Raw genomic sequence first — 144,179 nt, forward strand, 5'->3', positions numbered from 1 at the left:
CCCCCTGCCGGCGACAGGCACCAAAAGATTCGGCCGGCGCCGGCGACCTCACCCCCCTCCCTTTTCCCCACCCACGAAGCCAAACCCCCTCCCTTTCCCTCACCCATGCAGAGACAACCCCACCTCCCACGAAGCCAACCCCTCCACCCACGAAGCCAATCCTCATCTAAATCAGCCCCCTCCCCATTACCCCCATCGGAAGCGACCCCCCTCCCCTTCCCCCACCCAAAAACCGACACTTCTAACCCTAAACCACCAGCCCGAAACCACTCTTAATGAATTTTAGGATTTCGCTCACGGTGGTTTTTGGGTGGTGATTTAGGGTTAGGGGTGGTCAAAAAGGGTAGGAGAAGGGGAGGGGGGTCGATTCCGGTGGAGGGAACGGTGAGGGGGGCTGAATTCGGTGGGTGGGGGAAAGGGAGGGGGGGTTAGCTTCATGGGTGGGGGAAAGGGAGGGGGGTGGGGTCGCCGGCGTCGGCCGCCGGCAGGGGGGAGGAGGAGGGGTGGCAGTTGAGGGGAGGGGGTGGTAGTGGGGTGGCTGGACGGTGGTTCGGCCCCACCGACGGAAATTGTAACGGTGTAAGGTTTGGGGTAGTAATTTCTAACAAACTCTGTTTAGGGTGGTAGTAAAGTAAAAAAAAATTAAAACGGTAGCGAATCTGAAGTGAGGCGTTTTAGGTGGTAGCAAATGTGAAAAAATCCTTAATTGAACCAAAATCAACCGAACTGGAAGCAACCCAACCGGACTCAACCCAACCGAAAGTTATCCAACCTGAAATTAACCCAGTCAAACTCGTTTTGACCCGATCCGAATTTATCCGAATTGAATAAGAAACGATCTAAAGTTGATCCGGCCCCAATTCGACTGACCTTGACTTGACTCGAGGCGGGATAAAAGGATAACCTTGATATGAACATACCCGATCTGTAGTGGGTCAACCCAAACTCTATCCGTTGCTATAGTTAACACTTTTTATATTGAAAAGTGATTTATGATGTCGAAAATTATAATAAAATATGAAATTGATAATCTAAAGGACGAATTTGCCTTTAACTCCAAAACCATGTTAAATTAGAAATCCCGATAATTAAATTCAACGACCCATTTTCTATGAATTTACCCTCTAGAAAGTGATCTCATTACACAAATCACCAAGATAAGAGTTGAATATGATAGAGCCAACTAGACCTATATGAGCCCAACAAAATTGAAAAAAAATACCCCAATATAAAACTTTATGGTTTAAATTCATTCATATTATATCATCAACCCTCACCAAAATCCAAAACCTTCCACGCCGTTCATCATACTCGTCAATCAACCGCCGTAAGCGATGGCAGAAGGCCAACACACCACCGACATGATCACCGGAGACTCCGAAGCACCGCCGCAACACCAACAGAACAACCCCTTCTTCTTCTTGTCTCTTATTCCTAAGTTTTTGTTAAAACCCTTTGAGAATAAGGGTGATAAAAATGGGAAATCTGTGAAAAAAGTTGATGGTGAAGAAAGTTCTGGAAGTAATTCTAAAACCCCAGATGTTGTTAGGTTTCCTGTGTCTAAGCCTGAAGTTTCTCCATTGAAGGTTGAGCGTGAAGATGCTCAAGAAGATACTAATCCCTTAATTCTTTGGCAGGTATTACTAATTATGTAATTATTGATTTACTTGTATTTAATCTATTTCTCATGTTATTTTTTGGGTGTTTTTTGGTAAATTTGAATTTTTGGAATTTGGGTTTTGTTTATTTATGCAATTAGACTGAAATTGTGATCATGGGTACTGTTGAATTTGCGTTTTGAGTAGAAATAATTTAATTTTTTGAGTTTATCTGTGCAATTAGACTGAGGTAAGAATGTTTACTTTTTTGACGTGATGAGAAATTTATGGGTAATTTGATTGGATTACATTACATTGGGAATTAATGATCAGTTGTGTTATAAATGAAAATTATTGTTGGATGTATGATTCAATTGACTATAGAGATGAAAACCTTTAGGTGGTTTGTATTTTCGAGGATTGATTGCCTTGTTGAATGGTTGGAGTCATTGATAGTCGTGTTGATAGTGTAATTTGAATTCGCAATGTGATAACTAAATTCGAATGGGGAAGGTACTTAAGGGTTTATAAGAGCTACTGTATCTTTTTCTTTAAATGGATATGCAAATTGAATGGTTGCGAGCACGTGTTTACTTGGTAATAATCTTTGGGGTTACTCTGAATGTATGATGATTTGGAATTCAATATCTATTTGCAATGGCTTTAATGCCTCTTGTTAATTTAAATATAGGATACTTCATACCAGGAAAACATGTTGAATACGGAGTACTTAGTTATATGTATTGGTGTTAAAGTTTGACAGGGGACTGAAGATTGTACGGTGTATATTATGGGAGCTGTCAATTAAATGAAGTCCACCATAGAAGCTGCAATCTAGACCTTAAATCTGTTGCTTTATGAATTATGATAATTGATTGCAACGTAAACTTTCTTTTTGGGGAAGTAAATGCTCTATGTTCTAGAAAAGGAAGGTGGTGAGGTATAATGCTTACCTATATTCTAGATGTCATGCGTCGTAACTTAAATGATGGGTATTAGTGTTCTATCACTCTAGTATATGCCCTTGGTTTTTAAGAATCTTTGTGCTCTTTTTAGGCTTTGTTCTTTTATATGTATATAGCTTTTCTAAAGTTATCGCAAGTTATGTTAGTTGTGAATTTGGCTTACATGTGTAGCAGACTTAAATTGTCCAGGTGAAAAAAAAAAGAGCATATGTATTAGACTTGACAGCTTTGTCTAATTCTGTATGGCGATATATTGTCTTTGACGGTCTTCTATTACTTTTGTGAGACAGACTAGAATGACTCTTAACCTTTTCTTTAACGGTAATTTGTTATGATTAGTTTATTCGAAACTGTCTCATCCCAGACTTGCTCATGAATCCTGATTGTTGGAATTTGCAATTTGGTTGTGTAATATTTGGTTCTAAGCTCTTTAGAAAATAAGATGTTTATTACTCATTTGAGTATCAAAGTTGAACCTTTGTATTCTTTGACAGATATATGCTCTTGGCGGATTCATCGTCTTGAAGTGGGCATGGGGAAAGTGGCAGGAAAGGAAGGCAAACAAGGGCTCATCTGGTGAAGATCAACCTCCAGCTTCAGATCAACCTGCGGCTTCAGCTCCTGCTCCAGCTGAGGATTAGTCTTTTTTCTTTGTAATTTTGCATTACCAGTGTTACTATTAGCCTTTTGAATTTATAGTGATCTTTCTCAATTGTGAAGGCTTCCATTTTCGTTCAATGAAAAGATAAAGTTGCACTAGAGAAAGGGAGAGGAATAAATAAAGACTAACCAATCCAAAAACAGATTTTCCAAGTTACTGGAAAAGGCAATTGCCATTATTCTGGGTTTTAAAATGACCCTGCTTTTTAAAATAGATACTTGTAAATACGTGATTCTCACATTACTGTCCACGTAATTAAAATCGGGTAAAACCAATTCATTTTGGGCATCAAGAAGAACCACCAATGCCACTGGCATTTGTACACCCTCTACTTTTCGAACTAACATGATCCCTGTAACCTGATCGTAGCATTATGGAATTGGGGAGTACTTGGGATGTGCCTTTGTAGTTGACTAGTATCTTATGCTTATGCGTTCAGCTTTTTGGTGAAATATAAAAGGCTAATGTACTTATGTGTTCTTACAATTAACAAACATGGTGATTTTCAATGGAAGGTGTATTTTTGGGTTGATTTAATGACGAGTGCTCAGATGAAAATTTTTTCTTCGCATTGCTTTTTTAAGCAACAAACTTTACTTTGGTCGAAAACGATGAAGATTTTTTTTTTAATTTGTTGGCATTAGAAGATAAAAGGGTTCATGATGGTGCAGTGGCCAATACTCTCCCTAATTAATACTCCGTACTTTGTATATCATATCTCACATTTAGTGGGTGTATTTGTATGAAACCTGTTTTTTTTTTTTTTTTTTTTTTAAAAGATTATTGTTTGGGATGCTTTTGTTTGATTTGCAAGAGACTTTTTAAGTAGAAAACTGCTAATAATTGTTTCATTTCATAGGTTACTTTCATTTTTTCCTCATTTTCTAAGGTGCAAAGAATCTTCTTTGTATCATTTAATCATTCTTTTCAGTAGGTACAAGTCATTGTCCATTATACAGTGTGTGAGGCTTGTAGGGCTGCATATTTACTACTTCGTATTCTTTTGATCACACATTATCTTCTAAGAAAACCCACATTACTTGGCTTCAATCTGAAAAAATGGAATTGGGAGCAATACTATCTGTCGTTCAAACACTTATTTCTGCACTCCAATGTTCAGAGCTGAAAGAGATTTGTTCCATCCTGGGATACAAATCTGAACTTGATGATCTCCAACGCACCATCTCTACTATCAGAGCTGTACTTCGTGATGCAGAGGCCAAGCAGGAGCTGTCTGATGAGGCACAGCTCTGGATTCAGGAGCTCAAGGATGCAGTGTATGATGCTGATGATCTGCTTGATGAGTTTGTCACTCTTGCTGAGCAGAAGCAGCATCTCAAGGGAGGGGAAGCCTCCAAGAAGGCCCGCCTCTTCTTTTCTCGATTCAATCCTGTTGTTGTTGCTTACAATTTGTCTCGAGGGGTCAAGAAGGTCAGGAAGAAGTTGGATTCTGTTGCCAGCAATCACAGGCAGTTTGGTTTTTGTGTTGATCATCAGCCTATCAGGAGGAGAAGAGAGGAGACTTGTTCTTACGTGTATGCAGGTACTATTATTGGTAGAGAGAATGATGTCGAGAATATTGTACATATGTTACAAGGTAATGTCCAAGGAGATGTATCATTTCTTACGATTGTGGGGATTGGGGGGCTGGGCAAAACAGCTCTTGCTCAGCTTGTTTTTAATGATGAAAGGATAGTAAACTTATTTCCGTTGAGGATGTGGACTTGTATCTCTGATCATGATCAGAAACAGTTGGATACAGCAGAAATTCTTGATAAAATTCTGGCTTCTGCTACTGGTCAGAAGGATGAAGGATCCACCATGGATCGGGTGCAAAGCCAAGTTCGAGAAAAATTAGCTAGCAGTAAATTCTTACTTGTTTTAGATGATGTATGGACCGAGAATCGGAGCCACTGGCTTAAATTAGCAGAATTTTTGATTGGAGGTCATAAAGGAAGTTGGATAGTGGTTACTACACGTTCACAGGAAACAGCAAGAATTACAGGAGATGGTCTAAAGTATGAGTTGCAAGGCTTGTCTGAAAAGAGTTCATGGTGTTTGTTTCAAAATACGGCATTTGGATTAGAACAACCAGACTCTAAAGATGACTTGATTGAAGTTGGGAGAGAGATTGTCAAAAGATGTGCCAGAGTCCCTCTTGCTATAAGAGTGGTCGGAAGTCTTTTATATGGTCAAGACAAGAGCAAGTGGCTATCATTTATGAAGATTGGATTTGCTAATGTCAGAGAGAGCCGTAATGATATCATACCTATACTGAAGCTTAGTTACCATCATCTTGAATCTCCATTAAAGAGTTGCTTTAGCTATTGTGCATTGTTTCCCAAGGATTTTGAGATACAGAAGGAAATGATAATTAGCCTTTGGATGGCGCAGGGCTACATTGTTCCATTAGATGAAGGTCAAAGCATGGAAGATGCCGCAGAGGAATATTTTTCAATTTTGTTGCGTAGATGTTTTTTCCAAGATATACAACAAGATGGACATGGTGAGATCACCTCATGTAAGATCCATGATCTTATGCACGATGTTGCTCAAAATGTAGCTAGCAAGGAGATCTGCAGAACAATTTCCACCACTAGCATTGTGGATAACAGAGTTCGACATCTAACTCTTGTAAGAAATAAATCTGCAAAATACTCATTTATGAAGACCCGCATTCGTTCATGTCTTCAAGTCGGCTTGGGGTATTGTACCACGATGGATCAGTTTGCTTTGGGGGCCTTACTGGCAAATTGCTTGTGCTTAAGGGCATTGGACCTTAGTAATTTAAATATTACATGTCTGCCTGACTCAATAGGTGAGTTGCTACATTTAAGGTACTTAGATCTTACACATAATGTTTTCTTGACTGTGCTTGCTAAGTCAATTGTGAAATTGCATAATTTGGAGACTTTAAAGCTAAAATGTTGCTATAGATTGAAAGAGTTGCCCAAAAAGTTGAGCAAGCTGATTAAGCTCAGAGTCCTGGATATAGAGGGTTGCTCTTATCTGACTTGTATGCCTGGGGGTATGGGTAAGCTGACATACCTTCACACATTACCTCAGTTTGTGTTGTGTGAAGCAAGCTCAAGTTGGAAACAGTGGGCTGATCATCTAGAAGACCTAAAAGCTCTCGAGAAACTAAAAGGTTCTCTAATAATTAAGGTTCAGCTCCCCAAAAATGGACTAAAAGAGATGGAAGATAGTGGAAGGAAAGGCGGATACTTGAGGAGCAAGAAGCATCTCAATCATATAAACATTAGGTTTATGAGTAACCAGGAGGTTGATGGAGAAATGGTTTGCGAGGAAGTATTAATGGAAGAGCTACAGCCACATCCTAATCTCATGGCATTAGAGGTGTCAGGATACAAAGGTGTTAGAATGCCAGGTTGGGTGGCCTTTCTCCCTAATCTTGTCAGAATAGAACTTTCAGAGTGTGAGGAGTTGCAGAACCTTTCTGGTTTGGGAAACTTGCGTCATTTAAAAGTCCTCGAACTTGAAAACTTGCTAAATTTGGAGTACATTGAAAATAGTACAGCATTAGTAGCTTGCTGTACTCCACCAGTTTCAGCATCAGTTGGGTTTTCAAGTTTAGAAGGCTTCTCATACTTTCCCGCCCTTGAAAGACTTCGATTGTATGATTTGCCAAAGTTAAAAACATGGTGGTTGGAAGTGGGAGATGATCATCTTCTAGTTTGTAGCACCAGGCTGGTGCAATATCCATTACTGAGTTTGTCTCAACTGAAAACATTGTTCATACGCAGATGCCCTGGCTTAACATCTTTCCCACTGTGTCCTATGGTGGAAGATTTAAATTTAATGGGTTTTAATGAAGGACTACGAATAATAATGACAGTGATAGATGCCCAAAGGGGTAATAATGGAGAGGCAACTAGTACTCCCTCATTCCCTTATTACCATCCATCTTTGCAGTTCGATCCTGGAAATTTAAGCCATTGCATTCCCAAATTAAGGGTGATTAGAACAGACAATGTGGCATGGCTGAATTCACTACCAATGGGGGCTTTTACGGGTCTTACCTATATGGACATTAACTGTGACAAAGAGATTGAGAGTTTGGAAGAAATTGAGGAGGTGATTCATGGCTGTTCATCTTCTCTGCAGTCCTTGTGCATTGAAAATTGTCCTAAATTGAAGAATATTTTTGGAGGGTTGGAGCATCTCACTGCCTTGAAGAAGTTATATATATCCAGCAGTCCTAATCTGAAGATTTCAGATGTTAGAGAGGATGGTAGTGACATTGGCATGCCATGGTTTCCTCACAATCTTCGTTCATTGCAATTGAGGGATCTCCCACAGATGGTAACTTTGCCGGATGGATTGCAGTATTTGACCTCCCTCCAAGCTCTTCAAATTTCCTGTTGCAAAGGTCTGGAGTCACTGCCGAATTGGATGCCCAAACTCACATCCCTTGTTCAACTTGATGTTCATAACTGTTCAGTATGCCTCAAAAAAAGATGCCAAGACCCAAGTGGGGAGGATTGGCCTAACATTCAACACATCCCCTGTGTTGTATTCCTTTAGGGAGGATATAATTTCATTGAGCCCTGTGTTTGCAGTATTGGCATGCTCCCATCCTCAGCAGTGGGTAAGTGTAGCCTGTAGTGTGGGTGGATCTATTCATCTTAGCCATTGTTACTCTTTCCTCAGCTAGTAATCCAACCTGCAAGAAGTATAATTTTAAGGAATAAAAAATCGGAAACAATAAGAAGCTAGTTCTGCAGCTTCTGTGTATGAATTAATATTTTTGTTATTTTGTATACATTTTTTTCCCCTAGTGTTCAGAGATGTGAATGAAACTGTAATAATCAAACCCTGAAACTGAATCTTCATCAGTATGTCATCATGATGTTTTACCTGTCACCAAGGCAAAGGCAAATACATTTTTCTATTATGTTTCAGTTTGAATGATTACAGTATATACCTTAATTTTTTACTTGCTTCACTTGTAATTCATACCTTGGTTGTTGTAGTATCTAATGTCTTGTATAAAAGTTGCTAAAACATTTAAATAATAGTCAGATGGGGGTTTTCTACAGTCTTTTGCTATGTTTAGAAATGTATAAATTTTACACTAACTTAAAGTCGGCTACATTTTCAGATCTGTTTTATTTTTTAGTACTTATGAAGCATCCATTAATAGCAAGTTAGCAACTTGGTTGGTTTTCAAATTGAAGTTGAATTTTTTTAAAATTAAGATAAGGGGATAAAAAATGCAAGTTGTTGATAGTTTGGGGTTTTCATTGAGTAATCTTCCTGATGATCACGGAGTAATTCTCATAAGGGGAATTGACCGGTTGTTTAAATAGCATAGAGCTGTCTTTCAGTGTTCAGACTGGGATCTTCTCTTGATATCTTCATACTTGATGGTCAAAGTAAAATGTGCTATTTACCCAAAAAGTCGCTTTCTTCATGCCTTCATAGTGTGTGAATTTCCCTTCCATCTTTTGTTTTTTTGATTGGGGAAGTTCTTATCGTGGTGCATTGAATTATAACATTTCGCACTATGGCTCATCACATTTTGAATTTCATTTTCCTTTAGAGTAGAATTGTGAGCTTTGGCCCTTGAGTTGTTTTCTTCAAGCATATATTTGATGATTTTAATTGAAATTAGCTGCTTCAAATCTAGTTTTCACTGCTCAGTGTCAGTGTCGACCCAGCAGAGTGCTTTTTCTGCTAGTCTTCTTTAGATCTCATGTGTAATTCAGTGCATGAATTCTTGATCAGGTTGCTAATCAAGTGTGCATAGCTTTGATCTCTCTGATATTATATTGCAGATTCTTCTAATCTCAGATTAATAGTGGTGATGAGTTCTCTTACAGTTACTTTTCTGACATGGGTTTTCTTTGTTTGGTTTGCCTGTTCTGTTCCTAGATTTGAGGCGTGTGATCATAATGATTTTGTCGCACTGAAGCAACTATTCAGTAATTACACAAATGAGAAAATAATTTTAGCTTGGGCTGACACCCCTAATTGCTGTAAGTGGCACCATGCCATCTATCACAAGGTTCGTTTCATATACTTTCTATAGATTTCAAAAGTGCATCATATGGCATTAATCTGTCTCGCTGCAACTTCTACACCACCTATCCATATTAAATCACCTAAAATGTTTTTATCCATTGAAAGGCTTTCATAAAAAACTTTGAAATTAATAAAAAAAAATGACTTATTGTTCCAATGTTTGCAACCCTAAGAACCTTATAATAAAACAAGGTTGACTCCCAATACCAAGTGGTGGAGTCAGCTCAGGAAGTGGCAACATTTATACAAAGATCATATTAATACAAAAATCAAGATACTGCAGAATGAGTATGAAATAGCAGATTAGCAGGTGGTTCCAGAGGCATCCTAGGCTTTGAATCTACATTTAACTCCACTTGAAAGCCTTATGTTTATAGTGATGTCAAATTCGGGATCAATGGACTTCCTAGAAGCATAACACTTATGAGTTTTCTTGTACATCACTTGTGATGATACAGAAGCCTAGTTTCCATTAGCCTGTGTAGACTACATTTCAACATTCTTTTTCATGTATTGCTTTAAATAAATCAGAAACTCATGCTATAGTAGATCACAAAAATCCTTATATTGCTGACTACTGCCATGTTGATGCTATAACTTTTCAGTGATATATTGTGCTAACTCTTTTGTATTTTACGACACTTATTTGCAGCATGTCAAAGACCATCGTTTTGATGATGCTCAGATACCAATTATTCTACCCAGTTGGTGATACCATGATTCAGCCAGGGGAACTGTTTTTAAGAAGACAAGCCTTTTTGATATGTACCCTATTTTAGTTTTGGAGCTTTTTTTAACACATTGGCTTGGTAGCAATTTTACTTAGTCCCTGCTGCCACTAAACTCTTTTCAGCGATTGGAAGCTCCGTTCAGGATGAGACATTTGTTAAAAGATGGAAGATGACGCCTTTTTTATAAAAGCATTTGGTGTTGAACGATTTTGTAACAGAAATATACACAATGTATTTGGAAGTGATTCAGTAGAAATGGTACTCAGCTTAATGCTTAATCAGCCCATTAAGGAGGCATAATGTTTAATTCAATTGGTGTAATTTATTTTGTTTTTTCTTGGACGTAGTGACTTGTATCTGGTTCTGAGATCTCTGTTGCAGAACTGTGCGTTGCGTTTTACCAGGCTACCAGCCTGATCAGCATCATACTTCTAAGTAGGCTGTGAGTTGTATCTTGAATCTGAGACATTTGTGGCCGAATGAGGGCGCACTAAATGAGCATTATTTTATTGTCTCCGGGGTTTGCCAATTGAATCAATATATGCAGTATCATAATTGAATTATACTTGAAATGATGCGGATACTCAGCTTCATTGTCAGGTACTCAGGTGAGGACATTTACAGAACAATGCAATGAACGAAGACTGTTAATGTCCCAAACAAAAATTTGTTATTTGGTGTTATCACGCTTGTTATAGGTACAGTGGCATCAATCTGCTCTTAATTATTGTGACACTATGCTTACAAACTGTCAGGTGTGACATATTTAAAGTCTCAATTGCCTCTACATTATAGTTAAACTTTTGGTTGGTAACTGGTAAGTGGTAAGTAATTCAATGACTATTTACTGAAGGATTGGATAGGAAATTGGTTGATACTAGCTGATGATCGACTCTCAGCAATTGGCAATTCTAAGGCGATTTACTAAAGTGTTTTGAGGTGAGCTAGTAAGGCAATGAAAGCAAGACATATTCTTCAGTTTGAATAACCTCTGAAGATGATATTTGGATGGTTGATAGAATTGAGCCGAAGATTTTGAGCACCAAAAGAAAGTTGGTGGGGTATACTTGAATGCTTGGTTCTAGAGATTTACCAAGTTAGGAAATATTGATACGGAATACCTAATCAGAAAAATAATATCGGCAAAATGATAGTTTTAGCAAGTCTTGTATGTGGTCAACCATATTAGTATGACCACATTTGTGTATATGAATAACCTTATTCTGTTACAAATAATGTAACCAACTATATGGGATGAACACATTTATTTATAAGAATAGCTTTATTTTATCCAAAAGTATAACCCTAGTTTATTATACAAATAAATCAATTAACTATATATAAAAATGCCATTTAATTAATTATAAAAAATAACCTATAATAAAAGCAATTGTTAAATATTTTTACTGATGGTAAGGTATTTATCTGTGAAGGGATGAAGATAGGAAGCAAGTAGTAGTATGATGGAAAACTTTTTGTTCTTTTCAACTTAGTTCACAATACGTGAACTTGCTCTTATATAGCCAAAATATATGAATATAATAGTATACATTATTGTACTACATACAAATAATTGTACTTGGAAAAATTTACATTGACCTTAAAATTACTTCATGTGAACTTCAATCATGCATGTTTGTATCTTTCTCAACAGCAACAACTTTCTTATTGTGTGGTCAGCCACCATACAGTTGCTCGATTAGTATTAAAGAGTATACTTTGTTACAGTTGTAGGGGTTACTTAATATAAGAGTTACTCTGTGTCAGTATTGTAGGTATTGCTTGTTATTTATGAGTTATTCATAAGTACAATTAAAGTTAGGAAAAATTGATTCCAATAATCCCACCTTTAACCGGTTCGCCATTAATAATCCCACCTTTAGATTATTATTTAATAATCCCACCTTTATAGGGGATCTTCTCGTCAGTCGTGTGATGTAAGGAACTGTTGTGAATTTGATCCAACTCTAGGTGTACCATGTAAAATGAAAGATGTTAACATTGGTACATGTCACATTACCAGCAGAATTTCTCTTAGCATTAAAAATAATTAATTAATAAATTAATTAATCAATTATTATTATTTTTTTAAATGACTGCAGTAAATTTTTTGATAACCAAAGCAATGTGATAATTTAGCCAGGAGCAAAGTTCATTTTTTTTAAGATGATGACACAGACATATGAAGTCGCAAAAGATTGCTTGGAAACTAACTACTATGGAGTAAAGAGAACCACTAAAGCGTTGCTTCCTCTTCTCGAGTTATCGGATTCAACAAGGATCAGTAATGTTTCCTATTCTATGGGGATGTTTAAGATATAAATTTCATTTTTTGCATATATACATCATCTGCTGAGAAAAATAGTCATCGATTAACTCGTACTTTTCTTTTCTCCCCAGAATATACCAAATGAGAGATTCAAAAGAGTGTCTTAGGTGATGCTGATAACCTTACAGAAGAACAAGTGGATGAGAATTTGAAAGAGTTGCAGAGACTTTAAGGACGGTTCATTCAAAGAGAAGGGCTGGCCTTCTACCATGGCAGCTTATAGAGTGTCAAACTGTCAAAGGCAACTTTGAATGCATATACAAGAATATTGGCTAAGAAATACCCGTCAGTTATCATCAACTGCGTTTGCCTGACTTTGTTAAGACAAATCAACGGAAACTTGGGACATTTAACAGTTGAAGAAGGGGGTGCAAGTCCAGTGAGATTAGCATTGCTGCCCCATGATTCACCTTCTGGTCTTTTCTTTGTAAGAAATGAAGTTTCTTCATACGAATAAAATGAATTACATATTCAAACCCATTACAGATGATTGTCATCACTACTACAAAAATCAATGTAAACCATAACAAATGTAAATATTTTACATTACATATCTACAAGTTTTCCATTCATGCTTGTCTGACGACAGCTTTTGGCATGCTGTCTTGTAACTTTCTGATCTCTTTTTGTACATTTTGTCTGACTGCAAACATTAACAGTCTATAACTCACTTACACAGGTAATTTATCAAAAAACTAATATGAACACTCTTATTTCTGTTCTGGAAGTATAAAGGGATGTTATAAAACCTTATAACTCACTAGTGTTGCTTTGCATGTCCCTTGCCATGTTTCCTTACCGAGTTCGCACTGAGAGCATGTGGACAAAAATTTTAAGTCAAATACAAGAATATGATTCTAGCTGAAGTATAGAAAGAGAGATACACTGAAAAGAGAATTGTCTGCTGAATATCAGCAATTTAGAACTATAAGCATCAGCTAGAAGTAAAATCTACTCCATACTAGCTTTCTGCAAAAGAGTATGAATTTGTACTTTGATTACATTACCTTAAAAAAGAGATGAGTGAGTCATGGGCATTTTCGTCACTTGGAGACCAATAAGACCTCAGGCTTACTAGATTTCGGTGTGTTAGCATTTGAAGAAGTGGCTAAAGCAGCAGCCTTAGCAGTAGCTCGAGCACGATTGTCAAGCTGAACAAGGCTTCGTGTAGCCAGGATAGCCTGTGGAGCTAGGTCATGAGAAGCCCTTGCATAGAGACGCCTCACTGCCACAGAAGCAGCGTCCTTAACCTCCTGGTTATTCAGAGGAGCAGGAGCCAGCAGACAGTGACCCAGTATCCTTAGCAACGGCTGCAATAGCTCCCAGGGCAGCAAAATTCTAACCCCTTCTTGTTCCTGCCCGTGTCCCTGTCCCCCAGAAGAAGAAGAATTTGACATCTGGGAGTGATTGGTATTGTTGCCATTGATATCCAACCTAGAAATAACCTCTGAAAGGATAATTTCACTTCCTGCTGTTCCATTTTGGTGAAGTTGAGGGTGTTGAGCAATGATACCTCCAATAGTACTAGACCTACTAGTGGTGCTTGTAGTGGAGGAAACAACAAGGTCCTCACTGACAGAGACAGCATCGTCATCGTCATCCAGTCGATTAGCAGTTGTAGTAGGAGTATTGCAATGGAAGTCAAGTGAATGAGCACAGGGACAATCACTGCCAGCCCACGAAGCAGCAAAACGGCAAAGATCTATCTTAGACCAAAGAGGCATTTGGGAGATGTGTTTGAAAAAGCAATGGAAGGCTACCCCGACAATGGTAGCACGCTTGGTGGACTGGATCCCTATTTGGGGCTCTAGAGGTGGTGAGATAACCCCAACTCCAATTTCAACTCCAATTCCAGACACACCAGAAGGAGAAGGAGAAGAAGAAGGGGATGATCTGGAAAAATTATTTTTATTAACAGGAGAGTGAGGTTGAGGAGATGGGGTGTGATAGAGGGAAGGATGGTGAGCAAGGTAAGCAGGGGAAGGGATGGAAACAAGGAGGGGTTTGCCAGCGCGAGCCTTAACCTCAGAAGAGTAGAGAGCCAAGAGAACGGCTTCAAAGCCTGCAAGTGAAGGGGAGCCGAGCGCGAAAGGTGAGGTGGTGGAGAAGGTGTGAATGCGAGATAGATAGAGTCCAGCAATGAGAGGCACCAAGGAAATCACCACAAGGCGGAAGTCTGATTCAGAGTCATCAGAAGACTGGAGGAAGGTGTCATAGAGCCATTGACAGAGAGGATCATCACCAGATCCAGAGAGAGCAGACGACACAGCAGAGTAGGTTTCATAGGAGTCCAGAAGGGAGCGAGCAGGTTGATCAGAGTCAACCAGGGAAGAGAGAGAATCACTGGATGAAAAAGGAGGGAGGAGAGAGAGAAGGGTTTGGATTCGGGAGCGAGCTTTGGACACTGACTCCCACCATGATTCCATTTGATCCTGTTGCTGCTACTAGTATTTATGATGTTGCTGCTGCTGCTGCTGCTGTTGATGTAGATTGAAATGGAAAATCTAAATCAGCCACTAACTGCAAAATAACAGCAACAGAAAGGGAAAAAAAAATTATCGAATGAATCACAAGGTTGAGGTAGCAATCAAAATAACAAGAGACGAACAAGAAAAGATCATATAGTGTCTCTTAATTACACCCTATAGTCTCTATCTGTCTATTAAGCACTAAGCACTTGACAAGCAAGGTTAGATATCATCACACTCAATTAACAAACTCCCTCTAAAACTAAAAGAACATGGAAAAGAAAGTAAATTCAGATTCTTCAAATACGAATCAGTAAGTTGCCGATTACGAGGTGAAAGTGTGATATCAAGATTTTTAACAGAAAATTCTATACAACCATAAAATCTGCAACTCTAGAGGGGTAAAAAGTAGAAATTGAGGGGGCATTTGGTTAGTGTATTTTTTGGATTGGAAACGGATGCAATTAAACCGATACCATTACCGTGTGTTTGGTTTGAAGGCATGGTAACAATTACCATTATCTAAGGGTAATGGTTACCCCTTATTTGTTACCTCTAAAAAACTTGTGGTAACAAATTCCATAACCTTCCTCTTAACAATACCCTTTTCATGATTAAACAAACAAATGAAAAGGTAATAACTATATGATTCCTTTCCTCCCTTTTATTTGTTTCCTTTACACACATTTCCATTTTCCGAACCAAACGCCCCTGAGAGGTCAACAAAACCTCCAAGATTCAAAGAAAGTTTTCGATAAAAAATGATGTATTACAGTAATCACCTTCCTCACTCTCGGTCCCTCTCCCTAGTCCCTACCCATGTAACATCCCTCATGGTGCATATATTTTTTTAGACATAGAAGCTTAAATTAACCCTTGGTGCTATAAACCCAACAAAAAGGAAAACATCGACTAAACTGCTAGTTGCATCCTGAAATCCCCACCCAATAACAACACCACAGTACCAGCTAAGTGCTTTCAGTGTAGATCATGTGATAGTGATGACTAAGGACCTGTTCTAATTGGCTGAACTGAACTTAACTTAACTTATTAGAGCTGAGTTAAAGTGAACTGAATATTTTATGAGAGAAGGAAATTAAGAACTAAACTAAACTTATTGGAATTGAACTGAAAATAATCTGAAGAGAATAGGCCCTAAGTCAGCGTAGTTATCTCTTAACTTATGTTCTCATCCTCTTTCTTTTGTGTTAAGGAGCTTAGCACAGTGTCAATCCTTCTCAAAGGACCATCTAATGACGGAGTTTACGAGTGGGCAAGGTCCCTTCCTCATCCACCTAGAGTCTACCACACCACCAAACAAATTGATTGGCATCATCGCCTACGACATCAATCCATTTCTGTTTCGAATAAATTACTTTCTAGTTTAGAAACTTCTCATGTTCATTCATGATTCTCATTGTAATTTGATTAAAGGGTTGACAATGTATACTTGACAATAAACACTAAAAGAGGTCAAACATTAAAGGGTTGTGCAATACAGTAGAAACCAAATCTGATTCAACAATTAACAAATAAGGCTCAAAAAATCACATAATTTAGGAAAATGTGATTCAATTATCAAATTTCTAGCAACATAATCGCAACTTTCATAATCTTAGTATTTAGTTGAGATTTTGGAACCCTAAACTTACTGCATTGACGATTTAATTAAGTCAAAGCTGAACCCCAGATTGTGAAATTGATATTATGATTACAAAAAGAAACAACAACAAACTTACCTAAGAAGCAGCTGAGAACAAATGGTTTGAAATGGAGAACGTCAACTGCGATGTTCAGTGTGCTTCAATGGAGATTTGCAAGACACAGAGAGAGATGGGGAGCAAGAGGAGGAAGCACTATGTTTATTTTTTCTACCGAGCAATTCAATGGGTTGGAGCTTTGTAATGCTATAAAATGAAGGAAATTTTGTCAAAAACTACTAATTAAAGTGTTTGTTTTGAAAACAACTACCTATTAAAACTTTTTTTTAAAAGAACTACCATAAAGTTATAAAAAGTTTAAGTAGCACTACCACTTTAATAACAAAATATTTTGTGTGAGACCGGACTCACGTGAGTCCAGTTTATCACCTTCAAACACACCAACTCCATTTTCTCTCTCCTTCATTTTTACAATCCTTCATCCATCACCATCTTTTTTTCACATTTTCTCTCTCCTCCTTATTCTGATCCTTACCTCATCGTACACAATACTTCTTCAATTGACTCACGTCGAGGCTTGCGTTTACGATGGATCGCAGTTTAGGATAGCGGTGTTCCTCGACGATGGCTACCACCGCTGCCCCTGATGAAGAGGAGGAGACGAACACCGCTCTCAATCTAAAGAGTTACCAGCGAGAAAGTTGGAGTTGTTGGAACTAGCGTGGTGGCATCTGAGCTTCTACATGGAGTATAATGTAGAGGATTACAAAGAAGAGAGAGAATATTGGGAGGAGCTTTGAGGAAGATGACGACAATTTTGGGGTTTCTTTTTGGTGGGTTTGTAGGAGAGAGAGTGAGAGTGAAAGTGAGGTTGGGAGCGAGAATCACATGAGAAGAGATGAATATTGAATGCCCAGTAGCGGACCCTCTCTTGCCTGACAATTAGTACGTAATAACTGACTAATATTATCTAATATCTGACCAATTTTGTCTAATACCTTACCAATATTATCTAATTTGTGATACTATTATCTAATACCTGATCAATATTATCTAATTTCTGACACTTATTATCTAATTTCTGATACTTATTATCTAATATCTGACCAACTTTATTTAAATTCTGATACTTATTATTTAATATCTGACCAATATTATCTAATTTCTGACCCTTATTATCTAATTTCTGATACTTATTATTTAATATCTGACCATTATTATAAATTTCTAACAATTAATTTTATTTTTTTTTGTATGATTGGACTCACGTGAGTCCGTTCTACACAATACTTTTCTCTTTACTAATTCCAACTAGAATATTCGACATGTAGGTTCTACTTTTTACCTTTACCTCATAAAATCATCATCTAAATTGACTAAATTACCCTTCATAAAGGTAAAAAGTGAGACCTAAATACCGGAGATTTTAGCCAAAATTGTTAAAGTGGTAGTGCTAATTAAACTTTTTACATCTTTGTGGTAGTTCTTTTAAAGAAAAATTTTAATAGGTAGTTCTTTTCAAAACACGTGCTTTAATTGGTAGTTATTGACAAAATTTCCTAAAATGAAAAAATAAATCTCCTTTACATGATTATTGTAAAAGGGTAATAATAAGACTCGAACAACTCTATTTTATCCTTCTCGTTTTTATTTTTCGATCTATTATGATTTATGATGCATGCTTTCATATTATGAGATTTTACTTTGTTTGGTGACAAAATAGGAGAATTAACGGCATTGATTGATCTAGGGCTTTTAAATCATATTTCTATAATTCTTCTCTAAAGTTTTTTGTTTTTTCTCCATAGTTGCATATGCGATGGACATAAAAACTCAAAGAGTCACGTACCAATTTATCTGCCGAAAAGAAAGTAAAGGGTCAAGGTAATAATGATAGGTCTCGGTCCGACCCACCCCACTTAAATTTTAATGTGACCCGTCATTTCCATGACCTTCTAAGAATTGACCCGCCCTGCCCCAAACTCGACCCATTCAACAGGTTTATTGACAATTTGCAATACTTGTCATATTCGTTCGTTTTCAGTTTATCAAATCTTTTTGAACTTATACTTTAGTAAAGTGGTGTACATCCCGATCATACATAATGTACACATTTAATGTAGATTTTGTTATCTTCTAAAATAAGAAGTAGATACGATTACTTAATAGCTTTGACTTGTTACTACTAATACATGTGCTCATTTCATTTCCAAACAAGCAAATGTTCCTAACGATGCCTTGAATTGTTATTCTTCGTAATTTTTTGTCCAGTGAGGAAATTTGACATCACGATATGGTAATTAGTTATCAACATTTGAAGCAAAACAAAACAAAACAAAACAAAACAAAACAAAACAAAAAAAAAAAAAAAAAAAAAAAACTTTTTAGTATAAGTTTATGCAAATATTAATTCTAAAATGGATAGAATGGACGTATGAGAAGATGACTATACTATTCACTTGTTATACTAACTCCGTTTTTTTTTTAATAGACACGTTTTAATTTCAGCTTTATTCATACACTTCCTTTTTACCGTGTTTTGTGTTTTGTACGTAATGAAAAATATTTTCATGTGAGATCTTGTTAACTTTCAAAATATTAACATTTCATAATATTTGGTTATTGATAATTAAAGATATTAATGATTGAATAAGTACATTAGCAAATGTGACTAAAGAAACGTGTCAACTAAAAAGAAACGCAGGAAGTAGTTGATAATTACCACATTTTGTTAACCCCTAGTCACTATCTTATACTCCCTCTGTCCTCATTGTTTTTGCCCCATTGCAATTTAATGTGTCAAACTTCAAAAACTTTGACAATAAATTCCCATTAATCAGTATAAGATAATATGGTCATGTATGAGTCTTGTTAGATTTGTATCGTTGTATATTTAATTAATATCAAGGTTTTTTTTTCATATGATTTTTATGTTTATAAAAATAGAGTTACTTTTATAGACGTGTTTTGAAGATCGTGAAAATTCTATAGGGACAGAAGGAGTACTATGACTACAAAATTTGAATTACATAAATATTTTTCTCATATGTAGCGTATATAATATGTAGAAAATATATATATTTCTATAATATATAATGATGGACTACGACAAAATATCATAAATCAAAAGTGATGATATGTACATCTTACATAACACTGTTTATATCATTTACAAGTATATGTTTTGAAATTTGACCTATAAAAGAAAAAAAAAATTTATCTCAAAATTCAATAACCACAAAACTTGTTTATACAAGAAACTGATAAAGTAATGCATATCGTGTGTGGGTTAGGGGCCTAAGATAATTTGAATTTGAACGCACACCTACCATCAAAGTGTTGGCTAACTTGATAAGTTTCTTACCTTTGGGGTTCAGATCTGTTTTGTTTTAGTATTTATAAAGCATTCATTAATAGCAAGTTAGCAACTTGCTTGGTTTTCAAATTCAAGTTGAATTTTACTAAACTAAGATAAGGAGATTAAAAAATAATGCAAGTTGTGGTTAGTTTGGGGTTTTCATTGGGCCACCTTCATGATGATTAAGGAGTAATCCTCATATGGGGAATTAACCTATTGTTTAAATAACATAGAGCTGTATTTAGACTGGGACCTTCTCATGATATTTTCATACTTAGAAGTCAAAGTCAAAATGTGCTATTTACCCAAAAAGTAGCTTTCTTCATGCCTTTATACTGTGTGAATAGCCCTTCTGTCTTATTTTTTTGATTGGGAAGTTCTTATCATATTGTATTCAATTATAACATTTTGCACATTTTGGCTCATCACATCTTATATTTCATTTTCCTTTAGAGTGGAATTGTGAGCTTTAGCCTTCGAGTTGTTTTGTTCAAGCATTATTTTGATTGAAATTAGTTGCTTCACATTGCATTCTTTCCCCTAGATTTCACCTCTTAGTGTCTAGTGTTCTTTAGATCTCATGTGTAATTCAGTGCATAAAATCTTGATCAGGTTGCTAAACAAGTGTGCATAGCTTTGATCTCTCTGATATTATATTGCAGATTCTTCTAATCTGCGATTAATAGTGGTGATGAGTTCTCTTACAGTTACTTTTCTGACATGGGTTTTCTTTGTTTGGTTGGCCTGTTCTGTTCCTAGATTTGAGGCGTGTGATCATAATGATTCTGTCGCACTGAAGCAACTATTCAGTAATTACACAAATGAGAAAATAATTCTAGCTTGGGCTGACACCCCTAATTGCTGTAAGTGGGATGGTGTAACCTGTAAAACTGACAATAATGCACCAGCTGCAGGTAGAGTGAGTAAGTTGATTTTGCGGAACAAGGGTCTTAGAGGAGTAATATCGCACTCCATTGGTCTGCTGGACGAGCTGGAGGTTCTTGATCTTTCTGGAAATCACCTAGAAGGGGAATTGCCTATCGAGTTTTCCTATTTGCAGCATCTGGTTTTTCTCGATATTAGTCAGAACAAGCTCTCAGGATCACCTCTGGTGGCCTTTTCTGGTTTGAGAAATATACAATCACTAAACATTTCCAGCAATCTTTTCAATGGACCAGCTCTTGATTTTGGGATTCTCTTCGATAACATGGTTGTGTTTAATGTTAGCAATAATTTGTTTACCGAACAAATTAATCCCCATATTTGCAGTTCAAGCAAAATCAGGGTAATTGACATATCAATGAATTATTTTACTGGTATGCTTGACAGCTTGGAGAACTGCACATCGCTTCAGCAGTTGCATGCTGATTACAACTTACTAAATGGTGTTCTTCCGAGCTTTATCTATACCATAGCTTCATTGGAACAGCTCTCAATTTCTGCTAATGATTTCTCTGGCAAGTTAAGTGAGGCAGTTGGTCAGCTCTCTAACCTTAGAGCCTTAATGATTTCAAGCAACCGTTTTTCAGGCCCTTTTCCTGATGTTCTGCATAACCTTACAAAACTGGAGCAATTAGGTGCACATTCAAATTCTTTCACTGGGTTATTGCCTGCAAGGTTGTCTCAATGCTCCATGCTTCAGGTTCTTGATCTGCGAAACAATTCTTTCGAAGGCAATATTAAACTTGATTTCACTAGACTAACAAATCTCAATGAGCTTCATCTTGCTTCAAATAATCTCAATGGTACCATACCAACATCACTTTCTAGCTGTAATAAGCTGAAAATATTAGACCTTGCTAGGAACATGTTAAATGGTGAATTACCTCGTGGTTTCAGAAATCTTTCATCTCTTTCAATCCTCTCTTTGTCAAACATCAATTCGGTGAACTTGTCAGGAGCTTTAAACACCCTGAAACCATGCAAAAATCTTTCGGTTCTAATTCTTTCAAGGAACTTTCATGGTGAAGAAATTCCCATAAATTTCTCTGGATTTGATAACTTGAAGGTTTTGGCACTTGGAAATTCAGCTCTGCATGGTGAGATTCCTACTTGGTTGCTGAATTGTGGGAAGTTAGAAGTGCTTGATTTGTCATGGAACCGCTTAAGTGGCAGCTTGCCTGTATGGATTGGAAAGATGGAGCATTTGTTTTACTTGGATTTATCAAATAATTCCCTCTCAGGCGAAATTCCGAGAACCTTGATGCAGCTAAAAAGTTTGATCTCTTCAAGCTACCTCCCATCCAATCCGTTTCTATTCAATAGTACTCCATTATACGTAAAAAGGGACCATAGTCCTAGCTGGTTGCAATACAATAAAATTTCCGGTTTTCCACCATCCATACATTTGAGCAACAACAGTTTTAATGGGACTATACCATCAGAAATCGGAAGGTTAAAGCAACTCCATGTGTTAGATTTGAGCAGGAATGACATCACAGGAAATATCCCTGATACACTATCAGATTTGCAGAACCTTGAAGTATTGGATTTGTCCTTTAATAATTTGCATGGATATATACCTTCATCACTTAAAAGTCTCACATTTCTTTCGAAATTTAGTGTGGCACATAATCATTTACAGGGGGAAATTCCTGTAGGTGTGCAGTTTCAAAGCTTTCCGAACTCAAGTTTTGAGGACAATTCAGGTCTATGTGGATCTACTCAAGCTCCTCCTTGCACCATTGCGGACAATGTAAGTGGTGGTCAAGATGTTTCTTCTGGATCGAACAATAAACTTTGTCTAAGCTGCATCTTGTGGATGTTAAGGACAGTAGGTATTTACACCTGCTTGCTTTTACATAGCACTTAGCAGTTGCTTTATGTATTACTCTAATTGAGAGTTGTGACATCTAGAAGCTCTTATAGACAGAGCATAGTACTATTTATATGAAATTGTTGCAGTGTATTGAGTAATGTTTTGATTTTGAAGCTTTTAACAATTGCAGGAAACCATGACTTGCTTGGCCGTTGGCTGTCACCATAATCTAATGATTGATAGCCAGTTATCCCAGTGAATGACAAACATGCATAGGCTAACTTACAAGCTTGTATTATTGGCAAACAAGTTACAAGTAGAGGTACTTTCAAACAAATGTTACAATTAGAGTTTACATAATATACATAAGAATTTTAGAGTAATAACACTGCTTGACTACAGAAAACAATAGTTCTCATCAATGGCCGCCTTCAGTTATGAATGTCAAAACTCAGAATTATAATCCCTGCCATATAACAAGCAACGCCTTGTTATATCTCAATGAAACATACAGAATCACTGCTCTTGGAATGGTTTCTTCCTCGTTTGCAAAATTCTGACAACGACCAATCTTTCTCTTCTATTCAAATTTAAAGCGGCTTCAATCTGCAATCAAATCCCAGCCTTCTTTCTTCCCTGTATGCAAGCCCAATCTTCCATTTCTGAGACTGAAATGTCTTCCAAGAACGGAGAATATCGCTCTATGACTGATGGAACCTGCATCAATATCAGCAAACCAGAAGTAACTTTTAAAGATCTCCAAAATGCTCTTTTATCACTGGTTGTAGCCATTCACAGGCAAACTGCACTGCAATCATTTAAATAACCACAAACAAGCAGCACATTAATTATCAAGATGTTCTCTAATAACTACTTGCTGGCTGCTGCCATTACTTTCACATTATATTGGCTATAATTTTACTGGCAGTGAGCCATGTTTGTAATTAGAAGCATTTTTACCATTATTACATACAAGTATTTATTTTTTGTTTAGCCTTTAATGAGAGGTAAGTTTTTAAAGTCATTTTACAAAAACACGAAACCTTGATCTTTTTCACTCATCAAAGAGGTTAGAAAACACAGTCATTCACAGGCAAATTGCACTGTAATCTTTCACTCAGCCTAATCTAGTTGAACCTCTTTAACCAAAAAAAAAAAAGAAACCAGTACTTTCACTACTAATATAGTAGTGTGTTTAGTAGGCCTTTTTTTTCCCTGCTAATCTTTGCAGATTTGACCATCTGGCACAACACTGGGTCACAATTTTATATTGCTATAGCCTCAAGGACAAAGATATGTGGAGGAAAATCTAGCAGCATTTTCTTCTGCTGCCACAAATTAAACCAAAGATAGGAAAGGAAAAACAATAAATTCCATTTATGTTCTTCACAGTAAGTTCAAAAGGCTTAAGATTGGTGGGTTACCTGTTCATGTATTATACCAGAGAGACCAACAGTTGCTCCTACTTTAGCATGTGAAACAATCTCATCTGCCAATGCCAGCAGTGGATTTAACAATATATTTGCAATGACTATGTCATATTTATTCGTGTCTATTTGATCTGCAGGCAATTCCTTAGCATAGAGATCTTCATGCACCTTTTCATCCACCAAAGAAGCACTGTCTTCTGAGGGAACTAGACACAACTTCAATTGCTCAGGTTCTATATTGTTCAGTTCAGCATTCTGACGAGCAGCTGTTATTGCTTGAGGGTCAATATCAACTCCTACTGACAAAGCAGCCCCCAACTGCAATCAACATCAGAAAAGCATTTTTGTCAGAGCTAAGAGACATTATGAATTAACAAATTCAACATCAACAATAAGTCGATCATACATTTACAATTTTTACAGGAATAATTATAAGAATTTCACCCAACACTAGCCCTTCCCAAAAATTCAATGTCAGGCTTGTTTGTAAGCAAGGAACTGAGAGACAATCTACAAGTAGCACAAGAAAAGACTTATATGGGAGGTCCATTTTTAAAGCCCTTTCCCTCTTTGATTACTATGCTCTTCTCTTGGGTCAAGTATTCGTCTTCTCTTTCAGATTTGTGTGAAACGGATCACCTCCTATGCATTGAGACATATTTCAGTGAAGATTACCCTCCAATAGTTTTTGAAAGTTTTGAACAAAGGAATAAGAATGTCAACTACATAGAACATTTAGCATTTAGACGCTTCATTCAATTAGATAGTCTACTTCCACTTGAAATATAATTGTATAGTATTATTAAAAGATTATGCAATTTCATGGTGTGAAGTATATGAGAAACAATATCATTGCAAGAATCTGCTACTCTGTCTACTCAAAAATAGAGTTTGCCATTTCAATATAATTGCACCATTTCTAAATGGTGCAATATTTAAAAATGGGGGAAATGAATGTTAGGGAAATGAATGTTAAAAGACAACACTAACCTTACGGTGAGGAGAGAGTGTGGGTCATTAAAGGGTCATTAAAGGGATATTCGGAAGTCTATATAATTTTTTTGTAATAATATACCTACCAAAAAAGGAAATAGTGCAATTATTATAACATTTATAATAAAGGAATATGGCTCAATTATATTGAGATGGAGAAGTATATCTTTTTACAGAATGGAGATAGAGGTCCTACACAAACAGATTTCAAACAATAAAATTTTTCTTCTGAGTTGATGCTTTGTACGAATTGTACCTTCAGTGCCGCAATGGAGAGAATTCCAGACCCTGTGCCATAGTCCAGGAAGTGTTCACCTCCTTTTATAGTTTGATGTAGCAACAGTAGACACATCTTAGTTGTAGCATGCTCTCCAGTTCCAAAAGCTAAACCAGGATTCACAATTATATTTGTTGCTCGGGCATCCTGCATCAAGGAAGATAACTTTCATAAATATGAATGACAGCAGAACTGAGCATTAAATCCTTATAAGCTTCTAAATTTATCTATATAGAATATATGTGGAAAGGAAACCTGGCAAGTGACAACTATTTATATTTGTTTACTTTGAGATAGGCAGAGAGGACTTTAGTCATTGACCATCTGATAACAAAAACAAGGCCACTTTAATTTGAAAACCAAACAAACTCCAGATTATTTCCAACAATAAAACAAAGGCAACGATGAACATACTGGAGCAGTTTTCCACTCGGGCACAATCCAGAGGCCCTTGGTTATTTCAATTGGATCAAATGATTCCTGCACAAAACGTAATGAAGATCTACATCAGGAGCTAAGAATATATAAACTATTCACGAAGGAAAGGGAAAATCAACTACATCAGCAAAGACAGCAATTAGCACTTTCTCTCAGGTCAATTTACTAATCATATTTTACATATGTAGACACGTAGCATTAAAAATCTTGGATGGATTCTAGGAGCTTCTAAGAAATTTGGTAGAAGTTTTTCGTTTCTGAAATGAATATTGTCAGAATCTAGTTCAAATATTATATGCATTTCACATTTCCACATGAATTGATACATTTAACAATGTCGTTTACCAAAAGGAATATTTTTCTAGGAATGCCATGTCTAATTCCCTTGCCATTTGATTTCAACGCCTTTTCAGGATTCCATTTTAGTTAAAAGAATCATCATTTTCAAGTGATCTTATTACAAAGAAATTAACATTACTTTGAATAATAACAACTGTCTGAATTTGCAGGACAAACACTAAACACAAAGTCATCGACTGGTATAACATTGTATACGTATAAGCTGTATAACCATTAGAATCTTGATGCACTGGGAAAATAATGTGGTGCAGTATGGTATAACCATTTACATCTCACTGTCAAACTCATTTGTCATAATAATTAAGAAGATAGTATTATAAACAATTTCAGACCAAATGACAGCATAATAGGATAAGAACAACATGACTCAGAATATAAGAATATAAAATGCAGTGGAAATAGCAAAGAAGTGAACATTTTAACCTGAGTTCTTTTTATCCAGTCATAGGGATCATATTTTAAGAGTTCAAAGGCCGGCATTTCTATGCCAACGGAATCAGCAGCATATGATATGGATGAAGTCACATCTCCGCATCCACTGAATATTGAACAAATGCTGACCTGCATGGAAGTTTGTAGCAAGGCATCAAATCGGAATTTTCAATATTCCGACATCTTTGAGTGACATCCATAGCAGAGTGTATCTTAGAATTGGAAATATAAGCAACAGACAAATCTGTTAAGGGGGTAATAAGAGTAGAGAATAAATAACATCACCACCATCAAAGCATTTGCTTTTTATATCATACAGGTGCATGCATGCCTATAACAAACAAGAAAAATTTTCCTTTATTTGAGCATCAATTTAGCAACATACGACTGATATGAGAGTAAGGCATGATTGTATCAAAAAATAAAAAATTCAAATATTTACCTGGATCCACAAGGAAACTTATTCTGGATAAAATCTAGCAGTTTCCTCCAAACAAGCTAATCAGACAGTAATATAACTATAAAGCTATAAACTAACTTTGCTTCTTGTTTCATTTTTCAGGTCAAAGCCAGAGCCATTGACAAGTTTCCTTCTCTTATCAAAATCAAATTTATAATCAATACTCAACTAAAGGCACAGTTTAGATCTTCCATACTTCAATGGAAGCAATCACTACAATGCTATCAGCACGTAAACAATGTGTAAGGAACAGCGTAAATCAATTATGTAACTCGTGTGTAACAACATTATGTATATACTATATAGGGTATCATAGTTCATAGTGGAACCAAAATGAATATATCCAAAGGAAAGCATGGCGAATGAAAGATACTTTCAGGAAAACAATTGCACATATCAAGGTTTTGTATTCAATTTACCTCATCGGAGTCCTCATAGTCATCATGCTCATCCATACTGACAGAATTTGCACCAAAACTCATAAGAGCTTCCGTAAATGAGTCCTAAATATCAACAACAAAAGGATCAGCAACTTTTTGGAAAATAAAGCTGACCATTTGAATATTGTTAAACAACACAAAACTAAGTCTATTTGAATATTATGCTATACTCAATATACTTGTCAACTGAACTTCTTCATGCTTTGTATATCCATACCAATCATGTGTAGGTAATCCTAAATCAATAATTCAATACCCAAAACCACGCATATAATTCTCCCACAAGAGAATTTCCCTTTTTCAAATAATTTTATAACAATCAATTGGTATGTTGAAATGTTGAATTCATCCTTTACCTTATCAATCATTACTTACACATACTAGACCACAAATTAATCATACAAATTGATAACAATTCGTCAATTCATGCATATTCCCGACGTCATCATTCCATGGCGCGAAATTCATCATTGGAGTATTTTTCTTGGTAATGGATGGACTGATTTTCAGACAAACTTCACCAATTCATTCCTCTATAAAACACAATTCCAACGGTTTAAAGTTTAAACCATAATTAGCGCATACATATATCAAACAAGCTTAACAATAAATCCCAAAGTGACAATCTTTCAGTGAAACAATGGACTTAATTCTTCAGCAAAATTTATCCTGCTACATTTTTCAATCAAAACCCAGATAAATTCAAATGTTGTCTCAACTTCCAAAGGAACCCCACTTGCTAAAATGTAAATTAATGCATAAAGCAACTTACAACGACATCTTTACGGCATTTTATGAGGACAGACTGATAAAGGGGCACACTGGAGTCCTTGGAGGTCGCTGGAGAAGACGAGAGAGAAGCAGCAACAGAGGAAGAACAGGGCCGCCATTGATGATTGAGGTTGAGTTTCGTGGATGAAGAGGTGTGTTCAGAGAAGAGGAAAGGTAAGGGACGATGAAGAAGACGGCGTGAGCGTCTTGGAAATTGGAGACGCACTGTGCAGGAAAGGTGTTTGAAGAAATGACTAAGTGAAGCTGCCGCCATTTTCTGTGTTTTCTTTGGTCTGCTCAGCTCTTCAACAGTTCAAATCCCCTTGTGCCTTTACCCTGTGTACAATATTCTGAAAGCGTTAACCGATCCCGATATCTCATGAAACAGGAGGGAAGTTTTAACCGCTTGAGTTATCTATTATCCCCCACTCGTGCATTTTATTAGTCTTATTTTGACATAAAAAAAGGGTATATTGTTAATATTTGGTTTCAAGAGTAAAACATTAGGGTTTTAAAGTGAAAATAGTCATATACCAGTCAGTGTGACATTTTCGTAAATAAGTCAACATTTGTGGGACTCGCATTTTTATAAAATTTGTTGACTTATTTACAAAAATGTCATGCAGATTGGTATGTTTTGTTGATTTATTTATGAAAATGTCACTAGATAAACGATTTTTGTTTATCACGATTCACAAAGATCAATTGGGGCTCCCTCAATTTTAGAGGTAAAATCATAATGGTGTTACTTGTTAGTGATTTTACCTTAAAATTAACTTTTTTTTTTAACCATAAGACAATTTACCTGTAATTGTGTTAGGCTACCAACTTTTTTTTGTTTTCTGTATCATAATTGATTAAAATTTAATAAAGTTGGCTCCTTTGCTAAAAAATTAAATGTTACAATGTTAGACTCTATTCACTTCGCCTTAAAAAAACAATAAGTTCAATTCATTTTAATTAAATAATTTTAATAAAAATACTTTCAGTTCACTAGAATTATTTAAGTCAAACAAAAAATTGAACTAAGCTAAACTGAACCAAATTGAACTTCTATTTTATAAGAGAGGGAAATTAAGAGCTGAATTAAACTGAACTGAATTGAAAATAATCTAAGGAGATACTCCCTCCGTTTTAAAATACTTGCTCCACTTTTCTTTTCCGGCCATTTTTAAATACTTGTTCCATTTCCTTTTTTGAAAAGCTTTTATAATATTTAATTCATTTTATTACTTTTAGATTCTCTCCTCCAATTTACCTTCCACCAACCCCACTTTCTCCAATTTCTCCTAAAACTCCACGCATGGAGAAATGGAGCAAGTATTTAAAAATGGAGGGAGTAGCCCTTAGTTAAAATAATTCGATAACTGTGTAAAAGTATTAAGTACTCCTACAGTCCTACTAAAAAAAATGTACGTAGTATTTGTTGAGGAAGCGAGAAAGTACTCCGTATTTAGTTTTGGTTCCCGTACAAATGTGAGTGTTTCTCCTCGGCAGCTCGGCCTATTTTTACAAACTACTAGCCGCAAAATCTTAGAACCCAGATCACCAGCAATCACATTCAATTCAAACCAAAGCCTTTTAATCGAACAATCCAAGAATTCGAATTCTGCTCTCAGGTAAATCAACTGGGTTTTTTCAATTTCTTTCCTTGCTTAGCTCTTTCGAACAAATTTCAAATTTTTAATTAATCCCTGAATTATTCCACCTGCATTTTTTCAAATTTTGCAGTGCTAAGATTGTTTAATTGAGCAAAGTAAAGATGCTATACATTATAGGATTGGGGTTGGGAGATGAGAAAGACATAACATTGAGAGGTTTAGAAGCTGTCAAGAAATGTGAACATGTTTACATTGAAGCTTATACTTCACTCCTTTCTTTTGGTATTTCTTCTGATGGTATATCTAATTTGGTAAGAATTACAATAACCCCTTTAAATTTCAGTTTAATTTTGTGGGTATTTCTTAAAACCCTTTACCAAGTATTTGTTATCTGTAATTTGTAACTTTGGAGTTGTTGTTTTAGGAAAAATTATATGGAAAACCTGTGATTGTGGCTGATAGAGAAATGGTGGAGGAAAAGGCAGATTCTATGCTTTCGCAAGCTCGTGATTCCGATGTTGCTTTCCTTGTTGTTGGGGATCCTTTTGGGTGTGTATGTTACTTGTTTTAACTACTATGAAGAATGGCATTGATTTTTCAAAGTATTATGATATTTGTATTTACTTGTGGCCTTGTGGGTGTGTATATTGGTGATTATTATTGCTATTGTCTAAATTATATTTGGAATGTAGAGCAACCACGCACACGGACCTTGTTGTTCGGGCAAAGGAGATTGGAGTTGAGGTCAAGGTGGTGCATAATGCATCAGTGATGAATGCAATTGGAGTATGTGGATTGCAATTGTATCGTTATGGAGAGACGATTTCAATTCCATTCTTTACCGAAACATGGAGACCTGATAGCTTCTATGAAAAGATTAAAAGAAATCGTGATCTTGGTCTGCATACTCTGTGTTTGTTAGGTGTGGTTTTCGCTCTTTCCTTTTTCTTAAGCTCGTCATTGTTCAACCTTGAGTTTCTCTTGCCCTTGGAGTTGCTGTTCTTATTGCAATTATGAATGTATATGAACTTTGGATTTATTTACTAATTACTATAGATTGGAACTGTGTTTCCTTTCATCAATTTTTATTTTTCTGTCAGACCATTTTCTCCATGCATAATGCATATGTTGTTGATCTATATTCCACATTTCTGGCACTCTTGTATATTTAGAAACATAGTGTTCTAAGGCCATAGCTTGGAATGGATTTTTTGGTTTTGCTTGTGATTTAGAATTCGAGAGTAGTAGTTTTGTGATACAGTCTATGTACCTGTGGTTAAAAATGGCTTCTAGTATCATGAATGCCGCTTAATTGTCTCATGTCACAGCAAAAATGATTTAACCATCAAGTCCACCATGTCAATATGTGGTCCTATGCACCTGGCCTTCTATGGTTATGGGGGAGTATTAAACAAATAAGGTTTCCAAGTGATTATTGTAGGCATACAGCTGTATAGATGGACCTTGACCCTCCAATGAACCAAGATAGGATTCACAAACACCGTGGACGTATTCAACTTTGTGGCTTTTCCTTGTGATTACTGATCTGATTTGTTATATTTGTCCTTTTGGGAGACTGTATGTAAGTATGCCTTTTGCTCCTTTTGGTCTGGCATGTAGTAATTTCTTAGGCTATTGAGTAGGTCCCTGTGGGGTTTTAATATACTAGAGCTGTTGAGGTTGTACAATGCTTTCAAGACCATTTATAGGATGTTTGTCGAAGGGTTTAGCAATTGACGCCCTCATTGACCCGAAATGAGAACCAGATCCTATTGGCTTATTAGTTTGAGGCTTGTTCTTGTCCCCAGCTCGTATTTTTTAAGCAGGCAGCGCAACCCCCCCAACCCCCCCCCCCCCCCCCCCACCCCCATGTCTTTCTAATAAACTTACTTATTGTCAAGTATGGTGAGATTGATAATTACAAAGTGGCATAAAGGCATTTAGTATTAATTCTCCATGTGACAGAGTCCATGTTCTATACATGGACACTATTTAACCATGACTGTACCTTTAGATTAATCATCTTCATGCTCTGTTCTTGGACCTATACCTGAATCCAACAATCATACCCAACATAGATATTCATAGACCATGTATGCATCTCTCTGAATCTACTGCATTCACGCCTGACATATTTGTCTTCTGTTAATTACAGATATAAAGGTGAAGGAACCCTCACTGGAATCTCTCTGCAGGTTAACATCTGGTTTCAATTGAATGTAATCTTGCTTTTTATTTATTTGTTCTTACTTTAACTCACAGTATAACATCTCAGTACTTTAAAATACTTTCAGGGGAAAAAAGATATATGAACCACCAAGGTTCATGTCCATTGGAACTGCAATAGAACAACTCCTTGAGGTTGAGCAGAAGTGTGGTCAATCAGGTAGGTTGTTTCTCTTTACGCGATTATCTACCCTTTGCTGTGTTTCAGATGAATATATTCTTTTTTTATATTAATTCTTTACTAGAACATTTTATCTTGTTAATATGTAATTTTACTACTTTGATGACCTGTGATTGAATGTATTTCATGTGGATTGCAGCTTACAGTGAAGATACTCTTTGTGTGGGTTTTGCCCGGTTGGGAAGTGAGGATCAAATCATTGTTGCGGGTACAATGAAGAAACTGCAAACTGTTGATTTTGGAGATCCACTACATTGCCTCGTCATTGTTGGTGAAACACACCCCGTGGAGGCAGAAATGTTGCAATTTTACGCTGTCAACGAATAAAAGAGTATATTCCATGATCATCTTCGATGGGGATTAAAGAACCCAGCACTTTTTTGTTGACATGTCAAAGATCCTACAAACTCCTAGCAGCATTGTTTTTGCTAAATGATGCTCCATAGCCCATAGTTTTCCTTTCAGGGTTGAGAATCATCTTAAACCATTGGTGGAAATTTGAGAGTGGCACTAGCCATAATTGTGTTATATTTGTGTTTTTTACTAGCTTGTTTAATTGTAACAATTTTGTCATACATTAGTCACTTGTAGCGTGTTGCAATAGTCATGGCTAGGTTTTTTTTTTTTTAATTTATAAAATTTTCTTGTAAAGTATTATTATTACTCCATAGTCATCAATTGCAGCAACAGGTATTTTAGATTTTGAATCATATTGTGAGGCTTTTTTTTCTTTTTGTTTTTTTCATACCTCCCAGAGAAACAATCTTCGACGTATCATTGGAGAAGAAAGAAACTACTAGATAAACATAAGGAGCTCTAAATCTATCAATTCTGTAAGATTCACAAAGAAAAACGAGACATATTTGTGCTTACAGCCAAATTTGATCATAGTTCCTATATAACCGTTACAGCGTTACTTCTGTCTCTGCCTATCAGGAATCAGCCAGAAAATGTAATTGATTTGATGAAATGAAATGGAAATTCTATCTTGGAACATACTTAACAAAAAACGAGTAGGGTTTCGTGGACCTTGTAAACGTGTATAATTGCACTCAAATTGTCGCTAATCTGCCATATGCAACAAATCTTTCTGGAGAATGTCATCTTTGCTATAGGTTTTCTTGTGGCTCATAAGTTTTACCATCAGCTTGGAGCTAGAGGACACTTTAGTGAATGAATAGCACAGCAACCTATAGCAAAGATTGAGATTGTCAACTGGAGATGCATGGTTGTGACGGTAATCAGTACTAACCAGCACCATCAGCAGTAATGAGCTGCATGAAATGTTTTCGTGAGCTAAACAGGACATTAATCACATTATTATCGAGATAATATTTCTAATTTCTCGATGCAACCTTAATTAACCTTATACAAACAATAGCATGGTGCAAGAATGAGGTGCACAGTGCACTATTTACATTGCTCCATTAGTGATGCTGATGCAGTAAAATAGTACATATGTTTGTAATTACTTTATCTACTTCCATTGAATTACCCCTGGTTTGTCTTGACTCTTGATACTTACAAACAAATTCACTCCAACATCAATTTATCTGTACCGAATGTGTCCAAAAATCATCTCTAGTTTGCCCTTGTACTTCAAAGCAATTAGTAGTACTGCACTTCACCTGTAACCAATGCAATCTTCTGTCAACACCCTTAAGAGATATGAAGGTTTCTCTGATGATAGGGTCATCAAAGAGATCCAAAGCCGCAAAGTACAACGATTCTCCCATGCTTTCAATTTTATCCAATGCCTTGATGCAATTTGTGATAGAAAACCTCTCCTTACTTTCGGTCTTTGTAATTATCCTAAGCTTAGAGGAGTCAATCATATCTAACATTGCTTCTGCCATAGAATCAAGTATCTCTTGGTTCCTTTGCTGTTGCCCATTTTGATCCACGTGCGACGTATGCTTTCTCTTTTTCTCACAATTAGTCTTACCTTCCTTTAAAGAGGAAGTAATATTGACATCCATGGGTTTCATTAACGTCGGAGCTTCAGGAGTTGGTGGTTCAATTTTCCTACCACAGGTTGAGCCTAGAAGATTAGCATTATTTGCACTAGATTTATGCTCCACTCTTTCATAATGGCTTGACTGGGCATATCTCCCATCAGCACCATTATCAGCGAATATAATGCATAATTGCTCATAAATAGGGCAGTCCTTAATTTTAACTGGCTCTGGTTTAGGATTTACCTGCAAGTCCAGTAGCATAAGGAACTTAAGGCAACTCAACAACAATGGAAACAGCAAAATCAAAGACTAAAAAGAATGCAGAAACAGCTAGGGAGATTATACCTCTATGCCTTCCCATAAGTCAAATCCACCATAGCATGAATCTTCCATGACGTGATCATTTTGAGCTAAAGCAGATTTAACCTGGTTATACCGAGCACGAAGAACATCTAGGTGCTTTCTCAATTGGTTGTTATTGAAGTTCAGAGCCGTTCGCTTACTAAATTCATCACGTATGTAGCCCCACGCCTTCTTGTCAAAAACGTTATTTGGCCTATTTCCCAATTGAATCTGCTCCACAACCAAGTCTGCAAAGATCTGATCAAGGGCTGCTGTCCACCTTGTCCTCGAACGTTCTTTAGCTTGACGCTCAGACATTTCCCTGTCCATCTGCAATTTCACATTACTACCCTTTGTAAGCAAATGCCTTGTGCATAAGGGAGACCTGCTCAATGTAAACTACTGATGACTAAAATTCACCTAGAACAACAATGAACCTCTACAAACATAAATATAAAAATAGAAAAGAGAATCTTGGACATGCATGTTTAACTGTTGAAGTATTTGCAGCAAAGCCATAACTACACATGAATTGATCTATGCTCACAACCTTCAAAGGGTCAACAAACATCCCAAAATATGCAGCTAAAACTGATATAGGAGCATATCGTTTCCAATGGACAAAAACTTTGTCTGTGAAAGCTCCGCCCCAAAGGGTCCACAAAAATAAACTCTAATATTAGTAATACCACACCAAGACCAGTAGAAGTTAAAAATTAAATGGGAACTGATATGTGCCCCCATCATATCTGTGTATTGGGTGCACACTAACAGTTATAGTGTGCCATGCTTTTGTTATTCTTTTATGTTAGAACTACATGTGACAATTTAAGAAAGAATAACTCAAAGCATTAAAACATTGGCCTTGTTTGGCAAGTGGCTGTTGGCTGGTTTACTTGGCTTGTTTAACTAGCTGGTATGTTTGGCTGTTTATAATGGCTTTTGAAATTGGCTGTTGAAGTTGGCTGTTTATAAAAGTGTTTGGTAAATTAATTGTTAGTTGTTGGCTGTTTATTAGATAATTTGTGGGCCAACAAGCCAAAAGCCAACAAAAAAGCTACTCAAAGCAGCTTTTTCATTTTGGCTTAAAAGCTAGCTTTTTCACTGACTAAAAAGCCAATTATCAAACACATTTTTTGGCTGTTTGACCACATAAAAAAGGCAAAAGCCAAAAGCTAACCAAAAAGCCACCAAAAAGCCATTTACCAAACATGGCCATTGACTTTAACTATAAAGTGGATAACTTGTAAGATTGTGACCCTATTGCACGAGTGTACGGCTCCGTGAACAGTTATCAGAAGGCAGCCGATAATGATTTTCATTGAAAAGAACTAGATAACCTTTGACATTGATGTGATTGCTCCAGCATAGAGATGTAAGCTGCAGATCTTACAAATGTGGTTGACATTTGCTATGATTCCACAGGCAAACAGTATCTTGTGTAGAAGATATCCATGTTTACACAACATTCAGTCGATTCAGATCAGGTGATCAAAAGCTTGTTCACAAGGAAATACTGCTTTTATTTCATTTACTGTAGCTATAACATCATTAATCATGAATATGCAGATGCAATATGCTTACTTCTTTAATCAAGTTCTTTGCAATATGCTTACTTATATTAAAAATACTTGTACCTTTAGTATAACAAGACTGATTTGGAGAAGGTCAAACTCAAAAGCACTTGCAATAAACAGTAGTAATGGGAGAGTTCTAAAAAAAAATCTTTCTATTTCAGTACGGAGTAATGTATCATCATGGTGAGCCCGAGAAACATCTTTTATGGGTTCAAGCTTTCTTTCTTCCACCTATGACCTACTTTCCACGGAAATTATATCAACAATCCAAATATCTAGCTCCTCCTCCCTCCTGGGTAGTAGAATATCTGCTTCTGTTTTACCTAACAGGTAACAACTATTCCCTTTAAAAAAAAAACAAAAATCTTACTACAACATTTAGATGCCCCAGAAAGAAAATTCCTCTTTCCTTCCAAGTAAAAGACAACAGGTTGAAAGATATCAATATATCATGTCATTTTCTCTGTCCATCACATCAACAATTTCTCCCTCTTTCACCGCACTTCTTGCACTTGTTTCTTTCCTCTACCCATTACAAACCTGTACTAAAGTCAACCATGATGCTTTTCAGATGGACACAGTAAGTGGATAACAAGAACCACTCCCTCCCCATCACCCTTTATATGGTCTAAACCTTTTCATTGATGAGTTCTTATATCCTATGGTGGACTATGTAAAAACAGTTTGCAAAACTCGGTATTCAACATAGAGAGTTCAGTACTTACAACTTTGCTGTTAGTCCACCCTAAACAAAAAGAGAGAAATCAGTTGGCCCTCTCAGGGTACAGTACTTTTTATTGTACATGATCAGGCTTTATTCTAACTATTAAAACCATATGAGTTCAACTGCTGGACTCAAAAGTGCATATCACACTGCAATTATAATTGGTTCAAACTTCAAAGTCTTTACACCACCAGAGGTAAAGGCATACAAATTGCAATCATTAAGATGCATAAAGTGCAGGTTTATTCGCAGGCTTCAACACAGGCCAAAAACATTTTAAAATGGTAAACGGTTGAGAGCGATAGAGACATCACGGTCACTAGCTAAGTACACTCTAAAGTAAATGTTGAATATTAGATGTGCAGAAAGGAATAACTCAAATTCCAATGAAAAAACACAAATTTCTTAATGACTGCCTAGCACTCAAAGTAGACTTGAAAAGAACTTGGTAAAAAAAAAAAAAAAAAATCGTCTACCTCTGTCAAGTATTAGTTGCAATTTTGGAATATTTTATATCTCACAAATAATACCCCAAATAAGTTGCAACTAATAACTTAACGGGGTAGTAATTCCATACTAGGTTCACTTTTGCCAATTTTTTCCGCATTATACCAGCCTCATTAAATTACCAATGCAATATTGACAATCATAACAAAATTCCAGTGAACATTTATATCTTGCTTTAAAAAAAAAAATGCAACAACTATCAGGAAACAGAACATTCATGTCCAATCCATAGCAATGGAAAAATAACATAATTTACGATGAAATTTCATTACCATGATTTTTCTTTACAAAATTACACAAAATTCATTCCTGTCTTTCGTTTATCATCACCTATCAAACAAGCCGTAAAATCATTGGAAACAGCGTGTAATTGCTATGATCATCATCAGTTTACCTAAATTCATAAATATGGTAAATTGACCAAAAAAAAAAAAAAAAACAGATAATCAATCTTTCCAAATTACACCAGAAATTATATTGATCAAACAAATGCAGATTATATTGATAGAGATAAATGCTATTTGAACAAGAGAACATGCATGAAATTACTAAATAATCAAACAAAGTAGTTAAACAAAGTGTATAATTTTTCCAAATAATCACAATTAATTCTGCAATTAAAAACCTTAATTCTTGAATTAAAACACTAATGAGCATCTGAAATTTATACCTGAAGGAAGAGGTTGACGAACTTGCGTTTTCAACCTCCGACAGAAGCTCCGACGAACGGCGGCGATCTGGTGTTTGATCTTCTGATTAACTTTATAGATTAGGAAGGACCGAAGGAGGGAAAACTGATATTTCAGGGATATTGGAATTTATTTACGGATTACTATTTTCTTTTGTTATTTTATTTATTTTGTTTTTACAAAGGTAAAAAAATATACTACCTCCGTTAAATATTATGTGCAACTTTGGGGAGGTTCACGGTTGCCAATGCAAAAAATGGATGGGGTAGATTAAGGTGTGTTTAGATAGAATTAATGAAATAGAGAGGAGAGAGAAAACATGGTCCCCCCATGTGGGTTAGTGGGAAAATCAGATTCCCTCTTTTTTTTGGCCAAAATTTTAAACTTTTTGAAATTTTGGGAGGGTTCAAAATTCCCTCCAACTGTTTTAAAAAAACAAGTCTTCATTTCTCATCCATCAGCATATATAGAGCATTCATTACAGCAGTTAAGAGGCTTATAAAAGGGAGCCCCCATTGTCAATCAAGCTTTGTTAACACAAAGCATAAAATACAGCCACCATAAAGTTTAAACAACACATCCAAATGTTTAACCCCAAAAGTTAGACCCTAAATTAGAAATTAGCCCCCCCAATAATCCAAAAAATTACACCCTAAGCATCATTAGTACTGCACAGAGGAAACCACCATCAAGTAGTGCTGTTGCTCGTTCTTTATGTACACAAAAGTGTAGGGCAGCTTCATCTTCCCAAAAAACTTCATCTGCCAACCCTACATCATCATCAGCAACCTGAAAAAGAAAGGGACCCCAACAAAAAATGGCAGATTTCGATGAATCTCAACAGTTTGATAATCGATGAATTACTAACAGAGGAACTCATGGCAGAGCTTTATTATGAAGAGGAAGAACAAATGCAAGATGAAGACATTGAGTTGTATGATTCTGATAATGAAAACATGCAGCAAGAAGAGGACACAGGGACTCAAGCCACAACTGAGCAAGCTCAACAAGAGACTATCCACCAAGATGAACAAGAACAACAACAACAGCAAACTGATGAAGCATCAACAACCAGCAGAAAACAACTCACCATGTTTCAAAGAAGAGAGATTGTTGATGCAATGTTGGTGATGATGCAAGATGGAGCTTTACCAAGAGGGTATAAAATGCAACTTTCAACAAAATTCAAAGTGCATAAATCAACAATCACAAGAATCTTCACAGACATTAAAAAACAGATGGCAGAGGGGAATATGATTGATGTCAGGACAAAAAAGTTGGGCAAAACAGGTCCAAAACCAAGAGAATTCACAGATGAATTCCTTCAATCTGTCCCACTGTACTTAAGGCAAACAGAGAGGTCATATGCAGCAGCACTGAATATTTCACATGTCACTTTGCACAATTTGAAGAAAAAGGGAAGGCTGAGAACACACACAGCAAGTTGCAAACCAGCTCTGTCAGCAGATCACAAGATAGCTAGAATGAAGTGGGTTTTAAGTCAAATAAACCCAGTTCAAGGTAATCAGGACCCCACATTTGAAGACATGAGTTCCAACACTCACATAGATGAGAAATGGTTCTACTTGAACCCTGATAAAAGGAGGTTTTACCTTCTACCAAGTGAAGAGGATCCATACATGGCACAACAGTCAAGAAGGTTCAAGTTAAAGGCAATGTTCATGGCCATATTTGGCAAGCCATTATATGGCAAAAATGGTGAACTGGTACATGATGGAAAGTATGGGATTTTCCCATTCACAGTCAAGGACAGAGCTAAGAAATCAAGCAAGAACAGAGCAGCAGGAACAATGGTCACAAGAGCACTTCAGAATGTTAACAGGGAGGTCATCAGGGACATGTTACTCAACAAAGTCATTCCAGCTATCAAGGAAAAATGGCCAGAAAGTCTACCCAAGGATGTTACAATACAATGGGATAATGCAAGGCCACATCAAATACCAACAGATGAGGAGTTTGTTACAGCAACAACATCCAATGGTTTTAACATTCAATTTGTGTTCCAACCAGCTCAATCTCCTGATTTAAATGTGTTGGATCTAGGTCTGTTCAGGTCAATTCAGTCATTACAAAATCAATCTTTCCCTAACAATCTAGATGAGCTAGTTGAGAAGGTGATAGAGTCATACAACACATTTAAGCCTGAAGTGAACAAGTACATATGGGTCACTCTACAGAGATGCATGATCAAAATACTGAAGGCACAAGGAGGGAATAGGTATAAAATTCCACACATGAACAAAAAAAAACTTGAAAATCTAGGTGTACTGCCAAATCAAGTGTTTGTTCAGAAGGAGATAGTGCTAGAGGCTGTGGAGTACTTGAACACAATGTTCAGACCAGCACCAGATGACACTCAAGGCACACAACAGGAATTTGAGGTGGATGCAGATTAGGTAAGGGAACTCCTCAACTCAGAACAACAACATATACTGCCACACATAACCATCTTTAGTCAACTTTTTTTGTTTTTAATAGCCTTTTGTTGTTAGGTGGTTAGGTGTATTTTGTGTTTTACACTCTCATAAATCACTAAGGCAGTGATGTAAAAGTCCAATTTCTTATGTGAAAGGCTTTTTTTAGCCACATTTTGAATGGAATGAAAGTGATAATTATGTGCACACACAAAATCCATCAGAAGTTCATATTTTTGTTGAATACAACAACTTAAACAAGGTTACCTCTACATCAACCCAAAAAAAAAGGGAAGGATGGAGCTACATACTTGTTCAAATTGAAATTCAATGGAGTCCCTTCATCATTTGGATTAGACAATAACAACAAACTCAGTCAAACAAAGGGACTCATCATGCATGGCAGAAAACAAGTCAGCATAGTCTCATCATTCATCAATCATATTCCCATAAAGGCCAACATTTGTTAACACACAACAACAATAACCCAGCACAGAACAACAACAACCATCACAGTTGCAGCAACCAGAACAACAGGACATCCTCAAATCAACAACAATATAGCCAACTAAACTCCATCAAGGATGAATCATCAGTCACCCATCACAACAAACAACCAGATCCAAGCCCAAGACTAACCACCAACAAAATAAAAACAGCACCAATTATATCAACAGCCAACAAACATCAACAATTAACATGGTCATTAAACAGGAAATTGAGACATCATCAACATCAGTATAACCAGCAAATAGTGTAACAGATCCAGAATAAATTAGGGTTAGAAAGCGTTACGAGATCAGTCAGTTTGAGGGTTGAACCCTAGGGTTCATCCGCCTCACGTAGCACTGCACAACAGGGACAAGAGAAGAGGCGGGTTCATCTTTTTGGGATGGTGGTTCCTCATCTCCCTCATCATCAGAAGTCAAATCGATGAACTCGGTGTCAGGGAGCCCACGCATCCTTCGCAAAGCCACACGCGCCGCCTTCCTCGAAGAACGAACCTTTGGTGGTGGCCTTTCACGCTTACATCTGGCCTTGGTTGGGGCCACAACACTGCTCTGAGCACTCTCAGCAACCAGATCTGGAGTACCCTCACAAGGTTCAGCAGATTTCACTCGGGACTCACCCTGTCCTTCCTCTCTCTTCTTCCTTTCTTCCTCATCCAAGCTTTTCATCACTTTCCCCAGAGCCCTGTAAGTGTATAAGGTACAGTAGCCTCCCGTTTCACAGGACTCATAAAACTCACGAGGGAAGGTAGATCCAGTCTCGAAGCAGTGGAGGAAGTGTTTGATGAGATTCTCCTCCCCCTTGTCGTTAGTAGCCAAGTAAGCATCCTTCAACGGATCTAGGTCTAGCATTGTGTGGTAAGGAAAGTAGTGTTTCAGAAAGAGAGAAGGACAGGGGAAGAGGAAAGTCGAAGAAAAGAGGAGAGAGGTTGTGCAGATCTGGAGACAGGAAGTGGGAAAACGAAGAACAGAGGAGAGAGAAAAACCCAGATGATGAACTAGGGTTCATCTGGGGAATTCTCCAGAACAAATACAGAAGCTCAACCATTTTCATTAATTGAAGGTGGTTGGGAATGTGAGTAAATGAGAGAGTTGGGGGGAATTGGGGGTAATAAATGGAGGGAGTCATTAGTTTTAGGTAATCTGATTAGTTTAGGTTAATGTGATTAATTAAGAGTAAGGGCATTGTTTTAAAAAAAAAAATTAAGTTAAGTAAGGGTAAAAATGTAATTTCACTGCTTTTTCCTTACTAAAAATAGGTAAAAAACTGAAAGTTGCACATAATAGAAAACATCCCAAAATGGCAAAAGTTGCACATAATATTTAACGGAGGTAGTATATAAAAAAAAATTAAAAAAATTGTTATGGAGAAAGTTATGAATCTTTTGGATTTGTTTTGCAATTTAAAAATTATCCACTTAGTCTAAGAAATTTGCTAAAGAAAAAAGTGTAATGCACAAATTTTATGGCCACACCAAATTCCCCTCCTACAGAGTTTATTTCATTCTATTAAATAGGATGATAGGTTAGATAGAAAAGTTTGACATAATTTGAGGTTGATTAAGAATAATAATAACAAAACAATTCGCTACAAATTACTCGACATGACAGAAATAAAATTTGTCAAAGGTCGAGTGAAGATCACAAAAGCCATCGAATTCTTGTACCAAAAACATTAGTAGATGAAAAAACATCTCTAATTTTTTAGGTTACTTTGTCTTCCTACATACCAGTACCTTTTAAAACTTTTAGCCAAGAAGAATCTTACTTTGCATAAATTGTAATGCACAATCCACATATGCCCATTCCAAAATTCCTTTCCTACAACCCTTATTCCATTCCATTATTGAGGACGATAGGTTGAGAACCTAGCAAAAACTTTCATACTTTAAGCCAATTATTATATTATCAATAAAAACTAACTTGAAATCTCAAAATCTTATGTAAAGTTATTGAGAGGATATGAATATTTGCCGTACCTTTCTCATTGATTAACAAAGGTTATATATACAAAGTATACTAGGGTTAGGGCTAAGACTATATTAGTAAAATACAAACTAAATATATACAAGATTATTTACATAATCTAACACACCCCCGCAGTCGAAACGGGAGGACCGCGGACGCTGAGACTGTCCCGAAATTCATCAAATAAAACCTTAGGCATACCTTTTGTGAAAATGTCTGCAATCTGGTAACGGGAAGGCACATGTAGAACACGAACTTCGCCCCGTTGGGCCTTCTCACGAACGAAGTGTATGTCCATCTCAATATGTTTAGTGCGCTAATGTTGAACCGGATTACTAGAGAGGTAAATGGCACTAATATTGTCGCAATAAACCATTGCTTTAGAAAATCACAAAAGCCCATTCATATCTATGCCAATAAACATCTCAAACTTGAAATATTTTTATTGAGCTACTTAAACCTACCTCGTTTGACCAAATTTCCCCTAGCCCTTAAAATAATGCTCACATTAAAATCATTGGCAAAATCTACCCATACACAAGACACAACTAACACTACACAACTTTCTCAATTTCTCCACCTTCACAACCAACAAGTCAACAACACACCCATTTTCCCGGGTGAAAAAATGGCATTCGCAACCAACCCCTTATCTCTCAGCGTCCCAGAACAAGCCTTCGAGTCATGGCTCCGCGACTCCGGCTACCTCGAAATCCTCGACCACCGCACCACCCAACTCCACAACCTCAACTCCTCCGCACCCACCGCACCACCCGCCGCACCATCCGCCGCACCAACCACCGCACCAACCCCATCAACCGTCCCCAGAAGAACCCCAACAACCACCATCACTGCCATAGCTTATGGCCTTATCATGTCCCTCATTTCATCTTTTGCCACCATTTTCTCTCTCCTAACTCTTAACCCTTTTGCTAAACTTACTTCGTCTGACTTTTCCCAGCAGAATTCTCCTTCTTGGACTTCTTCTGGGTTTCTGGGTTCTGTTGATTCTTACTCTTTTCCTTCTTCTTCTACTCAAGCTAGGATGCGTGTTCATGAGAATGTTAAGCGTTTTGCTAAGAATTATGCTACGCTTCTTATTCTCTTCTTCGCGTGCTCTTTGTATGTTTGAATTCTTCTTCTCTTTTCTCTTTTTGTTTTGGGTTGTTTTGTTTTAGTAATTGGGTTGCTATTTAATTTGGTTAATTTTGGGAATAATTTGTGTTTGTTGTTAAATTCTGTTGATTTTTGCAATTGGGTTGTTTTCTAATTGGGCTAATTTGATGTAAATTTTCTGTTGATTTGTAATTTCTGTCAATTCTTCAAATTGGGGTTTCATTGATTTTAATTTTTAATGGTAAATTGCACAACTTTTGGTCAATTGAGAACCTCTATGTATGTCTTAATGATTGTTGGGGTGATTGGAAGTAATCTTATTTGGGAATTGAAGGCAACTCTTGTTGTTTTTCCTTTTCAATACTAAAATTTTTAATTTAATGACATTTACAAGTTGGGGATTTATGTGGTGTGATTATAATCGTTTACTTATGGTGGTCAAGTGCCCAGTATGATGTATTATTGAACTGTATATGGTTTATGAATTCACCACATTGAACTCTTGACCGAGTTTGATCAATTTGAGTGAACACTCTGTGTTCACATCAATTATGCTGGTTTTAGTGTATAGCCACTTTGAGTCTTTAATCATGACAAATGTTCTTTAGATTGCTGGTTTCTTATTATTGTTGTTGTTGGATGTTAGGTATCAAATGCCACTTGCTTTGGTCAGCTTGGTATCGTGTTTAGCGACCTGGGAAGTATTTAGGTTCTGTGACAACAGATGGGCACTCGATAGGTTTTCTGCTATTCGACAAGTTCTAATTCGTGTTGCTCAATGTGGTGAGTTTCTATGATAAATTTGCTCGTATATGTGACTGAAAATTTTAGTCTTTAATTACCAAACTCTATATCTTACAAGGAATTTGTATCCAATATTAAGCATATGCAAATGAGCTTACAAAATAGTATCCAATATTAAGCATATGCAAGTGAACTTACAAAATTCACACACATAACTAAAATTTTTTGTTGAGGCTTCGTTTTAGAACCATTTACAAAGTGACGGATATGCAGTAGCTTGTTCTGCAGATATGGCATGACATCCACTTTAGGTTGATCATTGGTAATGTTTTCTGATTAATAGCAGTCATATATTATTGAAATTTCTATTAGTTTTGATGACTGGGATTTGCAGATTTAGATAAATGGCTATCCTTGTTAATTAGTTTTGGGAGCCTTATGATGAGCGAAAAATTGAATGTATTAGCATATTAAGATGCCAAACAGGACTCTTTAAACCATGCTTCTTGAGATGAATGTCAATTTTATTTTAGCAGTCCCATTACTCCCCTCCATCGGCAATCCTTTTTTCCTTTTTCTATTGAAAGGAGAATGCTATGAATTGATAATTTTGATAATAGAAGAGAGGGGCTTTTTAGACAATATTCTTAAAGTTAGTTAGGGGAAGCTTGGGAAATAAGTTAAGAGTTTTTGCTAGGGAAGAAATTCTCTAGATAAGAGGAGGTTAGGAAGAAATGCTCTTGATAAGAGGAGATTAGGAAGAAATCATCATGTTGAATATTGTGATCAGTGATTAGCTGTGGTTTTGGGAGGGTGTTGTTCCTTTCGAAAGATCGGCAAGGCTGTAATTGGTGATTAGCACCTTGGTTCGCATTAATTCAGTCTATCTTTAATTGTTCCTCTTTGATCTCTCTTCGTCCTCCCTTAATCTCTCATTTCAGTCCTTAAAAAACTTTTTTTCGGTCACTAATCTAAGCTAATCCGTAGCAGAGAATTATACTCTGTGTGTTTATTTTAGGATGGAGGTAGTGTATAGGGTAGTTTCTTTTTCATGTGTGCTTTGTTCTGAAGCTCTTCAGATTTTTAGTCATAGTGCATAACTTTTTTTCCACTGTTTAGTTAGTCTTTTATGACTGTTTCAGAATGGTAGCTGCTATCGATTTGCCTATTATGTTTGCATGGTTTATCAAAGTATTTAGAACCACCTTTTCTAGTATCATAGACCATTTTGATACCACCAAATTCTCTCATAAGGTAAAGCTGTTCTCTGGTTATATGGAATTGTGTCAGAAAAATGAATAGGACAAATAGGTGCTGTTACACACTTACAAATCGTATTGCATATGAATCTTGGGAGGTGTCCTGTGGCAGCTTTGTCCATAACCTAATTTCTTGCATTGTGTTGCATTTGGTTTGTAATCTCAACCTCTTTTCAATGAAACTGTGTAAGGCCTGTGAGCTTGGGAATAACATTATAAATTACTCTTTCTTATCTGCTGTATATGGTGGTTGTAAGTTCTAATGAGCTACATACTAAAAATGCATTGTTGTGCCTTGCAGCAGTTGCAGTCATTTTGTTCTGGTCCAATGTTCAGATGGCAGTCTTCTTCACTCTTGGAGTTGGTTACATAGGTACGTAGACGCATTAGCTCTCTGGTACTGGTTGTCTCATTTAGAAAGTTAAACTCTCTTTTTCTGATTAATTTATCTGCTTCTGTATTCAGTTATGATGTTACATGCTTCTTTTCGCAAGCTCACTCCTGCCAAGCAACTTTCAAAAGGAAGAAGGAGATGAGTATCTCATCAACCGACAATCTTGGATTTTTTTCGTCATCTCATCTTTGTATATATAATAGCTTCAAAAATTGAAGCTCCTAATTTTGACAGTATTGTGAAAATAGGTCACTCACCTGTAATCCCGGTAGAACTCTGCTATTTGATGAATTCAATTTAAGTTAAGCGTTACAAGCTATGAAACAACCTTCGCTTGGCTGAAGTACACGGCTAATCAGTAATCTCACTGCTGAAATTGTTATTTATATTCCTATAGGATTGCTAAATATTGGAGCTGTAAGCACTTCTTATTATGGGGTGTTAGGGTTTAATGATAGTGAAATTATAATAGGAAGTTTAGTGCTGAACTACCTATTTTTGTCATTAGATAGGGTAGTAAACTAGTACAGAGTAGGTAATTGTCCTCTATTGATTATTCATTACTCCGTATATCATAATATGGTTTTATATCAAGGGTAAACTCAAATTCAGATGTTTTAAAATTAATTTGGGATTTCATTTTTCAACTACTATACATAAGATGTACTCCCTTCTCCCATAATGTTATTTCATTTGTTATTTTAATCAAGTTATACAAACCTCATCGAACCCCTAGTGCTACCCTTTCTTTCAATGAACAGATAAATACTTCATCCATTACCTAAATATTGCAACAATACCATTCTAGGGTATTTTACAAATATGAAATATTACAACATTTTCTTATTTGTACGTGTTTTCTCCCTATCTCTCTCTTCGTCACATAAATCTCTACTACTATGTATCTCTATCTATCTCCTCATCTTAAAATATCACCAACATTCACTTTGTGGATGTCAATCTTCTTGTCAATTTAGGCCCTGTTTGATTCACCTTAATTTTGCTGAACTGAAATTATTTTTACTGAACTGAACTTATTTTTACTGAACTGAACTTAATTTTACTGAACTGAAATTATTTTTACTGAACTGAAATTATTTTTACTGATTTTCTATTATAATTCTTCTTTAAGAAAACTGAATTTTATTGAACTGAACTTATTTTTACTGAACTGAAATTAATTTTACTGAACTGAAATTATTTTTACTTAATATTAATTTTTTAAGGTGAATCAAACAGGGCCTTAATCTACCCCTTTAGAAGCTTACGTGATTGTTCAAGACATGTGCATGCTCCATTGCTCCTTCAAAAATTACAAACTTGAAACTTGTGAGATGTTACATGTAACAAAAGCAATTTATCAAATTGGATGGAGAATATACTAAGTAAGGCTTGACCTAGTGGTAAAGGTTTGACCTCATGGCTTAAAGGACATAGAAACAAATCTCATTAGAAGCTCTTTTGGGGTGAGGTTTTTCTTATCTTTTCCCCTCAGTCTCAATGAATCTGACCTGCAAAGCTGGACTGAATTGACTTGTAAGAAGTGTCGATTCAGTTATTAAATCTCGTTTAGTTTATGTCTAAAATCAATGTTTAGTCTACACATCCCTCTATCCTATAGAATGTTAACTACACAGTACTTTTTTTCCCTTACGAGTATCACTTGACAATCTATTTTCTTATTATGTGGCAAAGTTGACATTTTTTTTGGCATACTCCGTATTAATGGTGTCAAAACTTGACCCTAATTAAAACCGACTCGAAAAACATCCAATTTAATTTTTTCTCGCATGGATATAAGAATTTAACATAATTCAAGTTTGAATTAGACCCAACCTGAACCTAACTCAACCCGAACATCCGTATTTACACCTCTCTACTCAGTATATTTCAACTCAATGTCATATTGTCATATTGACATATCCTTTGCCTCTTTGGGTTAAATAAAAACTGTCTACATCTTCCAATAGGAAATTTACATAGTCAAAAAATTCACCAAGTTCTTTCAAAAAAAAAAAAAAAAAAAAAAAAAAAAAAAAAAATCACCAAGTAAAAACAAACCACCAAAAAAAAAAAAAAAAAAAAAAAAAAAGGAAAGAGGTTTCGTTCAATTTCATCTTGTCAATTGCCAGCTTCGTTCGTTCTCCTAGGAGGAGAGAGAAAATAAACACAAATTTTCATGGCTTCTTCTTCATCTTCTTCCTCTCTACTTCTCCATTAACCCACTTCAGTACTTCTTCATCGATCGCTTAATCATCATTTATTGGGTTCGGTAATTCTTCAATTTTGTTATTTAATCAGGTAATTGTTGTTAATTTCATTTATTTTCAAATTTTCCGGTGTAGATTTTTGCTGAAAACCCTAGGATTTCATTGAATTACACGGATTATTGTTGGAGTTTCACTTTCAATTTCGTTGTATTGTATAAGTTTTAGTTTAATTTTTTAATTTTTTGATTTTTTGATTTGTTGGTGTGTCGCATTTCTTTGTATTTTGATGTGTAACGATTTCTAGTCTTTACGCATTGTAGTTGGGTTTTGATTTTTGGGTGTTTATAAGCTTGATTTTTATTGAATTGGGTTGTGTAATTTGCAGATTTCGGTGTTACAGAGAGAAGAGTACATTGTGGGATTATTTTTGTAGATTTAGGGTGTTGGGAATTAGGGAATGGATGTTTGTGTTGATGAATGTGATGATTGTGAGGATGTATGATTGAAGGAAGTAGGGTGTTTGTTGAATTGCAAGTGGGGTGAGGAGTTTCGGTTGAAATGGCGGATGTGGCGGCGTTTATTGAAGCTGCAGGGTCGAGATTTGGCGATTTGGAGCTGATTGGAAGAGGCTCATTCGGTGACGTCTATAAAGGGTATGAACCTAGTTGTTTGCAGCTTGTAAATAAGTTGTTGATAGTCTTGATACTTGTAGCATTGCCCTTTAGTGTGCAATTAAGTAACATTGTTGGATGCAACTTTGTTTATGATAGTTTAAGTGGCATTCTAATAATCTTCGCTTTTTTATAGTTGTTTCTTATGTTGATTAGTAAGAAGCAATTTGGTTGATTAGGTTTTAACTCTTTGAGTCAATGTTTTTTTAAAGTTCCATACTGTATTGCTAAGTGGCAAGAAAAGGCGTATCTATAGTTTGCTTCCCAGACTTTTGATACTATGCTTCTATCTGCGCGAAGTGTTAGTTGTTTAGAAACGGAAGAACCTTTACACTCTAAGTACCATTTTATTGACTTTTAGATTTATCATTTGTGCTGCTGGATGTATGATATTATGATAGTAACCGAAGTAGTACTATCAAAATAAGCCTGGTATTTTAAACTGCTAATATCTTTTTGACATTTTGCAATTATTATCTATCATCGGTTGCTTTCTTTTTTTGCAGCTTTGACAAGGAGCTCAATAAAGTAGTTGCAATTAAGGTTATTGACCTTGAGGAATCGTGAGTCTTCATTCCTTCTCTTATGTGAAGTTTTTTAGCATCATTATAGATTTGGCTATTTGTTTTAATTGCTAAGCTTGAGATAATCTCCTTTTTTGCTAATTGCTATAGCTAGTTGATAGCTGAATTGTCTATTGTGTTGCTTTGGTTGTCATAATAGTTTTGGAATTTCAGTTTCATTGATTTGACAAGTTGTTGTTGTCTTGCAAAGATCGAATGAGGTGATATAATGCACTTTGTCGTCTACATCCTAATATTTCTGCAAACATCATTAGAAGTGATCTGTGTCTCAGTGTTTGCCTTCTATTATATATATATATATATATATATATGTATGTATCTGTGTAAAGGAAATGATTGGTTACTGGAAGGTGATTTAATATTGACCTTACTTTCTTTATTTCCTCAATGGCCAGAAATTCAAAGGTATTATCATCAGTAGGAATATGGGAATTTGATCATTTTCTTTAATTTCTTTTTCTATGCCATTTTCTTAATCATGGATATGGTTGTGATCATTCGTTGTTTAAATGTTCAATCTTTTCAATCATAGGTGCTTGGACACGGCCGTTAACCCTGAAGGGTTTTATTATTACTCATTATTTTAATTGAGACGAAATAGTTGGATTTATCACTCATTATGTGTGCTAAAATAGGGGCATTTATGTTTGTTGGATTTATTTGAATCAGCTACCCTCTCAACTTCCCTGTCAAACTTTTAATACTCCGTAGTTTTTAAGCTAGTTTTGTGGTGTCTTAAACAAAGCTTTTAGTCTGTAATCTTCTTTTGCAAGAGTATGATGTTGGAAACCTATATGGTTCAATGTAATGCCCTCAATATAGAGATTTCAAAATTTTGGTCTGACAGCTTGGATGAAAGCTATGTTAGGAGCTATGTAAGAGTGCTTAAATGCCAAGTTGCTTGAGTGGTTTTAATAGTTAATACTTGTGGAAAATGTAGCTGGTTGTTTTTTTTAAGGGGCGTGGTACTTTGATGATATCCTTTCTTCCGTTCTATTCATCAATTTTGTTTCACTAATGAAAAGGCCTAGATAGGTAATTGTGCTGCTTTTTGCTGCATAATTAAAATTTCATACTACCAGTTGACTATGTTTCCTCTTTGATATTGCTTTAGCAACCATTTCAGTTTTTATCCTATATTCTGCTCTATATTTCACAAATTGATTTTTCCCTCCTATATTTTGGTGGTTTTCAGCGAAGATGATATTGAAGACATTCAGAAGGTATGTTGGCAACTACATTGTTGTTGCATCACTTTTTTTATATTTTATCTTATCATATTTTTTTTACAAAGCAGGAAATTTCAGTTCTGTCACAATGCCGCTCACAGTACATCACTGAATACTATGGTTCTTATCTCCATCAAACAAAATTATGGATAATAATGGAGTATATGGCTGGTGGCTCAGTTGCTGATTTAGTAAGTTACTTTTATATGTTTCTTGCTTCATGGTCTCTTCTTCTCTTTTCTAGTCCAGTATTGTCCGTGCTGTTGAGTTCACAATATGTTAAATAAGTTATGTTAAAGTTATTGCAATGATGGGCATGCATTATTTGCCTATATAAATTTAAACAAGCAAGTGCATATCCCTTTGTATAGTTGCAGTCCATACGGATGTTGTGGTCAGATGTTTCTGTGATTTAGGTCTAATTTTTCATCTTCTTTGAAATTCTTTGTTGCTTCAGCTTTCTAATTGACTGTTGGTTGTACATGCACACTAATTATAGGTAAGAATAATAATAATAAAAGCTACTTTTGCAAATAAAATACAGGAATGAGGCTCAAATAAAACAAGTTTGAGCACCAGTAATGATGGAAAAAGCAAGAGCTTTTAGCTGGTTGGCAGCCTTCCATTTGCAATTTTTCATTCAAACCCAGGGAGTCACATCTAATATATTGAAGAAAATTTTGGGAGGCTTCTACATTTTGCAGACTGCTTGTGATTTTTTTGGAGTTAATTTTGCGAAATATACCTTTGAGCAATTTTTTAACTCCCCTGCTCCTGAACTTATTGTCCTCCTAGTCTTGGGCAAGCCTATCTAGTGTAAGTAATAGGGTTGTATAGGTGTTGGGGTGAGGTTGTTTAAGAAAGAATAGAGAAGATCGAATTGTGGGATAGAGTCAATAGGGGTCCTTTCATCACCTTGTTTACATCCAAATTTCTTGTTACTTGGGTTCCCAGAGAAAAATTACTTTCGAGAGAGATTGATGGATTGGGTAAGGTTAATTTTCCATCTATGGTTACAACTTACAAGTTAATTTTTTAGGGGCTGGTTCACAATGGTTAGAAGAGTATGCACTATACTTGGGATAATTAGGAATAACATTTAACTAATGGAATGGAGAGGGTATTATTAAAATTCTCCACAAGAATTACTGCATTATTTGAAGTGTTGATCTATTATTACTGCAATTATTCACGCACCCCTCTTCCCCAACCCTCCCATTTTAAAAACTTGGTAAGGTTTTGATTAATCAACCTAGTTCAGAGTATACAAAAATGACAATTTTTTTTCATTTTTGCACGTGCACTTTCACACTGCACGTCTGCACTCACAATCATGCACAGTTCAAGTCAGTCATGTCAAGTACAGTATAGTTGAGTCGGTCAGCCAAGTTAACCCATTCTCTAGCTGTCAGTAAAGCTTATTGAATCAAATGAAAAATTAACCCATTAATTGTGTTATAATCCAAAATAAGTTTATTTTAAAACTTTTCCATAACCTATTTTTCATTTTTTAATGCACTTTAAGAGAATAGTGGCACCCTCATTGTGTTCACCCTCTGTGCCTTGTGTGCTTCAGCATCTGTGGTTCATTTAGCTCACCTTTTAGTACACAACTTTCAACCTGACTAAAGGTCAACTGTTTTTTTTTGTTTGTTTACCACTATTTGGCTTGGAATTGACCTATAGCATTGGGAACCAATATCAATTGTTGGACTTAATTTGTTGGTTGCATGTGTCCCGTGTGGATCCCTTTCACTTCCCTTTGCGTACATGAAATATACATCGTTGTTCTGTAGATGTGCTTATTTTACTCTGTAATTTTTTCCCGAGTTTGAGTGTATGTGTCGATCTTTCTCTGTTATTTTTGTCACACCTCAGATTCTGAAGCATTTTTGTTACACCTCACTTCCCTTTGTGTACATGAAATTTTCCATTTAATGTTGTACTTTAGGCTTTTTTTTTTAAAAAAAACTAACTCTCACATCTATGGCATTTTCCAAAACAATGCAGAACTTGAAAATTTTCTTTCTTTTTAAATTTGTCCTCTTTACTGACAGAATACTGACGACTGTTGAAACTAGTATTGAATAATGTTACTACGATTTTTTTTTTGTTTAACTCACTGTAGATACGTAGTTTTAGAAAATTCGTGTAAAGGTGGGTAGGAGTAAGATAAAGAGAAAGATTGAAAGATGTAAGTATTATGGGGGTAAGAGGGGTGTGATGGTAAAGATAGTGTGCCAAAAATGCAGGGAGTAGAACAAAAGAATTATTTAAAAAAAAAAAGGCAGAGGAAGTATTTTAAATTACAAACCAAAGAAAAAAAAAAAAAAAAAAAAATTCAAATTCCTTCCCTTCCTACTCCTATGTTACCTTAGATTCCCCTGTCACCTCGCCATTGCTCCCCCACCCCCCCTCCACCCCCCCCCCCCCTCCCCTTCTCTTCCTCAATGAACCTTCCCCTCTCCCACTCCCTGATGCAGCTGCCTTTGATATCATTTCGGATATCCAATGTGTGACTGGAAGGGCCCTCGTTGCAGCAAACTTTTTCCATTATGAATTACTTATCAATTCAACCCCGTTACACTTCTAAGGGATCATAAAGGTGTTTATATTTACAAAACACATTTTTAAATAGTTAATATCGTCTGCTTTCTAACTGTCATAAGGTCAATATAGTAGGAAAATATTAAGTTTTTGGCTATTTTGGAGGATGCGAATAAATAAGTTATGTTTTTAAGTGGGCCTACGATGTTACCATTGATGATTTCCCATTTATTATTTGGTATACTGGATACGAAACACATTTTTAAATATTTAATATCGTGTGCTTTCTAACTGTCATAAGGTCAATATAGTAGGAAAATATTAAGTTTTTGGCTATTTTGGAGGATGCGAATAAATAAGTTATGTTTTTAAGTGGGCCTACGATGTTACCGTTGATGATTTCCCATTTATTATTTGGTATACTGGATAGGGTCATTAGAATAATCACAGGGGGTTAAAGTTTGAAGTGAATGATACTTTATGTTATCTTAATATTGGTTGGTTGGGTACATATTCTTGTAGCAGGGTTTCCTCTCGCTGGTCTGTTTGTTGATTTTGCTTTTGTTACTATCATCAGGTTTATGACTTGATCTTCCTATTGAAAGCATACTTTGTTTGGCTGCTAATTAAGTAATGCTTCTGCAGTTGCAGTCAGGCCCCCCTCTTGATGAAATATCAATAGCCTGCATCTTACGTGACTTACTGCATGCTATTGATTATCTTCATGCTGAAGGAAAAATACACAGAGATATTAAAGGTTAGTGCTCTATTAATTGCATTTGATCTTTATTTCCTCCTTTTTAAAAATTTTTCCCTAAGCTTTTTTTTTTTTCAAATTTATTCTCACGTAATTCATAGATTAATTATCATTACTAGTTAGGGACCTAATACTATGTGCATTTTCCTCACTATATGTTGTAATAAAGTGGTGATTTTGATTTTGCAGCGGCAAATATATTGCTGACTGAGAATGGTGATGTTAAGGTATCAATTCTCTCAAATACTTGTAATTGTTCAATGGCTTTGCTCTGTCAGAGTACCTGATCCAATTAGGTTTTACTTTCTTATGCTTCTTTTGTCTTTCCTTAGGTTGCAGATTTTGGTGTTTCTGCTCAATTAACAAAGACTATATCACGGAGAAAGGTATCATGTACTGTAGATCATGGTTCACTAATTTCTAACCTCATTATACTCATTTAGCTGATTTCTGCCTGCCTGCTGATAGTGGCTAATTGGCTATGACACTTAATAGAGCACTATCCAGTGCAAGATTTTTAGGAGATAAAGCTGTGGTTAACTTGTCTATTGTTACTGACATAGAGTACTAGCAATAGCATACAAAATAGCTTTATGGTTTATCCTCCGTCCCACATTAGTTTGAACACTTATCACTGCAAGAGTTTTAGCCTTTTAGGAGATATGATGTGGTTGAATCATCTATTGTTATTTTATGGAAAAGTATAATTGATGGAAGTTAGTGGGGTATTTGTATTTTATGGAAAAGTATATTTGATGGAAGTTAGTGGGGTATTTGTATTATTGCATAAATGAGATAATAGACGTGAAGGCAGATACTGAGTTTTAAAGGAGGGATTTGTAATAATAAAAAAGGTTTAAGAACCTTGAAAGAAAGGAAAGTATTAAAATTATAATGGGGAAGATGGAAAAAGGAAGTATATGATTTTAATTGGTACAGAGAGACTACTAGTTTACAGCAGAAATATCTATTTTTTACGTTTGTACCGTGAAAGCATCAGATTGACTTTCAGCAGTAGTTAGTGGAATTGTTGGTTCAAGTCATTTGAGGGGATCATAATATCTGGATGTGTTTGTTGTGTACATGTCACATCATCTGGTACTCGGGTAGCATCATATTCAGGAAGTCTTTTGGGAAGCCACTTTGGTTGGTACTTGCTAGGAACCCATTTAGTTATTACATGTATACACACACATTTGCACATATGGTACACTCACGCCTACTCTCACATCCACACATTCTGTCATAACCATATACTTCGTCCGCTCTCTTTTGATTGCATCGTTGAGCCTTTTACGTTTGCCAATCCACATCTTATACCACATCTTATACCAGTAATATCTTTAATAATATTTTGTAACCATATATCAAGACGAATTTGACGAGATCTCTCATTACTATGTTTTTTATAACATATAAATCACAAAAGATAGTCAAAAGAGTGTTTGTGAATAGTGAAAAAGTTCAACATTGTGATTGAAAGAGAACTCGGGGACTCTTTTTTTTTTTTAAAAAAAAAAAAAAAAAAAAAAAAAAAAAAAAAAAAAAAAATTATGTGTCTGCAAAGCATCTTTGTATATAACTTTGCCATTTTAAATACAACTTTACCTATTTTCCAGTGGATTTATGGCCTACAAGGGTGGAAATACACGTATCCTCGGTATCATGACTTTAAATGCTTGTGTAGTGAATTCACATCCAAATGCCCAGATTTTTTAGGGGAATCATGGCTTGTAATGATGGATATGCAATATCAGTGTTTCAAATAATACCTTGATCACGATTTGCATAGACTCACAAGGGTTAATTGGCATTTTGAATCATAATAGGCAAAGGTTTGGGTGACATAAATAAAGTAAATAACCAACTATGTTCCATTAATTTACTTTATATACTAGTTGGTTTTTCTCAAACTTATTGTGTAGGTCCTGCAAATATTTCCTATAATGAAAACATGATTCAGATTACCCAATGACCCGAACCTATGACCTGACTCGGCCGTTTCCGAAAAAACCTGCTATTGGGGAGTTGACCTGATCCTGACTCGACAACCAAACTCACCTGCCTGAGGTTGACCCAACTCGAAATTGGCCCAAAGTGTTTGACCTGAACATACCCGATATCTGAAATTGACCCGATATTCGAAATTGACCCGAACAGACTCGATACCCATAAAATTATCTTATAATTGAACTTAAAATGTCTTGTACCAAAAATAACTCAAATTTTTCATCTTCAACCGTAGCTAAGCTCATAAACTGAATTAGTAGTTTTTATTATAATAACATAATTTATACTCCGTGTAAAGTTATTGATTTGAGCTTGATTCACAAATGAAACAACCCGAACATGACCCGACCAGATTTTAACCTGACCTGAATATGACCCAAACATACTTGACCGGAAATTGACCCGACCCCAACTCGACCCGATACCTGACTCGAAGTTGACCCGAAACCTGAATTGACCCGACCCATACCCAACCGGAGTGTTAGCTGACCTGAAATGACTCGACCTGAATGACCTATTTTTCAGGTCTAATACAGATTAAGGCCATATTTATAAGTAATAATAGTATATAGAGTAAGTGTTTCAAGTAGTTCAAGTTGGAATTAGTGTTTAAGGTGCTCTTCTCCTTTTTTAAAAGACCCAATATCATGGTTATGAGAAAAAGTTAAGCTAGTTGGGCATCAAGATTATTAGAGGGGTCAGACTAGTTAAGCAAGTTCTAGAAGATTTTGTTCAGGGTCGGGTAATTGATTTGATTGTGATTTTGAAGCTGTAATTCCGTGTCCTGATATCAAATTCCTAAGCAATAGGTTTTAACAGAGCCTTTAATTGATCTAAGTATATGAAATTGTTTGTTAGTGAACCTAGGGCTGTCTTCTATTCGTATTTAATCAATTCCAAGCCAAGCCAAATTACTACCAAGTAATCTGGAGTGGGTTTAAGTATTTTTTTAAAAGATTAGATGGGATGGAATTGAAACATTTTCAAAAATTGATTGAAAGATTAATTAACCATTTATTTTTGGCTCTTTTTTGTAAATACTTAATTTTAAAATTTTATACACCTCTATCCTAGATTACTTGTAACATTTTAAGTGGACTCGCTTGCCAATGCACAACTTTGATTGTCAATTTCTTTTATAATATATTAGAAAAACTATAAAAATGTTAATATTTGGAAAATGCGAAGTATATATTAAGACAGACTCAACATCTGACATGATTACTAACATTTGATATATATATTTTAGCTAAAACTTGTGGTCAAATTGAGGTGTGTGAATAGTGCATAAAGTCAAAATGTTGCGAGTAATTTAGGACGAAACCCACGGAAGGAGTAATATTCTAAGAAAATTTGTTATTTGCAGTTATGATTGAACTACATATTCTTAATCTTCTAAGACCAACATGTTGTGATTATGGGCCAGTTTGAGTTGTTATTTATTTATTTATTTTTAAAATCTTATGAACTTGTAACAAAAATCATGGATCACAAGCTATTTTGCCAAAAAAAAAAAAAAAGGTTTTCTTAATTTGTTATTCTTTACTGAATTTGATTTTAGATTGGATTAGAAAATCCCTATTTCCAACCTGAACTGAACACTAAATAGATATCCTTAAGTGGGCATTTGGTTTACAGAATGGTACAGGGGCTAGAGCCGAGAATGAATACATGATGGTTTGGATTTGGATTTTATTTTTGGACACGGGATCCTTTTTTTTTTTTTTAATTATTATTATTATACTTGAACTTGAATAATTGGCATGAGCCACCCCCCCCCCCCCCCCCCCAAACCCACCAAATTTTATAAACCCAATATCTTTGGGTTTTAAGGTAGGGTCTATAATTCTTTAAACCATTAACTTAACATATGGTATGGGCTTTAAACCATTTTAAACTCATATCTCATACCCACACTTGAACAAACACCTTCTAAGTGAAACAAAATCAAACACATAGTAGAATCAAGTTCCTACCTGTACCAACCAAACATATGGTATGTGCTTATACCATAAATTTCGATTCCCTAATAAAATCAAACACATAGTAGAATTAAGTTCCAACCTGTACCCACACTTGAACCAAACACCTCCTAAGTGAATGAATTATATATTTCCGCCTTTTTTCTTGCTTTATACTTGTTTTTTAATCAGCAATATAACAAAAAGGTTTCAGTGGAAACTTGTGCATCTTAGAGGTTTCATTTTTGTCACCCCTTCATGTTTGCAATTTCAGGACTTCTTCTGCTTTTATAAAAGCATATTGTTTAAATCAGCTCGGATTTTTGCATGTATATTACTTTATTTTTTTAAATTACGCCTTGTGTTAGTTTTTTTTTAATTTTTTTTTTTTAGTCTTTGGCTGGTTGTATATGCTGATTAATTATCTTTTCAAATGTTTTTGTTTATGGTAGACATTTGTTGGAACTCCATTTTGGATGGCTCCAGAGGTAATACAGAACTCTGAAGGCTACAATGAAAAGGTTAACATCATGATTCACTTCACTTGATATGTTGTTTTTCTATTGTTTGTATATATATGCAACCTGCTCACGTGCACACTATTTGTTTTTCTTCATTTGTCTCCTCTTTTTACTAGATTTCCATCCATCTTTTAAATACTTGCCATCTTACGTCCACCTGACTTAATTTTGGAATTTTTTTATGTAGGCGGATATTTGGTCCATGGGTATTACTGCAATTGAAATGGCAAAAGGAGAGCCTCCCCTTGCTGATCTCCACCCCATGAGAGTTCTTTTTATAATACCTCGGGAAAATCCTCCTCAGGTTGGCCAGTGTCTTTTCACTATATGAATGTATTAGATAATTTTACAAAATCACTACCTCTTCTCCAACTTTTAGTCCTTCCTGTCTGGATATCACAGAACGTAGTACATAAGAATTAATGTTAAATTTGTTTTGTACTTCCTGAAGTGCCTTTGTTTTTTTTCTTTTTTTGTGCAGACTAGAAATGCATGTGGCCTTATTTGTATTTAACCATCTGTTACATGATATTGACTTGTAGTTCTCTTTTCTATTAAAACATTGTGTTTTACACAATGGGCTAAGATATTGATGAAGGGATCTTTTTTTTTTTTTTTTTTTAATTTGAGATTTACAAAGTTTAATTTTTATGTTTCTGATGCACAGCTGGATGAACATTTCTCTCGTCCCATGAAAGAATTTGTTTCTTTGTGTTTGCGGAAAGTTCCTGCTGAGGCAAGTTCCTTTGAGCACCAGATACTTTCTGTTGGGCTTAGCTTTTGATATATTTCTATTTTTAAGAATTAATATATTGGTGAGTCAGATAACGAATGCTGATTGCTCTTCCCCCTTTGATTCCAGAGGCCTAGTGCTAAAGAACTATTAAAGCACAGGTTTATTAGAAATCCCAGGAGAAGTCCCAGGCTTCTTGAAAGAATAAGGTGCGTTATCAATTTATGCTGTATGAGTTTAATTTTTTACAAGGTTCCTTCCTGTACCATTCTTTCTCATTAAGCTAGACATGGAATTATATTAAATGAATCTTGTAATCTTATGTGCTTTGCTTGGGTGGTACATTAATTAACTTTTGTTTTGTCGTTGTAGAGAACGTCCAAAATATCATGTAAAGGATGATATTGATAATGTTAGAAATGGTCTCAGAGCTTTTGCTGAAGGATCCGGCACTGTTAAGGTGACCAAAGAGCCAAGAAAAGATGAAACTGTCCGAGCAAGGTGGGCTGAATGTTTAGGTCATGAACTTTGACTTTTTCAGTGTACCCGTTGACTGACTTTGATTACCTCAGTAATCAGGGAAAAACATTAAGGAATGCGGGATGGGACTTCAGTATTGGAGGATCACAGAGTACTGGAACAGTTCGAAGTGCGGTGAGACTACCTCCAGTGAGGGCAAAACGTGAAGAAAGTTTTAATAATGACGCTAGTCCAAGAAAAACTTCTGATGGCGACAGCCAATGGATATCTGCATCAGGAAATGGACTGTATGAATCATCAGAAGTTTCCCTTGGGAGATACTCCAGAGACGATGAAAAACAGAATAATTTTCATGAATATGTATGGCAGCTACTCTCTTTTCATCACCCACTTTTTTCTATATTCCAATTATGTTATTTCTGGTTGCTTGAAGCTTATATAGTTATATGAAAGTTCAATGGGATTTTGCCTTCCGATACAACTGGGTTGTGTTCTGGGAATTAGCACTCAGTTATATAGATGTACTGATTCAGTTGTTCGGATTCACTTTGATCAAATTTAATAATACTTCGAAGTGTTTAATGCTCTGTCTGTATCATTGGGTCCACAGAAAAGCACTTTGAGAAGGTTTTTGACTTTTTTTTTCCCCCCATAAATTGATACCTTATACAGTTGTTTCTGTTTGTCTAAAATTGATGTTAGTACTGGCCTCAAATTGTTGTTGGATCTCCGATCTCCTTATGAAGTTTACACTTCTTTAATGAATTCTATGGAGCTTTGGTCCTTTTAATTAGATGTCCGTTGATTCCTGCAGCAAATGGTTCAGGATTTTTTTTTCTATAACTAAGATTAAGGTACCCTATTTTGATGAATTTGTCATCAAAGAGTCCGCATAGTTGTGCGTTTGATGTTTGAAATGATGCAAAGGTGTGAGAAGGCAATATTAAATGCTCCCTGCAATTGTCCTTGATCTTTTTGAGAATTGAGTAGAGTTTCATATGAATATGGAATATGGATTCTATGTGTGATTTCACCTCCTGTTTTGCCATGTCATCATACAGTGTTAATGCACCCTTTTTACAGGAAGATGGGTCTTCTACTGGATCAGGGACTGTTGTTGTGAGATCTTCTGGAGTACCCCAGTCATCTTCGTTTCGCAGTGATCAAAGCACTACTCCTGTAATATTGGTCATTCTTTACAAGTGTTATATTATTAGTTTTTTATCTTGTACTTATCAGAGGATGATTTTTTTTTTTTTTTTTTCCCATCATCATGCAGTCTGGCAGCACATATGCGTCTCCTGAGGATGCCTCCACTAGCGGGACTATGGTTGTCCGTGGTCAACGTGATGACCCAGAATCTCCTCAAACTCCTAAGTCAAAACTTGGGATGCCAGAAAGAAGTTCTACCTCCTCTTTTGAAGACAGTGCTACTAACTTGTCTGAGGTTGGCTTTATTAGTTATTTTAGGCTCATGTAATACATGTAATTGTATATCATTTAGTGCTTTTAATACATATTGTCAAAAGAAGCATGTCACCTTGAACCTATACATTTTTGTAAATTTGTATTTACTTTTCAGGAATTAGTTTTTGATGATTTTTTGTTAAAAAAATTTTTTACTGCTGTCTTGGCTTACAGCCTGATCTTTTGTTGTTTCTTAGGCAAGGGCAGCCATGCAAAAAGGTTTGCGGAAAGGATTTTCTCGGGAAAGGCCTGCTGTAAACAAGGCCAGTAGAGATTCCCAAGAAAACAGACGAGCCGATCAAATGTCGAATAGTTCCGAATCTCCTAGGTACTGCTGGTAGTTACTGATTATTAATTTAGTTAAGTGTGACTTAGTGTGGCTGAATGTTTACAACTATCATTTCTGTTGTAGTAGTCGACAATACCTAGATGCTCAGAAAGCTTTCTTGAGGTCACGTCCAACAAGTGATGATGAGGAAAATGCAAAAATCTCTATAGTGACATCATCTGCTTCGTTATCTACTCTGCTCATCCCTTCAGTGAAGGAGGTTGGTTCAGCTTACATTTTTAATTTTTTTTTTTTATTATTATTGTCATTATCCGCTTTGGTGATTGCTTAAGTGTCAATTTACTGTGTGCCTGAACGTGATCTGGCTAAATTACAGCCAACTGTGGGTTACTGGCTTACAGTGAAGCCACTTTGAATTTGTCTACTGAGGTGTCTTTCTTTTATCATAGATTCTACATCTTCCATCCCATATTAAGAGTCAAATAAGCTTTTACAATGTCTGAACCCAAATTCTTTGACTGTTAATCATCTGGTATTGAAAGATAAAACTATTTTTTTATCGTAATTGAAGATTTCGTGATCAGATTCCAAAAGTGTGTCCTAGAAACTATGAAAAAAAACTTACTATGTTACATAATACGGAGTATAAAAGAGCCAAGGAAGATTTATGTCCATGTTCAAGTTACCCTGAATTTGGACCTTGATAAGGTTTAAAGTAGGGGTAGTGAAAGCATCCTTATATCGATTAAGCAGCAGAGACTGTATTATTTTAGCATTTCGACAATTATGAGAAGCCTTACAAATCAATTTGATTACATGAGTTAGGTAGTTGCTGAAGACTCTGAAGGTTATGCTCTTGCTGTAAGAAATGCCCTTATTGATATGGAGCGAACAAAGCCCGGTTCTTCGGAAGTTCTTGTCAGCAGGCTACTTCATCGACTTGGAAGGTATAGCTGCTGAATATTTTGTACTGCTTTTTAGTATCTGAATGGATTTGCTTCAGTAATGAAATAATTCGCAAACGTGGAAATTTTGTAGTTCGAGGGATCCTTCGTTAAAGGATTTGCAGGAGTTGGCAGTTCACATCTTTTCGAGGAGTGACAAAGCTCTTGATCATAGTACGAATATGATATCTGAAGATGATAGCAATAAAAAAACGCAGAGCAAAGAGTTTCTTTCTAATCCTAATATAAGCCCTCTTGCGAGATTTCTGCTTTCAAGGTGAGCTTAGATTTTATAGTTACGCTTTTTTCTTTTTTATTACTATTTCTGTGTGTGTGTGTGTGTGTATCACAGTGTTTCTTTTCTTTTATTGAAAGAAAAGGAATATATAAAGGTAATACAGAGTAGGGAAAAAAGATCATTAGGAGAACCTCCTTGCGAGGGAAACTTCTAGTGCAAATGCAGTATTTCCTATTGGAATGAAAACTTTTATTGATCTTGCTCCTTCTATATACTTTGTTTGGAATGGGTATGCACTTTACCCGCCTTTTTGTAAGTGGATATCTGCAATATGTGTTAACCGAATTTCACCTCCTAAATGCAGATGGCAAGGCCAAGCTTCTCGCGACCTGAATCCGACATGAAGAGGAAATTTTGGCCATATTTGCACATAGGCATTTTGTTGTGCTTTTTCTTGATACAGTTTATTCTTGATGATGTACATAACGAGTTATGCTTTTCTTTTTTCTTTTGGTTCCCTTTTTATCATTAATTTTATTTACACGGCAAATATATCTTTTTCATTTTAAGCTAGCCTTGTGTTGCATTCTTATTATAGATATTTATTGATGTATATGTTTGTGATAGAACTTTATTTCTTTGCACAATAGATGTATCTTTAACACTTAAGAGGTTATCTTTCTAAATCCAAGAGTTTTGACCTGGATTGCTAGGCAAATTACTACAGTTTTGAACGAATATGAAGCTCCATGATGGTATACTGTTGTTTTAAACTACCAATATTTTTCTTATCTTTACATTTTTTTAAAAATTTTTATTGTTACGCTTTTCGCCCCTTGTATTTAGTTGGAAGATCAATACTATAATTAATCTTTCAATTCGATGAGAACGAGAAAATTGAATTTGAGGTGGTAGAGTGGCATTGCTCTTCACTTCATATCTCTGAGGTTTAGAGATCAAATTTCATGGGACTTGAGAGAGATTTTCTTTGTCTCTCCCTTGAGCCCCGTAATCTTATAAAAAAATATATATTAGTAAAAAAAAAATGTTTATATATCTTCTATGGTGAGTATGGTGACTAAGATATCTTGTTTAGTACTCGTACAAGAATGAATTCAGTGAGAGAATGAGAGGGTAAAATGACAAAGGTGTAACTGGAATTGGCATGGACTATCTTAGAATTTCAAATCCTAACATTTTAGCTTTAGCGCTAGCATCCACCTTCCTTTTCCTTGCATATTCCTTATGCGATGCTTGGTTTTCTAAATAATATTACTTCGTAGTATGTTCTTCTCAATTTAGCGTTTACTGAAAAAAAAAAACATTGTAACATCAGAATGAAGCTCTTTAGGGAACAAGTGATTACTGAAATTCAAGTATCTTACCCATTGTTGTCTACTACTTTGATACTTGTTTGTTGTAGCTGGTCGTTATAGATATTATATCGCCACATATTTTAAAAACTCAAAATAGATAGATTTACAAGAAACTCTCAAAACTATAAAGGTTTATAGTTTCCCTAGTCGAATCCACTTGTGCCCACCTTGACGTGCTCGCGACCGTCACAAGCTCCATTCGACCCTTGTTTCCATTCTTGTTGCTAATAGGCAACAGTCTTATTAAACACATCAATAATACTGAGTAGGGAGTATGTTACAAGTTTAAGATTTTTTTTATTATTATTTTTATTTTTATACTACATCTTTTGGACACACAATCTCAATTTTCATACCTATTTTGTCATTAAAATGATCATACAAATAGCTCCACCAATTTGTTTCTCTTCTATAGACACGCAAAATATATATGTAGGTGAGATGAGACTATAATTTCACATTATAAAATGATCAACATACCTCAAGATATTATATAATCCAAGTCTAAAAGGATAATAATTTTGGAAGCCAAGAGAGTACAGATTTTGATTATACATTTGTACAGGAGCTTTTATAAACCAAAACACTTCTACTCTATGTATGTATATATATGCACACACACACGTTGTATATACATTTTTTTTTTGTTTCTAATTTGACACAACTTACTTTGCCTTTCCCAAGCGAATTATTCTTGGAAAAACATAATCATATAGGGTCTTTTTAGATTCGTCTATATATTTTTCAAATATATCTTTTTTAAAAATTATTTTTTATGATAATTGAAGACAATAATGTATGAAATATACACTGATAAATTTTATCAAAAAAAAAAAAAAAAAATATACACTGATAAAAAATACTAGCAAAATTAATCAACTCAAATGAAACAGAGAAAGTATAACTCATGGTTAACATCATACAATTTGGATTGTATAACATAACTACATATTACATTAGTATTCCTAATAATTGGTTTTCTAAGAATTAGGTAACATCAAGTTGACACTTGAATACCCTAGATTACCTATTAGAGAAGGAAAAGGGACATATTAAGTAAGTATATCCAAGATCCAAATTAGATGGGCCTCATTAAAAGATGATGACATATCAAACTAACATTTACATATCAACATTTTGTCATACTTTCCCCACCAATACAATAGGTTCTAGTAAACATACAAAAACATTAGAGTACTAATTTGATATTATATATTTCACATACTATTAATTCTTTTTGCTCTGAATTCCATGCTCATATATTATAGAAATATCCTAGTTGCAAAAATTAATCCAATGGATGCTGCAAATGCCCTATTGCCCTGCCTCTGTTCTTACTTTTTTAAATTTTTATATCTTTATAAAAATTAATACATTGATTAAGTAAAATTAAATGAATTTATGTTATCAAAGAAAATTATTTTAAAAATTTAGGTTACTAAATAGACTGTGTTTAAGTCAGGAGATAATATAATAAAATAAAGTAATTAGCAAAAAGTGGACCCCACAAAGATACGGTCGTGAGACCAAGTCCGGTCAATGCGGAGGGAGCACAGCAGTTGAGATTGACGAGCATATTCAGAAATCTAAATTCACCTATCTTTTCCCACGCGCTTTTCTTCACGCGCTCAAAATAGAAACTTTTAGGTAGCATTGTATTTTTCTTCCTTTCTAAAATTGACTAATTTGTCTATGCTAGGTTGGTGGTGTAGTGTAAGCATTAGGCGAATAATTGAACCGAATCCAATGGATTTGATGCTAATAATAATAATAACAAGGAGTAACAAGCTTTATAAATGGTCCAATAGTTGTGGTGGAACCGTGCAACTTGGTGAGGAGGTGACATGTATATAGAAGTGTTAAAGATTAATCCGATTTATGAGCTTGATATGAATTAACAATGATTTGTATTGAACTTGAACTTGATTAACGAATGAAGGTGAAATTGGTGATTAGTAGCTCGAATTGAACTCGAATTATTGACAATTGGTTTGACCCGATACTCAATACAATGTTTATGTACTATATCTAAAATGACTAGCATCTGATTTGAATCAACTCGATAATGATTCAGATCTTAACTGTCACTCAACCTGATTAATTACTAAACTATTATACTCTGACATGGCTCGTTATTAGCTTGGACTGTAGTGACTTGCAACCCGGTTTTAACATGAAGTTTAAAGTAATCCTTCATTGCTAACTAGCATGCTTTCTTTAATCAATCGTCTAGTAATGAAGTAATAGCCATTCAAGAGTTAGAAGATTTTGGTTAATAAAATGATTTCTTAGATATTTTCAATCAGAAGATTGAACTAGTAGTCTTAATAGTTTACTAATTTCATATACGCTTATAGAGATATGCATGGCGTAAACACAAACAACTTCCTAATCTTTTCAAATAAGATATTATAATTTAGAATTCGACTCATCAACGTGATTGTTATATGGTTAATCTAAATTTGACTAGAGTCAACATTAATCTAATCTGAACTTAACCAAGGCTAAAAAGGGACCTACCATATTATGTTTTGATCTACAATAATCCAAATTTGATCAATCTTTGACTTGACTTGACTTGATTGAAGTTGACACAACAAACAACTCATTAATAAATTAATCCAAAACTTACTCTAACCCGACCTAGAACTGAAATATTAGACCTGACAACCTACATCCAAAAGGGTAAATGATCAAGCAACCCAAACCCTTCTCCCTTTTCTCTAATCGTCTTATAGATACAACATTTATAGAAAGGATCTCGATATTGTGGTTATTACAGCACAACTAATTAAATCAATCAATCAATCAAAGCCTTAATCTCATAAGTGGGGTCGGGCTAACATGAACCAAATTTGATTATTCCGTGTAATCATCGATATAAATCTTCCTCGATCCTCCATCTCTTACGATCCAATGCTTCATTCACATGCAAATCCATATACTTCATATCCTTTCTAACTTTTCCAACCAAGTCATTTTCAGTCTCCTTCTCCCTCGCTTGACCCCTCCACAGTCCCACTGTTCCACTCTTCGAACCGGTGCACCCTCGGGTCTCCATCTTACATGCCCAAACCAACGCAAGCGATTTTCCCTTAGTTTATCTGCAATGTCTGTCACACCTACTTTATTGCGAATAACCTCATTTATGATTATATCTCTTAGAGTATTTCCACACATCCATCTTAACATGCGCATTTCCATAAATTTCATCTTTTTAATGTGCTCCTTCTTAGAAGCCTAACATTCTGTACCATAGAGTAACACGGGTCTTATGGCATTCCTGGAGAATTTTCCCTTCAACTGTAAGGGGATACATACAACTAATTAAATTAAAAAAAAAATCAACTTTAAAAAAGGAAATTCTAGTGTCACCCATCTTTCTACGCATCTCACCCAACAAGTCTTTCCCCACTTCAACTCCCTTTATTGTGATCACTTCATTTTAATATTCTACCATTACACAATTCTACGATAATAGGAAGAGACAACTATGATAGGAAGAAATTATAGATTAAGGGTCTGTTCTCTTACGTTGAAATTCAGTTTAGTTCGTTTCAGTTTAGTGCAGCTTAGTTCAGTTCAGTTCGGTTCGGTTCAGTTCAGTTCAGTTTAGCTCCTTATTTCTTTCTCTTATAATATATTCATTTCAGTTCAGTTCAGTTTAGCTCAGCTCAGTTCAGATCAGTTCAGTTCAGTCAATGAGAACAGGCCCTAATTTGTAACTCCGTATTATTCTTATTTTAAACTTTCGCTAATGAATTTTGACAAGTAAATACAAAAATAGAGAAATGATTGAAAGTAGCATACCAATGACAAAATGAGTCCCAAATGGCACATAGTATTTAATTAGTAAGACAATTAAAAAAATTCTATTAGACTAAATTAACTTCAATGATTAGTGTAAACGTGATATCAGCAACACGATCACATTCATAGCACCCACTTCTTGAAATTTCGTTATCAAAATTACGGTGCAAATCACCTCATGAAACTTGTAGAATATGTCAAAATTAAGCAAGATAAACGTTTTTTAAAGGTCCAATTATTAGAAAAAACTCTATAAAAGGAAAGTTCTATATTGGCTAATGAGAAAGCGAGTGAGAATTGAGGTGGAAGTTCGCGCGTGGGGTAATTGAGTGACAGGACGATTGCCAATATCCGCAATTCGTGCGGGTACCACTTTTTCTTTATTGCTAACGATGCACCGACTCCTCTGCCATCTCACGTGCTCACGTGATACCTTAGCTTCCACTATGTTTACTCAGGCCCTATTCTTTTGAGCTTCTGGGCAGGGTAGAGCAGATTTCAGCAGAGCAGAACAGATTTCATTATTATTATTATTATTATTATTATTATTATTATTATTATTATTATTATTATTATCATTATTATTATTATTAAATATTAATTATTATTATTAAATATTAATTATTATTATTAAACATTATTGATTTATTATTATTATTAATTATTAATTATTATTATCATTAACTATTAATTATTTATTATTATTATTATTAAATATACATTATTATTATTATTATTAAACAATATTAAGTATTAATTTTAAGCAAAGCAGAGCAGAGTAGGGCAGAAAAGATTGAAGCAAAGCAGAGCAGATTTCAGCAGAGCAGAGCAGCTCTAAAGAACGGGCCCTCACTCGATGTTTAAATAAAAGAAACGTTTTTCTGATATACATATGTTAATGTAATGCTTTAATTGATAATAGAAAAAATTGTCTAGAATAATCTTATCTTTGGAGCGTCCATTAAAAATAATCTAACTTTGAGTTATTTTAAAATAATCCCACCTTTACCCCTTGATCTTTTAATAGTCTCATTTTACCTGGAACCGGTTGAGTAGGTATTCTATTTTTTTTAAAAAAAAATTATTTACACATGTCACCACGTGATTGGTCAAAAAATAAGTTTTAATTCTAATTTTTTGGAAAATTTGACAATTACTACTTCTATTATGTCCATTTTAGCAATTAACACCTTCTATTTTTTTTTTTTTTGAAAATTACCACCTTTGATTTTCAAAAACATCAAAAAGTAACCACCTTCTTACCTACCAACTACCACATGACGTCTTTCTAGGCCCACTCCTTCCCCTCCCTCCTTATTTCCCTCCCATTTCTCATTCCGAACTCGAACTTCATCTCCCCTTTCACTTTTTTCCCCCCAAAAAATCAGAAACACTTCAATTCACTCCTCCAAATCATAATTCACGAACAATTATTAGTGGTTTGGGGGAAAAAAGTGAATGGGGAGATGAGAATCGAGTTAAGAATGAGAAATGGGAAGGAAATAGGGAGGGAAGGTAAAGGGTGGGCCCAAAATGACGTCATGTAGTAGTTGGGAGGCAAGAAAGTGGTAACTTTTGATGTTTTTGAAAAGAGAAGGTGATAATTTTTTTTTAAAAAAAATAGAAGGTGATAATTGCTAAAATGGACATAATAGAAGGTGGTAATTGTCAAAATTTCCTAATTTTTTAAAGAAATAATTATTAGCAATTAGCTATTAATTAATTATGTTAAACTTTTTTTCTAAATAAAAAATAAAACCATACCAGATCCACCACCACCCAGGTTGCCGACAACCATGGTACCCAGCCACCACCAATGGACACCATTCGACCTAGCCACCACCAGAAATGAAACCCCACCAGCCAACCCCATTGCTTAGCTTGCAAATTACAACACCTTTGCAGCCTATTTTCTCTCTCTCTCTGACCACCGCTTTCTCTGTCCTCTGCCTCCGTCCCCTTGCTTCTATCATTTCTCTCTGTCAATACCCACTATATGCTTTGACCACCAATGTCGATATCCCTCGCCAATTAGTGACTCCGTGGTTGATTGGTTTGGTAGTTAGGGTTTATATCTCCCCAAAGATGAGATTATTTTTAGCGGATGCCCTAAAGGTGGGATTATTCCGGAAAATTGTGCCTTGATAATATCTTTAATTTTCAATATATAAAAATTATAAATTGTTAATTGAGACGATTACAAGAAGTACTCACAAAACTATACTTATTGTTATGTATAAATCACATATACTAGTCAGTGAATTAGATAAAGAAAAATGCAAAAAATAAAAACATTTTAGTTATTTAAACACGAAGAGAGTATTCACTTTTAATTAAAATGAGCCACAAAGACAATACTCAGTATACATTACAATTGGTATGAAAACATTTTAATCATTAACTTATCGTATACATATTCTCAGTCTGAGCCTCTTAGGCCGTATTTGGTAAAGGAATGATTAAAAAAACATTTTTAGCATTTTGGGAACAATTACATGGCTTAACTACAAAATACTTTGTATAAGCTATCACCGGTGTTTGGTAATATAAAAGACTTGCACTGTAAGAGTTTAATAAGCTAATTTGAATAACTAATCAATCTAGCATTTTATAAGAAATGTTTGAAAAATTCTTCTCATAAGCTATTTTTTGTGTTTGGTAGAATAAATGAGTAAATACTTCATCATGTCAGGGCATGTTCTCATTGACTGAACTCGGCTGAACTGAACTGAACTGAAATGAATATTTTATAAGAGAAGGAAATTAGGAGCTGAACTGAACTGAACTGAATTTCAACGTAAGAGAACAGACCCTCAATTAATATAATCAGCTATATTAATAAGATACCAACTAAATACCAAAAAAGGCATGACCATTGGGTCTTGACCTCGTTGAGAGCTAACACTATATATATATATATATTTTTTTTTTTTTTTTTTTTTTTTGACACAAAGCTTACACTTATTTTTTATAGTTATACTCCTCTAGTACTTTCATTTCACATTAGGGTATACTAATGTTTTTTTATTATCATATTAGCTCAACTGTTTTACTTTCAAGATCTAGAGAAATCGGTATATCACTATTATTTAAAGTACATTTTTCGTTTTACTATCAAAAGTTAGAGAACGAATAACAACTTACGAATTGAAAATAAAACTTATGAAAATAGTAGTATATTACTATCTCTAGCCTCCAGTCAGAAAATCCTTTCTATTTATTATTTACATAATTCTTTCCTTTTACAATAACATTTGAATAAACAATAACAGGTGATAACTAAACAAATATTTATCGATCACTTAAAATTACGTGTCATAACTTCAGGATGAAGATAATACTAGTTTTCAAATCGGTGTATTATGTATTAATGGTTGTGACCCTAGGTAGGGTAAGCTTAATCATCGGACATGTGTCACTCAAACATAGAGTATTTTTAGAGATGATTTTAATTAAATAATTATACAATCTAGTGAGTAGAGTTAATTATGTGTCACCACTTAAAAAATGAACATAAAAAAAATAAAGCGTAGGTGGTTGGTGATATGATGTGAGGCTAAACAATGATTGGGAAACTATGATGATGAAAAATATGCGTATTAAGGGCCTATTCTCTTCAGCTTAAATTTAGTACAGTTTAATTCAGCTCCAATCAGTTCAGTTCAGCTTTTAATTTCCTTCTCTCATAAAATATTCACTTCAGCTCAGTGTAGTTCAGTTCACCTCCAATCAGTTCAGTTCAGCAAATGTAAACAAGCCTTTAGTTTAATAAATCAGAATAGGTCCTAAACGATAATATGTGGGTTAATATTAATATCTTGATGAACCAAATGCAAGATGTTTGTAGACTTGTGCTATTGACATCTTCTACCGTTCTACGAGATCATGGGAAGAATGCAATAGCATAATTTCATCTTATCAATCTTTTATGTGGTGATTGTATATTGATATTTGATATAATCAATGTTATTGGATATATTGTTGACTTCATTCAATTCATGAGATATACTCAAACATTTGTTCAATTATAATTCAAGTTAGCATATGTAATAAGGCTAATTACTTAATCATGAAGTATGAAATACGCATTAATATTCCATTGCTGCATATTATAAACTAGTTGAACGACAGTCCATTTTTTCAGGTACTTTTATATCTTGTTTATTAAATATCTTTTTCTCTGTTAATATAGTAAACTTAAATACTTACTCGTATGATTATCAATTCGTTTGTCTAATATCATACTGGTTAAGATCTTATACCAAATCTAACTCACAGAATTTTTTCTCAACTTTGACCTGAAAAGATTCCATGCCATCCCTTTATGAGGCTGTGAACTGCAGACGTCACACTATTCTTGTACTCTTTATTTATTTATGATAAAAATCTTATGATCAAGTATTAAATAATCATCTCTAGAACTTTTATAAGTTGCAAAGTCATCTCTAATTGATTTTTCATAAATTGCTGACCTTATGAAATATATTTGTTTACATATCTTTTTAAATTATTATCATTAATAAGATATTAAGATGTAACCTTTTACAAGCCAACCTGATTCTAATTAGTGGACAAAATCTTTGGGTGTGAAAGAAAAGGGTAAGAAATTGTCAATTTCAAAATGTCCCCTAAAATCGAGGTTTGATCCCACAACAGACCACTAGGATCTATGGTATGAATGTGAGACGCAACATTTTTATCAGGCCACTTTTTTTTTTTTTTTTTTTTTTTTTTTTTTTTTTTTGGTCATGACCACTTATGCCTACACCGTAGACAAATAGTATGTAATTGCATATCCTCTTTTGATTATTCGTTGTTAGTAGTCTTAAGTACCATAAATGAATGACAATGCATCATCCGGCCATGAGAAAAAAACAACATAGAAGCTAGCTATAGTTAAGTTAGAATGACAATGAATCATCGGGCCATGGAAAAAAAAAAAAGAAAACAACATAGAAGCTAGTTAATTAGATTAGATAACTAGGAGTCGTTTAGTTCGTTAGAGTGGAATGAATTAATATGCGGATATCATACTAGAAAGATATGGATTCTAAACCCCATGTATGTCTAAACTTGTTTGGTTTATTTTTTGGAATGGTTTTACATTTCATTAATGGAATAAAATTTGAATCTTAGGGGGTGAGATGAGTATGAGCTTCTAGGGGCATGGATAGAGTTTTCTCTTGGTATGAATGTATGATATTTCATTTCTTAAATACCTAATCAAACAGTAAAATGGATGAAATGGACTCTAACTCTAGCCAAGAAGCTAGTTAAGTTAGATAATAATCAAGTGTAATTTTTTGGTTCTTTCAAAATTGGTTAGGACGATTCTTAAAATATTTTGGTCAAACAATTTCCTTAAATTTAGGAATCAGACTTGGAATCGCCGAATATAAGCTCTAAATTAGTTGCAACCCGTTCTTAATTTTATCACTCAAAATCAAAACCACCAGGTCCAATTTTGTTTCCAAAATCACTAACTAGTTCGGTGATTCCTAAATGGTTCTAGTTTCGATTCCGGTTGCTCGGAATGTTTGCTCACTCCTAAGCATGGCTATTATAATTTTTTTTGATGCAAATGGCTATTATAATTTGTGATATTGTAATGTTATTATTTAAATTTCTTACCACTTTTGATATTATTAGTGATTATGATTCATTGAATTTGTAGCGTGCAATTTTGTTTAGCCTAAGTCAGTGATGGATTTGGGTTGGAGGGTTGGAAAAAATCGTTGTTAATGAACAGATCAAATTATGATTGTGGCTATTTGTGTTTGCACCTAGAATGATCTAAATGGATGATAGATAAAATGAGAGTGAGGGATAGCTCTAGCAACTTAAAATGAGACTAAAGAGCCAATACAGCTAATGTCGTCTATGGTATAGACAGAGGGAGGAACTGTTTAAGGGCCTGTTCTGATTGACTGAACTGAACTAAACTAAACTGAACTGAACTAAACTAAACTGAATATTTAATGAGAGAAGGAAGTTAAGAACTGAACTGAACTGAACTTATTGAATTGAACTAAACTGTACTGAAAATAATCTGAAAAGAACAAGCCCTAAAGCCTAAGCGTTGTTTCAAATTTTCTTGTTCCTACTCTCTTTGCATTATATATGGACCTAAGGCCAACTTGCAAATATATTTTGTCATTTTTGTGTTAAAATAATGTCATTGAGAAAAATGAAGGGAGAAATGATAAGTGATGGTGCATGTGATGAAGACTAAAGAGTAAAAGAAAACTTAAAAGAGAATTGGTAATGTTGCATGCATGATTTTGTTAAAAAGAAGTGACCAAAGATTAATCCATGATTTGGAAGGCTGTTTCAAGCAAGCATGGTACATGTACTTCTCGTACGTAGAGACTATACCCTTGTCTAATTATGTACGAGATATGTACTTTAATTAATCAACATCATATGAGCACACCTACATTTTTTCACATAATACTTGCTTGTAAATGGTTTCAACGATCACAAAAATGTTGAGACACATAATTAGTAACAAGTTAACAACATTGAGAATGATTATTCTACTATGCATAACTTGAAAATATAATTTATTTCTTCTAATGCTCGATATATATACAATAAAGAAAAATAAACCATTTTTATTTTCTACTTGTTTTTTTTTTTTTTTTTTTAAAAAAGAGTTAACCTTGCAATTTTGATCAAAAGAAACTTACACTTTGTATATTAATAACAATGTACATTGATCGACAATCTAAGGTTTAATGGACACAAAAAAAAGAGGAAAAAAAAAAAAATACAAACAACATCAATACAACAACATATATACAATATACTTGTGTACTCAATTAATGACAAAACAAAGGACTTCACCATTGACTTAGTGACAATTGAACTAGCTCTAAAGAGCACGCAACATGTTAAGTGTCACCACATAACTTGGACAACTAGACATTGCAAAAACAACACCAATTAAATGGTGCAAAACAATACCAATCCATCTATCCATCCATCCAACTCTACTTTTCACCCAAAGTGTAAGTGTTGCAAGAATGTCTATGCCATTTGCCAAATTAAACCAAAAGAAACTCATCTCTATTGTTTGACACCTCCTTAGCCAAACAAAACCCACTTGGTTGTTGGATCTTATACATCCAACCAAAAAGATCCTAACAGACAAAAGGGCATAACAGTCATTTCACTACCCCACCCACCCACCCCCACACCCAAATGTGAGCAAAAAATACCTCTCTTTTGCCCCCCTATCCCTCCTTTCCCAAAGTCTCATCTCAAACTCACTGCCTCTCTTACAACAAGGGGGGCTTTTTTCTTGGAGGATAGGATAAAAGTTGTCCCCATTTTTCCTTTTTGTCTTAATAATATTATTATTATACTCGCAAATTCTTGTATTAGACGGCTGACTAACGATAACGTTAGATACCTTGCTAGATTGATTGTTTGATATAAGACGTCCTTTGATACATTATCTCTCCTAATTATACTGAATCATTAAAGATTAAACAAATTACACCCAAATATAAAGATAACTTTTTACACGAGATTAAGTTTTTTGTGTAACTAATACCTAGTCGGACCGACTATCTGATACAAAACATACACTACTTTGAATAATAAAATATGCCTACCAACTTTACTTAAATAAACAACATTGCAAATTCATCCAAAATTATTTTTACCAAATCCTCTCTTCTCTCTCCATCTCTCTCCTCCCCCCATCCCCACACACACCTCTTTTGCTTATTGCTTGGGAGAATCGAAGTCTCTTTAAAAAGAAATTATAAAATTAAAAAAAAAAATTAAAAAAAATAGAGAAAAAACAAAAGGGGGAAGTGAGAGTGATGAAGAAAGCAGTCACCTTTGTGGTTGCTATTTTGCTAAACATTTGAAGCTTTGTTTTGCTAAAGCCTAAAAGTAGATATATATGAGTAAAAAACAACAATTTCCCTCTGTTTTTCCTCTGTTTTTCCCCTGTTTTTTAAGTCCAATTTTTTGCCCAAGTCTTTCACTCCTAACCCTTAGAAACATATAGAGAGATAGAGAGAGAGAAAAATAAAATCTAGAGAGAGAAAGTGTATTGATTTTAGAGAGAGAAAGTGGGTTTAGAGAGAGATGGTGGGCTCAGGAGCAGGAGGAGGAGGTGGAGGAGATAGGAGCAAAGAGGCAGTTGGGATGATGGCCCTTCATGAGGCCCTCAGAAGCGTCTGTCTTAACTCAGACTGGACTTACTCTGTCTTCTGGACCATCCGTCCTCGCCCGTAAGTATCTTTTATGATGTAGACGAGATTTGATCCCACGTCTTTATTACCTCGGCCTAACCTAAACTTACCTAGCTGACACTCATTAATATTATGTGGGTTTTTAGTGATTTTGATGAATTAGTGAATAGTGATTATTGGGTGTACCCCAAAAAATAAAAATCCAACCTTTATTTTTTCATTTTTTTGGGTGTTTATTCCTCAAAACTCCCATTATTGGATGCTAATTTTCTTACTTGTGGTAATTAAAATTAAATGGGTTTTTGATTAATAGGATGAATTAGTGATTAAATTGAATTGGGTGTTCTAAAAATCCAACCTTTTCTTTTATTTCCCCTTTTTTTGTATGTTTCTCTCAAAACCCCACCTTTGTCCTTTTATTTTATTTAATTTTTGTCTCTCTTGAACTCCAAAGTAGTCCACCAAGTACAAAGCTTATAGAAGAAGATGATGAAGAGATTGTTCTTTCATTTTTATGATTATTATTAATAATTTTTATTTTCTATAAATGGGTATTTTTGATTTTAATTTTATCATTGTCCATTGTTGCAGGAGAGTTAGAGGTGGAAATGGTTGCAAAGTTGGTGATGATAATGGAAGCTTGTAAGTATTCTTCTTTCGTCCACACTCTCTAACAGAGCTGTTGCAGGGGACCATTATTTTTAGTGATTTTTTTGGTGCATTTAATGATGATTAGCTTGAAATTAATTTTTACTAACTTTTATTTTCCTCAAATTTCTTTTGTTCTATGATTAGTGTTGATTTGATTAGATTAGCAAACTAATTTGATTGATAAATTTTTATGATTAGGATGAACTTAGGTTTTAGGTGCTACAATGATTAATGCCATATTGAAGTGTTTATAATTAGTGAAATGTTTAACTAAGGAGTTTTTTGCATTAATAAAGTTGCTATTATATGGTTATCATGTAAGAGTTGACCAGGCAAATTTTCTGTATAAAGCAAGAGTTTCAATCTTAAAAATCTTTCCTCTTAGTAACCTTGCCTCCTTTTTTCATGTTACTTCCCATGTTGGTTTTTTAATCTTAATTGTTATTTATTACACCACTGAGAGTTTCAAGCTTACGTATAACTTTAACCATTAATATCTTAAATTGTTTATTAGTAAAAAAAAGCACATTGAGATTTGGAATGTATATATCGAGAAAAATCAAACAAGGTCTCACAAGACTATTTGTCATTAAGAATTACAAAGATGGTTAAAACGGAGTGTGAATCATGTAGACGTCCCTATGATGGAACTAAATAATAGGAGGAAGGTTTCTTTATAACTTGTATACTATGGAGTACAAAAAGATTTTTTAAATATTTTAATGCTAGATGCATACTTCATGTGGTTTTTTTTTACTTGCAACATAATCTTGGGCCTTAGCATGTACTCCGTACACCGCAATATATAAACAAACTTTGTTGTTAATCATATACTTTTAGAGTCCGAGCTTGTTATTGAATCTTGATTACTCATACTATAAGTGTATTGCTTGTGCTCTAATTTCTAGGCAAAATAGTTGTGCTGTCGTAGTATATTACACTTTATTTTGGTTATTTGTTTTGTGGATGTTGAGCTGATTTCTGTAAAATTGAATGGTGAAGGATGTTGATGTGGGAAGATGGGTTTTGCCGAGGAAGAGTTGCAGATTGCTTGGAAGAGATGGATAGTGAAGATCCTGTCAGGAAGGCATTCAGCAAGATGTCCATTCAGTTATATAATTATGGAGAAGGGTGGGTACTTGGTAGGTGTTGTTATTATACTATGTGCTACTCCATTCCCGCCTTTGTCACCCCAGCCCCCTGCCTTGACCCCTTCATGATCAGTAGTGAATAATGATTAACTTTGATTGTTACGTATATGCTAATATTGTGTAAAATGTGAGTGTTTACTGTCTTCTCATCGATGGGAAATATGTTTCATGTTAAGGCTTTATTGGGCTCTTGATTTCACGTACTTTAGATTTAATTATTGTGAATTTGAGTTGTTTTGAATTCATGCAGGTTAATGGGGAAGGTTGCTTCTGATAAATGTCACAAATGGGTTTTCAAAGAGCCTTCAGAATGCGAACCAAATATATCAAACTACTGGCAGAGCTCCTTTGATGCTGTATGTAGCAAAGATATTACTAATCATAAACATATTATTCGTTTTATTAAATTTTTCTTTTGTATGGGTTGTTTGTTGTTCTGCTCTCTTCAGCATATCAAAGTCTATTTATTACCGGTACAAAATCAGTGTTGATCCGTAAATCTTAGTTTTGATATAGACACATTTTTAAGTAGGGAAAATCAGTTTGTTTTCGCAAATATCAACTGTAGGGAACACATCCTTTGTTACATCTTAGTCTATTTAAAACTCTTCATAGTAGGCGCTATGACCAGTACAACGCTTAAAAAGTGGCGGAGAAACTCAAATTTGAAACTTATGTACCCAATATTTCAGTTTTACCAATATGCAAAGAATTTTCTATAGATATATGCATAGATCTGCAAGTTTTTGTTTTATATGGTCTACTTGGAAGACATAAAGATAATATATTAGAAAGTAATGGAGATTAGGCCACACTATAGCTCACTTGGCTGCTAGTTCTTCTTACTTGGCCCCTCCTTAATGAGAAAGTTTATGTTACCATCATTTCATGGTATATAAAAATAGGGTTTTGCGCCGATATGCTTAATGATTATGTTTAGGGCCAATAACTGTTTATATGATTAAGTGAGTATTTCTACCTTTTCATTGATGTCTTTATTTTTTGGTTGCAGCTTCCTACTGAATGGACCGACCAATTTGAATCTGGTATTCAGGTTAGAGTTGATAGTAGTTACATTACCCGCATACATTCTTCTATTAAAAAAAGTATTTAATAACTGTATCTTTTGCTATTGTCTTGTCGTTTGAGCAGACGATTGCTGTAATCCAAGCTGGTCATGGACTCCTTCAATTAGGCTCCTGCAAGATTGTGAGTTGATTCTCATTTTCTTGCTCTGTATTGTGTTTTTACCTCGTTTCCACCCTTATATCCTAATGATTCGATAATCTATCTATAATTAGCTATTTTAGATACGCCATGAGTATAACAGTTTACTAAAGTACGTTGGACAATTGATTGTGGGGCACAGTGTTAGATTAAAGCAACCTTTAGGTGGATTTTGAACTTGATTAGCACAATTAATATAAAAACACCTTTATTTTGATTAGACTGCTTAAAAAAATTGGTTAGCATCTTTTAACTAAAAGTAGCTTTTGATACGCTTATACCTATGTAGCTGGTTTGGCAAGGTGCCATCATGTTCATATTTGTTATGATGCTCAATTTGAATATAACAACTTAATATTGAACTTTTTTTGAAACTCGATGAAAGTTTTGACGAAAATATATTGTTATGGCATAAGAAAAACATTGCTCATGGTCTTACTAAAATGTGTAAACTGTGTTTCAGATACCTGAAGACTTGCATTTCGTGCTACGAATGAGGCATACCTTTGAATCTTTAGGCTACCAATCTGGCTTCTACCTTTCACAACTTTTCTCCTCAACTAGAAATGCTTCCTCTTCTTCAAGTATCCCTACAAAGCAGCCTGGCCCTACCCTAGGCCCTCCTCCGCTTTTCAACTGGGGCCCACGCCCCCTATCATCTCCGGGATCAATGCTTACACCTCACAATTTCCAGAGGCCTCTCGGATATGCACCTACGAAAGACGAGCCCCACATGTTTTTGATGCCTCATTCAGCAGAAAATCGAATGGATGAGATGATGGGAGAGCACGAATCCGATATCAAGTGGCCTAATGGCCTTTCATTCTTCAATGCTCTAACAGGAAGGGCTGATGAAGCCAAGCTGTTGTTCAACCCGGATAGCTTGGGTCACAAGCCTGATCCAAGCTCTAACCCCGAGGGCCCAAATCAGAATATGCAAGGTACCGGTGGGGCAAACTCAAACGAGTACTTGAGCTTGGATAATCATCAAGAACAAATGAGGAAGAGTATTGAGAACAAATTCAAGAGGAGCTATACATTACCAGCTAGGATGACTTCTTCAGGCTCGTCGACTTCACTTGATCATCATCCTCAGCACCCTCAGGAGTACCGAAATCCTGAGGCCGGAATGTACTCCGATGTAATGGAGACTTTCTTAGAGTAATGAGGTAGAGGTGGAAACTTTGTAACTAGATTATGCTAGTTTTCTTTTCTTTCTTTTTTTTTCCTAGTTCTAGTAGTTTTAACTGTTGATGTTCATGTACTTTTTTCTCTTATCTTTTTTAGGCCTTTGTTTTCTTTTGCTTGTGATGTTTAACTGAACTTTGTTCACCAATTTATTGTAGCTTATGGAAACATAAATTCCAGTTGAAGTTTCCTTTTTTTTTCTTTTTTTTTTTACCTTCCTTTTTTTGCACCTGAATTATTTTTGTCCCGTTTTTTAATAATAGTGTCAATTGATGTAGTCTTAGCACGATTTGTAGTCTCATTGATGAAGTTTAAAGTACACTTGAAGGTTTCTTAAGCAAGTTTAGACAATGCTTCTTTACATGAGCTAAGTGCTAATTTGAGATGTCATTATTAAGATCGATACTAAGCAAAAAGATTATAGTGAGACAGTCTCTATGCTCTCTTCATCCGGAATTATTTGTCATATTGGTTTAATCTCTTGTGCTCAAGGTTCTACCATGATACAATTGGAACAACCCATGTAGTTGTCTCTTTCCCATGTTAACTTTCACTACTACTTTTAGTGGAAGTATGTTTAGATATATGGATATGACAATTTCTTATATACTGTAGTAACATGATATAACATGAATATGGCAAAATTTACAAGAGAAGCGTGAACCTGACATGACACAAACAAAATATATTTGAAATGAAATTATTTAGATTATACAATTATCTTAGTTTTCATAATATTTGATATATTTGGTGAACAAGAAGAAATCGACACAAAATCAAACGCAAACCCAACTCGTATATCTGCTTTTCCAACACTAAGTATAAACACAAAATACTTTTCGATACAACATCTTAATACAACATAAGTGACTATTTCTAGACTAGGAAGTGCATTACAGAAGCATTGTCATCTTGATTGTGTTCTTTAATCGTGGTGTGCAACATCATTGAAATAGAAATTCATAATTTGAGTTAGAAATAGTACATACTAATTAACTTCATATCATAAGACTCTTTCTTTGACCTTCAGTTCATTTTGACCATTTAGTTTGGGCGACAACATTGATGAATTTTGTGGCCATGCATATAAATTTGTTTGGGTACTTGGGTCATGAGAATTGCTGCATAAGTAGGACCCTCTCAAGAGCCTCATGGGCCTAATTCTCCATTAACTGTTTAATCCTTTTACTACGTATCTTTTATATGGTGTAGGTCCAATACTGTGCTCTTCCAATTTATTTCTTTTTTTTTTCTTTTCTTTTCTTTTCTTTTCCACTCGGTTCACCCTTTGGGCTAATTCAAATTTGGAAATCAGTTAATTGCCGTACAACCGATTTTTAACTTTTGGCTTTTTAACATGATCAAACGATCATAAAATATATTTGACAATTGATTTTTTTTGTTGGTTTTTAAGCTGATTTTTCCACCAAAAACTAATAAGAGTAGCTTTTTCTATTAGCTTTTGGCTTGTTGGCCCACTTTACCACTAATAAACAGCTTACAACTATTAATACTTTTACCAAACACTTTTGTAAACAGCCGGTTTAAACAACTACTCCGTAACTTGAAAAACCAATTCGTACAACTAATACTTTCAGCTACACAAGCCAAACAAATATATTAACAGCTAACAACCAATTGCCAAACAACCCCTTTGTCACATAGTACTTTCATTAATACTCCGTAGTAGTATTGTACTATTGTACAAAGTATTATACTGATGTATGATACCTGTTTATATATTTATTTTTCCGGTCATTTGAATTCAATTGAGTAATTGACACATGTTAAAATAGGGTTCCTAGCAACCTGATGATGTGGTCTCTTTAAAAGAACAGTAAAAAAGATGCATAATCCTACTGATTAGTATCTTTCCTTCAGGTAACAGAATAATTTGTTATCAATACGAACTACTCGTCTAATCATAGCTCAGTTTTGGAAATATTTGACCAACAATGTGATGATTGTGTAGTGGCATGACATAAATAGATTAGATTTGAAAATTGTGATAAATATGTCAATTTTTGACACGACTCGATAACCCAACCAGACTCGAGCCAAATACAAAATTACTGAGAGAGAACCTGAATTCGACCCCGATTCGTACCAGAAATGATATTATGTTATTACACTATTGAGACAGTTTTTTAGCATGCCTGAAAATCTAACTTGAACCCGACCCAAATTGACATGTTGTGTGTGTGTGTGTGTGTATATATATATATATATATATATATATATATATATATATATATATATATATATATATATATATATATATTTTGATGAAAATGTAACAAGATCTCATATGATTATTTTTTAAATCAACGGACAATATGTAAATCGTGTAAGGGCTTGTTCACATTTACTTAATTTCAGTTCAGTTTAGTTCAGCTCCTAATTTATTTCTCTAATAAAATATTCATTTCAGTTTAGTTCAGTTCAGTTCAGCTCCAATCAGTTCAGTTCAGTTCAGTTCAATTCAGCTCAGTTCAATAAATGCGAACAGACCCTAAATCAAATAGATAAGATAATAGGGTGTCGACCCTTGTGCAACAACGACCCTGGGTTGAGTTTCAATACAAACCCTAAGTTGAGTTCAATACAAAGGTTTGGGCAATGAGCCAATGATATCTTCCGTTGCTTAATCTATGTAGCATGCATATAGCTGCACGCTTGGTTCGGAACCCTGGTTTAGAGGGTACATACATCGAAAAATCCTAACCACTCAATAATTCAATATACAAGAAATCGAAAATCAAATCGAAGTTATGATCATAACTTAATTAATATATATACCTCCATCGTATTCATCAATTCAACTTTCATGGTGCATACAAGTTCTAACCAACTAGTTGATCGATGTGGCTTGATTCCCAAAAACATATCTTATCTAATCTCATAAATATTAACACTAACTAGCCAATTACATCTCTATTAATTATCTTTAATTTTGTGAACATCAATGTATGTATCCTATAATTTAATTCAACATGACCATATGCTATCTATCTACATCAATTCAACATTTGAATATCTCATTCTATACCAAGAGATGCCATTACGAAAAGCAACTACATCAACAGAAACAACGACGAAGCCTCAATCTTCAGTTTGTTACAAGCTAAGTATAATAATTAAGATTGTACTTTTGTTGTAGATTTTACTATAAGCAAGGTATGATGCTAGTTGGTAAAAAAAAAAAGTTGTTGAATCCAAGAAATAATAATATTGTTAAGTGAAGAAGAATATACTACATGATTGTAGATCTCAAAATACTGGTATAAGAATTGGGCTCATTACTTTTTATATACACCCGAGTGTACATAGAGTTAGGTAAAAAATAAGCAAGAAGTATACCTGGTTGTATATAAAAATTTTACAAATTGGGCTATGATATCGGAGGTCACTGTGTTGGAAACGAATTATTCATTAGTTCACCACTACTTGTGTGGTAACTAGTGACGATTGCCCTCTATCTAGGTCAACATAACATCCTTCAAATTCGTGCACCATGATTCCATGAAGAAGAGTTTTTGTTTATGTGTTTTAGGTCTGGTTGACATATCAACAAAATGGAGTGCAACCTATATTTATTGAAAAAAAAGACAACAAAAATAATCAAATTAAAATTCACGCTTTAAAAGGCTATCGGGCAAAGGGCCTGTTCTCTTACGTTGAATTTCAATTCAGTTCAGTTCAGCTGAGTTCAGTTCAGTTCAGTTCAGTTCAGCTCAATTCAGTTCAATTCAGTTTAGTTTAGTTCAGTTCAGTTCAGTTCAATTCAGCTCCTAATTTCCTTCTCTTATAAAATATTCATTTCAGTTCAGTTCAGTTCAGTTCAGCTGAGTTCAGTTCAGTTCAGTTCAGCTCAGCTGAGTTCAGTCAATGAGAACAGGCCCAAAGTCTCCCCTATTGCACGCAAACTAAAACCTCCCACTTCTGGTGATGTGAAATTTCTTAGTAAATGTATAAAAAGCTATTGGAAAAAGCATTCCAATTGCCAAAATTCATTGATTAATGCATATAGTCGTCTGAAAAAGCACTACCAATAAATAACGGTAAATAAACTTTAAAATCCGTGCAATCGGGTGTAGCTTGACCCGACCCAATTAGTCTCAAACGCCATATCAGGCGGACAAAGGTGAAAAAATTCACCCTGTATTCTCCGCGCAAACAACTTTGTCTTATCTCATAGCTAGGGCAAACATTCAAACTAAGAACAGTCCGATTGCATTAGTCATTAGACTTCACGCAATGTTCACCGATAAAAAGGTATATGCAACATGTAGTAATTCACTTATTCTTATACGGAGAAGGTTATGATGTGGCACAATTAATTAGATGGTTATAACCAATTTAATGGGCTATAATCATTTGAAAGAATTTATTATTATTACTCCATTATTTTATCTAAAACCCTTCTTATCAAAGACGATCAACAGATCATCATTAGAGCTTAAGAATACTTAGTTACAATTGTTAAGGTAAGATGACCTATACAAGGAGAGTAAGAAAAATCCTTTATACGAGCTTTGTGAAATTTGATGGTATCAAAGTGATACAAAAAGTCCACAACTCCACAAGACCACCACCTCAACCTCTAAGAAAGTGCTACTTTTTTTTTTTTCTTTCTCCAAGGATAGATGAAGGGTTTGACTAGGGCGAAAACTAAAGCTGTCAATTCGGGTGAACAGATCGGGTTTGAGTTGGATTAGTGTGAGTCAGGTCATCTCGGGTCGGGTCAATATTGGTTAACGTCATAACATATGTGTATGCGTCGTTTGAAGTGCGCCTACGTAAAAGCATGGTGTGAATATGCTTGGCACTCATAGGAAGTGGGAATTGACATTACGATTAGGGACAACGATTAAGGACAAGTAAAGTAGGGAGCCGCCAACAAGTTTTTAAGGAACTTGTAAACCGTTCACGGATCATAAAAGACAACCACGAAAAGGGACAACGAAAGGCAACAATGATTGACCCGTGAAGGTTACACCCCATTCATAATTCATGAGATTACTAACTCCATATGGTTCGGAACCACGAAAGGAGGATCGGGGATGATGGTACGAAGTGAGTCATGGAGTCACATTCGACCGTATTGGCCTCTACTCGATTCTTATTGTGAAAAGTATTCCTGTGATCTCAAAGGCATGCAAACAAAGATTCAATTCGCTCCAAACTATTATTAAGCTAAATTGGTTGAATATTAATGCAACATATAATTCTAATATATTAGTGATCACTTTGATTTAATAATAAGATTAAAGGAACCTAAACCGGTTGTCCAAATTATCTTATTAGTCGTGATTTTCAATTACATATTCCCTTTAAACATGCAATATGGTGATCATAATAATAAAAGAATAATAAACATTAATATTGGAAGCAATATATCAATAAATCCAACAATATAAAAATCGTTAGAAAAATAATAGAAATAAAAGGAACATGATTCCTTACTTTGATTTTGTTTGCTTGCTACTATAAAAACAATAAACGCATTAGTAACTTCAAGGAAAATTAATTAAACAATAATTAAAATATAATTAAATTAAATTAAAATGGAATTGATTTGGGGCCAAACCCTCAAACAGTTCTACCTTTCACGCTGTGGTTTAAGGATAGAACCTCGGGTAAAGTACGAACTCCTTGGAGTGCTTAATTAAGAAAGGTATTTTGAGAGAGAAGGGTAGGCTAGTGTTTAGGCTAGAGCATAGAAGAGAAATGAGAGAGTTGATTGATGCCCCGTACATCAGAAATGAGGGGGTATTTATAGAAAAAAAGTGCTGAGGGAACACACGGAACCCTAAAAAGATAAAAACCCTAAAAAAGTATCCCGCGACACGACAAACTGTACCGTGACACGGGAATTTTTACCGTCAGACGGGAATGATTTCTGTGACACGTTGCAATTTTTGTGTGACGCGGGATGTTTTTAGCAAACGGGGGAAGAAAACGCGTTAGGGTTTACGGGGAAAGGACACAGAAATTCCCGTGTCACAGCAAACTTCCCGTGTCACGGGAATTCTCACCATCAGACGGGAGAGTTTCCCGTGACGCAATAGATTCCTGCCGTGGCGCGGGAATTTCCAGCCCATTTTCCGTCTAAATACATTTTTAACCCTAATTTCATTCAGCATTTTAAGTGCCGATTGATAATTTCGGGCCATTTTCTGATTTATTATTATTGGGCTAAAATAAGAAAATAAGTAAAAAGAAATAAATAAAAGGTTTGGGCCAAAAATAAATAATAAGACAATAAAATAAGAAAGAGGTTTGGGCTGAAATTAAATAATAAATGGGCTGAAATTAAAACTATGCTTTTACCAATCATCAAGACTAATCAATGGACTATTCGAAAATACGAATTTAATCAAATACGATTTTTTAAGCACTCTCGGGATTAAATACCGAACCCGAATAATAATGGCGGTGAAAGGTTGTTCATCATCGGGTTTGGTTTTGGGGAGACATTTTTAGGTGTCTACAATATGCGGGTCGGGTCATGCTTAAGTCGAGTCACATCGGGTCATACATCTTATCGGGTTTGGGTCGGGTTTAGGTCGGGTTAGTAAAAGGTCGGGTGAAAAATAGGTCGGGTTAAATTCGGGTCTTTACGGGTTTAAACGAGTTAGGGTCTTTCTCGGGTTAGAGTCGGGTTCGGTTCAAGTCAATAATTTACGGGTTATAATCAGGTCATTCTCGGGTTCAAGTCGGGTTCGGTCCAAGCCTATAATTTACGGGTTATAATCAAGTTGGGTCATTCTCGGGTTTGAGTCGGGTACAGTTCAAGTCAAGAATTTGCGAAAAACATGTTTCGTCCCTGAAATTCGTCCTTAAAAACATGTTGTGAAACTAACCTCTTACAATTCAAAGTGAAATATTGAAGGAATAGAGTTAATATTCAATTTCCGTTCCAATACCAACATGAGATAACCACCTACACATATTGATTCAATAACAAGTCGGGTTGAATTTGGGTGGGTCAATAACAAGTCGGGTTGATTCGGGTCGGGTTTGTAGCAGGTCGGGTTGAAATTCGAGTCGGGTTTATAGCAGGTCGGGTTAAATTCGGGTCGGGTTGAATCGGGCCGGATTAGGAGCATGTCGGGTTGAATTCGGGTTGGGTTAGGAACAGGTCGGGTTGAATTCGGGTTTTGACGGGTTGAAATGGGTTTGGGTCAATTTCAATTCAGGTCGGGTTTGGTTCAGGTCAATAATTTACGGGTTACATTCGGGTCGGGTTGCTCTAGGTCGGTTAATGTTCGGGTTCGGGTCTCAAATACTCGGGTCAACTCGGGTCTAGGGTTGGTTTTAGGTCGGGTTAGGTCGGGTTCAGGTCACTATTTTTTTCGGGTTCAGACGGGTCGGTTAATAAAGGTCGGGTGAGCTTTTGACAGCTCTAGCGAAACCCAGCCTCACTTACCTGACACAAATTAGCAAGTTAGACAATTTGAAATAAAGTGGAGGAAAGGTAAGGAATCTCCTTCCCGAAATTTCATAAATGGGAAATTTTTTATACCTATAGAGTACTCCTAGCTACGGAGTAATAATGGTATATAGTATGTGGCATCCCTTTGTGAGTAATTAATTCTAAAACAATTCAATAAACAAAAGTATTACAATCCTTTATGAGTGATCATACCATCATTAACAATGTACTTATGTTAAATCAAATACTCAAGCCAGATAGTTGTTTCTTAAAGCAAACTTTTTTTTTTTTTTTTTTTCTCTAATAGACCGAGTGTACATTATTAAACTTCACTTAATCATAACAAACCATCTTCCAAAAAAAATTTAAAAAAATTCCAAGAAATAAGGAATTAAAAAAAAAAGAAAAAAAAAAGTATGAAATCCATTTTAATTACTGTCCCAACACATCATTTGTTGCATCCAACTCAAACTCGTTTTCTTGACCTTCCATAGCATGGCAAGCTTTACATGTCGCCACAACTGACCTCAATATTTTGTACAAAAAACTTCCATTATTATCACCACCACGCTTCTCTTTACTTCCGACATCCCTCATCATCCTCGGGCTCGTACCGGTCCCACCACCATTTTCTCTCCTCCCTCGCCGCGACTGGCTTGGCCCTAGCACGGGCACTGCCGTAATGAACTGCCATCTTTGTGACGACCCTGACGCACCAAACTTGTAATATTTTCCTAAGGGAGAATTCGAAACGTTTTTTTCCTTTACGCTATGCATTCTTTTTGGAAATGTTTTCCTGTCTGGAGTAACCTCACTGGGGCTACTCCTAGCATTACTGGTGCATGTGCTACACGTGCTGTCTCTGCTGCTGTTGGTGCTATTACTCCTAGACGACACCAGTGAGTAGTCTTTGCTACTATACTGGCTACTACCACAACTACCACTCCTGTTACTCCCCGCGCTAGCCCCCCTAGATAGGATGACACTAGCACCCGGGCCCATATTCTCTCGTCCAGAGAAAGAGGCCCGGGTGCTACTACTCGTTGTTTGCACGACAGGGAAGTCGTGTGGGAGGAGACGACCATTTAGGAAAAACTGATCAGCTGGTGAAGTAGTAGAGAAGTCATCAACTAAATTATTTTTGGTCACGTCACTAGAGGACATGGTAGGAGAATCCGGTGTAACACACGAGCCAAACTCGAATTCGGATTGATCCTCGGCCGGTGTCCCGGGGAAGGAGAACATTTCAGGTGAAGGGGAGGTTGGAGTGTCAATGTGGTGGTGAACTATTTGATCAAGCCTAGGAGACTCCATGACTTTTTTTTGGTTACAACTTTTTTTTGTGTGTGTTTATTTTTGTGTTATGAGTTATTTTTGTGTGAGTTAGTAAGTGAAGTGTGTTATATTTATATGAAGCAAGTTGGTCGGTTTATTTCATTAAAATAGGAAATGATTTATGAGTGGAACCGGGGAACAGGGAAAAAAGAGAGATGGGCCCAATGTTGGGCCGGTTTAGAAAGGTAAAAATTGTGGTCCAAGAAAATCATACCGGTCTTACTTGCCAACTCATTGGCTCAACTTCAATAAAACGCCAATGTTTCGCTTTTTTTCATTCCCGCTCTATATTTATAAAATAATAATAACAATAATAAAAACTTTTGACTAAAATTATTTTGATCAAATGTATTAATTGTTTCTCAATCCTATAAGAAGTGCTTTTTATGATTAAAATTATGCGATTTTAGGAAATTTTTTCCTCAAAATTTAATAATAGCGTGATACATGTACAACCCTTTGAGGAAAAAAATAAGTTTATACGATCATAGATAATTTAGAATTTAGTGAACATGAGATCAAAGTGAAGTAAAAGTCCATTCAAGAAATCATAATTACAACAATTTAAAGGAAAAATTGTTCAAAAATCCCTCACTGATTTCTCAAAAACTCCCTTACTAAAATAATTCTCAAAATATCTAACCAATGTTGGTTTTATCTTAGTTATTATTCATATATTAAAACAATTGGAAATTCTTACTAAAAAATAAGCCCACGTTATAAAAAAAAATAATAATAATAATAAAAAATAAAAAAATAAAAAAAGATTACTAACATTATAAAAAATAAGCCCACTTTATCCCAAAAAAAAAAAGAAGAATATATTGGGGCAAAGTAGTCTTGTGCAATAATCTTGTTTGGTGGCTCCCCTTAGTGACTTGTGATGGTAATTTTTGAATCTATGTTGTTTGGTAGAATTTATGTTTAGTAAATTAAATGAATATGATTGAAATCTAACAAATTTCCAATCTCAATATATGGAATAGAAGTTGTGCTTCTCTTTGGTTTTCTTTACTACATTTCACAAGTTAAAGAACTTGTCAAGTGAAAAACATAGCAACTCATTTTACCAAATATGATAATCATTTTACCTGTTACAATTTCATCTAAAATTAATTTTAAAGGTTAGAACTTGAGACAAAATTTTAGATGCTAATATTTCTAGAGTAAATATATACTGATATACAATTATATATTAATTGATGGTCAATAATTTTTATTTTTTTTTATTTTATGTATATAAAAATATATAGGCATGTTTGGCAAAATATAGCTGTTAGTTGTGGTAGTATCTGTTAATTGTAAATAATTAAATACGAGTGTTTTGCAAAATAGTTGTTAACTAGCTATTAGCTGTTATAAAGAAAAGTTTTAACAGCTACCTTCAATTTTCAAAAAGGCTAATAATATTAATTTTTCACAAAATCTACTTCAACTATTAAACTCTACTTCACCACAACGTATGTTGTCAAGCATTCATTTTTTTTACTAAGTAATGGTTTGAATATGTCAAACCACTAAAAGCTATCTAAAGGGTGTGTTCGGCAAAATATAGTTGTGAAGGTAACTATTAGCTGTGGTAGTAGTTGTTAGCTGTGAAGGTAGCTGTTAGCTGTCAACAAGTTGTTAGCTGTGAAAATAGATAATTTAAGTATGAGTGTTCAATAAAGTAGCGATTAACTAGCTGTTCGTTATATATTAAAATTAATATATTTCCTAAAACTATAGATTAATTTTTCAACAGTTACCTCTAACTTCAAAAGTTAATATTTCTAACTTTTGATAAAAGCTACCTCCACCACTAAAAGCTACCCCAATCATTTACATTGCCAAACACTCAGATTTTTTATTAAGCCAAACCACTAAAAGCTACTTAAAAGCTACCGTCGAACACACCCAAGCTACTCAAAAACTATTTTAAAATACGCACTCTGACTAATATCGTTAAACCTTAAGCTTAGCTATTTGTTGTTTTAAAACAAACCATTTACTATCATTCCCCCAAAGGAGAATACATAAAACATCCAAATAAAGTAAATATTGTACGTACCAAGAGTCGAACATAATCTATGCACATTATATTAGCGGTTGCAAGGCTAAGATTTCTCTCTTAGAAATTATTCTTAAGGCGCCTCTTAAGGTGTTTATTCATCAATCAAACAAATATAGAATTGTTTAGTAAGTGAAATGAGTGAGATCTGGGCACACAAGTTAATAATAAAATGTGTATAACTTGTCATAAGCCATGTTAAGCGATCTTAGGCATCCTTTTGAGAGACAACTTTAAATAAGCATGTGACAGCTTCCTAAATCTTATTCGAAGTACAATTGACAACATCAATTACTACTTGAACTTGATGATCATTGGTGTTCTAAAATTAGTGTGTAAGAAATTGTTGCTGTGTGTTCCCTAGTAGGGTCCCTTGACCCTTGGTGATAGTATGTACAAGTATCCTATTCATGGATTATATGTACTTTTTTCGTGTATAGAGAATTACAAAAGATAATAATATAGAAAAATTTGATCTCAGATTTTACATTTCAACTTCTAAGACTATGAATAACTAAACTACTCAACATTCGCTACTCATATATACTAACATATGGACATGTCCAATTTAGACTAAAATAATTATGGCCGCAAAAACCAATTGGCAATAAGAGCCTCATAAGGCCAAATTAAAAGAGTTCAAACCACTATTATTTACATGCATGGTGAATTAAATCCCCTCGAGGGTCAAGGTAAAAGAAGCCGGAGGTCATTCTCTAATCACCAAGATTATATTATAGGACCAATTCCCAGGCTCTTTGACCTAATACTCTCTAATTGTAAATAATTTGGGCACTAACTTGGGCGTCGGGGCTCAACTTAGGTGATTTAGGGTTCATCTTGCAGGCTTGTACGCGATAAAAAGCCAAGGCTCACGGATGCTCACGCCATAATCAAGACCATCGTTGTATAATTCCCTTTTAATTACTTTTAAAAGAAAGTACTCCTTAAGAAGCCAAGTTTTATAGACTTGTAGAAAATTTTTTTTTTTTTTTTTTTGGTGAACACTTGTAGAAAATTTATGAAAGAAATTCTTACATCTACGGAGTATAATTAGAAAGTTAGAGCTAGTACGTACTTAATTGCTTGATTAAATGGTTTAGTGGATATACATGATTAACATTTTCCTCAATCTGGCACTAAAGACTAATGATACTTTTTTTTTTTTTTTTTAATGTTTGAAGATTTTGCTTTATTGTTTTCATCTCCCTCTTTTCCTAAAGGGCGCCGTACTCATTTTAAAATATAGTCACCTTTTATTTTCTTTTTGTACAATTATTTAAATATTTACACAGTGTATATTTCGATCCAATTTATTGACGTGTCGCTTGATATAATCAAGATCTATCACAATATGAAAGCATTTGTTTAACCTAAAAGGCAAATTAAAGGTGTTTGGAATATGATCTCACGAAATAGGAGGCGCCTAAATGAAGGAACAACTCATGTTAAAAGAATAATTGTGCTCCATTTATCTAGAATTAATCTACTTTTGAGCTTCTTATACCGTATGTATAGTCTACATACCTCATAAATACGGAGGAGTATAATGATTTTATTAAATTACCAAGTTAAGCTTGGTCTAAAGGTAAGAATTACACCTTTCAACCTTGAAGAGTTGAAGTTGGGATTTCATTCCCCACTAGAGACACTTTGAAGGTGGGGATCCCTTACTCCTTCTCACTCTCAAGGGTCTGATCCGTAAATATCGGACCAAAAAACCGTGATGATTGAGTACAGTCAGGGTCTTTCTCTTTACCTTTAAAAAATAATTTTATTAAACTTTATTCAATCACTAAGCGTTAAATTCTAAAATTTCATCTTTTCTCCACCACTTCATTAATATATATAGGAATCCATTTAGAGATCAAGTCGTATAAAAAGTGACTATTATTCCGACCATCTCAAAATAACTTATGACGTAGCTTATAGTTCATAGAAGGAAGTATAAGCGACATCAAGAGAAACAACCTCAACTCATTCACTTCAATCACATTTAATAATTTAAACTAGTTTAGAAATCTCTCACAAGACCTTGCAATGATGGCTTAAGCATAAGCATTATCTTTGTTGTGGAAGCAAACGCTATAAAATAAACAATGAAACATATGAAAAGTAGACCAAATCTCTTTATCTCAAGGTTACAATCCCTAAAGTTTTGTGACAAAGTCACAAAACAGTTACAGAAAATTCAAGTGTCTCCTAAAGAGGTTTCAAAGAGGACCCTTCCATGTCATGATGTTATAGGGACCACCGGTCAAACTAATTTGGGATACTTCCCTAGCTTATGCCCTCATCATGCTTAAATTTATTTGGTTCTCTATGATTCAATTAATTAGTCACTACTTGGTGAGGATCTAGGAGATGGGGATGGTTAGTCCCTCCATCTCCCCCCCCCCCCCCCCCCCCCTCCACGGGGGTTCAAACCTCATCCCCATAGGAGGGGTTTCCAGGCACCTTATCTGTTAAAAAAGAAAAAAAAAATAGTCACTACTTAGTCAAGCAATTTATTGTTTTGGACATAAATTATACAAGGAAGCATTGCTTCAAAAGCTTGATTCATATGTTATATATTAAAATGAAAGGAATGTGTTTTAAGTGCATCTGGTGATTCGGGTGTGTATTTTAAAGTTGGGTATGTACATTATTTAAAGATAGGAAAAATGATCCCACTTTTGCGTGTCTGATAATAACAAACCCACCTTTTGATTATTACGAGACAATCCCACCTTTGTATGTCATTTTCTTGTAATAGACCTTCTAATCTGTAACCTATTAAATAAGTTAAAATTCATTTATTTTAATTAAAGCCATGTGTCTCTCAATAATTTGTCAAAATAAAAAAAAATAGTTAAAAACAAAACAAAAACATGTAAAAAAAAAATTTTTTTAAAAAAAAAGAAAAGAAAAAACCAACTATCCATTGTGAAACCCTAACCCTTACCCTAGTTCCACCAAAAACCGGCCAGCCGCCGCCCTAAACTCCTGAAGACGGTCGGCCGGAACCCACCACTACCAAAAACGAACCACCTCGCCGACCAAAATACACGCATTCCCGAAATCACCCCTGGCCAAAACCCATCCCCAAAATCACCACAATAACAACCACAGGCCAAAGCCACCACCCTGAAAACCCCACCTAGGCGTCGAAACCCACCCAGCCGTTGAAAACCCCATCCTGCCAGCGAATACTCGCCGAAAATTACTGTTGAAAACTCCATCACAGCCCCGAAAAATCCCACCCAACCTCCCTAACCACCCCGAAAATCCCCATCCTAGCCCCGAAAACCCCCCTTAAACACACTAAAAACACATCCCTGATGCCAACCGACCATTTTCGGAGGTTAAGGAGGGTGGCCGACCAGTTTTGGTTGCTGGGCCGGGGTATGGTTTTTTTTTTTTTTTTTTTCCTTTTTTTAATTTTATTTTCTGTATTTTTGTTATGCTTTGTTATGCATATAGGAGTTTATCACAAATTCCCAATTGTTACAAATTTTATATACTATATAAAATTATGATTGATATTGTTAAACTTTAGCTAGCTATTTGTTGTTTTTACTTTAGCTATTTACTAGCTTTAAGTCCTTGCACACATGGTTTTATACTTTTATCATATTTTTTTATAAAAATTTGCAACAATTTATAAATCAACAATTTACTTACAAATTATTCTCTCCCAAAAAGTATGATAAAGTTCCATATTTTTAAAAATTTTCTAAATAGATAATTTAAATTGTGCCCGTATGGTTGTATGATATAAACATGAATATATTTTTAATAATATATCTGCTTATTTTTCTATATAAGTAGCTGTTAATAGACTTATTGATTTGGGAGAGAAATATTGCATTACAATGAAATTATTTTTTTCTTAATGTAAAAGATGTAGAAGAATTGAAATAGGAAGAAAAAGTTAAATTGAATAAAATATTTTCTAATATGCTTTGGGCAAAAAAAAAAAAAAAAAAAAAAAAAAAAAAAAAAAAAAAAAGAATTACATAAATTTTTTTGGAGGGAAATTTTTTAACCAAATGCTGACATGTGTCACTTTTTATTTGCTTTTAGTATATAGTTATAGATTGTTTTTGAAAAAAATTCTCTTGATAGAGAATAAATTAAACTTCCAAATTAAAGTTACACTGCACCATAAACAGTTTCAAATGTATTGGCAAAGAAAAACATAAAACATCAATTATACATATTGTATAAGGCGTTGAACCAGATATATATATATATACTATGTATGTATATCATTTTAAAAAAAATCAGATGATTATAATTTGCAACTCATTTAATGGCACTTATTAAAGACGTGGTGATTGTTGCTATTTCGCTAAAATTCGTAACTTTTCAACGTCATGGTAGAATTTGTGGCAATTGTGGTGGTCGAGATGGAGAGATTTTGGAACCCAGGCCACTACCTACCCACTACCCCTGATAGGTCTATAACTCTATATCCAACGTCCGCACCACTACCTACCCACTATCCATGATAGGTCTATAACTTTATTACTTTATCTCTCTATTTTTTTACAAATCACATGTAAATTTATCTTTCCAATATACTTTTACTTCTTTTTACTTAACTTCCTTAATACCCGCGTAATCAACCCAAATGGGTCGTTCTTTTTGGAACGGAGGGAGTATAAATATAAATCCACACTTACTCCACCACATAAGTAGATATTTACTACCTGGCCTGTTCATTACCTACAGTGTTAAAAATGCCTTAAATAGGATATTAGCTAGCTATGAAGTATCTTTTTGTTTATGGTGGCCATGGCAAGCAGGGCGTACAACAGAAGATTCATAATGTGAAAATTTAGATCAAATTACTTGTTGGTTTGCCCGACTTGGTGGGTTTACCCGATATGGTCGGGCGGACAAGAACACAAGCATGCATCTAATTGGTCCGATAGAAGGCTTAGCATCTTTTAAGTAAAGTTTCTTTAAATCAGTTTTTTGATCTCCAAATGATAGATATTTGAGATTAATGTCTGATTTGTGCACCCCGAATGCACGTGGTTATTATAAAAAAAAAAATAAAAAAAAAGAGAATATTTAGGTGTTTGAAAAAGAATATTTAGGTGTTTGAAAAAGAACATGTTAGTTTAACAAAGAACATGCATTACCTAAAAAAAAAAAAAACTACAAAAAGAACGTGATAAAAACTTTATTAAAATTTCATGAAAAATTATACATCAACAGAAAAAATCTTTATCAAAGATATCATTTCCCCAAAAATAGTTTTCTCTCTCTCCAAAATTTCAACTTTCCATATTAATTTCAGTTTTTTCTCTCTAAAATAATTTTCAACTAAAAATAATTCAAGATTTCATTTTCAAATTTAAAAATTCAAAATAATTTATATTAAAAGAACATAAGCTATAATGTAAAAAACATATAATTCATAGCCAAAGAACACTCCGATTAAACTCAAAGAACATATAATAATTAAAAAAAAATAATCAAATATGATATATGATCTGATAACATAAAAAAATAGAATTTGTGCATCACTCATTATCTCAAAGAACATACGAGCCAAATTCAAAGAATATACTTTGTATTATTAAAACTCAAAAAACATGTTTAATCAACATATGTTAAAAAACATAAGTATAAAAGAACATATTATCAAACATATATATAGGTATGTTCTTTGTCAAACACGAGTATGTTTTTTGTCAAATACAGTATGCTCTTTGTCAAACAACAAAATGTTACTTCCGCCTTCCGAGTGCACCATGCGTGCACTCGGGTGTACCATCCTATTTTCAATATATTTCAATTTGAGATATGCTTGGGGAGTACGTACTCTGATCTAGAGTTTTACGTGTGCTATAAAAGGTCCCTTTAGATGATTGATTAGATCACACCTTAAAGAGCCATTAAGAATAAAGACTCCTTGTATTATTCTCTTGTTCTTTCTCCATTATAGTAAAAAAGCTTTCGAATCCTCCACCTATGGATGTAAGTCTAATTTGACCAAACCTCATAAATTCTTGTATTCTTTATTTGTTTCTTTTTGTGTTTCTCATTCTTATTTTTCGTTGACTTGTTCTTCATTACTCAATCACTATAACACTATCTGATTTCCTAACACACAGTATACATACATTTGGAACTTTTTATTTACAAAAAATAAAAATTCAATATAGTTGTTAATACAAAGTGAGAATCAAGTACACAAGCGGATATAAAGTCTGAGTGGGTGGATAAACGATTAAAAAAACCCTAGACTCCTCTTCTTCTCTTCTCTCTCCTAAAGTTTAGCCTTCATTGTCAATTTTGAAGGGGCTATCATTGAATTTCGCCGGTGGAATCGAAAGTTTCAATATTTGTTTCTTTAAACCCTTTTATTTTTTGTTCTTAGGATAAAATAATGAGTCCCTAGAAAAAAGAGGTTTTCACCTTTGAAAGACAAGATTTTTTCGATCTCCTTGAAAAACAAGTTTTTTTAAGCTCATTCAAAAGGCAAGGTTTAATTTGTGTTTGATATGGTCTCCTGTTGTGCGGGGCTACGGTTTTTTACTGCTCAGATTCGAGTTACAATATCATAATCACAAGAATCGTCTTTCTCACAAAATTATGAAGCGACGATGGATCCACACAAAAAATTGTACGAGACAACGAATCGAGAATGTGCCGAATTGTTATATCTATGTATTTGGATTCTTAGCCATTATTTCCGTGTCAATTCTGGTTTGATTTTGTTAAATCTGCTTTCATTATTGTTAATTGTCAATTGTAGTTGTCGTATGACTTTAACTAAGGGCTTGTTCACATGTACTAAATTGAGCTGAACTGAACTAAATTGAACTGATTGGAGCTGAACTGAGCTGAAATGAATATTGTATAATAAAAGAAAATTAGGAGCTCAACTGAACTGAACTGAACTGAAATTAAGCTAAAGTGAACAGGCCCTAATGAAATGTATTGTCCTTTAAGAAGTCTGGGTGGGTGGATATATGGATTAAGTGTATAAGGGACAAGTTTGTTATTAAAATTACTATACCGACCTATTACCTATGACAAGTACAACTTTTAAATATTATAAAAGTTTATTATATATCAAATTCATACTCATATTGTCATATCTCCTTTAATTAAAACTAATACTCCCTCTTTTTTTTTTAATTTTTTTTATTTGCATCCCTGTAATGCGGGAGTTTTAAAAGAGTAATATATTATTGTGAGTGGGTGACTAATTTATTATATTAAAAGTAAAATGGGGACCATGAAAGAGAAAGTATATGAGGGTAGTAGATATTTTCATTATATAAGTGGGGACCATAGAGAAGAGAGAAATAATAAAATAATTTAAGTGGGGTTTAAAGTAAGAATGAGAAATGATAAAATATAGTATAAAGTTACCAAATAAAGAAGTGATGCATATAAAAAAACATTTATAAAAGAGAAGTAAGGGCCTGTTCATATTTACCGAAATGAGCTGAACTGAACTGATTGAGCTGAACTGAACTGAACTGATTGGAGCTGAACTCAACTGAGCTGAGCTAAGCTGAAATGAATATTTTATGAGAGAAGAAAATTAGGAGTTGAATTGAACTGAACTAATTGGAGTTAAACTGAACTGAACTGAACTGAACTGAAATTAAGTAAATGTGAACATGCCTAATACATTAAAATAAAAAATAGAAAATAAAAAAAAAAACGGAGGGAGTACAATGCAAATTTCTGTGTTGTCATCCCAAAAAACAAAATTGACTCTTCAAGCCAATGGTTTTTCTTTTAAAGTTAAAACCAACATGGTTTTCCTTTTTAAACCATTGTATAGAATAATTCATCAATTAATTTTATAATAATACGAATCCAATCCAAGAATAGTATTATAACAATAATAAAATGCATTACAAAGAAAGTGACAAGGATCCAATAAAAATTATTAAAATGTATAGTTATGATTCGTGTCACACATAGAAGAAGTAAGAAGCCCATTTGTCAATGAATCACCCACTCTTAACTAGCTGACTTTACATTTTATTTTCCTATTTTTGTTCGTTCCTATCTCTTCGCCTATTCTTGGTTCTTGTGCTCCTTAATATCAACATTTTCTAAATCATGACTAATGGTAAAGAACTTCTTATCAAAGTTAAGGTATGCTTTCTTTCTTATTATTATTTCCCACCACATTAATTTTATTTTTATTTTTATTTTTACTCAATTTAGATTTTATTTTTAGTACTAAGACATATTTTTATGTCCTAATTTTGCTTATTATGTGTTATTTCTTGCACTTTTTCTAAATTATTAAATCAGGGGTTATTATAGATATATGTATATATTGATTATTTGCCATTTTTTGCCTATAAAGTTTAGGAACTTATACAAGTTTGGAAAAATATTTTAGCTAAGCTAGGTGGGGACTTTCATCATGGATAGTTTTCAGGTGACATTTTTTTTTAAATTCATCATTTGTCATGATTTCTTGGTTTTGATTCATGCATTTCTTCTGATTAATTTCTAATGTGAAGTAATTTTAAATTGTTGGAATTATTTTGTCGACCATTTTAATTTGCTTTAAGTATATGTTTTTTGTAATTTAGTGACTTGGTTCATTTTAGAATGATCGTTTATGTCATTCCCAAAAAGAAAAGAAAAGAAAAGAAAATGCTGAATGTCGAGTGTTGATTGGACCTATATATGGGTGGTAATCTAGTTTTTTGGATCGGATTTGGGTTGGGTCAATTTGGTTCGAGTTGTATCTTATTTAATGATGAATCTTTCACTTTGGATTTAGTTTAGGGTCGACTTGGGTCAAGTAAGGTGGGGTCATATTCGAGTCTATCATCAAATACCTTAAAATAATCAATACTTTGTAGGTTTGTATAAGACACATATTCTTTCTCCGCAAAAAAAAAAAAATAAAAAAAATAAAATAAAATTTATACATACTATATATACATTTTTTGTTTTTTTATACTTGCAACACACCTTTTATCACGCTTTTTGAGGAGGTGATCAAATTAGGTAAACGAATGAATTAAGCTCTGAAATTCAAATCGTAGCAACCTATCCCTTTTCTTCTTATAGATCGTAAAATTGTGTAAATTAATTTATCCGTTTACCTAGTCTAATATCTTCCTTAAAATGCGTGCCGAAGGGGGGTGTGTTGCAACTAAATAAAAACGGAGGAATTATATATTTATTTAGGATCAGATTACCTTTGATTAATTATGGATTGGATCATGAAATTTTAATACAAATTTGAACTAAACTATAGAGTGCATCTCAATTGGAGGATTAAGGGGAAATTTCCTGTTTCTCACGGTGAGAAACGAAATTTGTTTCTCATGGGGGCATTTTTGTGAATAAATCAACAACTTTTTCAATATTGTGGGCTCCACAGTTGAATAAAGTTGAAAAAGTTGTTGATTTATTCACAAAAATGCCCCCATGAGAAACGAATTTGTTTCTCACGGTGAGAAACTGGGGCTTCTTTAGGATTAAGCCTATGTTAATTAGGTTTGCAATATGAGAAGTGGATAAAATACAAAATTAAATTAGGTCCTAACCTATGTTAATTAGGTTGCACTAGGAAAATTCGATAGTAATTTACTCAGCTTGTACCTACAAAGTAATAAGCAGTATCCAAATCCAAATTCTCTTTCTCTGTTTGTGGTTCTCATTTGTGTCAATCTTCTTTAATTGGTTCATGTTACTATCATTAATATAATTAATACAATACGGTTAGACTTGATCAACTTGAATGACATACAAGTGGTACATACTTCCTCTATTTATTTTTGGATGCAACACTTGTGAGATGAATCTAATAAGATCTTACATGATTTATTTTTTTTTAAATTATTTTTTATGTCACCAAAGATGTCAAATTAGAGTGCAACTAGTGTAAAATGCAAAATTTAGTATCTAAAACAACAAAGGAAGTGCTACTTATGAAGCTGATCAGAATATTTCGTTGCGTAGTCACATTCCAATTAACTTTCTAATGTAAATTTCACTCTGATCTTAAATTCTTGATCCATTTCCCCCTTCAAATCTGTGTTTTTTCATCTCCCTTCTAATCTTGGCTGTGATGCTAGGTCATAGCACAAGATATCTAGGTAACCGATGAATTGATGATATGACACCTAACATAATGGTGCCGCAACATACCGCCTTTTCCTGCTAGTTTGTAATTGAATCCGATACAATTTAATGGAACTACACCATGCTAATGAGGTTTCAATGTTTCATCCATAAACTAGTAGCTCAAGGGTGGCTTGGAAAAGTTGGAATCATTGATGTTGCATGTAGTTGCGCAATCTAAAAATGAGACTGCTATAAGAGTGTACATTTCATTGCGAAAAATTTCTAACTTTACTCTGTGAGTCTGTGTGGTGGCTATGAAGATTTCGGGTGTTATTGAACTTCATGCCTTTCAATTTACATGTAGTACGCGTAATTTGGAGATGACATCATAATTTTACAACACCATGGCCACTGTATATTCCACAGGGTTAATCTCAATATATGCTTCAGGAATGTTGCATTATGGAAGGTCCTTCACCCCTCCGATACTCAATTTTAGAGTAAATTATTAAATGAATTGATCCATTATCGAGAACATTTTTGGCTGCCTAATCTGTTACATGAGATAATGGAGTGTAAATACTTTTCAAAAGAAAAATATGTAATCAGTTACCATTAATTACGACATCAAGACACTAAGGAACTTCTAAAATATTTGCTGCCTTTATTTATGATTGTTCTGTTTTATACTTTCATGGAAAGAAGCATTCAGTGTAAATCATGAAATATGATCCTGATATAATACTCGTCTTTGTTGCAGGAAAAGGTTGGACTAGGTTCCACTGAATCTTCTGCAGAAACTGGGAAAGGGAAGAGTAAGATATCGAAGCATGTTACACATGGCTATCATACAGCAAAGGGGAAATCAGCTCATCCCATGGAGGATTATGTTTTCGCTGAATTCAAGCAGGTGGAAGATAATGAGCTCGGTCTGTTCGCTATATTTGATGGTCATGTGAGCCAAGATGTTCCTGATTATTTGAGATCTCATTTGTTCGACAACATATTGAAAGAGGTACTAACTGTTTCTTTGTGATTTATGCTATATTTGATCTCAGTAATATCCTATATACTGATGTTTTCTGTTACGGTTTTACTGCTTTCTGATTTATGCTAGAATAGTGTTACGCTTAAATGAACCATATTGATCTGTTGTGTATGCTAGGTATTCCTGAATATATATATAATGCTTGAAGGAAATGAATTCATTTTACTTAGGTTAGATGTTTAGAACAATTTGTTGTTTGTGCTCAGGGATTACATTACTACTTGGAATTGACTATATTTGTTTCAATTCTTTTTCCACATGACGTGAACAGCCTGATTTTTGGACTGAGACTGAGAATGCTGTCAGGAAAGCATATCGTATAACTGATAGTAAGATTTTGGAGAAATCTGCAGACTTGGGAAAAGGCGGTTCTACTGCTGTTACTGCCATTCTTATCAATTGTCAGAAGCTGGTGGTTGCGAACCTTGGGGACTCTAGGGCAGTCATTAGCCGGAATGGAAAAGCAAAACAGCTATCTGTTGACCATGAACCAGATAGCGAAAGGAAAGATATTGAGGACAGGGGTGGTTTTGTCACCAAGTTCCCCGGTATGTCATTATATGTTGCATTTCTAAGCATAGGTTGCTATGAATATGATTTATCACAAAGTTCCTCTTAGAGCTGTGTATTCTACCTTTCGTTTAAGTTATTACATGATTAATTGTTACAGCAGCAATATCATATTGTGATCATGTGTTTATGTCCTGCTTAACATTAACTGTATGATTGCTTCAGGGGACGTGGCACGTGTTGATGGGCAACTTGCAGTGGCAAGAGCATTTGGCGACAAGACCATGAAAGACCACCTAAGCTCAGATCCACACATTACAGTTGAGATGATAGATGAAGATACAGACTTTGTACTCTTGGCTAGCGATGGAATATGGCATGTTAGTCCTCGAGTTTTAATTCTAGTTAACATGATTGTTAGGTTGATATTTTGTAGAATTTACACTGATGTTTCTAATGATTTGTAGGTAATGAACAACCAAGAAGCAGTGGACTGTATTAAGAATGTGAAAGATGCTCGAGAAGCTGCAAAGGCTTTGATCGAGGAAGCTCTGCAAAGGAATAGCACCGATGACATTTCTGTAGTAGTTGTGAGATTCCAATGAAATTTTCCGACATTATAAGTGTGAAAACTCACATTTGCTAGGTGCATTGGATGGCTAATTTCTTGCCTGTGTTGTATTTTCTTGTTAGTTGATTAAAAGCTGTAAACATTAACGATGTTTTAAGAGCTTATGTTTGTGAACAATCACAACCTTTTTATTTTGCGATGGACTCACGAGTGATTAACAAATTCGTGATACTTACCATTTCTTAGAAGAACAATACCTCCAAGTGAGGTTTATTTCTAATAATTAGTTGGTATTGAGAGAAGTTCATGTAGTCGGAACTATGTGATACATGCATCCTACATGAAAGTGAATCTAGCTTAATTTGATCTTTATCATCGATTAGACTTTGCACTTGTTCATCTCAATTGATTGTATTGAATGTCTTAGCCATCTTTGAAATAACATTAAATTGTGAAACAACACAATTACATCAAACTATTAGCAAATTCATAGGAATTTTGTTGCACGAGTTGATCCAATCCAAACTTGTTGAATTGGTTCGGACTTCAAAAGTTTTGGATTGGATTGGACTTGGCCTTTTGGAATCCAAATGGTCAATTAAGCCCAAATCTTTGAAAATTTATGATGCACATTATAACATATAAGATGGTGTTAAAATTAAGAGATTTTGGCCTTCACTTACAATAGGTTTTACAAAAGGTCCTAAATCACAAATGTTGCCCCTCTAATACAAACCCCTTAAGCTTAAGATTTTCTCTTGACTCTTTCTCCTCCCTTCTCTATTGTCCTTAATTTGACACTCTTAATACCTCTTGAATGTTTGCAATATCAAGCAAGATATGAACTTGTATTATTGTATACCAGTACATTGTTATATTTATTCTGCCTATTTGCCCGCTCCTTCATGGCCTTCCTCCTGCCCGTCTTTTTCACACACTAATAATCTTTATTTTTCTCCAATTACTTCTGTTTTTTCAAGAGTGTATGACTCTGACTATGAGGATTTAGGTTTTGAAACATCCTAAACTAAATCTAACAATTTTTTTTTTTTTTTTTTTACTTTTTGGGTACAGATACAAGTAAAGTATCACTACAAGATATTGCATGAATTGAAAGTAAAGTTGAAATTGTAACGAAGATGACTAATGTTGAGTCTTTATGTACATGTAGTTTGTTCAATTGTCTATTAAAAATTGCAGCTACCTTGTGTAAAGTAATTCCCATCACTGTTATTAACTTAGACCATTTTGGATAAAATCTTTTTAAAAAATAAAGTTTACTAAGCTTGAAACATAAAAAAAATTAAAATATCTTTGGATCAATTAGACTAGATTTGGACTCGTGAATGGGACTAATTTTTTCTCTGAAAAAGATCGATACAACTTCGATTCAAATATCAAGATCCTATAAAAATTACACTATTTAGAACCTGAGAAGTCTAATTTAATCCGATCCATCTAATTTACACCATATGCATTAGTTGAACCTATATTTCGAAGTTGAACAACTTGTCAACCTAGACTAGTCGAGCTCGAAGAAGTGCAAGTTGAACCAAGCAATCTAACTTTAAGGCCATGTTCTCTTACGTTGAAATTCAGTTCAGTTCAGCTAAGCTCCTAATTTCCTTCTCTTATAAAATATTCATTTCAATTCATTTCATTTCTGTTAAGTTCAGTTCAGTTCAGTCAATGAGAACAGGCCCTAACTCAACTTGTTATCACCACATCATAAATTCATAATCTTCATCCTAGTCACAAAATGATGGGGATGTAATTAAAATTAAAGTAACAAATAAAAACAAATGTATGGATGACAATGGTGGTAAAAAAAGTCATGAATGAGTTCAATTGAACAGTCCTTCGTCAACCAATAGAATAGGAAGAAACTCTTTCCATTGGGAATGATAGTTACGCAAGAATCTACTTTTTCAGAAAAGTGTACACTCACTTGTCAGCAAACAAACAAGCTATGCTATTCATGGACCACACTTTGCTACATTAATTATTTAATAGGCTCAATTCTATGATTATAATATGTTTGGTAACAAAGGGTAATGTTTCCATTTTCTGCAAGAGATTAACCTTCAATCTTAATTCTTGTTCCCAATTTCCCTTACCAAAAACATAAATCAAAGGAAACACCATCCATTTGATTAGGCATGTGATGGTCCATAGCTTTTGAAACCGAATCGGTCTTGGATGGAAGTGTAGACCATACACGATATGTAAATTGGTATATCAGACAATATGTGTTACACGACATACCATAATGTATTATAGGTTAACTTCAAGATAAGTATGGAGTTCAATATATGAAATACAACATGAAAGTACTTGTATGCCGTTACATGTGAACAAATTACTAGTCCACACACCATGTTCGTGTGTGATGTAAACAAAAGAAAGAAGACAAAGAGTAATTGAACAACATAATGCATATAATACTGTTCTAAACTTCTAATTCAACATAGCTACAAATGTAACACATAAGTTATAGTTTACAGACATTAGGTAATTAATAATAATAATAATACTAATAGTGCTAGATTAGAATAAGCTAAGCTAGCCTAAAAAGATACAGTTCGATATTGATTATAACATTACACATAAACATTTATCATAATTGTTCTACTAGCTAAGCTAGATGATCATAATGACAGAAGAGAGGGAGCAACTGAGGTTAATTAAGCAGATAATTAGCTTAATTATCTGATCTGAAATTGTTTGTAAGACGATGTGCCGTTATTATTGTTGTTACCAGAGTAGGATATCTGAGCTTGATCCCCTGTCCTTAGTTGTAGGTTAGACCCTTTACTCTGGCTTGAAGTCGAACCGCCTTCTCCCTGAGATTCTGATGCGCTCTTACGACGCCTCTCGTTGTGCCCGGCTAGACGCCTCCGGCAGCTCCTCTTTGTCTCATCGAACTCAGATAGCTCATGAAACCTGGATGTTAAATGTATGAAATAATGTTGAGTGGCAAACCATATAAATTTTGAAAAATATAGCTAAAAATAAATATACTTAACCATTGTTAACCATTGTTACACAATATTTTATGTACAATTTTTAGGCAATATCTTCTCCTACTACCTCCATTACACATTATTTGCAACGATTTGACATAAAGTAGAGAGAGAAAATGTCTAATCGTTGCAAATAATATGTAACAGAGGTAGTATTTAATAACTAAAAAAAAATTAGGGGTAGCCTCTACGAGCATAAATGAAAAATCACCCCTATTGTGAGATTTGTAATAACCAATAATAATACTGTATTCTAAAGCTTTAAGGTCAAGTATGCACAATCTAGTTAAGGGTAGGGTACGTGCACAATTACCCGTGATTTGAAATATAAAGTGTCTAAGCTTACTGATTATCGGACGAGTTAAAAAAAAAAAAAAAAAGTTTTCATGTAGCAATTTCTAAATCTTCACGTTCTAGTTTGATGTAGGAAATTGACATGAAGGAGGACCAAATTCCACTTGGATAATGAGTTCAAGTTTGTCCGTTTCTAATAGAATAAATTTGTGGAAAATAAAGGAGAGGATGTTTGACCATATACTTTAATGGAGGACTCTATTGCCTGCCTAGACCAAATAGCGTTGACCTTATACTATCTCTTTTTCTTTTTGCTTTTTTGTATGGTATGATTATCTACAGAATATTCCAAATTTTAGATGATTTGGAAGCTATACTTGCATAAATGCATAAACTAATTGATTAATTAAGCTTATGTTAAAAATGATTAAATTAATTGATTAGAAATAGAAAATTATTGTCCTTAAATTCTTCTAATTTCAATAAATATAGGTAGATGTCCATCCTAGCCCTAGTTATTGTACAAACGGACAAGTTCATTCTAGTTAAGACGAGTACACACGGGCAAGAATGTGAGGTGAAAATTTAGGCTTGGGTAGTGGGTAGAGCTGTCAAAAGTTGACCTGACCCGAAATACCGACCCTAATCCGACCCTAACCCTAACCCGTCTGAACCCGAAAAAAATGGTGATCTAAACCTGACCTAACCCAACTTGAAACCAACCCTAGACCCGAGTTGACCCGAGTATTTGAGACCGAACCCGACCATGAACCGACCTAAAGAGGACCCGACCCGAATGTGACCCGTAAATTATTGACCTGAACCGAACCCGACTCGAACCCGAGAATGACCCAAACTCGATTTAACCCGTCAAAACCCGAATTCAACCCGACCTGTTACTAACCAGACCCGAGTTCAACCTGACCCGTTCCTAACCCGACTCGAATTTAAACCCGACCTGTTACAAACCCGACCCGAAATCAACCCGACTTGTTATTGACCCGACCCAAATTCAACCCGACTTGAAATTGACCCGACCCGAATTTAAACTCGACCTATTACTAACTCGAATTTTAGGATTTAGGAATTTTTAGGATAAAAAGAGTACTTCGTATTGATTATTGAGTTTCAGGCTTTTTTTCAATTTATTAACATGGATTCCAATTATAAAACAAAAATGGCGTTTCTCATCTTACTTGACTTATCTATTACATAATCCTCGTCAAAAAAAAAAAAAAAAAAAAAAAAAAAAAAAAAAAAAACTGAACTGGACAGCAGCAAAAAAAAAAAAAAAAAAAAAAAATTAAACAAAAAAAAAATAAAAAAAAAAAAACAAAAGTGGCCTTTTTTTATTATTTTTTATTAAGGGAATTCAAATTTTATTACTCACATGTCTATTTAATATTTTTTTTAGAAAATGTTTTAAATTACGTAATTTAATTTGGAGTTTTAAATAAATTAAAAAAATTAAAAAAAAATGTAACTGGACCCAATATGACCCGACCTGATATCAAACTTAAACCCTATTAAACCAATATTTGATACCCGAATACGAACATGACCCGGCTTGATTATTATAACCCGAGAATAAAAAGACTTGAAAAGGACCAATCTAATTATAACTCGAAAATTTTTGACTTGAACCACACCCGAGACCGACTTGGAAATGACCCGACATGATTATAACCTGCAAATTATTGACTTGCCAATTTGAACTCGAGAATGACCAGACAAGTTTAAATGACCCAACTTGATTGTAACCCGCAAATTATTAACTAAACCCGACTTGAACCCAAGAATGACCCGACTTGGAAATGACCAGATTATATCCCGCAAGTTTTTGACTTGAACCGAACCCGACCCGGACTCGAGAATGACCCGACTTAATTATAACCCGCAAATTATTGACTTGAATGGAACCCGACTCAAACCCGATAATGACCCGACTTGATTATGACCCGCAAATTATTGACTTGAACCGAACCCGACTCAAACCCGATAATGACCCGACCTGATTATAACCCGAAAATAATTGACTTGAACCGAACCCGACTCGAACCCGAACACGACCCTAACTCATTTAAACCCGTAAAAACCCGAATTTAACCCGACTTGTTTTTCACCCGACCCGACCTAAACCCGACCCGAACCCGAAAAGATGTATGACCTGACGCGACCCGACTCAAGCATGACCCAACCCGAACCCGACCCACATAGGTCCTGACATTAACCCGTATTGACCCGACTCGAGATGACCCAACCCACACAAACCCGACTCAAACCCGACCCATTTACCCGAATTGACAGCTCTAGTAGTGGGATATTAATTGTACAATTACCACTAGAGCAACGATTGTACGCTACTCTTTTTCCTTTGTAATTTTTTTTAACTAAGTTTTATCGACGAGCTCACTAAATTAGTAAATTACAAGTCATTAAGTATAAAAAAAATAATAAAATCATTTTAAGGTGCAATTGATGACTAAATTAAGATGTTATTAAGTGTATGTGTATTTTTTTTTTTTTTTTGAGGGGGAGCAATTAAGTGTATGTGTATTATGTATTTTATAATTAGTTTTTTTTTTTTTCCTTAATCCTTAAGAGAAGGTTGAACATTTAGCACATAAATATTCCGATCCTTACCCCATAATCACATGTGAAAAACCTTTCACCCACAAAATAATATGAAAAATTGGGATAAACGTTGAACCATGCTAAATAAATTTAAATCAATTTCCTACTTTCAACATCCTCAAACATACCTAAACAACATACCAAAATTCTCAACATCATCAAACATACCTAAACTACCCTTCAAACACTTTAGGCCACAAATTTTGTGAAAATACTTTCTAAATTACCACTTATAGTATGTAGAAGAAATTAATTAAAGCACAAAATAATGGTAATTAACTAGCTAGGTAACATTATAAATATCCCCTCGCCCAATATATAGTTTGTTAATATTAACATCACAAAACGTACCAAAATTCACCATACCAAAAATGACATACATATAATACTAATTATAATGATGCATATAGTATAATTTAAAGTAGCTAATCATATTACTCCCTCCGCCTTTAATATGGAGTAGTTTTTTTTTTTAAACACGAAGAACTTTTAGAGACAAAAGGAGTATATTTATAATAATTATGATGGAAATGGGAATGACCTGCTACATTGCTGGCAGAAGCGTTGGCGGAGGCCGGAAACAAGCACAGAAGGGGCCTTAGCATGATGCTCACAAACCTTATGACGGCGGTGGTAACGCTTCGCTTCGGTTAGATCCGCCGTGCACTTCTCAGCTTGACAACTTGTCACTCCACCACCACTACCACCACCAGCACTTCCACCGCTACCGCCACTCGTAACTCTTTTAGTACTACTAGTATTATTATTAGTACCTAATCTCTTTTGTTTCTTCTCTTCAGTAAAAGGAGGAGTAATAGTTGTAGTAGTGATATCTTCTTGCTGATAATCCGAGTTTTGATCTTCATGATGATGATCATCAAAGTTGATTGAGGTGGCGGTGGTGGTTGTTTTGGCGGCTTTGTCTCGCATCATCATCATCCTTTTCGGGGTTGCGGCCGAGGCGGCGGGTGTAGTGTTTTGGGGTTTGTGGAAGTCCATAGAGGGTGTTTGTATGTGATGAAGAGGGCAGGAGAAATGTGTTGGAGAGAGAATGTGGGAGGAGGAATGTGATTGTGTTTTATGTGATTTTTGGGAGGGGAAATAATAATTAAAAAGTTAGGAAAATAAAAAAAAAATTATAAATAAATTGAAAGTGAAGTGAATTTTTGAGAAATAGATAAATAATAGATAGAGAAAATGAGGACCACAATTGGGTCACTCCCATTTTGCTTGGTTAAGAGGGTGGCATACTTTGTGATCAAATAATAATCATGTAATTTAAAAGAGAAACACTACTTATTTCCATGGAATTAATTATGTTTCTATGGAGCCATGGACTGGAGGCATATATATGATATATTGTATTGATTATTATTTGATTCAAAGGAAAAATTCTGTTGGATTAGGAGGTTTTAACTTTATTGATGAAGTATTATTTTCTAATCTTCTGTTTTAGATTAATCGTAACAAGTTGATTGATGACAAACGTGTCATTAACAACTTTGACCATTAATCTGAAACAAATGTACGTAATAATAGAAATGTAAGCGTATAGTGTAGAGGAATTTCTTGTTCAATTTGAATGATATAGCATGGAGATCATACTTTCTAAGAGAAGATCGATCAGTGAAGTAAACATGTCTATTAAAATGTGTTGAAGATAATATATTAACTACAGATTTTATGCTCCATGTAATGTTTAATAAATATTCATAACAACATAGATTTTCGATTAATAGCAAATGATGTAGACAAGATTTAATTTCTTTTTATTTTTACTTTTTTAATTTTTTTGTTGAAGATTTAATCTCATATATTAAGTATTGTTTTAAAACTTCAACCAAGTAACCTAGTTAATTATACTTATTAGAGTATAATTTTTTATTTATAAGTTTTTTTTTAAAAAAAAGAGGACAAAAGAATTTATAAACTCTTGAGACAAAAAGGTTAAAGTTAAGGTTATAATTGCAGCATACATATAATTATTCGTGATACAACGACCCTAGATAAGGTGATTGGCTGTCAAATCAGCTTATGTGTCACTTTTCACTTTGTGTTTTGATCTCCTTCTTTCCAAATTGTCTGTTTTCACACAGTTTATGCTTAAAATGTGTTTATGTTTCTCTACAATAAGCAATTTTTATTCAATTAGTTCTGCCATTTATAGCCATATCAAATTCATACATAAAAAGTTTTTCATTTCATTCTAATCTTATGACATACTACATTTAGTGTCGTTAAATTACTATGAATTGAAGATATTACATACATTCATATTATGGAGTAGATGTGACTAACTATCTCTTTCAACATTTATGCAAACTCGTTCTCTTAGTTTTTGCAATTTATTACTTCGTAGCTTATTAAGCTTTTTTTGGCTTATGTTGCCAAATAGACCCATCCTAACTACATGGACCATAATAGGGTTATTTTGTTTAGAACTAATATAACTATTTATCTTAATTTTTTCACCTTATTATACTTAATTCAAGAAAATTTAGTTCTAACAAGATCACAAAAAATATACTTCGTATTTAATATAAGTATTGTTAATATGTTAGGGACTTAGCTAGGGTCCTAAATGGTTACATATTCAAGTTTAATTTACAACTAATTTGATTTATAATATGTTTTAATATGATCCAATAAACTAAGAGATGTTCTAGGTCACATATAGTTTCAAATAAGTTTGAGTAGGATGTTACTTGTACTTGAATTAAGGAGAATTGGTTACTCCAATTGTAAATATCTATCAATCTAGAAATGTTTGAGGTGATTTAAATTGGAGGTGGAAAATTGTTTTACCAGATTCTCAATGATAGAGCATAAGCTCAATTATGACAAGAAACGGGTAACTTTGGTCGCCATTTTAGAAAGAAATCTTTAGTGTTCTTAGCTTTATTTTTCATCCCAATTACATTTCTCATTTTCGAGTTTTGCAATTAATACTATTATTCTTTGGAAATAATTTAGGGTTTCAATAGCGTTTTCTTATTTATTATAAAAACCATTGGGTGTACAACAAAATAGCCAATTCAAACCAAATGCTACTCCACTATTGTGACAAAGAATTGTGTATCTTTTTCATTGCAATTTTTCTTTTATATATCCTTCGTGAAAGATACTACAGTAAGAAAATATTAGCTCTAACAGTATATATGGAGTAGGTCATGTTCGTTGACTGAACCACGTACACATACACACTTAAATACTTTTTGTTCATCTTATCTACTACGGAGTACCATTATTCATCATACAACATATATAATATCATGTGTTGTTTGTATTCCACATAAATCAAACACGTTATAATATATAATTCAATCAATCCACCCTTTATTTCATACCTCAATAAATATATAAAATGTACCAATGATTAGAATGCACCCTAATCTATAACAAATTATTTCAATTTATTTTCACTAACAAAGTGAATATAATAATTAGACATGAACAAGGTAAATACAATAGGTCAATAGTAGATCTGATGTAGTCATGTCATGTAGCGTAACCGATGAATTGATGAAGTATATCTGTATATGCGGTGGGTTGGTTGGCCTTGTACTATAAATAACAAAGTTTGTACTTGTACTATAAAAAAAAATTTTACTGTAGAAAAGTTAATTTTCACTTTTTATTTTTCTGAATTTACCCCACGGATTGGGATGTATTACGCGTGGGTTTTGCTGCAAAAGCAATAATGATTGGTGAACCAATTTCACCATTTAGGGGCTAACGGCCCACTCTAGGCTTCTTGTTGTTTGATTGGAGGATTCCTTTACTTTTACAGTTTTACTGCATACCCGTGATTTTCTTTAACTGTTTTTACCCTTTTTTTTTTAACTCTTCCTTGGCAGCTAATCAACTTCACTGATAACTAGGTTTTTGTTGATTTCACCACTGTATTTTCATTGTGAACTTTGTGTGTAGGTGAATGCTTGACTTAACATGCCATTGGATTTAGAATGTGAAGGATAAGAAGAATAATGTTTGTCCTTTGATTAAGACCGCCTATGAGTCGCAATTGATTCACATGCTTTAACCTTATCAGCACCTTAATAATGTAGTCGGCCTACACGTAATTAAAGCTAAGTATGTGTATCATTGGATTAACATGCTATTGGTGCTTTTAATCATGTGTTATGTGTACCAAATGAGCGAATTTGATAAAAAAAAACAAGCCAAAAAAAAGGTGCACCTGATAATAACTAAGAATGTATAATTTTGTAGGTTGTAATAATAATGTTGTAAGAAGTTGATTAAATCGAGTATAACATCAAAATCAAGGAAACTTTGAATTCAGCGAATGTTTTGTACATTGGTGCACATGTTACATTGATTTCAAAGATAAAAAGGATTTGAATTGTTTAAACCTAGATTTGCATTACCTTATGGGGGATATTTTATAAGAATTGAACGATATACAAAGTGCTGAAAGAGTGAATGTGTATTCAAGAGTCCTACAATGGTATTAGCTAGAAATGATGAAGAAATGAACAATAATAAACAGCACAAAACATGGCTTTGTATTATTTGAAAAGCCTTGGGGAATGAACGGACAAAGGGTGTGTTGTGCGTGTAAAAGGGAATTGGATTTCTATTTCTTGTTAGAAAGATGATGGATTAAAGGGGTTAAAGGCTAGGAAACATACCTATTTTGTAGGGTAATGAAAAAGAAACCAATAACAGAATCTGACACCCAATGTAAAACTCTACAACCCTTATGGTAAAGAACTCTACGAACGAAGCACTTAGGAAAAATATATGCATAAGGTCAATAATTAAGAGTTAACCATCTTTGCACCTTGTAAGACACTCTTGGGTTCTCTATATAAACTTATGGTGAAAAACGTCGAATAATCCTTCATGATTTAAGGTCTCAATTCATTCTATGGTCTCTAGTTGACAGACTCGCTCTTAGATATGGTCTAAGAGGATTTATTCTTTTGGCCTAGCAATTTCATTCTCATAAAACTCGTATGCTATAATAACAAATGACTTTATTTCAGATAATTTACATACATATGAGATCATGTTAATTGCTATTATATGCCGATGATATGCTTAAATTGCCTCGATCTCTAGGCAATTTGACCTAAATGATTGCCTCGATCTCTAGGCAATTTGACCTAAATCGAAAAGTTTAAGATTGAAATTAGAGATAATTCTCGTTGGTCATGAATTAAAGACATACTAGTAGGTCATAAATGTAGCCAAACAAAATAGAAGTCTTAGCAAAAGAAAATAAAAGGGCCCATTTGGATTCCAAAGCTAAGATGCAAAGTAGTTGGTTCACAAACAATAAGATCAAAATTGAAGGAAGACATCCATTGAGAAGGACAAGTCTTGTTTGGTGATGAAGTACAACTTTATATTGTTAGTGTACACAGTACATCTATCTTCAATACTATGTCGTATATCGCACCTTGGATGGCAATTAATGCATCAACTACTATATTATAAGTACCATTCATAAAAATAATATGAGTGTAGTACGTACCCTAGCCTTTTGCTTCTGTTTAATGTATTGCTTTGTACACTCATCAATAATAATTAGAGATGTGCACCCAATTGCTAGTACGTACTAGCTAGCCTCATCTTCTTTCCCTTTCAATCTTTGGCTCCAACCACCTAAAGTTGGGTTTGATGTGTATGTCTCCTTTTCTTGTCGTCATTTGGGTTAAAGTAGTTCTTGCACGGTCAAACCATCTCATGTTATGTACGAGTATTCTTCTTCATGTCACATGCATCTCTTACACGATACATTTAGTAGATGATGATTTATGAATTAAATGATGTTAATCGGTTATTTTAATTCTGTTTTTTTTAAAGGGAGTCTTGTATTGGAATTAAAAACGAATAATTCGATATCAAAGTCACTTTTTGTCATACTTGCCCACCAAATGAGCCGATTGCTAAGGTTGTGAGTTGAGATAAATAAATAAAAAAAAATTAAAAAATTAGATAAAAAAGAAGAAAATTAAGGGCGATGAAAGCTCACTAGTAATGTAATCTCAAAAGCAATTATTTTTGTTACTTCTTGAGTCATTATTATTATAGTCATAAATACATATGTGTATCTTTTTTTTTTTTTTTTGAAATAAATACATATGTGTATCTTGTACAACCTCTTATAGACCATCAACTAAAGCCTTTTTTAATAATGGGGAAGGTGTAATGACAATGTGCCTTAAAAAAGTATTTATTATTGGAGACATTGATTTTGCGTGTAAAGAGCGAGATCGGAGAGAATCAAATCGGATTAGAAGATAGAAAAAGACTCATCCAATAAGCTTAGGGTTTGTATAAGATTGTGTGCATCAAATTTTAGTAGTGTTGGGTTGGTCTATCATATTAGCGGGTTGTTTTGATGTGATACACGCACGACTTTAAACAATATTACAACTTATAGCACCATTTGATGCGAAGTCTTTTACTCCTAATCCCTAACTAGGAAATAAGAAATGTCATTATTAGTTTTATAGGTTTACACTCATGGATCACAACAATCTAAAAGTATCAAGAAGAAATTCTAACTCTTTAAAGTCCAAAAAAAATAGATTTGAACTAAAATAAAGTGTCGTTACGTTACATTTTGATGATTTGATCTAGCATGAAATGAAAAAAAAACGTCACCTTATTTTGATAGTCACCCATAATTCGAAAAAAAAAGCCTTATCATACAGCCGTGTCACACAAGAATCACAAATCTCCGAACGCATAATCAATCATATTGCTCAACATCATGTCCTTTTCATATCCAAGCAAAAGGAGCGGGGCAGAGCATCTTTGTGTCTAAAGAGGATTAGAGGAGTGATGAAAGACATACATAAATTTCATACAATAAGGTCACGTTTATACATAATTCGGACCACTTATAGCACTAAAGATTACATCTTTGAGTCCCTATCCCATGAATTGGAAGCATTTGGAGCACACAGATTTGTTCCTTTACTTCTCAACAACATTTTTACTCACGTTCTTACTCACTAACTGACACTATGTCGTTGTGCTTCCTTGTTTATCATATTCCTGCCTTTTTTTGGCACTTATAAGTGTATATGTTGTGGCTAGCCCATGCTTTTAGCTACAATAAGAACAAACAATGAATTAAACTATTGCATGATGTGTATGTATGTCCACAAAATCAATAACTTGTTGCTTTTGCTAAATCTGATAGAGTATAAAACATATTCCTGGGCTTCAACCATCAGCTTAAGCTTTTGGTTGAGATGGTCCTCTAACATGGTATCGGAGCCAGCGTGACACAAAGGTCACGGGTTCAAATCTCATCCGCCCCTCCTTCAAAGTGGAATTAATTTGCATCAGGTATGGGTGGGCCTGTGTTGCATCCACATTTCAAGCCCAAAGGGCCTTTCATGTGAGAGGGAGTGATAGAGTATAAAACATATTCCTGGGCTTCAACCATCAGCTTAAGCTTTTGGTTGAGATGGTCCTCTAACAAAATCCTTTGTATTACCATAACAAAATCTCATACAAATGTATGTGTTTTTATCTTATATACTTATCAAATATTCTTCTCAATCTTTTAATCCTTTTCATCTTGCATTGTTCGAATCATTGGGCGGTCGGGCCTTTTCTTGTTGGGTGCTAATACTAGGTCGAGATTGTTTGATCAGACATCTTGCATTCTTCAAAGCGTTAGATCCTCCCTTATTAGGTGTTGATAAATGGGTCAGGAGTCAGGATCGTTAGTTCAAATACCATGATAAATAATAATTTCATAAAATCAACCTAGCACAAACCGACGTTGGAGTAAAATATGACCACAAATAAACCTAACAAAGTTCCATCCTAAAATCAATTATTATTTATCATCAAAGAGAAAAGGAAAGAACTCTCGCCCCTCAATCTTACATGTTAATCATTCTTCCTTCATTTGTTCAACGTGGAACAACTAGTCCTAGTTGATCATACTATATTATTCTAACATTCAATGGGTTAAATAAAAAGAAAAAAATGAAATATATAACTTTATATTGTGAGGAACAATTGTCCAAGACAAAAAAAAGGGGAGAAAAGTCAGGTGAAGATAAAGAATTATATCTTAGAATCTTAGAACGAAGCATAAGATTCGGGAGTGATGTTCATGGTTCCCCTAAAAGGACAATATTGTTTGGTAGTAACTATTCATGTAAATTCATTAACATACTTTACTTTTAAAAACATCTATGTAATTTCGTTTAAATTAAATTAAATATGTTAAGCCTTATTCTTTAGAAGTGAATGAAGATGATTTAAGATATATAAACATAATTAAATTAAACTAAACTAACTAATTAATAATTGAACTTAACTGAATTGAATAATGCTCCCTTTGTTTTTTTTTACTTGTTCTTGTTTTGATTGACTGATTGTTCATGTTTATTAATGCATATATTTAACTTTTAATACCTCTAATTATGCATTACTCCTTTTTTTTTTAATTTTGTTTTTATTTTTATTTTTATATGGGTCATCCTGTATTTCTCATTTTAATTTGATTAACTTAAAAAAAAAAAAGGAAAAGTAAAAAGGCAAAGGCATGAATATAATCACAATATACATATAAGTATGTGATATGCATTTGTACCCTTCTTATCCAATAGAAAATGACAACTCTTTGGCGTATTCATTCAATTTATCTGAGTCAATAAGGCCAAGATTCCACCATATAGATTCCTTATTCCCTACCTTTAATTTGAAACATGGAGTGACTGAGTGAATATTTGTATCATTGAACCTTCCAAGTTTCATCATTGGATCGTGTTATACAAGTCTAAGTTAAGCCATGCATGATACAATAGGCCCTACATGTTTGTATGCAAGCTAAATGAACTAGGTTAATTAGACCCATTCAATGAACGTGTGAGGTTGATGGCTCGTACATATATAGTATCCATTTTCTTTCAATTTATTCGCAGTGATCAAGCTAATTTGTGAATCTCTATGTCTTAAAACCTTATTGTCGTGCTTTTAAGACTAGTTCGAATGTTCAATTATCATCATGGTGAGCTTTATTGACCTACTCTACGTCTTGTTTTTCACAGTAAAAAATATATAAATGTCTCCGTTTTGACAGCCTTATTTATACGTCATTTCTTTGTAAAAGTGATCATAAGTAGAGCCAAAGTTCAAGCCTAAGTCATGTCCAACCCCGTTGTTCCGAGCAAAAACTAGCGGGCTTTTCGGGCCAAAATGTTAACTAAAAATGAGTTTCTGGGTTTGCAAAACCTATTTATTTTTTTGAAAATTGAGCCGAGTCCAAACACGGTTTACTTTTTTGTAAGTATTGTTAGTAGTATGATGTATGATACTATGATATTTGTGGATTTCATGAATCATAGGTAGCTCTTTTGTGTCAAAGTAACCTATGTGATTGATGTGCAAATTATAAGTGTGCATAGTTGCCTTAGATGCATTTCATTGGGGCTAATAAGTGATTTTCGATTGGGCTATGATTCATGATGTCCACATATTCATGGGCCTTGCTACTCTATAGTTTTGTACACTTGTGCAATTGTGCGTAACTGCGAATATTAGGCCTATCTATAACAGTATAACCTACGGAGTATCATTTACGATGCAAAGTTTGTAAAAGTTCTTTGCCATTTTATTTGCTTATCTAATCACCACCTTTAAAAAATGTTAATTTGTGCATTAAAATTTACTTATCTTTTTTTTAAATGCATTTTTATTGAGACACATAAGTTAATTATTACGAATATATTATTGGGAATGATTGATTTTTATGATTTAAAAAAAAAAAAAAACAACTTTTTTTAGAAAGGAATCTAGCAATTGACATTTAATTATATTAAGAACCGTCTCTCTCAACCTCTATTACATAAGGTTGTTAGACATTTAATTATAGTAAGAATCATCTCTCTCAACCTCATTTACATAAGATTGTTAGGATGAACATGTACTCAACTCTCAACACTAACACCTTTATACACATTTATTGATTACGGTATTTGATTGAATAAAACATATCTCGTGTTCAATAATAGTACAAGACACACCTTTGTTACATTATTATGATATAATGATGTAATTGCAATTGGAATTGAGTCATGCTAAGTAGTTTAAAAGTGTTCTTGCCTTCTAGGTAAGTAATACAACAAAATTCACTCAAATTGCAACATGCACCCCAAAAAAAAGGGCTTATCATTCATACAAAGTAAAGTAAAGCTAAAAATTAGTGAGAACCTCGTCTCAAATCATATCCACCTGCCTTCCTTCTCAAATCTTCAACATGTTTATCAACTTTACCATGACTATTTTCATGGTCTTTGTTATCACCCTCTTCGTCGTATTTGCCTAACACCGTGTCTTTAACCTTCTTGGTAGTGTCCTTGACGCATCCGAATGTTTGTTCCATTCCTTCGGCGAGTTTCTCCCCTACAACAAAGGCGGTTTCGACAGCGCTCCTGGTTCCGCTTTTGGCTTTGTCCGCCATGTAATTGGCCGAGTCTTCGGTTGTCCTCCTAGCCGCTTTGTCGCTCTTGTGGACGGTGTGGTTGTGGTTGGGGTTGAAGTTGAGGTTGTTGTGAGTTTCATCAATGGGATCTTCTACGGATGTTTGCCTTGGGACGAATTTAGGCTCGGCTGTTGCAAATGGTACATCTACTTTGTTGCTATGAATGTTCTATGATCATATAAACAATCTTAATTAGTTATAAATCATAAGCAGCATAAAATTAATTGATCTTAAAAAATCTTAATTAGTTTTTAATTCATTAGCAACATAAAATAAAAGCTAAAGTTCGAGGATTATGTTTGTAACTATTATGATCATATAAAGTAGAGTAAATGAGCTTTTGATGTACACCTTACATTAGATTTGTACATGTTGTTAGTGCCAAAATAATTCAAATCTTAACTATTTATCTTAATATGAAAATAGTAATTAACAAAAACAGTTTCTAGTATCAACCACTATGATAAACAACAATCTCTTTACGCGTACTATTATGTATCATACATTCATACAACCAAAGTTATTATATCGCGCATTTGACTGAGCTTTGAACATACATATTAAAAAATCCACTTTTTTTGTATAAACAACTAAATAGTACATACTTAAGAACATACATACGAACTTAACAGAGCTTATTGAACTTAAACTTATCCTGCTTCTAGTATTTTTAAATCTATACTCTATGTACTATGTTACACACTTCAATTCATATTGAGCCACATTAATTTTGTCGATAATAAATCAAAATAACTCGAGGAGAACACACCTAAATCAAATCAGGACGGAGTAAGTATATAATAAAATTAAAAAACGGTAATCAAGTAAAGTTAATTGTAGTCATAATAATAATAATAATAATAAAAAAAGAGGTATAACTTGCCTGAGGATTATGGTTAATAGAGGAGAAACTAGTAGCCCTTAGCATGTTGATAACATCATTTTGATAACTAACTTCGGACTTATTATTATTGATCACACTTCTTGCAGCAGAACTCAAATATTTCATCAACATTATTATTGTATGGATGTAAATATGTTTTTCTTCTTCTTTCCAATGAAAAATTAACACAAATTATAGAAGAGGGAGCATATCTAAGTTATGGATCACCTTTTTAAGGGCAGAAAATTGTAAGAGGCACGTAGAAGAAGGAAGTGCCATGTCACAACGGGGGTTTTGACACGTTCATATTATCAAACGTGTCTAATATTTGTGAATTTTGGTGTCTTTTGGTAGCACATATACATATAATAATGGGCTCATGGGCCTTGGCTTGTATTTTTTAATCAATTACCTGTATAATTTTATAAGATTCATGAATTAGGACTCGTTCTCGTTCTTTTCACTTGTAACTACGAGTAGTAAACTAAAGGCCTTTTTATGCTTACTGAACTGAGCTGAATTAAATTGAACTGAATTGAACTGAACAGAGCTGAAATGAATATTTTATGAGAGAATAGGAGATGAACTAAAATTGGAGTTGAACTGAACTAAACTAAACTGAAATTAAGCTGAAGTGAATAGACCCTAATACTCCCTTGCTCTTAAATAATTGAAATGTTTAATTTTTTTTTTATCGTTTAGAGAGCCATAAGGGCGGATATTTTCCAAATCGGGAAGGAAGCTTTAACCACTTGAGCTATCTTTCACTCTCCATGTTTGATTTTTTTTTTTTTTCAGTACTCATATACTAAATTACCAAGTATAACATTGTTTTTTAGCTATGTATAAAAAAAACAAACATTATTATGAAATATTTTTTAAATAGGTATTCATATAAAGTTTTATAGTATAATTGATTTTATTATTACTCCCTCCATTTTTAAATATTTACTCCATTTCTCCATGTGCGGAGTTTTAGGAGAATTTGGAGGTAGTTGGGTTGGTGGAAGAATAAAAAAATGTAAAAAGCAAAAGTAGTGAAGAAATTGGAGGAGAGATAATATGAAATTAATAAAATATGATATTTGTTCGGTCCACTAGGTGAGAGAAATGAATTAAATATTATAAAAGTTTTCCAAATAAGGTAATGGAGCAAGTATTTAAAAACGGCCGAAATAGGAAAGTGGAGTAAGTATATAAAAACGAAGGGAGTACTAATATTTAATTTTATTATAAATTTATATATGGTCAAATTATTGTATTAATATATGTGTCAAATTTAAAAACGAAGAGAATACTTACAAGTAGTAGAAAACATGTAAAGTAGGGTTGAGCAAATTTAGTCCCAAGTCTTAAGACTTGGGGTGACATCATCATCTTGAGTCTTAAGACTTATGTTTAAGACTTCCCTCATTTTTCTTTTCAAGACTCAACTTAAGATTTGAGATTGAGACCCACCTCAATTTTATTTTTGTTATCCTTTTTATTTTATACACTTTTCTACATTTAAAGAGATTTAAAAAATATTTTTTTTTTAAAAAAAAAAGGTCATTTATGAGTCTTAGGGCTAAAGTGATGAATTCGAACAAGTCTTGGTGAATTTTAACAAGAATTTGATCACATCATGGGGACTACCAAAAATAATGTCATATCCAAGTTTTGGGGCTAAACTTGCTCTTATACTCAGAACTCTAGGTAGGTATGATTATAGCGAATGGGTTATTGGGTTTATCAGCACCTATCCGGTCCGTTTACCATCTGTAATTGCATATGAAAATGACATAAATATGAAAAGGAAATGTTACTATCAAATTATTTACTCGTATTTATTTTTATTTTTACATTAATCAAACCACATTAAAGGTGGTCATTGACTAAATTATAGGTAGTACTGTACTAGAATCTAATGTGTCAGTTTTATTAAGACTAATTAATTTGAAGTGTGAATTGTCCCCAAAGGTAGAAAAATTATTGAAATGTCAAAATCAAATTCAATAAATCTTTTAATTTTTGGGACCCAAATTTAAAACATGTTTGAATCATTTGTTGGTTTTTCTTATATTTGGTACTCATGATTTTTATTTTATTTTCTGAATGAATGCAAAATAAACTTATTAAAGCTTTTTCATTTGTATATCAAAGCACCTTTATATAACACACTTTCTAGTAAAAAAAAGAAGGGAGAATAGTGGAATTGTAATTCACTGTATGAACATCGTGCTTAATTGCTTACATGCTGGATGCTGCAGATTTTTGAATAGGATACAGCAAAAAAAAAAATTGAAGACAAAGTTCAACTATTACTGCGAATGTTATGCTAACCGATTGTCTGAAAAGAGCACTTTCATATTTTGCCACATTGTATATACTTCGTATAATACCTCCTCTGTCTCTGATTAATAGGTCACGAACTCACGATACAACATATCTTAAATTGAAATTTAGTGAGTTAAACTTAATTTGCACGTACAGTAATATTTATGATTATATGTTTCACTAAGATTTCCTAACAAATACTTCGTACTACATTGGTACAACTGTAAGATGAAGAAGTAAGACAATAAAATAGTGAATGATATGTTAAGGTGTTTTTACTAAAATTCTAAAAACTGACCTGAAATTCAAATATACAAGTAGTTACTTAAGAAATATTGAATGATATGTTAAGGTATTTTTTCTAAAATAAAATTCTAAAAATAACTTGATATATAAACATAATTACTTAAGGACGGAAGGACTAGTAATCTTTAAAGATGGCTTTAGAAAACGTAAAGAATCACAAAACACAATGACGTATTCTATCAATATATAACTCAGATTATACAAGTACTGACCACATAGTAAAATGTGTATCGACTTCATACAAGTAATGTAGCCAATCCTAAATTCCTAAGTATTTCCATCACTGCGAAAAAAAAAAAAATACATTTAAGGACTGCACTAAACTGTGATCAAGACTAAGAACAAAATAGTAAGGTAAAGTATAGACAAGTATTATGAAGCAGCAAGACTTTACCAAGGTACTAAGATATATCCACACAAGACAACAAAGCAGGGATTGTAAGAAACGAATCGATATTCTGATAAACGAAAATTTATGAGAATATAAATCACAATATACAAACTGGTACACTTCAGGGAAAATAAGCAGGGGAGCAGGGGAACCATGGAGAATAAGAAAAATAAGGACAAAAACAGAATTATGTACGTCCTGAATCCAACAAACAAATACTCTCAAATGATCACATCGGTTTTTATACCTTAGTGGCCGGAGGGATTATAGTGCCATGTACAATTTTGAAAAATAAACTCATTCAATTATAACAATCTGGCAATTCAGCTGACTGTAAAATACACAGCATCACAATATACAGGTACAAAACTGACTTTTTTCAGCAATTTGCTTCACATAAACCAAAAAAAAAAAAAAAAAAAAAAAAAGTGTTAGCATATGCTAACTGCTAAGCAAGGAACAATTGGAAAAACTTAAGTTTATTTCCAATAAAAGTGACCAAATTGGCCCAAGTATACAAAGATTATGCTTTGTTTGTATAGAGTAAATTACTGCAAAGAAAACTTAAACTACCCAATCTTGATACAATACTATAGCCTCTTTACAGAATTAAAGGTATTATCACCTGAAACTAAGTAAAATCTACATTTAAAACACTTTTAACCGGCACCAATGGCATCAAGCCATAAAACAACTTGGTCTATGGAAGGCCTGTTCCTCGGATTTTGATCCAAACACCTGCAGGCAATACATAGAACCTCCAACAATTGCTTCTCCCAATCTTTGTCCCAAATAAATGGATCGATCACCTGCTCTTCTTTCTTCTCTAATTTCATCTGAAACACCCATGAAACCAGATCCCTGCAATTTTTCCCTTTGCAGACTTCAACGGGTCTCCTGCCAGTAAGAAGCTCCAAAAGAACAACGCCAAAACTGTAAACATCACCTTTGAAGGTAGCAGTTAATGTCTGGCTATATTCAGGAGGTATATAGCCGAGAGTTCCAACCAAATCTGTTGTTACATGGGTATCATAAGGACGAAGAAATCTTGACAGTCCAAAATCTGCCAAATGGGCTTCAAATTTCTCGTCAAGAAGAATATTGCTAGATTTTATGTCTCGGTGGACTATATTTGGCTCACAAACCTTATGGAGGTATGCTAAACCATGACCAGCACCTTGAGCTATTCTCAATCTTGCAGTCCAATTAAGGGCTGAGCCACCATCAATGCACTCGTGCAACCAATAGTCCAAGCTTCCATTCTCCATGAAAGAGTAGATCAACAATTTGTCATCACCAACCTGACAGTAGCCTTGCAAGGAAACAAGATTCTTGTGCTGAGCCTTTGATAAAGCTTCCACTTCTGCACGAAATTCACGCTCCATTTGACCACAATCCCCAGAAAGCCTCTTGATAGCAACTTTACTTCCATCCGGGAGGCTAGCCTTGTATACTAGACCAAATCCCCCACAACCAATAATATTTGCCTGACTGAAATTATCAGTGGATTTCAGCAAATCCCCAACTGTTAGATCCTTGCATTCTGAGTTCTGGAAAAGCACTAATTTTGCAGTAGTAAACCCTTCAGACAGTCTTGGAGGCCGGCCATTCTCTTCATCTAGAAAATCAACCGAAGAAGATCGGGCATCTCTCCTGGACAATTTCAGCAAAACGACTGCCAAGAGCAAGGCAATACCAACACCAACACTTATTGTTATCCCAATAATGCTTCGTCTACCTAATTTATTGCTAGAACCAGAAGGAATATTCATATTGTGGCCATCGTTACAAGGAGGAGCTTGAGTTGACCCACAAAGGCCAAGATTCCCCTCAAAGCTTGAGTTTGGAAAGCCCTGAAACTGTACTCCTGATGGTATTTGTCCCTGTAAATGATTATGTGCAACACTAAACTTCGAAAGAAATGAGAGTTTATCAAGTGATCGAGGTATTGATCCGTATAAGTCATTGAAGGACAAATCTAAGACCTCAAGATTCGGCATGTTCGATATAGAATCAGGAATGGTCCCTGTGATGTTATTTTTGCTGAAATCAAGCACATGAAGTTGCTTCAACTGCCCTATCTCGACTGGTATAGTCCCATTAAATTTGTTGTTGCTCAAATATAGAGAAGGTGGAAAGCTGGAGAGTTGGTTATACTGCAAGCCGTAAGAGCTGTTTCTCCTCACATACAGTGGGATGCCATTGATCGAAGAAGGATCTGACGAAAAACTACGCGGATTGATCAGGCTACTGAGCTGCATTAAAGTCTTTGGAATCTCCCCAGAAAGCGAATTATTAGAGAAATCCAAGTAAAACACATTTTCCATCTGCCCAATCCAAGAAGGAATGCTCCCATTTAAGTGATTCCACGACAAATCAAGGACTTCTAACTTATCACAATTCTGCAACCAAACAGGAACCTCACCATGTAGACCACAATTTCCAAGTGCCAGAACTCTAAGCTTCTCGAACCCTGGCAAACTTCTTGGAATTTCTTCGCCATGGAAGTTTCTAGTAAGGATAAGTGTTATAAGATTTTTGCATTGCTGCAGGGTTGACAATGCTCCTGTCAAGTTCACCAAGCTGTTGTTTGACATTGACAGAAAGGAAAGAGATTCAAGGTTTCCAAAGCTTTCCGGTACCTCACCATGTAACTCATTCTTAGCCATGCTCAACGTTCTCAGTTTCTTGCAACTAGAAAGTGAAGTTGGAATGGTGTCATTCAGAAAATTACTGGCAAGATCAAGTACAGTAAGACTCGACAATCCAGTAAAATCAAGTCCGATAGGGCCAGAGAACGAATTGTTTCTAAGATCAAGCACTCGAAGCCTAGTGCACTGAGACAGACTCAAAGGCAATGGCCCAGAAAACATATTTGAAGGTGCAATGAATTGTTCTAGTTTAGTCAGCTTATCAAATACATCAGGAAATAAGCCAGAAAAGTGATTGCCCGAAATGATCAAGTTTGTAAGATTGGAAAGCTTACTGATTTCAACACTTATCTCACCAGAGATATTGTTGAAAGGTATTGACAACTGCTTCAACAAAGACATATCATAGATAAAGCTCGGAAGCTCACCAGAAAGCGAATTATCGCCTGCGTGCAACTGCTCCAAAGATGATGTACAATTCTCCAAGCTCTGAAGCACACCAGTGAACTGATTCTTCGAAATATCAATGATCTTAATCGTACTCGAACTGCAAATTCTGGAATTCACCTGTCCAGTGAACGAATTGTTGCTTATATTGAACACTGCCAATTCAGGGAACACCCCAAAATCAGTAAGTGTCCCATTGAAAAAATTGCTGGAAAGGTTCACAGTTTGAACAACTTCCAACCCAGAAAATGCTTCCACAACTGACCCAGATAACTTATTGAAACTAACATCAATGAAAACCATCAGTCGTAAATTCGACAGCTCAACAGGCAATCTGCCTTCAAGATAGTTCCCTGAAAGATCAAGCACCTCCAACCGGTCTAAATAACCGAGGGAGCGCGAAATCACTCCTCTAAGACCCTTATTTCTCAGCACCAAACTGATCACCCTACTAACAGCAGACACATTATTATTCGCACTCGAATTATCACAGGATACACCATCCCATTCACAGCATTTGGTGCTGCTGGTGTTGAACACATTTGCTGCATTTGTGAGATTGCCAGCAAAATGGTTCAAAGCAACGAGGTCATTTGAATCACATGCCCGGCTTAGGGTTTCAAAGCCGGGAATGGAAACCATAAACCAAATCAACAACACACATTTCAGGAAAGTAATTGACATAGCCTGCATTGCCACCATTGCCAAATTTGTCACTCAATCTTTTGACAAATCCAAACCATCTGATTTCGAAAACGACCCGAAAATCTGACTCAATAATCTCACCTTGAATCACCAAATAAACCAAATTTTCCACCAATATACCAAACAGAAAGAATTCCCAGATCTCCAATTACACAAATCATGAAAATCCCACAAAAGCCCAGAAACCCCAATTGCTTGAATGTGAGATTTTTTTTGACTGAATTAAAAACTACCCACTTCACAAAATCAAAATATTACATTAATTCCGCAAAATAAGCAACTTATTATTGAAGCAATTAAGCATACAACAAGTAGTACAACCCCACTGAGATCTGTAATCACATTCAAAGACCATGAAATAAGGAAAATTATAACCTAAAAAAATAACTCAGCTCAAGAAATTCTATCCCCCCAAATTAATTGTTTAATGAAAAAAATAGTAGCACAATAACCCAGGAAATTGAAATTAATTTCCCAGAAATATTATTACCCAGAAAGTTGAAAAACCCCAACTAACAACAACTTCAAATTGAAGTGACAATTTTCACTTCAATCTCAACTCAGAACAAATCCCAAGATCTTGAAATGGGGTAGAGTAGTAGTAGCAGGAGTAGTTGAGCAATTTTTGTGGGCAAAAAGTTTATTAAATGAGGAGAGAGAAAAAGAAAAAAATTGTTGATTTTTACTGTACACCTTTAAAAATCTTCTTCTACAATTGCCTTCTGATGGAAGAAATTAAGGATCTTTAACAAAATCAACACTCTAAAAAAAACACTTTTGTTTGACCCGGCGTTACAAAATTGAAAATCCGAAAATCCGAGTATTCGAACTGAAAAAATAATGTGGATAGAATCTAGTATGGAGAATAAAAACAGAGGTTTAAGTATGAATAAAGAGGGAAATTGGGTAGTACAAATTGACTAAAATAAGAAAGTTTGGAAATTGGATTTATATATGTAATATTATGGGGAAGAATTAGAAAAAGAAATGATGACACAAATGAGCTGACTTTTGAGTAGGTGCTGAAATTGTAATTTGGACAGTGGTATTTGGGAGATTATGGTTAGTACAAATCTAATTGTCAATGCACTTAATTTGTCATTTTTCAAGTATTTTTAATAAAATTATTTAATAAATCTGTTGAAAGTTGAAAGTGAGATTACTGAGGTGAAGGTTGGGATGGTGGGGACGTAGGAAATTCATGATGTTAGGTGCGGTCTAACGAGGACGTTTTGGATCCTATGCTCTCTTTTCCCACTCTCATGCTCATGCGCGTCTTTGTTACGTTATACGTCCTCTCCTTTTTTTAGTTGACACCTTTTTATAATCTCGCTTGTCAACGCATGTTTTTAATGATTAATATCTCTAATTATCTACATTGTAAAATTATAAAAAGTATATATTAATAAAATATACATTGAAACGATTCAAACAAGATGTCATATGAATATATATGTTTTAACGTATCTATAAACCACAAAAGCTAGTCAAAGCGTGTTGAGTGAATAGTGAAAAGTCAAACGGTGTCAACTAAGAAAAACGGAGGAAGTATTGATCTTGTTAACAATTAGATAAGCATTTAAACTATTTTCTCAAATAATACGGAGTATTATTTTAGAATGCATGTCAAAATTACACGTCGATCGGTATAGTTAATGTTTGTTTCAACTTAATTATATCTACTTTTAGTGATCTTACCATTGGCTTTTGCCTTTTCCAAATTTGATGAAATTATCTAATTTAACTAGGCCTTATAAGTATGCTAATTTGTAAGGAAAATATATCAACTAGGGTCGTATTAGATTTATGTTAGGGTATGTTTATCTCAACTTATTTCATGTTCTTATTTAAGACCAAATCAAATAGAATATGTTTGCATTAGAAAAAAAACTTTAATGTTATGTGCGATTTTTCATCGCTAAATATATTAAGTTTTATAATTTAAAAAATTAAGATATTACATACTAAAACATACATTATAGTAAAATTCTAATAAGACTGATTTGATATATTTCTCAAAAAAAAAAAAAAAACAACAACTCGTTTGATACATTTTTTTCTATATAAATTAGCATACATATTAGATTAATGTTTGGTCAAATAATTTGATAATCAGACTAGATCTGATTACAAATAATAGGTTTAGATCAAATTAGATAGGCAAAAATAAGGTGAACTAAACATAGCTTTAATGTGTATTATACATACATACATACATACATATATATATATACATACATATATATACATACATATATATATATATATATATACATACATACATATATATATATACATACATACATATATATATATACATACATATATATATATATATATACATACATATATATATCTATATATATACATACATATATATATATATATATATATATATATATACATACATATATATATCTATATATATACATACATATATATATATATATATATACATACATATATATATCTATATATATACATACATATATATATATATATATATATATATACATACATATATATATCTATATATATACATACATATATATATATATATATATATATATACATACATATATATATCTATATATATACATACATATACATACATATATATATATATATATATACATACATATATATATATATATATATATATATATATATATATACATATATACATATATATATATATATATATATATATATATATATATATATATATATATATATAAAAGTAATAAGATCATGAAATAAGATGAGCTAACCATAACATTGATTTAGCTTTCGACATGACTTTATCAATCTAAATCATCCTTATATGTAATATACATTCCTCGTTTAGTATACTCATAACAATTTTCGATAGTTTTGCTTTTTATCCGGAAAATCTGGATATTTTTGCTTTTTATCCGGGATATCTGGCTAATAACTAGGATTTTTTTTCAGGTGATATATATTTCTTTTGTTCTGTAGTAATTACAACATTTAAGTTTTTTAAAAATTATAAAATAATTGTAATATTAGGCCCTGTTCTCTTCACTTTAAACAAATAAGATTAAGTAAAAATAATTTCATTTCATTAAAATTAATTTCAATTCTGTAAAATTAATTTCAGTTCAGTAAAAATAATTTCAGTTCAGTGAAAATAAGTTCAGTTCAGTATAATTCGGTTTTGTTAAAATTAGTAAAATAATTTCAGTTCAACAATAATTTTAGTCCAGTAAAATTAATTTAAGTTTAGTAAAAATAATTTAAGTTCAGCAAAAATAATTTCTGTTCAGTAAAAATAATTTCAGTTCAGCAAAATTAAGGTGTAGAGAACGACACCTCACTTTACTTAGCTAATGATCATTAAATTCGCTTTATTTATCTCCTTAGCAAACGACTCTCTCCGTTTTACATGCATCACTTTGACAAGTGCACTATTCACATACCATGGTTGACTTAATTTTTTCACCGCTAAAAAATAAATAAAATTTATTATATAATATATCATTAGATTTGTCATAATGTCTAGTCTCATAATATAATTTTGTTACGATTTTTACTAATACACAATTAAAGATATTAAAGGTCAAAGTAGTGTCTCGGCAAATGTGCCGGTCAAACTGATGTGTTAAAAAAATAAATAAATAAATAAATAAATAAATAAAACAAAACAAAATAGAGAGAGTAGTTTATTTCTTCTTCTCTCTAACAAAGGTGATTGTTTGCGAACCTAGGGTGGAAAAAGGGGTAGAGCCTTAACTTCACTTTTTATCTAACGGGCTAAAACTTGCTCATACCCACCCTATTAAAAATTTAAACGTGTTGGATTTGTTGGCAAGCTAACGGGCTTAAAGTCACCATTTTACTTTTTCACTAAAGCCCCGTACGTTCACTTCATCTTATTTAATTTATTATTTTCACTGAAATAAAATTATATTTGCTGAACTTATTATTTTTACTAAATTTAAATTAATTTTACTGAACTGAAATTATTTTTGCTAAACTTAGGCCACGTTCTCTTCACCTTAATATTACTGAACTGAATTACTTTTATTGAACTGAAATTATTTTTGCTGAATTTAAATTATTTTTACTGAACTTAATTTAATTTTACTGAACTGAAATTATTTTTGTTGAACTGAAATTATTTTTACTGATTTCTATTATAATTCTTCTTTAAAAAAAAAACTGAATTTTACTGAACTGAAATTATTTTTACTGAACTGAAATTAATTTTACTGAAAAGAACTTATTTTTACTGAACTAAAATTATTTTTACTTAATATTATTTTTTTTAAGGTGAAGAGAACATGGCTTTAAATTATTTTTACTGATTTTCTATTATAATTCTTTTTTAAGAAAACTGAATTTTACTGAATTGAACTTATTTTTACTTAATTGAAATTATTTTTACTAAAATGAAATTAATTTTACTGAACTGAACTTATCTTTACCGAATTGAAAATATTTTTACTTAATATTATTTTTTTATGGTGAAGTGAATAGAGCCTAACACTAACTAATCTTTTTGATAAGTATAAATGTTATTAAAAATAGTTTTGACTAATTAAGTTAACTAAATGTTATTCAGTTGTTTTTAGTGATGATGATAATTATCAGGGCAACAAGATGCTAGTCTGGAGCATAGCTTCTACCGACTAATCTGGAAGCTAAACATCCCACCGAAATAGAGTTTGTTCCTGTGGAAGCTGGTGATGAATGGATTGGCGGTTAAGGCTAATTTAGCCCGGAGGGGAATTGATATTGATGATCATTGTGACTCTTGTGGTATGGAAAATGAAGACCTTCAGCATCTTTTTAGGATGTGCTCTTTTGCGAGGTATGCTTGGCATAATTGCCCATTGCATATCTCCTCAGAAATTGATGAATCTACTCCTCTGAGACACTGGATTCAACATTATATCCTGCTTTTTCATAGCGAGGATGGAAAGAAGAGTGACCGTGTACCAACGTTTATTGGGGTACTTTGGAGCCTCTGGTTAACAAGAAATGGAAGAATCTTTCGAAATGAAGGAGGTTATCTGGTAGATTTGTTTAGGAATTACAATCTGGCAATGAAAGAACTCTCGGTTTGGCGCAAATAAGAGGGAGGAGATGTCATAAGAGGGAAAGAGACATTGGCACATAGTTTCCCACCGGGGTTTGAGCGGGTCAACATAGGATGTGCCACGGATGACATTAATACCCCTACAGATTCAAGGATAGAAATGGTTATCAAGGTGGATGGTTTCTGGAGCAAGAGAGACGGGAATGCAGGGGCGGGATGGGCTTACTCAGTGAATAACCAAGCTTTTAGTACAGGTGGTGGGGATTATGGAAGAGCCCTCTCCCCTCTACATGCCGAGCTTTTAGCTTGTGTGGCTGCTCTAAGGTGGACCCAAATGAAAGGAAAACGACGAATTGTATTGTTCACTGATTCTCTTGCTATAGTTCAACTGATCAAACATCCGAGAAGAAGGGAAGTGCGTCTACTATGGACAATTCAAGACTTATTGCAGGAAGGGCAACTGTTTCAAACTTGTCTAATCTGGAAAGTTAGCAGGGATCAAGTGGCTGAGGCACATGACATTGCTACTAGATGTAGAGTAGATTTATTAAGCTTTTCTATTTAGTGTTTTTCTTTAGTTTGTGGTTGTCAAAAAAAAGAAAAAAAAAAAAGTGATGATGATAATAAAATTGTGTAACCAATAAAGTTGACAAATACGGAGTAGATGTGTTTCAACTCATCTCAACCCTGAATAAAAATTTTGTGTGTCATTTAATGTATATTATGTACTTATACTTAGCACTTTTACATTAATTAGGTCTCTTTGAGTTTTTATTTATTCGTAGTCCTTACCATTTAGAGCTACTACTTATAACATTTACTACAAAACTAAACAACATTATTATTTAGATATATAAGGGCCTGTTCTCTTACGTTGAAATTCAATTCAATTCAGTTCAGTTCAGCTGAGTTCAGTTCAGTTCAGTTCAGTTCAGTTCAGCTCCTAATTTCCTTCTCTTATAAAATATTCATTTCAGTTCAATTCAGTTCAGCTGAGTTCAGTTCAGTTCAGTTCAGTTCAGCTGAGTTCAGTCAATGAGAACAGACCCTAAGTCTATAATTCAATCTTTATGCTCTTTGTTTTTCTACGGTTTTTAACTTGGTTTGTTGGTAAATAATGAAAAAGCACCGCATCAACCTCGTTACGTTAATTAAGTCAAATTGTGGGCTACAAACTACAACCCATATAGTCAACGTAGTTATGGAGAAGTTGGAAGATGAAATGACCATTAGTGCAAAAAATTGACTTTGATTGTAACTTTACAAATTCAAAGTCCTAATAAGGGAACAACGAACATATTCATTTGCCTAACATGAATTTGACCGATACTAATACTTTTAAATTAGTCTTGCTAGTATGATGTATAATCAACATTCCAATGCGTGCTAATTTAACGACCAAATTAAGTAAGACTCTTTAATTTACCAAGCTTAGATGCACCCTTTCATATTATGCCTACAATTAGCACTCTTCATCATGTACATACGTATGTAGTATAATATCAAAAACCGATCTGATTACAGTAACTTATGTAGACCTAACTGTAACCGATCTGATTTTATCCAAGAAACTCAAACCCCAAACCAAATCTGTAACCAAACTGAACTCAATCTTGATCCGTTTTTGACCCGATTAGAACTTAATCTGGCACCGATTTGACCAGACCTAAATTCAAACCGAACCGATTTGACCCGACCTTAACTCAATCTGAACCGAAATTGATTCGACAAACACCCGATTTAATTTGATCTACTTTTTATCCGAACTGATATTAACTTGACCCGTTTTTAACCCGACATGATTTGAGTTGACATGATTTCAATTCAACCATAATTTTAAACCTAAATATTATTTACCTTTTTTATTTAATTAAACATATATTAATGACACGATATGGAAAAATGACACATGAATTACCTGATATCGACCCAATAACAAGATAAAAAAACACAACAATTACTCTACTTTTAAAAATTTACTTATTTGAATATTAAATTTGGTCAACCCAACCAAAATTTAGTCAAATACGAAAAGTATCTGAATCAAAATTGGTCGAAGGGTGAATCAACTTTACTAATTAAACCAATCATAACATAATTGAAATCAACCTAATCAAAACCAACCCGAGCTATAGTCATTCGACCCGAAGTTAACCCTGTCAAACCCGTTAGAAGCCGATCCGATTTTATCCGCACCGAATAAGAACCGATTTGAAGTTGATCCGACCAAAAGTCGATATGGACTAGACAAATCTTGACCCAACCCGAAACAGAATAAAAGGATAAGTTTGAACTGAATATATCCGACCGATCCGAATAGATCCGACCCAAACTTTATCCGATAATCCGAATTGACACCTCTAGACATATCTAAAATTAAGTGAATAGAAGCCACAGTATAATAAAAGTGTAAAGGATAAGTAGGGGACGCGGTTGTATAAGGAAGTAAGAATTGAAATGCAAAAGTACACTAACGACTAACGTAACGTAATAAGGAGGTGAGGTTAGATTCGATAACCGGGAAAGCGTAGGGTAGCAGACATTGACCGGCATTAGCCGGTACTATTCACCTTTTTCAGCCCCAACTGCTGCATGCGAAAGTCACGGACAAAATCTACTTCCTAGGGGTTGAACTTGAACACTTGAACTTGGAACTTTGGAAGTGTTTAGCAACACCAAAAAAATTATAAAGTAAAAATAATTAATTACATTACTAATCAATAAAATAAAAGAAAAATACAAATATGTAAAATAGAAATTGGAATTATCCTAAAATCCACACAATTATATTACTATTGCATAAAAAAGGTGATGGTAGTTGGGTCAACTACTCAACCTGCCCCTCTAAATGGTGTGCTTACATGTGAACTAATTAGCTTTTCATAATTATTGATTATTTTATTTGTAAAAACTTCCTAATAAAGAAAGCTTTATTGGTTATTTGGGTTTGTAATTAGGTGGGTATGCAACATATTGTTAGAGTGCCTATTTTAGGCGAGTTATCATCAATGTGACAATGTGTGTCTTTACCATTTTTTGACTTAAGAAAATGACATGTTTGAAACTTTGAATGCATGGTTGAAAATTGCACTTATAATTTTATACGGAGTAAAGTCTATGTTCCAAAAAAAAAAATTTGCCGTAATTCGTTTGGTACATTTACTAACTCAAAATCTCGAATTATTATAGTAAAAAATTATTATAGTACGGAGTAAAAAATAATTGTTAAATAAAATATTATTTTTATTTTATTTGTTTATTTATTTCTATATTTTATAAAGGAATTCGAGTTACCCACGAGTTTTCAAATTAACTCATCAACATTTCGAGTCGGACTCGAGTAGCCTGCGAATTGTCTCATCTCATAAGCACCCCTATCTATACTATAATTATTAATCATAAACTCGATACTATAGTCAACGAGCTTCTTCTTCGTCATTTCTGCTGCGTGGACTCCAAGAATATTTGTAGAGAGGGCAACAGCAACATAATATGTTGCTCCCTTAGGTCACATAATACATGCAAACCCATAAAATTAAGCTCAAGATTAATTTTGGTTAAACTTGTTTTGGGTTATTAGGAAAAGCGGGTCACGTTGATATCTAGTATCATGTTAGTTTTAGGTCTAGTCAATGACATGTTGGGATAACAATGACAAGTCAAGTAAAGTCTGGTTACGGATCACCACGACTCGTGTCAATAACGTACATGTTGTGTTGGGTTGTAATCCTTTTCAAGTTCTAATCGGGTCGGGTACTAGTTCGGGTATGGATCGTTGTCAGGTAGTTGTCAATTACTATCAGGTCGAGTGTAGGCTCGAATTCAAGTTATAATCTATTGCATGAAATCAGTTACTCCCTCCATGTTTTTTTAAGGGTTACAGTTTGACTGTCACATAATTTTAGGCAATTTAATTGACTTAAATAAAATAAGAGATAAGTAGGGTAGTTGGTGTATTAAAAAATTGTAAAGAAAGATAGTGGGGTTATAAAAAAAAAAAAAAAAAAAAAAAAAAAAAAAAAAAAAAAAGTAGTAGTGGGTTTGAGTGAGACTACGAGAGAAAAGAGATATAATATTTTAATGTAGTTTTTTGCCAAAAAAAAAAGGAAATGTAACACTTATTAAAATACGGCTGAATTTAGTAAGCATAACACTTATTAAAACACGGAAGGAGTATCAATTAACAGTTGGTCAGGTTCAGATCAAGTTACAGACTTACGGGTCAATAATTTTACCTTATTGGTGAGGTATAGGTTGAGTTTATCATTGCCGATTATAGTGAGTTTTCCCATCACTACCCATTTTAACTTTTTAAGCCTAGCCGTGCGTGCATGATTAAGGCAAAATGATGATTTGTGATTGTGGTGATTTGTGATTGTGATGATTTGTGATCACATGATTGAAGGGTATTATTTGGTTGTCTTTGATTTGTGCATGCGTGGTTCAAAAATTAGTACACAACTAGGTTTGGTTTCATAATCTAATATATATATATATATATAAAGGGGAGTTTTTTTCCCGAGTTTTCAGATAGTCACGTAGGATTTAATTTTCTTAGCGCGTCATGTAGGATTATAAATTTTAGTTTTAGCCAATTAAATAAGAGATTATTAATTTCTTTTATAATTAAATAATTCAAATACCACGAAAGCAAAATTGACAAAAGAGATTTTTAAATTTAAATTAATTATATATAAAATATTATCTTTTGATAGTATGAATTTTATCTAAATATATAACAAATTTTAGCACATAAATTAAAAAAAATTTATTTTTTAAAAATTTAAAAAAAAACCATGCATCGCACGGATTTCATATAGTGATAATTATTAACGATGACTTAGGTGAATTTTTTTTTTTGTTTTTTTAAAGTAGTTGCTTATGTACTTTAAATTTTTTGTATGTTTCATAAAACATTTTATATGTTAAAAACATTCAAATTATTTGATACATATTTTTTCATTTTCTACAAAAATAGCATTTTAGAGGAAAAACTAGTTTACGATCTCGTGCAATACACTGAGTTACAAAATTGGTATTTCAACATTTTTTTAGTAATTTTTTTTCACTTTATAAAAAGTACTTCCTCCGTTTTCTTTTACTTGCAACACTTCCCTAAAAAGGAAATGTCACAATACTTGCAACACACTATAAAAGGAAAGTTACTTTAGGGAAAAATTATACTATTTCCCTTATCTAAAGCACATGGCCCACTAAATTACACTCCTAACAACCACTCATCCCATTTTAAAGTGTATTATATCATGTGAACCCAACATTTCTTAAATACCGTGAAAAAGTGTGTGTTGCATCTAAAAGAAAACGGAGGAAGTATAACATAGATCATTATTTTTTTTAAAACAAAAACTTCGTACTTCGTAATACATTTTAGGTTACTATATACCCATATAATATGTATTTATACTCCGTACAAATTTATATTAAATTATGCATATCTTTTGAATAATGATAATACACGGAGTACTTTGCTTTAATTTTCTATAAGTTGTTACAAAAATGTTAATGCGTATTAGTAAAGTAAAAAAAAAAATATTATATGAACTTAAAATTTCTAAATTTCTAAAGATAATTTGGCAAAAAAAAGTAAATAAAAAAATTGGCGAGAAATTATTTAACAAATTTTAATAAGTGTCATATTTTATTCGCCTTTAGTATATAGTTATTGATGATTATAGCATTTTGAAGAGTTCAGGTCATAATGTATTGGAACAAATCAATTGTTGCTATTAGGTCAAGTTTGGATCAAGTTACAAGTCACTAGTGAATTTTTCCGTGAAAGACTTCCTTATTTGGATTTGGACATTTGAATTGGTACACAAGTACACAACTAGTTTTGGGATTGTGCATATGCACAATTTTATAAGGGTACCCCCTCCGTGTTTTTTTAAGTGATACATTTTTCATTTTCGGCCGTGTTTTTTTAAGTGATACATTTCCTTTTTTGGCAAAACAATATATTAAAAAAATTATATCTCTCTTCTCTCATGGTCCCCACCCAAACTCACTACTACTTTTTTATTATATCTTTCCTCTCACATTCATTACTTTTCAATAAACTATTAACCTCATTATCTTTCTTTAACAATTTTTTAATACTCCACTATCCCACTTACCTTATTTTATTTAAGTCAATTAAATTGCCTAAAACTATGTGCCGGTCAATATGTATCACTTAAAAAACACGGAGGGAGTAAGATTTATTAACGATGACTTATATGTGATCTTTTTTTCTTAAAATAGTCCCTTAAAATTTTTGTATGTTATATAAATATTTTTTGTGTTAAAATAAATTTCAAATTGTTTGATACAAATTCATAGATATACCTTTCTTTTTTTTTTTTTTTTTTTTTTTTTTTTTAACAAAATACTTGTAGTATTTTGTAGGAATTTTTTTTCATATTGTGCCAAGTGTCCTATTTGGTGATTGCTTTAGTATATAGTATAGATAGATAGATAGATGGAGTTTGTTCCACTTCATCAAGACGCACAAAAATTATACGTATTACTCCTCCTCTTCTTTAATACAAAAATGTTAAACAAAAATATAATCTCTTTTTATTTGAAACAACAAAAATATAATCTCTAGTTGTTGGACATTAATCATAGTGTACTGTTCTCAATCTAGCTATATGTCTTACACCATAGAATTGGAGATGTAAACCTAGAGGTTTATTGTTACGAGTCCACATATACTGTACGGGGTAAATTTGACTTTAGGGCAGTTATTTATTGTCATGCCACGACAATTTCATCAGATAAGCCATTCTAATGCTATAGCATTCTGTAGTAGTCATATTTCTTACAATGGATGTTCTTAATTTTCTATATCAATATGTGGTTTTTAGAATGGGATACTGCTACTTAGCTTATATTATCCGATCCAATAACAAGTAGCTAGTCATCAAAGTTCTACACAAACATTCAATTAACACAAATGAATACACAAGGATTTTTGTATGTCCATTACATCTTCATTAAAAGGCTACACAAAAGACTAGTAATAATTAATAAACATTGATGATATGATGGAGTCATGGAAGCTAAGGCATCCGATCCATTTCAGTACCTTGGTGATCGATCGATCGAATGCCTTAATTAATCAAGTATGGAAGACATCCATCTCAGCAGCCTTGTTGCCGGAATGAGTAGTAGGTGGATCAAAGCGGCTAAACAACCTGTATGATGAGATAAGAGAAAGAGCAGCATAACATAACATTACTACAAAAGTAATGGACACTGATACAGTTGCTTTGTGGCAAAACACTCCAAAGGTACCACATGCTGCACTCCAAGTGATGGCTGTGTCTCCCTTGTATGCTAAGTACACTACTTCAGTTGACACTGCTCCCGCCGCTAAGATTATGTACGTCAACAGCTGCACGTACACAATTTTTTAAGGTAATTAGAAGCGCATAATAATCCAATCTATTCACCTGATTTGTACTTATCTTGATCTTATTTACTTAGAATTTATTTTAGTTATAAATTAAACTTAGGTAGCCTTGATTAACCCTTATCACAACTTATCAGAACTTATCTTATCATAACTTCTCAAACCTTATCTTAAGGTATTAACCCTGAAATAAGTAGAAATAAGGTGAACAGAACAGGACCTACATACAACTATCCACTGGGTAGCAAGTTACCCACTAGACCATTATTAATACATGTTAAAAATTTTAAATTATTATTAATCATGTCGAGTTGAATTCCATCCATTACTATAACTAAAAGAATTTAGCTTATGAAATATAAAAAACGGTTTGTTATTGATTTTTCTTTATGGCATGTATGATAGTATAGATAAATAAGTACTAAATCTTGGAACATGAAATAAACTGGTTGATATTATCCAACCTGGTCAAGGAGGAAGAAGGTCCAAGCTCTAGACATGGTGGGAGGTCGAGGAACGGCTGTAACCACTGCGGATAGGAGGGAGTAACCCGCGCATATGCCATTTGCATGAACAAGATATCTGCATACCATCATTTTTACCAAGTACAATTATTACTTTAGTACTATTTCAATTTTATCTATTCCATTAATTTCACAAGATAGTGCAACATTTGATTGTTATGGTCAAAATCAAATTATTATGTCATGACAAATCCAAGAACCGCTGGACAAGCCTATCCAGGCCTGAGGCCATGACTCGCACCATGCCTAAAATATTTTAGAGTATACATTAAATTGTTGTATTCGTATAGAAACATAAAGCTGGCTAAGTTGGTTTCTAATTTCTACTTCGTATTTAAATAAAATGCCAATCCTAAAGCAATAGGCCGGGGGTTAAAAAATTGTTCTTACTTGTCACTTCATACGACCCACTCTATACAAAGTTTCTAGATCCATCTTTGATATGATTGTAGAAATTACAAATTACTTATATCAATTTAAAAAAATTAACTGATTCTTTGCAAAGTTTTCTCAAAACTTGTAATAATTGAGAATTGAATGCTTTCTAAAGAGCATGATAAAATATTTTCATTCACTAATTCCACAAATTAAACTTTTATTCAATTACAAAAAGAAATATTTACCTAGTATAGTCATTCAATAGATCCCGAAAACCTAACTATGTAGTACCTTATTTGAGTTTTTGTTCTCTTGTTACAAAATCTAACCAAATCTAGCATCATAAAATTTTTGGACTATGCAAAAGTCAAATGTTATGTCACTGTAATTATTCGTATCAAATTGGCAGTATTCAACAAATAATATATGACGAATATATAAACCAATTAGGGCTTCAACAATCAGATTAAGCTTTTATTTGTTTCGTATACATATATAAAGTGATCCTATAATATACAAATTCGATTATTTTGCTCACTTCTCTAACCTAGCACAAGAAGTACAAGAAATCAATGATAAAAAGGGCAAAAGCAGTAGATTAACTTACTTGAAAGCACCAAGATTAGTGTAGGAAAGAGAGCCAAAATCAGTAGTCTGAGAGTTCTTTAGCATGACAATAAGAGCAGCTACGCACAAACCCATTGGTAGCAACCGGAACAACGTCTCGGCAGTACGCATACTGGTGGTTCTACCACTTTCATCGTCGGTGGTGGTAACAACGCCTCCTTTCGGTATTATCTTCTCCGCCATATTATTTCCTCAAATGAACAATAATTATGTTGTTGTTGTTACTTGTTACTTGAATTGCTTGTATTGTATGTTATTAGTACACTGAGTTAGCTAGCTGGCTAGTTAGGAGGATGAAGTAGACTGAAAGTAGTTGATGGTATTTAAAACAAGATGAATTATATGATGTGCAAGTTAGGTGTGCATTAAATTGCTGCCATTATGGTGTATGTGATATTGTAATACCACGCATTTCCATGTACTTGCGTACATTTCATTACCTTTCTTTGTGCATTGTGTGGTTGCCAATCTTCAACAACTGATTGAATAGTTATGCTAGGATATATGCACGAATAAATGTTATCCGGTTGGTATTGATTGATTGAATTGGAGATGGGGTGTCAAGTCGGGTATCCTAATGGAGTACAGTTTGTGTTGATCTACAATGGGTCGGGTTGTTTGAATCGGGTATGGTAATGGCGGATCATTTAATCCTAACGCCGATCAAATCAAGTCGGGTCAAGTTCACTTTAAATGGGGGTCAAATTTGGGTCCGATTATATGTGGTTAGGTATAGATCAAATTTGGGTCAAGTCAAATTTGGATCGGGATATATTGATCAGTTTGATCATGTGAACCTAGATCCGGATATAATCAAAATTGTTTGGGCGAAAAAGGGTACGGTAAACTTTTTGAAGGTCATTTCAAATAAATTTAGTTAGTTTAATCTATCTTTGTTTCAATCATTTTGGTTAGTTAAGGTTAATATTCGAGTCTATTTCAATTATAATTAGCTCTATCTTGGTTCAGTTCATTTCAATTTCAATTTTTGGATCGAGTATTTTGGATTCTGGCCAATCTCAGTTTGAATCATTTCAGTAATAAATGTAGGATGAGTCTCTTTGTTATTGTAGATCTTAGTTCTTATACATCATTTTCTTTACATTTCGTTTTAGTTTGGTGTTAGGTTTATTAGAATTGGTATAAGATTTGATTTGGGTAAAAATACCCTAGGCTAGTTGGCCCAATCAGAGTCCGCCACGTGTCACTGAAAGGGGCGCCACCTTGGACCTCTCAGGGAACGACACGTGGCAGACATATAAAAGGACCTGGGATTGGCGGCTTTCAGGCCCAAATCCCGAGGTCTGCAAAAGCCGCGTAAATATTCCCTAGGGCACGAAACCCTAGGGAGTGCACGTTTTTCAAGAAGCCTATAAGTAGGAGATGATCTCCACATTTATGGCTACGTTCTTTTTGACACTCCTTACGAGGAATATTAAGTGATTACTAATCATTGTCAGAACTGTCTCTCTCAAGAGAACAGTACACCTGAGCTCGGACCGAGCAGATAACCCTTTACATTCCGCACCTTATTCTTCGGACTTAGACTAACTTAAGCTTCGGAGGCGGACCACCGACCATTCGGTGCTCCGTTGTTTTGCAGGTACAGGCATCCAAGCGAGCATCCAGTTTTAGTGTTGTAACTCTCCCAAGGGACTCAAAAAACCCCGAAACATTTGGCGCCGTCTGTGGGAAAAGTACCTCTAAGATGGCCTCTTTGGAAACTGTACCACTTTCTGTAACTAATCGGCCTCCAGAAACCAATCGGCCACTCTTGACTAATCAACAACCAGAGACCAATCGGTCCCTGGACGAAGTGTTGGTCCAGACGGACCATGATTCAGGTGACGATGGTGACGTCGAAACCTATACTGCTAGAGATGGGTCTCTCATCTCCAGGCGCGTCCGCAGCAAGGAAAAGCGGGAGCGCCCTCACTCTCAGAATGCTCCGGGCAAATCAGCCGGACATTCGAAGAAGCCGTCTGATTCTACCCACGCGGAAGGGTCAGATCCAGTAACTAGAGATGAGCTCATGAAGCTTGTGAGCACTCTCCGTGGTGAGATTAAACAACTCACCAACAAGAAGTCGGCTACTCCTGCCAAGGAACAGTCGGTCAAGAAGTCAGCCCAAATGGGCAAGAATAAATCGGTCAGGGACCGACAGCCGACTCCTCATCCCAAGGAACCGGCTCGGCCTCAGTTTGACCTCTCCAGACTCCGGTTTCCAGAAACGGTTACAAGGAAAGCCATTCGGCATGTCCAGCCAGATGGTAACAAGAAAACATTCTCTGATGCTCGACACTACATCGAACAGAGGAGGAATGAGCTATCAGAGTCGGCCTCAACGTCGACTTACCATGACAGCTTCCAGCAT

General features: G+C 34.2%; 13 protein-coding genes and 2 pseudogenes across 17 annotated transcripts; 9 read left to right on the plus strand and 6 right to left on the minus strand.

Annotated features, from left to right (window-relative positions):
• Positions 1 to 1,208: 1,208 nt before the first annotated feature.
• LOC145603688 (uncharacterized) lies at positions 1,209 to 3,275 on the plus strand. Its single transcript, XM_081659644.1, has 2 exons — positions 1,209 to 1,637; positions 3,058 to 3,275. The coding sequence occupies exons 1-2, from the start codon at positions 1,335 to 1,337 to the stop codon at positions 3,202 to 3,204; spliced, it is 450 nt and encodes a 149-aa protein (XP_081515770.1). The 5' UTR covers positions 1,209 to 1,334; the 3' UTR covers positions 3,205 to 3,275.
• A 773-nt stretch (positions 3,276 to 4,048) lies between these two features.
• LOC145603687 (disease resistance protein RGA2-like) lies at positions 4,049 to 10,348 on the plus strand. Its single transcript, XM_081659643.1, has 2 exons — positions 4,049 to 9,252; positions 9,922 to 10,348. The coding sequence occupies exon 1, from the start codon at positions 4,284 to 4,286 to the stop codon at positions 7,767 to 7,769; it is 3,486 nt and encodes a 1,161-aa protein (XP_081515769.1). The 5' UTR covers positions 4,049 to 4,283; the 3' UTR covers positions 7,770 to 9,252; positions 9,922 to 10,348.
• Positions 10,349 to 12,166: 1,818 nt separating this feature from the next.
• LOC145605279 (short-chain dehydrogenase/reductase 1 pseudogene) lies at positions 12,167 to 12,891 on the plus strand (annotated as a pseudogene).
• Positions 12,811 to 17,351, minus strand: LOC145605278 (uncharacterized). Of its 2 annotated transcripts, none has more exons than XM_081661326.1 (4): positions 16,994 to 17,351; positions 16,537 to 16,704; positions 13,337 to 14,849; positions 12,811 to 13,138 (listed from the first exon to the last, which is right to left on the minus strand). In XM_081661326.1, the coding sequence occupies exon 3, from the start codon at positions 14,753 to 14,755 to the stop codon at positions 13,373 to 13,375; it is 1,383 nt and encodes a 460-aa protein (XP_081517452.1). In that variant the 5' UTR covers positions 14,756 to 14,849; positions 16,537 to 16,704; positions 16,994 to 17,351; the 3' UTR covers positions 12,811 to 13,138; positions 13,337 to 13,372. The 2 variants fall into 2 exon arrangements, with proteins under 2 accessions (XP_081517452.1, XP_081517451.1); XM_081661325.1 differs by having other exon boundaries at positions 16,830 to 17,351.
• LOC145604234 (phytosulfokine receptor 2 pseudogene) lies at positions 17,083 to 22,651 on the plus strand (annotated as a pseudogene).
• A 207-nt stretch (positions 22,652 to 22,858) lies between these two features.
• Positions 22,859 to 28,498, minus strand: LOC145605731 (uncharacterized). Its single transcript, XM_081661800.1, has 7 exons — positions 28,177 to 28,498; positions 27,384 to 27,467; positions 26,496 to 26,633; positions 25,689 to 25,754; positions 25,254 to 25,421; positions 23,999 to 24,322; positions 22,859 to 23,291 (listed from the first exon to the last, which is right to left on the minus strand). The coding sequence occupies exons 1-7, from the start codon at positions 28,447 to 28,449 to the stop codon at positions 23,187 to 23,189; spliced, it is 1,158 nt and encodes a 385-aa protein (XP_081517926.1). The 5' UTR covers positions 28,450 to 28,498; the 3' UTR covers positions 22,859 to 23,186.
• A 1,141-nt stretch (positions 28,499 to 29,639) lies between these two features.
• On the plus strand, positions 29,640 to 32,890 carry LOC145605682 (putative diphthine methyl ester synthase). Its single transcript, XM_081661754.1, has 7 exons — positions 29,640 to 29,794; positions 29,907 to 30,087; positions 30,201 to 30,325; positions 30,469 to 30,698; positions 31,932 to 31,971; positions 32,071 to 32,162; positions 32,323 to 32,890. Exons 2-7 carry the CDS (start codon positions 29,938 to 29,940, stop codon positions 32,508 to 32,510), a joined length of 825 nt encoding a protein of 274 aa, XP_081517880.1. The 5' UTR covers positions 29,640 to 29,794; positions 29,907 to 29,937; the 3' UTR covers positions 32,511 to 32,890.
• A 554-nt stretch (positions 32,891 to 33,444) lies between these two features.
• On the minus strand, positions 33,445 to 38,076 carry LOC145606119 (L10-interacting MYB domain-containing protein-like). Its single transcript, XM_081662174.1, has 3 exons — positions 37,962 to 38,076; positions 34,487 to 34,813; positions 33,445 to 34,384 (listed from the first exon to the last, which is right to left on the minus strand). The coding sequence occupies exons 2-3, from the start codon at positions 34,811 to 34,813 to the stop codon at positions 33,728 to 33,730; spliced, it is 984 nt and encodes a 327-aa protein (XP_081518300.1). The 5' UTR covers positions 37,962 to 38,076; the 3' UTR covers positions 33,445 to 33,727.
• A 5,342-nt stretch (positions 38,077 to 43,418) lies between these two features.
• On the plus strand, positions 43,419 to 46,732 carry LOC145605655 (PRA1 family protein H-like). 2 transcript variants are annotated; one of them, XM_081661728.1, is made up of 4 exons: positions 43,419 to 44,014; positions 44,655 to 44,791; positions 46,313 to 46,384; positions 46,477 to 46,732. In XM_081661728.1, the coding sequence occupies exons 1-4, from the start codon at positions 43,521 to 43,523 to the stop codon at positions 46,545 to 46,547; spliced, it is 774 nt and encodes a 257-aa protein (XP_081517854.1). In that variant the 5' UTR covers positions 43,419 to 43,520; the 3' UTR covers positions 46,548 to 46,732. The 2 variants fall into 2 exon arrangements, with proteins under 2 accessions (XP_081517854.1, XP_081517855.1); XM_081661729.1 differs by having other exon boundaries at positions 46,316 to 46,384.
• A 1,764-nt stretch (positions 46,733 to 48,496) lies between these two features.
• On the plus strand, positions 48,497 to 63,808 carry LOC145603758 (uncharacterized). 2 transcript variants are annotated; one of them, XM_081659741.1, is made up of 21 exons: positions 48,497 to 48,706; positions 49,001 to 49,268; positions 49,793 to 49,849; positions 51,066 to 51,093; positions 51,168 to 51,290; positions 54,292 to 54,403; positions 54,593 to 54,630; positions 54,736 to 54,789; positions 58,827 to 58,895; positions 59,083 to 59,199; positions 59,563 to 59,631; positions 59,758 to 59,837; positions 60,001 to 60,129; positions 60,201 to 60,468; positions 61,192 to 61,287; positions 61,388 to 61,555; positions 61,773 to 61,903; positions 61,988 to 62,123; positions 62,690 to 62,811; positions 62,903 to 63,085; positions 63,411 to 63,808. In XM_081659741.1, the coding sequence occupies exons 2-21, from the start codon at positions 49,174 to 49,176 to the stop codon at positions 63,448 to 63,450; spliced, it is 2,115 nt and encodes a 704-aa protein (XP_081515867.1). In that variant the 5' UTR covers positions 48,497 to 48,706; positions 49,001 to 49,173; the 3' UTR covers positions 63,451 to 63,808. The 2 variants fall into 2 exon arrangements, with proteins under 2 accessions (XP_081515867.1, XP_081515868.1); XM_081659742.1 differs by having other exon boundaries at positions 61,991 to 62,123; positions 63,411 to 63,806.
• Positions 63,809 to 75,895: 12,087 nt separating this feature from the next.
• LOC145605331 (protein RICE SALT SENSITIVE 3-like) lies at positions 75,896 to 80,859 on the plus strand. The gene is made up of 7 exons (XM_081661369.1): positions 75,896 to 76,481; positions 77,034 to 77,084; positions 78,096 to 78,224; positions 78,495 to 78,600; positions 79,257 to 79,298; positions 79,397 to 79,453; positions 79,935 to 80,859. Exons 1-7 carry the CDS (start codon positions 76,336 to 76,338, stop codon positions 80,634 to 80,636), a joined length of 1,233 nt encoding a protein of 410 aa, XP_081517495.1. The 5' UTR covers positions 75,896 to 76,335; the 3' UTR covers positions 80,637 to 80,859.
• Positions 80,860 to 99,469: 18,610 nt separating this feature from the next.
• Positions 99,470 to 103,732, plus strand: LOC145604912 (putative protein phosphatase 2C 39). 2 transcript variants are annotated; one of them, XM_081660899.1, is made up of 6 exons: positions 99,569 to 99,600; positions 99,818 to 99,892; positions 102,299 to 102,553; positions 102,858 to 103,134; positions 103,322 to 103,476; positions 103,564 to 103,731. In XM_081660899.1, exons 2-6 carry the CDS (start codon positions 99,878 to 99,880, stop codon positions 103,699 to 103,701), a joined length of 840 nt encoding a protein of 279 aa, XP_081517025.1. In that variant the 5' UTR covers positions 99,569 to 99,600; positions 99,818 to 99,877; the 3' UTR covers positions 103,702 to 103,731. The 2 variants fall into 2 exon arrangements, with proteins under 2 accessions (XP_081517024.1, XP_081517025.1); XM_081660898.1 differs by lacking the exon at positions 99,818 to 99,892 and having other exon boundaries at positions 99,470 to 99,600; positions 103,564 to 103,732.
• A 2,391-nt stretch (positions 103,733 to 106,123) lies between these two features.
• Positions 106,124 to 110,715, minus strand: LOC145605503 (uncharacterized). Its single transcript, XM_081661564.1, has 2 exons — positions 110,160 to 110,715; positions 106,124 to 106,610 (listed from the first exon to the last, which is right to left on the minus strand). Exons 1-2 carry the CDS (start codon positions 110,615 to 110,617, stop codon positions 106,373 to 106,375), a joined length of 696 nt encoding a protein of 231 aa, XP_081517690.1. The 5' UTR covers positions 110,618 to 110,715; the 3' UTR covers positions 106,124 to 106,372.
• A 13,731-nt stretch (positions 110,716 to 124,446) lies between these two features.
• LOC145604730 (tyrosine-sulfated glycopeptide receptor 1-like) lies at positions 124,447 to 128,833 on the minus strand. The gene has a single exon (XM_081660657.1). The coding sequence runs from the start codon at positions 127,795 to 127,797 to the stop codon at positions 124,657 to 124,659; it is 3,141 nt and encodes a 1,046-aa protein (XP_081516783.1). The 5' UTR covers positions 127,798 to 128,833; the 3' UTR covers positions 124,447 to 124,656.
• A 10,945-nt stretch (positions 128,834 to 139,778) lies between these two features.
• On the minus strand, positions 139,779 to 142,088 carry LOC145605145 (CASP-like protein 2A1). The gene is made up of 3 exons (XM_081661172.1): positions 141,786 to 142,088; positions 140,741 to 140,858; positions 139,779 to 140,258 (listed from the first exon to the last, which is right to left on the minus strand). Exons 1-3 carry the CDS (start codon positions 141,986 to 141,988, stop codon positions 139,983 to 139,985), a joined length of 597 nt encoding a protein of 198 aa, XP_081517298.1. The 5' UTR covers positions 141,989 to 142,088; the 3' UTR covers positions 139,779 to 139,982.
• Between the last annotated feature and the right edge of the window lie 2,091 nt (positions 142,089 to 144,179).

Source organism: Chenopodium album, chromosome 22 (assembly GCF_948465745.1).
Source record: "Chenopodium album chromosome 22, dcCheAlbu1.1, whole genome shotgun sequence".
In the NCBI taxonomy this organism is placed as follows: domain Eukaryota; kingdom Viridiplantae; phylum Streptophyta; class Magnoliopsida; order Caryophyllales; family Amaranthaceae; genus Chenopodium; species Chenopodium album.

Coding starts and splice junctions, on each gene's coding strand:
- LOC145603758 (XM_081659741.1), top strand. CDS start 49,174: ATGGCGGATGTGGCGGCGTTTATTGAAGCTGCAGGGTCGAGATTTGGC. Junction 54,404..54,592: donor AATACACAGAGATATTAAAG/GTTAGTGCTCTA, acceptor TTGATTTTGCAG/CGGCAAATATATTGCTGACT. Junction 54,631..54,735: donor CTGAGAATGGTGATGTTAAG/GTATCAATTCTC, acceptor GTCTTTCCTTAG/GTTGCAGATTTTGGTGTTTC.
- LOC145605655 (XM_081661728.1), top strand. CDS start 43,521: ATGGCATTCGCAACCAACCCCTTATCTCTCAGCGTCCCAGAACAAGCC. Junction 44,015..44,654: donor CTCTTCTTCGCGTGCTCTTT/GTATGTTTGAAT, acceptor GTTGGATGTTAG/GTATCAAATGCCACTTGCTT. Junction 46,385..46,476: donor TCTTGGAGTTGGTTACATAG/GTACGTAGACGC, acceptor TTCTGTATTCAG/TTATGATGTTACATGCTTCT.
- LOC145606119 (XM_081662174.1), bottom strand. CDS start 34,813: ATGGACAGGGAAATGTCTGAGCGTCAAGCTAAAGAACGTTCGAGGACA. Junction 34,385..34,486: donor ACTTATGGGAAGGCATAGAG/GTATAATCTCCC, acceptor CTGGACTTGCAG/GTAAATCCTAAACCAGAGCC.
- LOC145604912 (XM_081660898.1), top strand. CDS start 99,565: ATGACTAATGGTAAAGAACTTCTTATCAAAGTTAAG. Junction 99,601..102,298: donor AACTTCTTATCAAAGTTAAG/GTATGCTTTCTT, acceptor TCTTTGTTGCAG/GAAAAGGTTGGACTAGGTTC. Junction 103,477..103,563: donor CTAGCGATGGAATATGGCAT/GTTAGTCCTCGA, acceptor AATGATTTGTAG/GTAATGAACAACCAAGAAGC.
- LOC145605503 (XM_081661564.1), bottom strand. CDS start 110,617: ATGGACTTCCACAAACCCCAAAACACTACACCCGCCGCCTCGGCCGCA. Junction 106,611..110,159: donor TTCTGCCAGCAATGTAGCAG/GTCATTCCCATT, acceptor TTTAACATCCAG/GTTTCATGAGCTATCTGAGT.
- LOC145604730 (XM_081660657.1), bottom strand. CDS start 127,797: ATGGTGGCAATGCAGGCTATGTCAATTACTTTCCTGAAATGTGTGTTG.
- LOC145605145 (XM_081661172.1), bottom strand. CDS start 141,988: ATGGCGGAGAAGATAATACCGAAAGGAGGCGTTGTTACCACCACCGAC. Junction 140,859..141,785: donor ACTAATCTTGGTGCTTTCAA/GTAAGTTAATCT, acceptor GATGGTATGCAG/ATATCTTGTTCATGCAAATG. Junction 140,259..140,740: donor CCTTCTTCCTCCTTGACCAG/GTTGGATAATAT, acceptor GTGTACGTGCAG/CTGTTGACGTACATAATCTT.
- LOC145603687 (XM_081659643.1), top strand. CDS start 4,284: ATGGAATTGGGAGCAATACTATCTGTCGTTCAAACACTTATTTCTGCA.
- LOC145603688 (XM_081659644.1), top strand. CDS start 1,335: ATGGCAGAAGGCCAACACACCACCGACATGATCACCGGAGACTCCGAA. Junction 1,638..3,057: donor ATCCCTTAATTCTTTGGCAG/GTATTACTAATT, acceptor ATTCTTTGACAG/ATATATGCTCTTGGCGGATT.
- LOC145605278 (XM_081661326.1), bottom strand. CDS start 14,755: ATGGAATCATGGTGGGAGTCAGTGTCCAAAGCTCGCTCCCGAATCCAA.
- LOC145605731 (XM_081661800.1), bottom strand. CDS start 28,449: ATGGCGGCAGCTTCACTTAGTCATTTCTTCAAACACCTTTCCTGCACA. Junction 27,468..28,176: donor AATGCCGTAAAGATGTCGTT/GTAAGTTGCTTT, acceptor GTTGATATTTAG/GACTCATTTACGGAAGCTCT. Junction 25,422..25,688: donor CCGAGTGGAAAACTGCTCCA/GTATGTTCATCG, acceptor TCCTTGATGCAG/GATGCCCGAGCAACAAATAT.
- LOC145605331 (XM_081661369.1), top strand. CDS start 76,336: ATGGTGGGCTCAGGAGCAGGAGGAGGAGGTGGAGGAGATAGGAGCAAA. Junction 77,085..78,095: donor GGTGATGATAATGGAAGCTT/GTAAGTATTCTT, acceptor TGAATGGTGAAG/GATGTTGATGTGGGAAGATG. Junction 79,454..79,934: donor AATTAGGCTCCTGCAAGATT/GTGAGTTGATTC, acceptor ACTGTGTTTCAG/ATACCTGAAGACTTGCATTT.
- LOC145605682 (XM_081661754.1), top strand. CDS start 29,938: ATGCTATACATTATAGGATTGGGGTTGGGAGATGAGAAAGACATAACA. Junction 30,088..30,200: donor CTGATGGTATATCTAATTTG/GTAAGAATTACA, acceptor TTGTTGTTTTAG/GAAAAATTATATGGAAAACC. Junction 31,972..32,070: donor TCACTGGAATCTCTCTGCAG/GTTAACATCTGG, acceptor AAATACTTTCAG/GGGAAAAAAGATATATGAAC.